This window comes from Elaeis guineensis, chromosome 2 (genome assembly GCF_000442705.2).
Source record: "Elaeis guineensis isolate ETL-2024a chromosome 2, EG11, whole genome shotgun sequence".
In the NCBI taxonomy this organism is placed as follows: domain Eukaryota; kingdom Viridiplantae; phylum Streptophyta; class Magnoliopsida; order Arecales; family Arecaceae; genus Elaeis; species Elaeis guineensis.
The window spans coordinates 6,353,997-6,498,175 of NC_025994.2; the positions used below are offsets into that span (position 1 = coordinate 6,353,997).

At 35.7% G+C, this 144,179-nt stretch overlaps 5 protein-coding genes and 1 long non-coding RNA gene across 10 annotated transcripts in view; 3 read left to right on the forward strand and 3 right to left on the reverse strand.

Moving 5' to 3' along the window:
- The first annotated feature begins 18,411 nt into the window (after positions 1–18,411).
- LOC105037428 (probable LRR receptor-like serine/threonine-protein kinase At1g56140) lies at positions 18,412–82,962 on the forward strand. 5 transcript variants are annotated; one of them, XM_073251514.1, is made up of 26 exons: positions 18,412–18,618; positions 19,776–19,965; positions 49,647–49,718; positions 50,205–50,276; positions 50,378–50,449; positions 56,231–56,302; positions 56,404–56,475; positions 56,910–56,981; positions 57,075–57,146; positions 57,227–57,292; positions 57,828–57,899; positions 58,130–58,201; positions 58,296–58,367; positions 58,507–58,578; positions 58,724–58,789; positions 59,015–59,080; positions 60,579–60,623; positions 60,716–60,780; positions 60,856–61,235; positions 76,004–76,205; positions 76,289–76,456; positions 76,551–76,669; positions 81,004–81,214; positions 81,360–81,591; positions 81,792–81,910; positions 82,295–82,433. In XM_073251514.1, exons 1-25 carry the CDS (start codon positions 18,498–18,500, stop codon positions 81,880–81,882), a joined length of 2,814 nt encoding a protein of 937 aa, XP_073107615.1. In that variant the 5' UTR covers positions 18,412–18,497; the 3' UTR covers positions 81,883–81,910; positions 82,295–82,433. The 5 variants fall into 5 exon arrangements, with proteins under 5 accessions (XP_073107615.1, XP_073107616.1, XP_073107614.1 ...); XM_073251513.1 differs by having other exon boundaries at positions 18,414–18,618; positions 19,800–19,965; positions 81,760–81,910; positions 82,295–82,958; XM_073251512.1 differs by having other exon boundaries at positions 18,414–18,618; positions 81,760–81,910; positions 82,295–82,956.
- LOC140855557 (uncharacterized) lies at positions 40,477–41,263 on the reverse strand. The gene is made up of 3 exons (XM_073251518.1): positions 41,143–41,263; positions 40,690–41,049; positions 40,477–40,589 (listed from the first exon to the last, which is right to left on the reverse strand). Exons 1-2 carry the CDS (start codon positions 41,197–41,199, stop codon positions 40,768–40,770), a joined length of 339 nt encoding a protein of 112 aa, XP_073107619.1. The 5' UTR covers positions 41,200–41,263; the 3' UTR covers positions 40,477–40,589; positions 40,690–40,767.
- On the reverse strand, positions 41,412–42,399 carry LOC140855556 (uncharacterized). Its single transcript, XM_073251517.1, has 4 exons — positions 42,212–42,399; positions 41,884–42,128; positions 41,600–41,803; positions 41,412–41,497 (listed from the first exon to the last, which is right to left on the reverse strand). Exons 1-3 carry the CDS (start codon positions 42,393–42,395, stop codon positions 41,741–41,743), a joined length of 492 nt encoding a protein of 163 aa, XP_073107618.1. The 5' UTR covers positions 42,396–42,399; the 3' UTR covers positions 41,412–41,497; positions 41,600–41,740.
- Positions 82,963–123,257: 40,295 nt separating the features above from the next.
- LOC140855558 (uncharacterized) lies at positions 123,258–130,231 on the forward strand. Its single transcript, XR_012138472.1, has 3 exons — positions 123,258–124,030; positions 129,610–129,681; positions 130,169–130,231. It is a non-coding gene; the product is annotated as an uncharacterized lncRNA (long non-coding RNA).
- Positions 130,232–132,248: 2,017 nt separating this feature from the next.
- Positions 132,249–144,179, forward strand: part of LOC105037413 (probable LRR receptor-like serine/threonine-protein kinase At1g56140) — a 35,329-nt gene continuing 23,398 nt past the window's right edge. Inside the window, 2 exon segments of the mRNA XM_073251074.1 lie at positions 132,249–132,288; positions 132,390–132,461. Of these exon segments, the coding sequence (XP_073107175.1) occupies positions 132,457–132,461 (5 nt within the window). The 5' untranslated portion in view covers positions 132,249–132,288; positions 132,390–132,456.
- The window catches only part of LOC140855525 (uncharacterized), a 4,803-nt gene continuing 2,478 nt past the window's right edge, over positions 141,855–144,179 (reverse strand). Inside the window, exon 2 of the mRNA XM_073251409.1 lies at positions 141,855–142,766. Coding sequence (XP_073107510.1) covers positions 141,855–142,766 — 912 coding nt within the window. The remainder of the gene's footprint in view (positions 142,767–144,179) is intronic.

Genomic DNA, 144,179 nt, shown 5'->3' on the forward strand with positions numbered 1-144,179 from the left:
TTTTTTGCATCAAAAAAATTTTTGTTGTAATTTTTTTTGCAATGAAAATAAATTTCATCATAAGTTTTACGATAAAAAAATTTTATCATAATTTTTTGTAGTGAAAAAAATTTCTTCACAATTTTGTGATGAAAAAAATTTCATCGCCATTTTGCAATGAGAAAGAAATTTTGTCGCAATTTTTATGATGAAAAAATTTCATCACTATTTTTGCGATGAAAAAAGTTTCATCGCTAAAAGAAAATTAAAGCAAAAAATAGTATTTTTTAGCGATGAAAATTTATTTCATCATAATTTTAGTGATGAAATAAAAAAATTTCATCGCAATATATAATGAAAATTTTATTTTTGAAATCACCAAAATTTTTTAATTATTTTTTATGATGGAATTAATATTTCATCGCTAAATTAAATTTTGGATAAAAATTACTTTTTATTTTTTATCAAAAACATCTGCTCGAATATAAATTTTTAGATCAAACATATTTTATATAATAATATATTAACACAATAAAAATATTCAAATTCAAAATAGTAATTTCAAATAGCAATAAATTTTATAGCCATCATTATCATATACAAAAATATAAATTTTTACACCATTTTGAATTTAAAAGAACTACAAACTAGGTATGATCTGACTCGTTGGCCTCGTTCCCTCCTCTATGCGTCGATCCCTGACCCGATATGTTGTAATGGTGGTGCAGAGGCAGCATCATGTGATTGTAGAGGTGCTAACTCGAAGGCATCAATACCGAGCCATCTCGCCATCGCAACCACTATTCTCTCGAGCGTCTGACTACGATTCATCCAGTAACTAATCTGATCTTGCATCATGCTCATGGATATCCTAACTACCTCTGGCACCAATGCATCATCAGACCAGTCAGATGATGAACGTGGAATTTTTTTGATCGCATGTTATGCCCAGATCCTAGCTTCCACCCGAGAATGGCATCCAAGATTGCATCATCTGTCATTGAACAAACCTACCGCAATCCAGTATGGCTGTCAGATCCAACCTCCCTCGTCGCTTGCTCTCTCAATTGTAATATTTTTTTCTTCACAATACACCAAATAAAACCATAAATTTTTTTCAAACTTTTTAAAAGCATTCAAAATGTAGAGTAATGATACTTACATGATGCTGCCTCACCTCCTCGATCACAAACTCACCACTGTTGTTTTGATAGAATTTAGCATAGGCATCGACTCCGGATAGTCCCTATTCAAACAAAAGAAAAGAAGAAAAAAGATATCAAAGTAATATAAATATTTAATAAAAAGTTATGAAGTATAATTGTAAATATAGTTACATACCATCCTCTTTATTTTCTATGTAAAAGAGGTACTTCCTTACGTATGAATAGAATCAATCTTACTCCTATTCACCTTATTCACCTCTGATCATTGCTACAAAATACATACAATTATAATCAATAAAAGATATAATAATATTAAAATAACTTGAAATACTAGACATATCCAAAATACCTCACTCCCAAAATGCTCACATAACCACTGCCAATCATCACTAGACCCAGCCCAATTTCTGTGAGGTTGGGTCACAGATCAATCCCCTTCATCTACAGCTCATTGCAGTATTTATGAAGCCTACATCACCTATCTCTATATCTATTTGCAGCCATTTTGAGAATACTTGCCATCACTTCTTCATCGGTGCAATCCTTGAAGTCAATATTATCCTACACATTCATCATAATAAAAAGCAAATATATAGAATTATTCATATAATAAAAAATTATTCATATAACCAAAAATAATATGGATCATGTAATGATATGCAAGACATTTGAAGTTAATTCTTACCTTGATGTGAGAGACTAAAGTATCGTGGTATCAAGGGGCTACATGCTTGAAACTTTCAACGGCCCACAAAAAATGATTCCATATATACAAACTGATCTCATTTAAGATGATACTAGCCTCTATACCAATCGAATGATCCTAAAATATCTGTACTTTCAGCTTTTCATTGTGCGTATGCACATATTTCTCCAAAACAAGACCCCTACTAGGACCATGCATTGTGCATCGCTGTTGTACTCTTGCATATAAAAATTCATGAAATAAATATATCATCTATCACTGGATGTATATAACAAAAAAAAATATATAGTTTATAAATTGATAGAGATGTATCTGTAAAGAGATGATGCTGCGGTGCCATGACCTCCGACTGGGCAGGCTCTGGCTGAGCACTAGTCTACTCTGTGGACTCAAGCAACTGAGTCTCATCTAAATCCTCTGACTCATCATGCAAAATGCTAAAGTGAGGACGTGTATCATCAAGCGGGGCCTATTGTCTACCCCATGAACATCCATGTCCAGGACCAACCATGCTGCTGCAGTGATTAAAATAATTTAAATTAGCACGTAATCAAAAAAACTCAAGTATTACATGATGTAACAAAAATAAATTAAATTACTTATTCATATTAATTATTATTCTCAAAATCTGAACTCGTGTCCATATAGTCGTCATCGGTAGAACTCATAGAAGGCTTTAATCCTGAAGTGCTATCATCATCGTCATTGATGAAGTCATCATCCACATGTGATTGTGATCCCAAATTATTATTGGATCATGCTCATGCTTGTGCCCTTATCGATGATCCAACAATAGGAACATCCTTAGGTTCACAGTCGTCTCTTTGCAATTGTCCTATATCGATCATGTCATCTGGCACTAATATGTTATCTGGTGCTTGCATTTGATATACTTTATTTTTAATAGTTGCACGGACTTCATTCTCTAGATCTTCATTGTTCGGGCAAGTGAAAAGCGCGGGATCAAACAAATATCTATGCTGAGCCCTTATTGCAACTCATCAAGTCTCTTTTATTTTGTTATCATCAATATACCCCACTAGTCTCACTTGTTTTGCAAAAATATAAGGATCACTTTCACACCACACGTGACCAGTGTGGACACTGACGAATTGAGGATCTATAACAATTGGCTTGTGTCATCCTAAATCATACCATCGACACTTGAATAATACAACCCATCGAAGATCACTATATCTCAGCTCTATAATCTCATGCGGAATACCAAAAAAATCTATTATTTCACCCTTATGCTCACCCTTCATGCTTATTTTACAATTCTGTGTGGTTTGATAGCGATCACCATTTTTCTTTAAGAACCGCATATCATTGACTATGTATGTCGAATATACCGATACACATCTGTCAGGTTTTTATGCAAGTACGGCTAAGTTATCACTGATACAGTTAGGATTGTCTATACATAGCTAAGCTATCTACAATTAAAAGAACAATAAGTAGGTTAAATTTGATAAAATAAATACTATATAAATAAACCTTTAAATCATGGATAAACATTAACATAACTTACCCATTCGTTAAACCATGATGCAAATTGATTTCTATGTCATGTCGTTGCTAATGTAGGATTGATTCTTCTGAGCTCACTTTTATGCTCACTAAAGTGATATAGTAATAGCATATATATTTTAATTTAGAGTCTACATACATTCATGGATATATCAATAATCAATTTTATGTAATAATAGTTGACTAACACCTTATATCTCCTACCTATAGGGTGATGGTCCTATCCCATTCAGGAACGTAAGAATTTAATATTGGAATACATATTTTCTACACCAAAAAAATTTCGACAGTATTTTGATACAGTTCTCTAGATACACAAACACTAAAATTATGCTATGTATCCAAAGAATATGATTGAAAATACTGACAAAACTCTCTAATATAGAAGTACATAATATGCAATATTAAATTCATTCACATGCCCAAACTATCCAGAGGATAATTCGAGGATAGTGGGTAGAGCACCAATATTTTTTTCATTAATGAATAAATATTGGTTCATGCACGCTATCCTCGAATGGAAATTCTAAGATTTATAAATTTATTATGCTATAATTAATATATTATTATATTTATTTTTATTTTTAAAATATTTTCAAATCATGAACTATGCTTTGGAGTAAAACAACAAATAATTATACCTAATGACTAAAATTAATTGAAAAGGAAGAACAAAAATTAAAAAAATTTAAAAATTTAAAAAAAAAAGATCTCAGCTTCAACTCTCCTATGAATCCCACAGAGTGAGAGAGAGTGGGTACCAGTGGCTGTGCAGTGACGGCGATGACAATGGTGGCCAATGATGGTGGCGGTGACCCGACGATAGCGGCAGCGGCCCTACAAAAGGGAAATGGTGTAAGAGAGGGAGACAGGGAGAGTGAGAGAGAAAGTGAGGGAGGGAGAGGGAGAAATCGGAGAGGGAGGATGTCGGCAGTGGTGAAGGGAGGGTGACGGCGGTGACGGCGGTGGCGGCGCGGTGACGACGGCGGTCCTATGAAAGGGAAATGATGTAAGGGAGAGAGGGAGAGTGAGAGAGAAAGTGAGGGAGGTGTTGGGTGGATGTCTGGCCAAGACACCACCTCCCAAGATCTTTTCAGTACCATGCGATGCAGCAGGAAGAAAGAAGAAACAAAATAAAAGAAAAACAATCAAAATACGTGGATCAGCCACAAAAGGGCTCACCTCCACGGAGTATGCAAACTTCACTATGAAAAAAAAAATTTACAAGAGGAGACCTCACCCTCAACCCTTGTACACCTAATTCTCTCTCACCTGAAGTTTTCCTCACAAAAGCTCTCTCTCTCTTGGAAGACCCCTCTGAACCCCTGAAGTGCCTGGCGACCGCTGTCCAGATGCCTCCTGCTCCTTCTCTCTCAGCGCTCTCGCCTCTCTCTTCTCTTGGGTTCTGTACAGGCTTCGTACGATGCAAAAAACCGATCCACTGCTTCCTCTGTTCATCACAAGGGCCCTTTTAAAGAGTTAAACAGAGTTTAAACCTAATTAGATTAGGTTTAAGAGTCTTAAACAAGCCAAATCAACCTCCTCAACTGTCGGATCGTCACCAGAATCTCCCTGGGCCGTCCAATCGTGACCGGTCCACGAAATAGTACCGTGGACCGCATGAAACGTGTGGAAAACGCCCACGCGGTCCACAGGCCCAGCCGTGGACAGCCCGGTCCACGGTGGATCGGGGCAAAGGGCCAGCGGGCCACGCCTGGGCCGGCCCACTCCCGCGCGCGGGCCTGCGTGCGCCTGGGCCGCGCGCCCGGTCGGGCGCGCATCGTGGACCGATCACGATCGGACGGTCCAGGGAGATTTCGGTGATGATCCGACGGTTGAGGAGGTTGATTTGGCTTGTTTAAGACTCTTAAACCTAATCTAATTAGGTTTAAACTCTGTTTAACTCTTTAAAAGGGCCCTTGTGACGAACAGAGGAAGTAGTGGATCGATTTTTCGCACCGTACGAAGTCTGTACGAAACCCAAGAGAAGAGAGAGACGAGAGTGCTGAGAGAGAAGGAGCAGGAGGCTCCTGGACAGCGGTCGCCAGGCACTTCAGGGGTTCAGGGGTGTCTTCTAAGAGAGAAAGAGCTTTTGTGAGGAAAACTTCAGGTGAGAGAGAATTGGATGTACAAGGGTTGAGGGTGAGGTCTCCTCTTGTAAATTTTTTTTTCATAGTGAAGTTTGCATGTCCCGTGGAGGCGAGCCCTTTTGTGGCCGATCCACGTATTTTGATTATTTTTTTTTATTTTATTTCTTCTTTCTTCCTGCTGCATCGCGTGGTACTGAAAAGATCTTGAGAGGTGGTGTCCTGATCAGACATCCACCCAACAAGTGGTATCAGAGCAAGGTGGTACAAGGATGCAGATTGCAGTGGTGGTGAGCAAGACTGAAGATGGAGAAAATAGGAACAATCAAGATGGAGATCAACAAGTTTGATGGTAAGAGCAATTTCTCCTTGTAGCAGGCAAGGGTGAAGGATGTGCTCATCCAACAGGGGTTGATCGATGCTCTCTTGTGCGATGAGAAGCCGACCACCATGGAGGTGCGGGATTGAAAATGGCTACAGATGCAGGCGGTGAGTACCATTCGCATGTACTTGGCAGATGAGGTGGTGATCCATGTGCTGAGCGAGACTTCTCCGACGGTGCTGTGGTCGAAGCTCGAGGAGTTGTACATGGCGAAGTCTCTCACCAACACTCTTTTCCTCTGGAGGCAGTTTTACCAACTGCGGATGACTGAGGGACAGAGCATACAGGAGCATCTCAGCCATTTCCAGAAGATCCTCACCGACCTCCTTAGCGTTGGCGAGAACGTTGAGGAGAAGACCAGGGCGCTGGTTTTGCTGGCGTCGCTTCTTCCTTCGTATGAGTCTTTGGTGACTGCTCTTCTAGTGGAGAAGAGCACTATCAAGATGGACGAGGTCACCGCGGCGATACTCCAGAATGAGGTTCTCAGAAGGGAGAACCCAGCTTCGAGCTCAGGTGGCGGTAGCTCAGCTTTGGTAGCTTCTGGAGGAGCAGGAGGTGGTAGACGGAGTGACAGGAGATCGCAACGAGGACGGTCTAAGTCTAGGAGGGACTTGAGCAAAATCAGATGTTACCGGTGTGAGGAGTTAGGGCATCTAGCCAAAGATTATCCTCAACTGAAAAATCAGACGATGGCTGCTGTAGCGACGGCCGACAGCGATTTAGATGGAGATGTCCTGGAGATATCTAATGAGGTATCTACTTCTTTCCAGCAGTGGATATTAGATTCTGCATGCCCCTATCATGTGTGTTGCAGAGAGGAGCAGTTTGACTCCCTGGAGAACAGTGAGGGCACTGTATATCTGTCAGATGGATCGAGCTGTGCGATCAGAGGCATTGGGACGGTCAGCTGGAGGACACATGACGGTGTAGTGAGGAGATTGGGGGAGGTCCGATACATACCTGATTTCAGGCAAAATCTTATCTCACTTAGCGGACTGGATTCGAGAGGCTACAGAACGGTAGCTAGTGGAGGAATCCTGAGGGTGCTACGCGGCGATAGGATTGTGCTGGAGGGGAAGAAAGGGAGCAGAGGACATTATTACTTGGCAGGGAGCCCAGTGCGAGGTGGAGCTTCGGGAGCCAGGTGGAGCCCAAAGCGAGGTGGAGCTCCAGGAGGCGGATCGGGCACGAGACAGGAGACTCGGGAGGACGAGAGGTGACGTCGCAAGATGAGATTCCTATTGCCACAGGACGATGCCCCGAGCAGGTCTCAGGTCAGGAGGAGCACAGCATACGACGGAGATCGGATCGAGCAGCCTGGCTCGACTCCCATGTTTGCCCATCCATGATCAGCGGGTGATTGCCCCAGGGCATGGGGGTAAGGAGATCCAAAAGCTCTCGAAGTTTGGAGGAGGGCGAATATCGAGTCGAGGTGGTGTCCTGGCCAGACATCCACCCAACAGGAGGGAGAGGGAGAAATTGGGGAGAGAGGACACCGGTGGTGGCGGAGTGAGGGCGATGGTGGTGGCGCACTTGACTTGGGAGAGAGGATGCCGGTGGTGGCAGAGGGAGGGCGATGATGGTGGTAGGCTCGAAGGTGGAGGGTGGCGGGCTAGACCGACGATGATGGTGTGAAGAGTGAGAGAGAGAGAGAGAGGCGATCGGGGATGGAGACGGCAATAGTGGGCTCGACCAACGATGGTGGTAGGGAGGGTGGCGAGCTCAAACAGGGAGGGTGGTGGGCTCGATCGGCGGTGATGGCATGGAGAGCGAGAGGGAGAGAGAGAGGTGATTGGGGAGGGAGATGGCGATGGCTGGCTCGACCGACGACAGTGATAGGGGGGTGGCAGGCTCGAATAGGGAGGGTGGTGGGCTTGAACGACGGCGATGGCATGGAGAGCGAGAGAGAGAGAGAGGTGATCGGGCAGGAATCGAGAGAGAGAATGATGATCGGGGAGGGAGGACTGGCGATCGGGAAGGGAGGAATGCCGCTGGTGACTAGGGAGGGAGCAAGGGGATGGGTCGACGGCGTGGGCAAGGGAGATGGATGCCTTTTGAATTGGGGAAAAACTTTGCTCTAATTAAAACAACTTCCTTTTTTTTCAAATTGAAAAATCTTTAGCGACCAAACTATTTCATCGCAAAATATAAAAATTTTATCGCAAAAAATTATATTTTTTGCAATGAAATTTTTTCATCACAAATGATTATTTTTTTGCAATGAAAAATTTATTTCATTGCAAATAATTTTTTTTGGAACGACGGTGGTGGTGGAAGGGGACAACGGTGGTGGCCTCGATCGGAGAGGGCGTCAACCCGACCGATGGTGTGCTCGATTGAAAAGAGAGGATGACGGTTGACATAGTGGCATGAAGGGAGGACGATGGCCGATATGGTGGCATGGAGGGAGGATGCTGATCGGGAAGGGCTTCAACCCAATCAATGGAGCACTTGACCAGGGAGGGAGGACGATCGACGGTCGGAGCCGAGCTCGACCGAGAAGGGAGGGGGGAAGAGGACCGATGGCGGCGATAAGAGAGAGCGAGAGAGTGCCTTGGCCAGCACGATGGTGAGGAGGAAGGACGTTGATCGGTTGGTGGCACACTCGATTGGAGAGGAAGGATGACTGTCAGTGCTGAGCTCGACCAGAGAGAGAGGATGATGGTCGATGCTGAGCTCGACTGGGGAGAGAGAGGTGTGTCAGCGATGTGGGACATCATGAGGGTCTCTCTCATATTTTGAGCCAAAATTTTTCTCTAAAATAATTTTTATTTTTTTCAAACAAAATAATTTTTAGCGATGAAACAATTTTTTCCCCAAAAATAAATATTTTGTTGCAAAAATAATTTTTTCACAATGAAAATAATTTTCATTGCAAAAGGTCAATTTTAAGCAACAAAAAAAATATTTCATCGTAAATAATTTTTTTGATAATGAAAAAATATTTCATCACAAAAAACTAAAACTCTAGCAATGAAAAAATTTTGTCGCTAAAAATTATGGTTCTAGCAATGAAAATTAAAATTTTATTGCAAAATATTCAATTTTTTCAACAAAATAATATTTAGTGATGAAATATTTTTATTATCAAATATAAAAAAATTTATCATAAAAACTATATTTTTTGCAACAAAAAAAATATTTTTGGCAAAGAAAAATTTGTTTCATTGCAAAAACTTAAAGCTTTAGCGACGAAAAAAATTTCATCACTAAAGATTCACTTCTAGCAACAAAAATTTTAATTTTATCATAAAAGATATAACTTTTTGCAATAAATTTTTTCATTGTAAATACTTTATTTTTGGCAATAAAAATTCTTTTCATCACAAAAATATAATTATTTGCAACAAAAAATAATTTCATCGCTAAATTTTTATCGCTAAAAATCTAATTTCTTGTAGTGTTGGGCACTATAAACAGATTTCAGGCAAATCCCGAGGAAGAGTATTAGAAAATTATGAAAAATATACTCAAATATTTGAGAAGGACTAAAGATATTTTTCTCATATATGATGGATCTTATTTAAAACTAAAAGATTATACCGACTTTAGTTTTCAATCTAATTGGATGATAGCAAATCTATATCTGGATATGTGTTCACCCTGTATGGTGTAGTAAATTGGAAGAGTTCCAATTAGCAAGCTGTTTTTGACTCAGTCACTGAGACTGAGTATATTACTGCTAGTGAGGCTGCTAAAAAGGTTATCTGAATGAAAAAATTTATCTCAAAATTAGATGTGATTCTGAAGATTGAACAACCACTGTCCCTTTATTGTGATAATACTGGGGCAGTTACTTAAGCCAAGGAATCGAGGTCTCATCATAAATCCAAGTACATCCTAAGATGGTTCTATCTTATTTGAGAGATAGTCGAAAGATGTGATGTGATCATGGAGTGAGTTGATGCCAAGAATAATATAATGGACCTATTCGCTAAGATCTTGTTATTACAGCAGTTTAACCGCTACCTTGATTGCATGGGTATCAAGTATAGAGGCGATTAGCTTTAGTACAAGTGAGAGGTTAAAAGAATAATGTCCTACAAGCCAATCACATATGGGATGTCATGGGGTATTGTTCTGTAATTTATCTTTCAAACTCATATAATTGATATTGTTATTAATAAAATAGACTCTTTGATTGATTATATGCTGCACCTTATTATTATTTTTAAGATTATAATGAATCCCATAGGTCTGGATAATGATTTTAGGATCATGGTGAGGTCATTCCAGTCAGATCTAAATCTTTGATAACTATGATCTAAAATATTGTCAGTCATTAGTTTAAGTCAGAGATCAATGATATCGATAAGACTGGCACATCCTATGTATGCTCAGTGATGAGGATGATTGATTTCACAATATCTTGTGTGGTGATACTAATATAAAGATATGAGTACTCATTAGAGAATAAGTTTATTGAATAAACCTATAAAAGAATATATGATGGAGTCTTATTTACATATCAACTAATTATTTTCTAGTGGAAGTTGTGTGAGTCTTTGACCTGAGATACCATAGTACCTTATGTACGTGAATCCATATTTTGGTTTACTTTCTAACTTAATTTTTTGATCCTTGTATTGGATATTCTGGATGTGATGAAGTATACATAGAGATTGTGAGTGATCAATAAGGGATAAGTCACTCCTAATAAGGAGAACGAACATCCTATATGATCTTATAGGTTGATAATTCTGAAAGTCTTTAGCTAAAGCAAGATGATGATTAGAAAGAAAATTTTAATGTATCGTTAATTGAATCATCATCTTTTGATCGAGATATATTTAGATAAATAATTAGGCTTGATATGATTCTATGCCCACAGCTCATCTAGGATGTTGTTTGACTGAAGGATTGAATTGTATGGTAACTTCCACGAAAGTGTATTTTGATAATTATCAACCAAATTTTATTTCTTTTGAATAATCATAACACATTACTAGATATTAATTTTGACTTGTGGACTCATCAGAGTTAAAAGAGTTTAATTTAAAAATTAATTAGAAAGAGTCTTAGTTAATTGGGACTATTGAGCTGACTTAATCTGATCAGATTAGGGTTAGGTCAAGAATCTGTGTCCACTGTTGATTAGATTTAGAACCCAATAAGTCACATACTTTAAAATTTAGTCTTGATCTAATTTAATTAGAATTTAATATAAATTCTAAGGGTTAATTTGATATGCTAGCATATTGTGTTAACTCAAGTTCCTAATTAGGTTAAGTTCAAAGTGTTTGAGTGAAACTAAACTTGTTGCCTTTGACTTGATTGGATTAGATCTTTTTTGATTAGACTTCTACCCAATTTAGAAGATTTTCAAGTGTGAAAGGACTCCTCCACACCACTCTAGTTTCACACCAAAAATTAATTGCCGCCACCTTCTTTTTAGCATTGAGAAGAGGAAGAGTCTTTCTTCCTTAAGACTCTTAACCACTTCTTAACTTCTACCAATTCCTTAAATGTCACATGCCAAAAATTATTATGGGAATTATGGGGCATAGAAGAGGAAGAGTCCTTCTATGTGAAGGCTCTTCTACACTACTTAATTCATCAAAGAATTTATTTCTCTGTATGAGAAAAGTAGAGCACCAAGAGTTGGCACCTCTTGGGTCTCTTGACATCTCTTCCTCATCTATATAAATGGGGCACCTCTTATAAGATAAGAGCTGAATTTTGATGAAAAATTAGAGGCTTTGGCGTGTGATAAGAGAAAAAACAATCTAAAAAAAAATCTAAAGAAAAGACAACAAAAAAAATTGAGTGAAAAATAGAAAGGAGGTGAGAAAGATAGCAAATGTAGCATACTTGTCCTAAAGTTTGATTTTTCCGTATGTTGGAGCATAAAATCAAATTCTAGGTTGTAAGACTTCTAGAGAGAATTCTCTTGACGTGATCTTAGTGGTGAAATTGAAGGCAATAGAGCATTGGTGCGATCATTCTTCAAGTTTGAAGCCGATAGTGTTCTTATAAGGAAAAGGCTATGGCAGTGCATTGGTTAGGAAGGATCTTGACCATCTTCCGTGTGGATCACTGTTGGAAGACTTCTATTTTGGAATCTCATGAAGATCACCTTCTTAACATATTGTTCATCTAAGAAAGTATAAATTTCTATCTCTTTGCATGCTTGAATTTTCTTTTGTTCGACATCTGCAATGTGATTCTAGGATTTAGGTTTCAGTTCGACAGTTTTAATCATTAAAACTTTTGATTTGTATGTTTAAAAATTTTTAAAATTTGCATTCCACTATGTGACCAGAACCCAACACCTTTGACCACCTCATCTTGCTCTTGAGCTCACCATCTCATTCACCAACCTAAGCCAGACCAATCCTTAATGGCAATAGGTTGGCACTAAGGGGAGGGCCCTGATCCCATCATCAGAAGTCTTGTTTGATAACAACCACATGCCTATCGAGTGTGACAGCTCTATCTAGAGCCCTCGGACATCTCTACCTCCTCTAGACATGTAAATAGCCTCAACAGTCACTGCCAACCAATTCCAACTGCTCTTGCACCAAATTTAGGCATTGATTATAGTAGTGCATGGCCTACAATATATGGCTACCCAGTAGCAGCAACAGCAACAACAATAGGAGACCCATGTAGTGGGTGATCATGGAGCCCCGGCATGGTTGAATCTTGCACCTCCTGCATGAAGTCCAGAATGAAGTCACCACTCCCACTCCCTAGCTTTGGAGAGCTCCCTGCAAGCATTGATCCTCTAATCGAAGCCTAGAGCGAGCCTCTCATCGACCACCATCCTCATCTAAAGAGTCCAAGGAAGGTGCCATCATTACTCTATGTAGCCATCATTGCCTTCTTTTCGAATTTTCTTAAGTCTTTCTTAAGTAGAGTGTAATCAGATCTATAATGACTAGACTTTCTACACTCATAGCAGATAGGTGATTGCTCCTTATCCTTTTCTCTTTCTTTGCTTCCTTCCCCTCTTGTATATCCTTCTTTTTCAGAAAAATATTTCTTTCTTCTCATAAATCTCTTGAATCTTGAGTGATCATCTTCATCTCATCATCATTCTCTGAATCTTCAAATGATTCACTTTCCAACTCTTCCATGGCAAATGATTTCAGTGCAATGGTCTTTCTCTTCTTTACTTCTTTTTCAACATTCTAATTCATGCTCAGCTCATGAGTCATGAAAGAGCCAATGAGTTCTTCCAATACCAATTTGTTAAAGTCTTTTGGCCCTTGAACTACAGTTATCTTGGCCTCCCAAATTTTTGGTAATGACTTGAGAATTTTGTGCACTAATTCACTATTAGTATAATCTTTCCAAAACTTTTCAAACTATTTATAATATCAATGAACCTAGTAAACATATCGATGATATATACTTTCACTAGGTTCCATTTTAAATAATTCATACTTATGTACAAGCATATTGATCTTGCATTTTTTTACTTGATTGGTATCCTCATGGAAAACTTCAAGACAATTCTAAATTTTCTTAGCAGATATATATGTAGATATTCTATTAAATTTATTTGCATCTAGAACATAATATAAAATAATCATAGCTTTAGCATTTAATTATGCTAGTCTTTTATCTTTGTTCCTCCTAGTCCTTTTTAGGCTTGGAAATAGATTCACTTTCTATTATAACACTGGGTATGTGAGGACCTTTAACTATAACATTCTACATATCATAATTTTGTGCTCGAATAAAGATTTTCATATATGCTTTTCAATAGGTATAGTTTGTGTCACTAAAAAGTGAAGATCTATTAGTTGATTGACCATCAACCAAAGATGTACCAATAGATGCTATTATAGATCTTTAACTCTTAATTGTTAGATCAAATTAAGCTTAATGCTTACTCCGATACTACTTATTTTTCAAAGATAGCGATTCAAGAAGGGGGTGAATAAGATTTTATAAAATTTAAAACTTTAAACTAAAAAAAATTCAATGCCTAAAATAATTCAGATTGTATGAATGAGGTGATATGCATTGGAATATAAAGTAGTAGTGGAAATAAAATGAAGACAACCAATCATAATCATCAATACAATGATTTTATAGTAGTTCGGTGCTAAACTTAGTACCTACATCTACTCAAGTAAATCAGCTTAAGAATTTCAACTATAATCTCTTCAAAATTATCGTCTGATTATTTTTTTAGATTCACAATCAAACTCAATTGATTTTCACTAGCCACCAACCAAAATCTTGCAATTGATTATTTTCTTTTAGGCTCACAATCAATCTTGATTATTTTCTTTCAAAATTACAATCAAGCTTGATTATTTTCTTTCAAGACTATAATCAATCCTGATTGATTTTTCGGAGATACCAACCAAAATCACTGCAGCATCCAATTTTCTAGGCTTGAAGCAACCCCAAGTTTCTAGCCTTCAAAAACTTATTATAATTAAATAATAAAGAATACAAGAATAGAGTTAAAATAATAAAAACTCTTTATAGAAATGAAAAAATCAAGGTAGTTGAGAATTCAATGCTTGGACTTCTTCCTTAAATATTTGAAAGGTTAAGGCAATCTATAAAGCTTCTTCTCAATGATAGCTGGCTAAAGTTCAGTCACTCTCTCTCTCTTTCAATCTGTCTTTAATGTAGGAAGGACAGGATTTATGATTCTCTTAAATTCCTCCAATATTTCTCTCTTATGGTTCCTCACATTTTTCTCTTGAATGAATACTCAAAATGAGTACTCAATAAGCTCCAAAAGTTCCAAAAGTTAGTTCGTTCCACCAATTCCTCATAGTTATTGACTGAAAAACACCTTCAATTTATGCTATAGCCATTTGGAATGAGAAATAGCCATTTGAAATTAATTAGCTCTATTTTAGAATTTCTAAAAATTAGTCATTATTTTGTTCGTATTCACTAAGTCAGTTCATCCAAATACCGAGTTGAGTCACCTTAGCATTAAGTCAGCTCAATAGTAGGTGCCAAAAATTTAGCATTCTATCTTGCTTTGTTAGCTTGAGACTAGATTTACTCGGATCCTATCTTGATTGACTCACTTGATAGCAGGGTTGGCTCATTGATTTTCTGCTGGTGGATGTCTGGCCAAGACATCACCTCCCAAGACCTTTTCAGTAACACACGATGCAGCAGGAAGAAAGAAGAAATAAAACAAAACAATCAAAATACATGGATCAGCCACAAAAGAACTCGCCTCCACGGGGCATACAAATTTCACTATGAAAAAAAAAATTATAAGAGGAGATCTCATCCTCAACCCTCGTACATCCAATTTCTCTCTCACGGAAAGTTTTTCCTCACAAAAGCTCTCTCTCTTGGAAGACCCCTCTGAACCCCTGAAGTGACCGCTGTCTGCTATCCAGAAGCTTTCCTGCTCCTTCTCTTACAGCGTATCAAGCCTCTCTCTCTCTCTTCAGAGTGTCTCCTGGGCTTCAGCCTGATGAAAACCGTGCCGCACATCCACAAGTTTGAGAAACTAAGCCATACGCCACCCAAACCACTGTTCAGGCCCTTTTAAAGGCCTAAACATGTGTTAGATTAGGTTTAGAACTCCTGATCAAATCCAATTAAACTTTCCAACCATTGGATCGAGTCTCGAATCAACCCACACCCTTCGATCGCATGCTGGTCCATAGAATAGTGCCGTGGATCGTGCGAAATGCATAGAAAACATTCACGCGGTCCACAGGGTGTGCTATAGACCGCCCGATCCATGGTGGACCAGGCCAGGGATCCCAACACAGGCGCCTGGGCCTGGGCTGGCCCATGCATGGGCCTAGGCCATGCTCGCATGCGCTCGCCTAGGCTCGGGCCGTGCCCTGTGCGCCCGTGCCTGGGCCGGCCCGCGCACCCATCGGGGCCGCGCTCCCCACTCTGGGCCATGCCCTGTGTGCCTGGCCCACGTACTGCCTTGCGCTAGGCTGCACCCTGCGCCACCGCCGCTCTGCCGGCCCGCCATCGGCCGCCGGCGGTCCTCCACCACCTCGGATTCCATGCAGGCTTCAAAAATATGTATCTCGGCCATCCGGACTCCGTTTGAGATGATCTTGATCTCGTTGGACTCTATTTTTCATCGTGAATCTTACTGTTAGCTCAATATGGATCGAAACTCGAGACATCAAATCTTAATATTTTCTGTATCGACTCAAAAGAAATATTGATTTATGTTGCTTTCTGTGATCAACTTTCTGTGTGATTGAGTCAGCTCTTCTCTTCACTAAGTTGGCTAAGTTCTAAACTAGATTTGCTAAGTTGATAATTTAGTTGGCTCAAAGAATTATTTTATATTTTGAAGATTTTTGTTTTTTCTATCTTCTGATACTATGTCGACTTAGCTTCAAACTAGGTAGGCTCAAACGTATGCTAAGTGTGCCATAAAGAGTTTCAGACAATATTTCTTAAATCAAATTATTTTTAGACTAGACTTACCTTCTCAAACATAATTTGTACATATTGAGGAGAACATCCAGAGTGAATTAATCTTTATAATTCTTATATTTCTTTGTTTCCAATTTTTGAGGGTTTTAAGTGAGAGAAATTAACTTTTCTTGAGAGTAAGGCCTTTAAATTTTCAAGCCTTGAATTTTTCTTGCCTTTGTGTATTTCTTGAAGATATGGCCTTTAGATTTTCTTGACATAATTTTTTTTTACCTTTGAGTATTTCTTAGAGGTTATGGCTAGGCACATAAGCAAAAAGCTTAAGCATTTGAGGAGATCTACAACCATTCTTAAACATTTTCATTAATAGACATAATCTGTACTCAAACTCCTTTGACATCATCAAAATCAATTCTATAACTAATAAATCAATATTCAAATTTTTATCCAAAAAATAAAAATTTCTTGTAACAAAATTATTAGAATGGTGGTTATTTGTAATACTGGCAGCAACTATGAATGCTAACATCCTAACCTAAGCACAAAAAGTCAGTTCCTTCAAATTTCTGTTAGCAAGAATACTCCCTTCATATTGGCAAGTCTGTTCATGTGATTTTCATATGTTAATGTTGATTCGATCAGTCTATTCTTTTGGCATGGATGTCCTCTTCATATTTAAATGCTAGGCTTTCATGTGCTTTTCATGTCACTTTGGATCCGAGTGGTCTCATTCATATGGACCTTGACTAATTCAAAGTGATGATATTTAATTAATTAAATTTCTTAAAAATCATACATTGATACTGAGAGGAATAACTAATAAAATAGCAAAGTTGAAAATAGTTTATGAAATTATTAAAATGAGTTATATGTCATTAGGCATATTTTCTGGGTTATACAAAAGACTATCAAGATATATATTCTTGAATTGACACATTTAGGAATGTCCACCCAAGCAAGTCCATGAAGGCAACTTTGGGATTATTCCACCAAATTCCCGTTGCAACTTCACCTGCCCGAAAATCTGCCCACTAATTCTACTAGTTATCCATGTTTGAAAGTCACCAAGGGAAAATGGAAGAGCTAAATTGGTGGGTCATTGGCCATCCTTGTCCCTCAAGAAAAAAAAAAAGAGAGAATGGCAAAATTTCACAATTTGATGGATTATTTTGTGATTGGATTGGTAATTCATATATAATCCCATGAAGAGTTACATATATATTGTAATCCACTTTATCTTTTAGGATAATAATAAATAATTATCAATGTATATAGATCCATATTTATTTTGTTTGACAAATACAAATATCGATATAGATGTTAATTAGATGCAAAAGTTTATATACATATTTATTTTAAATTGATACAAATACAAATTGGATACTAGATTAATTGTGGATATAAATATTAATTATAAGTTGGATAATTAAATTTTATAAACACAAAATCAAAGATATTATTAAGTAGAATATAAATAGCATATCAATACAATCATTTATTTTTGTTAAAAATTGCTGAGTGATATATAAAATTAAATAAAATTATAAACGTATTGAAATATTTGAATATGGATTGGATAATCTAATCTAATATATATATTAAAATAGAAGCCTCTTAGCCCAGAGGCCTCCGTCTGCCATGTGCCCTCGAAGAAAAGAAGAGACTGCCATGTGTTCTCGGAAAAAAAAAAAAAAAGGAGAAGATGCCACCGATGGAGGAAAACCAACGGACAATGCAAATGCCTGAATTCTCCCACCCGATTAAGACTCCTAAGGAGAGAGGCTTTGGTGGGAGGACATTCTGAGCTATGCACGAAATATTGGTATGCCTGGAAAAATTTGCCCTGCTCCAAAATTTCTCTTGAAAACGGTAGGCTTTTGTATCTAGTAGATTTGAGATGGCGGCCTCGGAGGTTGATTGATAAGAGCTCGTCCACAGACACACTTACCTGATGAGAATCTTTGCAGGAACTATTGAAAAGAAAGGGTCACTATACAAATGTGAACTTCAAGACTTTATCTTGCCCAAAATGCGCGACCACCCTAAGTCTTTGCCTTCATGAACTTTTTTTTTTTTTTTGATGGAAATGAACATTGACTATTGACGGTTGGCCCGTGTTGGTTGGGTTTTACTCGGTCCAAGTTTCATAAGCAAGCCGTAACCCACTCTTCTCACCCCATATCAACCTCTATAAAATGAGGAGGGTGGTACCAAGAGAAATTAAGGAGCCAAGAATACTTCAAGAATTTTAACTTGGCCTCTCCACTGGAAGATAGGGAGAGCGAGGGAGGGAGGGAGAGATGGGGATGGTGCCAAAGAAAGGTTCAATATTTTATTTATCAGCGTTTGTTTTTAGTTTTCTCTATCTCTTCCTCTGTGTTGAGAGATCTGGAGCTCAAGCTACAACGGACCCATCTGAAGGTATGCATGCTAATTCAAAAGAACACTGCAAGAAAGACGATCTAAAGAACACTTCTCAAGTAGAAAATTTTAACAACTTAAAAGAAAGAAATAGTTAGGATTTCTTGTCTATTTATTCTCCAATGTTAGGATAAGAGGATCAACTTTAGGTTGAGACTACAAAAGAATATCTTATTACTCTCTATTTTTGGTACTTCTTTTTTGGTACATGAATCTGTTATTATTCTTTGATAGATAATTTCATATCTTTTGGCCGGACAATATTTGTATGGATATATATTCCTGTTGATCGATCTTATCGTGTGGGAATTTTTTTATATATATATTATTCCATATCAAGATTTTCATTGGTAAAATATTTCTCTTTTCAAACCTATCTATGTCTCTATGTTGCAAGGGTGGAAATGGATTGGATAAGAATATTCAATTCTATTTATAATATATTTAATTTTATATAATATTTATGAATTTTTAAAAAAAATAATTTATTAAATTAATATATTATTAACTTGATTTATCATCCACTTAATAATATCTTTAAATACGGTTATAAAAATTTAATTATCTAAATTATATCCATATCTATATTCATATTTTTGATATCTAATTTATATCTATATCCATTTAAAATAAATAGCGATATAAATTTATGCATCAGAGTAATATCTATATCTATATATATCAAATAAAATATATATAGATATGAATATATTGGTGTCCGATTGGTATCCAATCTAATTTCTTGGTCCAAAGCCAACCAGATTAGCACAAACATGCTTCAATTGCACGTGGCGCTTGAGGAATGGTTCAGTGCTTGTTGAATTGGACCGAGTGCAGTGAACTTGTTTTGTGCCCCATCGATTTGGAACGGATTTGGTGAATCCTTCAGGCTATGTAAAAAGACTTGTGCCTTAAATTGATATGGGACAAAAGGATACAGTTGAATTTTTAAATTCTTATTACTATTTATTTGATTACTTTTCCACTCACCAGGGCAAGCCAAAGTGTTCGGAAAAAAAAAAAGGAGAAAAATCTAAAGTAGATAAACAAACAATTTTGCTCAACTTACCACACCAACATTCGGGAAAAACATGTTCCAAAGATCGGATGGTGTACATGCGTCATGCTAATATAGATCCATTTTTGTGGCAACTTAGTTGAGGCATTGAACGTGATGCTAGGGAGGTGGAGGAAGAATGCGACGACATCACCGGCATGGAACATCAGTGGCGAGCCATGCAGCGGTGCTGCCATCGACTCCACCAATTTCACAAACCCCAACTTTAACCCTGGCATCAAATGTGACTGCAGCTACAACAATGGGACTACCTGCCACATCACCCAATTGTATGCCCAAACATCTCTCTCTCTCTCTCTCTCTCTCTCTTTTTGGGGACCTAAGTTAATTTAGTAAACATGTAAATAAATGTATTGAATATTTAAGTTAATTTGGTAAATGTGTAAACAAATGTATTGAATAATAATAATAATAATAATAATAATAATAATAATAATAATAATATTATTATTATTATTATTATTATTATATATATCAGGTATGGATCAGATCGGTTCATATTAATATATTAATTAGATATATAATATCCTGTATTATGTATCATATTATATAATATAGTATAATATAATTATATAATAATATTTATATAATGAAGGGTATTGTAGAAAATGTGGATAGATCTTATATAGCAATTTATCCAGGAAAGTAATAATAAAAAAGAATATGGATAACAGATTACAAAGCCACTTTCCAAGGCATAAAAGAATATGAATAAATTATTTCTACATTTAAATATTGCTTGAAAAATATGTATCCAAGAAAATATATGTTCCCGACTAAGGTTTTTACACTCCAAAGACATGCCTTAAATATCTTTTTTGAGGAAAGGAGAAGCAAAAAATGTCACCTGCTAGATGTATGTCCTAGAAGCCAATACGGCATACACATTATATATTTTTAGAATAAAAATTTATACTTAAAATATTGATTTGATCAATAAAAGGATTGTTTTTATTTTTCATTCAAATATGATGTGTCCTTGAATCATCCAAAAAATTAATGCTTATGATATATATTCTCAATGTATTGAGAATTAGAGGCATGTATAATTAATTCTTAAATTGCTCTTGATCATAGTATCATCATGATGGTGATCGATCTGGATAGATCGATGCACAGATCGCTTCTTTCGAGATAGATAAGTCTCTAGTCTATAGTATAGAGACACTGAGCGACAAGTATGAGTAATTGTTAGAGAACAACTAGTACTGAGCATGATCATATAAGAGATCATATAGATTTTACTCAATTATCAGTGATTATCTCGATGTTGTAGTTACGTGAGTGGTCCTTTGATCTATGGTGGCACGATTGCTCACAATGAGGCTGTTGGAGTTTGATTACACAAAAATATGACCTCTTAACCACTTGAGACCTTATGGTGTATGTTGGTGAAAGTTGATCTACTATAGGAGCAAAGTGTGTATCTAAATAGACTCTATCGACCTTGATAAAAAGGAGTAATCTTATGAAATTTGAAAGACTAAGACCATAAGTCTGTGGAACACAGTAATGTGATTGATGAAAAAGAGTTTTCATGAGAATTACTATAAGACTTGAGCTGATTAAATCTATCATATGACTGATGTTGAAGTTTGATGATTTATTCATAGCCTGTCATTAAATCGGGACATACGATAGAGGGACTGAATCACATGGTAACTGCACCTAGAAGTTCTTTTTCAATTCTGTTGGATTGTCACTATATACTGTTAGGTATCATTGGTAGATTGTGAGAGTCTACTAGAAGTATTCTGGATCGACAATCTTTATTGAGCAAAAGTAGAATCATTCTGACTCATTAAAAATAGTTTTAATGATACTATAATAGAGATCATGATATATCTCACTACTAGACAGAATTGAACCTATGAGATCACACAACGAAGGAATTTGATCTAGATTAATTGGGCTTATAAAGTCTCAAATGGGTTAGAAGAAATCCTATTGGATTTAGAAAAATCTTACTAGCATATGGTTAAACCTAATTCTCCTTTAAACTTGGATTGCTTATTTGATAAGAATTAATTCAAGTCAATTACCTGCAGTAAACCTAATTGAATTAGATTCATATTAGATTCATTGGGCTCCAAATATTGGGTGCCCAAGTGGTTTGGATCAAGTCAAGAAGGGGCCTAATCTCCTAACTAACTAATTAGCTCTTTGGTCTAGATTAAATATAAGGGGTGCCACTTGATATGATCAAGATGGGGCACGCCTTTGGTGGAACGGCATCTAAGAAAGAAAGAAAAATGAGGGGCATGCATCCTCCTTCCTTTTTCTGCATGAGAAAACACCTAAGAGGGCACCAAGAGTTGGCGGCCCCCTTATCCTTCTTTGGCGTGGATTAGATGGTGTTTTGGTTAAGATCAAAGAGTAATCCTAATGCAATTAGGATAAGTCCTTTAAACCAGATTTGTTTTTGGTTAGGACTCAAACAAACCATCTATTTAAAGGACCCAACTCTTGATCTTTGTATGCAGAACCTCAGATCTCAAATTAGCACCTCCCTACTTCCATGCCCCCTCTCCCACACGCTCTTCACATCCTCACATCCAAAAGGGTTTGGACGTCCCACCATCCAACATGCAAGATTGGTTAGGCATCCCCTCTCCTCCATCTGGTTTTTAGTTCTTGATTGCTCCAAGATCAAGAGAGAAAGATCAAGAAGAAGAAAAGAAAAAGAAAGATCAAGAAAAGATCAAAGGTTGATCAAAGGATTACAAGCTTGATTCAGATACGCAAGGAAGATCCAACTTAGAGCAGAAGGATCTGCACTAAAGAGGATGAATCTAAGTTGATCATGAGTGGATACCCATAGAGGTCAGACATTTATGTGGCTAAGATAGAATCTAATCTTTTTTTAGATCCAAATTTGAAGAAAGAAAAAATGAAATAGGTATATGATACGATTATATATTTATTTTCAGCATAAAATCAGTATATGTTGATTTCTGCATATAAACTAGATTCTTAGATGCTTTGTTCTTATGCATGCTTTTTCTAGATTAAAAGATATTTTAATCAATAATTTTGCTGTGTTGTTTCGAAAAGAATTTTTGAAATCCACATGTATGAGAGTGCTATGAAATTTTAATAGTGGTATTAGAGCCACGAATTTCATATGCATGAGATTAGCATATATGTGTTGAAAAGGATTTTCAAAATCTAATTTTTTTCTAATACATAAGATGTATGGATATTTCATTTAGATTTGAAAATTATTTTAGATCTGATTTCTAGTTTGTATATGAGATATATGAAGGTATGTGTAAATCTAAAAATTATTTTAGATCTATTTTAATTCATATATGTGATATATAGATGCATGTATAAATATGAAAATTAAATTAGATTTGATTTATGATTCATAAATGAGATGTATGATTGCATATTAAGTTCTGCAAAATATTTAAATCTGATTTAAAATTTATATATGAGATATATGATGGTGTGTTATAATCTAAAAATTAGTTTCAAAATTAAAAACTTACTTTTCATGCAAAGAATTTAGATCTAAAATTTAATTTTAAGATCTGAAATTTATGTTTGTGCATGAAAAGTTTCATCATGGGTAGATTAAATTAGGTCATGTAATTGGATTATACCTAAGATTTTGATTTGAACATAATGGGTCTAAATTGATTTAGCGATTGTTAATTCAAGTCAAGTGTTGATTAGGGCTAGATCAATAGAGCTTTAGATCATACAATTATTGTTAATCGAATCGATTAATATCCATGTATAGAATCGATTAACCTAAGAACCTAATTCGGTTCGATGACTTGAGCCTGATTTGCTTAAGCAAATCTATTTGGATCAATTGATCAATTGATGTCTAAAGCAAATAATTGAGAGGTAGTTACTTAATTAGGACCCTTGATCTATCAAGGGGGAGCTTTCCAACAATCTCTACTTATCGATCAATTTGGAAGATTGAGTCTTGAATATGGTTGCTTGGCCATTTCGTTTAGTCCATGCTAATTAGATTAGTTATTTGATGATTGATTAGATGAAACCTGAACCTAATCTCCTCATAATATTAAGTTTAGAGGTCTTCCACCATTGTAAATGCACGGACGTGCTACTGGTGTTGATTGTTCTCGACTGGTCACAGTAGTTTAGTTACATCAAAAACATACAATCACTCTGTTAGCAAAGAGTTGCTCTAAGATAAAGATGGGATTAGGCCCAATGACTATTAGGTGAGGGATCCAATGATGATTTTGCACCTATTTATGAATGATGAGTCGGGCTTAACTAAGGAGTATGGTCAATAACTATCAGGTGAACCCACATGACTTAGAGACTAAGTCACTGCAACATGCTTAGAGAAGAATCTGAGAAAGAAGTTGTCCATACATCGGTGTATGTGTTACTAATAACTGTCAGGTCAAGTGCATGGCATCGGTGGGATTGTAGCATCCACTAGAAATCTAATTATCACATTAGGATTTTTACTTCTCCAATCGAAGTGTGTAGAGATCCAAAAAAATAGTGGGAGTCCATTTACTTCTTAAAATTTCTAGAGTAAATATGAATTTTAAATATCAATTTTTAACTTGAATCTCTACTCTCACAGTTAAACCATATTAGCTTCGAACCCTTAACCTGCATCCTTAAGTCCAATCGTTTGACTGAAATTAATTTTAAAGACTGGCTCAGAAACTTTCAGATTATCTTGATATCAGAAAAATTAGGATATGTACTTGATCAAGACCTTCTAGTTTTATCAAACCATCTTAGTGCTGAGCAGAGAGTAGCATTTGATAAATAGACAGGCGATGATAGTCGGATTAAGTGCTATGTACTGGCTTCCATGTCAAATGAGTTACAGAGTCAGTATGAGCATATGCTTACTACAAGGCCATGATCACTTACCTATAAGAGTGTATGGTGAGCAAAGCTACACTACGCATTTTGAAATATCCAAGAGACTCTTCAGCACGAAGATACACGAAGGGTAGTTAGCTCATGAACATTGTACGATAATGATTAAAGATCTAGAGGAGCTTAAGAAGCTCAGGCTAAATATACAAAAGCAATTACAAATAGATTTGATCCTGCAATCTCTTATGAGTTTATATAGTCAATTTATTATAAATTTTTATATAAATAAATTAGACTGTACTATATTTAAACTAATCAATATATTGATCACTGTTGAGGAAATCTTGAAAAGTTTAAGAGGCACTGTTTTCACTGTGGAGCAGACTTCTTTATCCAAGAGAATATCTAGTTAGAAATAAAAAATAAATCTATCAAGAAGCAAAAAAAGGAGAACCGACCAAAGAAGGACACTCCAAAGAAGGTTGTGGACAAAGGAAAGTATTTCCAATGTCACGCTGATGGCTATTGAAGGAGGAACTATCCACTATACCTGAAAAATAGAAAGATCAAGAAGGGTGACACACCTTTAGAAGGTATGTCAAATTTGCTCATAATTGAATCTAATCTAACAGTTTCTTCTAGTTCTAGTTGGGTATTGAACTCTGATTCTGGTGCTCATATACTTCAATATATGGTTTAATAGAAAGTAGGAGGTTGAGACAAGGTGACATGATCCTTCGAATTGGCAATAGAGCAAAGATTGCTATAGAAGCCATTGACACCTACCCTCTTTGATTACCATTTGGGTTTAGATTAAATTTAAAGGACTGTTATTTTGTTCCTATAACTAGCCAGAATTTGATTTTCATATCTGTACTAGCATAAAATGGATTTGATTTTCATTTTAATAAAAATTTTTATTCTATTTATTTATGAAATAAATTAGTTACATGTGATCTTTTAAATGATAATTTTTATCACTTACATATTGATGTGAATGTAAATATAATAAGTAAATAGTAAGTGTCATAGGTCAAAAGAGATCTAAAGATAAAATTAACCAGAAATATATGTAGCACCTTAGGCTTGGCTATATTGGAGAGGACAGGATAAACAAATTGAAAAGAGATAAGATCCTTGACTCTTTTAATTATGAGTCATAACCCAACTTATGAATCTTATCTTCGAGATAAAATGACCAAATTGCCCTTTGTAGGATATGGAGAAAGGGCCGTTAATATAATTGTCTTGGTACACACAGATGTGTGTGGGTCATTTGATGTGCAGGCTAGAGGAGGTTATCACTACTTCATTATTTTTATTGATGATTAGTCATGATACGGATATATGTTTCTGATGAGACATAGGTCTAAAATCTTTGAAAAGTTTAAAAAATTCAAAAATAAAGTGAAGAAACAAACAAGCAAGCCTATTAAGATTCTTTGATTTGATCAAAGAGATGAATACTTTAGTCAAAAATTTTTGAGATATCTTAAATACAGTGGTATAGCTTCTCAATGGACTCCTCATGGTACACCTTAACTCAATGGGGTATCCAAAAAGAGGAATAGAAGCCTATTAGATATGGTCAGATCCATGATGAGCTTCACTGATTTACCCTCATATCTTTGGAGACATGCCCTATTAACTATAATATATCTATTAAACAGGATTCCTTATACATCTATTCCTACCACACCATATGAGTTATGGCATAATAAAAAATTAAGCCTAGATCATCTAAAGACTTGGGGATATCCAGCTTATCTCAAAAGATAGATGGCTGACAAATTAGAGGATAGATCTATCATAGATCATTTTATAAGGTATCCAAAAGAATCCATAGGATACTACCTTTACTTTTCACATGATCACAATATGATTGTGAGTCATCATAACATATTCTTAGAAAAATAGTTTATTCAAGATGGTCGCAGTGGGAGGTTAATTGAGCTTGAAAAAAAAATCTCTGAAGAGCAATGAGCTATAGATCTTCAGAAATCATTATTGATGAGCCAGTATTTAATGTTCCTCCACCACCTCATAGATCTAGTAGAATTTTCCATCCTCTTGAAAGATATATAGGTATGCTTACAAAGGATGTATAAAAAATATTTCTTATGAAAGATAAGGGTCATGGAGATGATCTGAATACCTTTGACGAGATGATGGTTGATATCAATTTTGAGAAATAGTTAGATACTATAAAGTCAGAAATTGACTCAATGCACTCAAACCAAGTATGGACCTTAGTGGATCCACCAGAGGGTATAGTACCCATTGGATGTAAATAGTTCTATAAAAGAAAAATAAATATAAATGGTAAGGTAGAGATCTATAAAGCTAAGCTCGTGGTAAAAAATTATAGTCAGCACAAAAGCATTGACTATCAGAAAATTTTTTTGCCTGTAGCTATGCTTAAATTCATCTGCACTCTGCTTGCTGTTGCAGCTTATTATGATTATGAAATCTAGCAGATGGATATGAAAATTACTTGTTTGAATGGATATCATAATGAAAATATCTATATAGAGCAGCCTTTGAGTTTCACTTCCGATGATAGAGATCACAGAATCTGCAAGATGCAGAGGTTTATATATGGATTAAAACAAGATTTTCAAAGTTGGAACCTTCATTTTGTTGAAGCGATCAAATCATTTGATTTTATCAAAAATGAGAAGGAATCCTGTGTATACAAAAGGGTCAGTGGAAGCATAAAAATATTTTTCATACTGTACATAGATGATATCCTCCTTATTGAAAATGATATTCTCATACTGACCTCAGTCAAAGGATAGTTGTCTAAGAAATTCTTCATGAAAGATTTAGAAGAAGCATCTTATATTTATAAAATAAAGGTCTATAGGGATAGATTTAAGAAGATGCTAGGTTTATCACAAAAGTTATATATAGAGAAAGTACTAAAAAGATTCAGCATATATAAAAAACTCTAAAAGAGGATTTCTACCTCTTAGGTATGGTATTCATCTTTTCAAGATGATGTGTCCGACCACATCTGAGAAAATTTAGCTCATGAGTAGGATTCCTTATACCTCGATAATAGAGAGTCTCATGTATGCCATGCTGTATACTCGATTTGATATTATCTTTGCTGTGAGTGTCACAAGCAAGTATCAATCGAATCCAGATAAAGAGCACTGGATAACTGTGAAGAACATCCTTATGTACTTGAGAAGAAATAAAGATTTATTCTTGATCTTTATAAAAAGGTCTAAGTTGCAAGTCAAGAGATATACTGATTCAAACTTAATGTCTAATCCTGATGATATAAAGTCTACATCAGGATATGAATTTGTATACAATAGTGGCATAGTTTACTGGAAGAGTTCTAAAGAACCCATCACAGCAGATTCGGCCACGAAAGCTGAATATGTCACTGTTTTAGATACTGCAAAGGAAGGCTTCTAGCTTAAAAAGTTCATCGCAAAACTTGACGTAATGATATCGAATGCTATACCATTGTACTATGACAACAATGAAGTAATAGCACTTGTTAAGGAGTCTAGATCTCATCAAAAATCAAAACACATCGAGCGACGCTTCCACATCATATGTGATATACCTCGAGAAGAAATATGTCGAGGAGAGAAGAGTAGACACCGCGGATAACATGGTAGATCCACTAATAAAGTATTGAGCCAGCCAAAGATTGAAGTCCACCTTGAGAAGATGGGACTTAGATTAGTGGCCAATTGATTTTAGTCAAAGTGAGAGATTGTTAAATGTATGTCTTAGAAGCCAATACGGCAGACACATTATATTTTTCTAAGGTATAAATTTATACTTAAGATATTGATTTGATCAATAAAAGAACAGTTTTTTATTTTTTATTCAAGTATGATGTATCCTTGAATCGTCCAAAAAATAATGCTTATGATACATATTCTCAAGATATTGAGAATTAGAGGCATGTATAATTAATTTTTAAATTACTTTCGATCATAGTATTATCATGAGGATGGTGATCGATCTAGATAGATCGGTGTGCAGATAGCTTCCTTCAAGATAGATGAGTCTCTAGTCTATAGTGTAGAGATACTGAGTGATAAGTGCGGATAGTTGTTAGAGAACAACTAGTACTGAACATGACCATACGAGAGATAATATAGATTTTTACTCAATCATCGTGATCATCTCGATGCTGTAGCTGTATGAGTGGCTCTTTGATCTGGGATGGCACGATTGCTCACAGTGAGACTGTTGAAGTTTGACTATACAAAAATATGACCTCTTAATCATTTGAGATCTTGTGGTGTATATTGATGATAGTTGATCCATTGTAGGAGCAGAGTGCACATCTAGGTAGAATCTATCGATCATGATAGAAAAGAGTAGTCCTATGAGATTTGAGAAGCTAAATTCATAAGTCTGTGACCACAGCAATGTAATTGATAGAAAAAAATTTCTATGAAAATCACTATTAGACTAGAGCTGATTCAATCTATCATATGACTGAGTTGAGATTTAACGATTTATCTATAGCCTGTCATCAAGTCAAAACTCATGATAGAGGGATTGAATCATACAGTAACTATACCTAGAGATTCTTTTTCAGTTCTGTTGGATTGTCACTACATACTACTAAGTATCACTGGTGGATTGTGAGAGTTTATTAGGATTAATCTGGCTCGATAATTTTTGTTGAATAAGAGTGGAATCATTTCAAGCTACTGAAAAGAGTTTCAATGATACTATAATAAAGATCATGGTATATCTTACTACTAGACAGAATTGAACCTATAGGGTCACACAATGAAAGAATTTGATCTAAATTAAATAGTTGGATGGACTTATAAAGACTCAATTGGATTAGGATAAATTTTATTAGATTTAGAAAAATCTTGCTAGTATATGGTTAAACTCAATTCCTCTTTAGACTTGGATTGCTTATTTGATAAGAATTAATTCGAGTCAATTACCTGCATTAAACCTAATTAAATTGGATTCATTGGGCTCTAAATGTTGGGTGCCCAAGTGGTTTGTATCAAGTCAAGAAAGGGCCTAATCCCCTAACTAACTAGCTAACTCCTTTGTTTAGATTAAATATAAGGGGCACCACTTGATATGATCAAGATGGGGTGCGCCTATGGTGGAATGGCATCTAAGAAAGAAAGAAAAATGAGGGGGGCACATCCTCCTCCCTTTCTCCACATGAGAAACCACCTAAGAAGATGCCAAGAGTTGGCAGCCCCCTTATCCTTCTTTGGCGTGGATTAGATGGTGTTTTGGTTAAGATCAAAGAGTAATCTTAATGCGATTAGGATTAGTCCTTTAAACCAGATTTGTTTTTGGTTAGGACTCAAACTAACCATCTATTTAAAGGACCCAACTCTTGATCTTTGTATGCAGAACCTTAGATCTCAAATTAGCACCTCCCTACTTCCACGCCCCCTCTCCCTCATGCTCTTCACATCCTCACATCCAAAAGGGTTTGGACGTCCCACCATCCAATGCCCAAGATTGGTTAGGCATCCCCTCTCCTCCATCTGGTTTGTAGTTCTTGATTGCTCCAAGATCAAGAAAGAGAGATCAAGAAAAAGAAGAGAAAAGGAAAGATCAAGAAAAGATCAAAGATTGATCAAAGGATCACAAGCTTGATTCAGATACGCAAGGAAGATCTAACTTAGAGAAGAAGGATTGGCACTAAAGAGGACCAATCCAAGTTGATCATGAGTGAATACCCATAGAGACCAGACATTTGGGTGGCTAAGATAGAATCTAATCTTTTTTAAGATCCTGATTTAAAGAAAGAAAAAATAAAATAGGTATGTGATACAATCACATATTTACTTTCAGCATAAAATTATCATATATTAATTTTTACATATAAACTAGATCCTTAGATACTTTGTTCTTATGCATACTTGTTTTAGATTTAAAGATATTTTAATCTATAATTTTGCTATGTTATTTTGAAAAAAATTTTTGAAATCCACATGCATGAGCATCCTACAAAATTTTAATAGTGGTATCAGAGCCACGGATTTCATATGCATGAGATTAGCATATATATATTGAAAAGGATTTTCAAAATCTGATTTTTTCTAATGCATGAGATGTATGGATGTTTGATTTAGATTTAAAAATTATTTTAGATCTGATTTCTAGTTTGTATATGAGATATATGAAGACATGCATAAATCTAAAAATTATTTTAGTTCTATTTTAATTCATATATGTGATATATAGATGCATGCATAAATATAAAAATTAAATTAGATCTGATTTATGATTCATAAATAAGATGTATGATGCATATTAAGTTCTACAAAATATTTTAAATCTGATTTAAAATTTATATATGAGATATATGATGGTATGTTATAATCTGAAAATTAGTTTCAAGATTAAAAACTTACTTTTTATGCAAAGAGTTTAGATCTAAAATTTATATTTGTGCTTGAAAGTTTGATTATGGGTAGATCAAATTAGATCATGTAATTGATTATACTTAGAATTTTGATTTGAACATAATGGGTCTAAACTTATTTAGCGATTGTTAAATTGAGTCAAGTGTTGATTAGAGTTAGATCAATAGAGATTTAGATCATACAATTATTATTGATCGAATCGATTGACACCCATGTATAGAATCGATTAATCTAAGATCCTAATTCGATTTGATGGCTTGAGCCTAATTCGCTTAAACAAATCTATTTGGACCAATTGATCAATTGATGTCTAAAGCAAGTAATTGAGAGGTAGTTACTTAATTAGGACCCTTGATCTATCAAGGGGGAGCCTCCCATCAATCTTCACTTATCTGGTCAATTTGGAAGATTGAGTCTTGAATATGGTTGCTTGACAATTTGGTTTAGTCCAGGACAATTAGATTAATCATTTGATGATTGATTAGATGAGAACTGAACCTAATCTCCCAATGAATATTAAGTCTAGAGATCTTTCACTATTGTAGATGTGCAGGCATGCTACTGGTGTTGATTGTTCTCGACTGATAATAGTGGTTTAGTTGCACCAAAAATACGCAACCACTCTATTAGCAAAGAGTTACTCCAGGATAAAGATGGGGTTGGGCCCAATAACTATTAGGTAAGGGATCCAATGACAGCTTTGCATCTGTTTGTGAATGGTGGGTCAGGCTTAACTAAAAAGTGTGGTCAATAACTATCAATGAGCCCACATAACTTAGAAACTAAGTCACTGCAACATACTTAGAGAAGAATCTGAGTAAAAAATTATCCATACATCGGTGTATATGTTATCAATAACTATCAGGTCAAGTGCATGGCATCGATGGGACTGTAGCATTCATTAAAAATCTAGTCATCACATTAGAATTTTTGCTTCTCCAACTGAAGAGTACAAAGATCCAAAAAAATAATGGGAGTCTATTTACTTCTTAAAGTTTCTAGAGCAAATATGAATTTTAAGTATCAATTTCTAACTTAAATCTCTACTCTCGTAGTTAAATCATGTCAGCTTTGAACCCTCAGTCCACATCCTTGAGTCCAATCATTTGATAGAAATAAATTTTAAAAACTAACTTCACAATCTTAAGATTATCTTGATATCAAAAAAATTAAGACATGTACTTAACCAAGACCTTCTAGTTTTATCAAACCATCATAGTGCTGAGTAGAGATCAGTATTTGATAAATAAATGGATGGTGACAGTCGGGTTAAGTGTTATGTGCTGGCTTTCATGTCCAACAAGTTGCAGAGTCAGCATAAGCATATACCTACTGCCAGGACCATGATCACTCACCTACAAGAGTGTATGGTGAGCAAAGCCACACTGTGCATTTTGAAATATCCAAGAGACTCTTCAACATGAAGATACGTGAAGGGCAGTTGATTCATGAATATTGTATGACAATGATTAAAGACCTAGAAGAGCTTAAGAAGCTCGGGCTAAATATGCAAAAGCAATTACAAATAGATTTGATCCTGCAATCTCTTATGAGTCCATATAATTAATTTATTATAAATTTTCATATAAATAAATTAGACTATACTACATCTGACTAGTCAATATGTTGATCACTATTGAAAAAATCTTGAAAAGTTTAAGAGGTATTATTTTTGCTGTCGAGCAGACTTCTTGATCCAAGAGAAAGTTTACTTGGAAGAAAAAAAATAAATTCATGAAGAAGTAGAAAAAGGAGAACCGACTAAAGAAGGACACTCCAAAGAAGGTCATGGACAAAGAAAAGTATTTTCACTATCACGCTGATAGCCATTGAAGGAGGAACTGTCCACTATACCTGAAAAATGTGAAAACCAAAAAGGGTGACACACCTTTGGAAGGTATGTCAAATTTGCTCATAATTGAATCTTACCTAACAGTTTCTTCTAGTTCTAGTTGGATGTTGGACTCTGGTTTTAGTGCTCATATACTTCAATGTAGGGTCTAATAGGAAGTAGAAGATTAAGATAAGATAACATGATCCTTCGGATCGGCAACAGAGCAAATATTACTGCAGAAGCTGTTGGCACATATCCTCTTCAATGACCATCTGGGTTTAGATTAAATTTAAAGGATCATTATTTTATTTCTATAGCTAGCCAGAATTTGATTTCCGTAGCTGCACTAGCATAGAATGGATTTGATTTCTATTTTAATAAACATTTTTGTTCTATTTATTTATGAAATAAATTGGTTACATGTGATCTTTTAATTGATAGTTTTTATCACTTGTATGTTGATGAGAATGTAAATATAAACAAGCAAATAGTAACTGTCGTAGGTCAAAAAAGAACCAAAGATGAAACTAACTAGAAGTATATGTGGTACCTTAGGCTTGACTATATTAGAGAGGATAGGATAAACAAATTAAAAAGAGATAGGATCCTTGACTCTTTTAATTATGAGTCATAACCCAGTTTGTGAATCTTTCTTTGAAAAAAAAAAGATCAAACTGCCCTTTGTAGGATATGGGAAAAGGGCCACTGATATACTTGTCTTAGTACACACAGATGTGTGTGGGCCATTTGATGTACAGACTAGAGAAGGTTATCACTACTTCATTATCTTTATCGATGATTTATCATGATACGGATATATATTTTTGATGAGACATAAGTCTGAAGCCTTTGAAAAGTTTAAGAAATTTAGAAATGAAGTGGAAAAATAAATAGGCAAACCTATTAAGGTTCTTCAATTTGATCAAGGAGATGAATACTTTAGTCGAAAATCTCTGAGATATCTTAAATACAATGGCATAGCCTCTCAATAGACTCCTCCTGGTACACCTCAACTTAATGAGATATCTGAAAGGAGGAATGGAATCCAATTAGATATGATCAGATCCATGATGAGCTTCACTAATTTACCCTCATATCTTTGGGGAGATATCCTATTAACGATAATATATCTATTAAATAGGGTTCCTTCTAAATCTATTCCTACCACACTATATGTATGACACAATAAAAAGTCGAGTCTAGATTATCTAAAGACTTGAGATTGTCCAACCTATGTCAAATGATAGATGGCTGACAAACTAGAGGATAGATCTATCATAGCTCATTTTATAAGGCATCCGAAAGAATCCATAGGATACTACCTTTACTTTCCACATGATCACAATATGATTTTGAGTCATCATGCCATATTCTTAGAAAAATGGTTTATTCAGGATGGTGGCAGTGAGAGATCAATTGAGCTCGAAAATTTTTTTTTGAAGAGCAACAAGCTATAAATCCTCAGAAACCATTATTGATGAGTCAGTAGTTAATGTTCCTCCACCACCCCGTAGATCTAGTAGAATCTCCCATCCTCTTGAAAGGTACATAGGTATGCTTATAGAGGATGTATAAGAAATATTTCTTATGAAAGATAAGGGTCATAGAGATGATCTGAATACCTTTTACAAGATAATATTGGATATCAATTTTGAGAAATAGTTAGATGTTATGAAGTCAGAAATTGACTCAATGTATTCAAATCAAATATGGACCTTAGTAGATCCATCAGAGGGTATAGTACCCATTGGATGTAAATAGATTTATAAAAGAAAAATAAATACAGATGGTAAGATAGAGATCTATAAAGGTAGGCTCATGGTAAAAGATTATAGTCAACATAAAGGCATTGACTATCAGAAAATCTTCTTGTCTGTAGCTATGCTTAACTTCATCCGCACTCTGCTTGCTGTTGCAGCTTATTATAATTGTGAAATCTAGCAAATGAATATGAAAACTACCTTTTTTAATGGATATCATGATGAAGATATCTATATAGAGTAACATTTGGGTTTCACTTTCGATGATAGAGATCACAGAATCTACAAGCTGCAAAGATCTATATATAGATTCAAGCAAGCTTTTCAAAGTTGGAACCTTCATTTTGATGAAGCGATCAAATCATTTGATTTTATCAAAAATGAGGAGGAATCCTATGTATACAAAAGGGTTAGTGGAAGTGTAATAATATTTCTCGTACTGTACATGGATGATATCCTCTTTATTGAGAATGATATTTTCATACCGATCTCAGTCAAAAGATGGTTGTCCAAAAAATTCTTCATGAAAGATCTAAAAAAAACATCATATATTCTTGGAATAAAGGTCTATAGGGATAGATCTGAAAGGATACTAGATTTGTCACAAAAGCTGTATATAGAGAAGTACTAAAGAGATTCAATATAGAAAACTCTAAAAGGGGATTTCTGCCTTTTAGGCATGGTATTTATCTTTTCAAGATGATGTGTCCGACCACATCTGAAAAAATTCAGCTCATGATTATGATTTCTTATGCCTCAACAATAGGGAGCCTCATGTATGCCATGCTGCATACTCAATCTGATATTATTTTTATTATGAGTATCATAAGCAAGTATCAATTGAATCCAGATAAGGAGCACTAGATAGCTATGAAGAACATTCTTATGTACTTGAGAAGAAATAAAGATTTATTCTTGATCTTTAAAGAAAAGTCTGAGTTGCAAGTCGAGGGATATATTGATTCAGACTTCATGTCTGATCCTGATGATATAAAATCTATATTAGGGTATATATTTGTATGCAATAATGGCACAATTAGCTGAAAGAGTTCTAAACAACCCATCATAGTAGATTCAACTATGAAAGCTGAGTATGTCGTTGCTTCAGATGTTGCAAAGGAAGGCTTCTGGTTTAAAAAGTTCATCGCAAAGTTTGATGTAATGATATTGAATGCTATACTATTGTACTATGACAACAATGAAGCAATAGCACTTGTTAAGGAGTCCAGATCTCATCAAAAATCAAAGCACAACAAGCGACATTTCCACATCATATGTGATATACCTCGAGAAGAAATATATCGAGATATGAAGAGTAAACACTGTGGATAACGTGGTAGACCTACTAACAAAGTAATTAAGCCAGCCAAAGATTGAAATCCACCTTGAGAAGATGTGACTTAGATTAGTGGCCGATTAATTTAGTTCAAGTGAGAGATTGCTAGATGTATGTCCTAGAAACCAATACGGCAGATACATTATATTTTTCTAAGGCACAAATTTATACTTAAAATATTGATTTGATCAATAAAATGATAGTTTTTTATTTTTCATTCAAGTATGATATGTCCTTGAATCATCCAAAAAATTAATGCTTACGATACATATTCTCAAGATATTAAGAATTAGAAGTATGTATAATTAATTTCTAAATTACTTTCGATCATAGTATTATTATGAGGATGGTGATCGATCTGGATAGATCGGTGTGCAGATCGCTTCCTTCGAGATAAATGAGTCTTTAGTCTATAGTGCAGAGATACTAGTGGTAAGTGCCGATAGTTGTTAGAGAACAACTAGTACTGAGCATGACCATACGAGAGATCATATGAATTTTTACTCAATCATCATGATCATCTCGATGCTATAGCTGTATAAGTGGCTCTTTGACTTGTGGTAGCACAACTACTCACAGTGAGACTGTTGGAGTTTGACTATATAAAAATATGGCCTCTTAACTATTTGAGATCTTGTAGTGTATATTGATGATAGTTGATCCATTATAGGAGCAAAGTACACATCTAGATGGAATCTATCAACCTTGATAGAAAAGAGTAGTCCTATAAGATTTGAGAAGCTAAATACATAAGTCTGTGGCCATAGCAATGTGATTGATGAAAAAAATTTTCATGAGAATCATTATTAGATTAGAGCTAATTGAATCTATTATATGACTGATGTTGAGGTTTAACGATTTATCCTTAGCCTGCCATCAAGTCGGAACTCACGATAGAGAAATTGAATCATACAGTAGTTATACCTATATATTCTTTTTCGGTTCTACTTGATTGCTACTACATACTATTAGGTGTCACTGGTGGATTGTGAGTGTTTACTAAAATTATTTTGGATCGACAATTCTTATTGAGCAGGAGTGGAATCGTTCTGAGCTATTGAAAAGAGTTTCGATGATACTATGATAGAGATCATGGTTCACTACTAGACAGAGTTGAACCTATAGGGTTGCACAACAAAGAGATTTGATCTAGATTAAATAATTGGACTTATGAAGTCTCAATTGGATTAGAAGAAATCATATTGGATTTAAAAAAATCTAGCTAGCATATAGTTAAACTCAATTCTTCTTTAAATTTGGATTGCTTATTTGATAAGAATTAATTCGAGTCAATTACCTACATTAAACCTAATTAAATTGGATTCATTGGGCTCTAAATATTGGGTGCCCAAGTGGTTTGGATCAAGTCAAGAAATGGCCTAATCCCCTAACTAACTAGCTAACTCCTTGGTCTAGATTAAATATAAGGGGCACCACTTGATATGATCAAGATGGGGTGTGCCTGTGGTGGAACGGCATCTAAGAAAGAAAGAAAAATGAGGGGTGCACATCCTCCTCCCTTTTACCACACAAGAAACCACCTAAGAGGGTGCCAAGAGTTGGCAGCCCCCTTATCCTTCTTTGGCATGGATTAGATGGTGTTTTGGTTAAAATCAAAAAGTAATCTTAATGCGATTAGGATTAGTCCTTTAAACCAGATTTGTTTTTGGTTAGGACTCAAACTAACCATCTATTTAAAGGACCCAACTCTTGATCTTTGTACGCAAAATTTTAGATCCCAAATTAGCACCTCACTACTTCCTTGTCCCCTCTCCCTCATGCTCATCACGTCCTCACATCCAAAAGTGTTTGGACATCCCACCATCCAATGCCTAAGATTGGTTCGGCATCCCCTCTCCTCCATCTAATTTCTAGTTCTTGATTGCTCCAAGATCAAGAAAGAAAGATCGAAAAGAAGAAGATCAAGGAAAGATCAAAGGTTGACCAAAGGATCACAGGCTTGATTTAGATACACAGCGAAGATTCAACTTAGAGAAGAAGGATTTGTACCAAAGAGGACCATTCCAAGTTGATTCTGAGTAGATATCCATAGAGACCAAATATTTATGTGGCTAAGATAGAACCTAATCTTCCTTTAGATCCAAGTTTGAAGAAAGAAAAAATAAAACAGATATGTGATATAATCACATATTTATTTTTAGCATAAATCAGCAAATATTAATTTATGTATATGAATTAGATCCTTAGATGCTTTATTTTTATGTATGCATGTTCTAGATTAAAAGATGTTTTAATCTATAATTCCACTGCATTGTTTCGAAAAGAGTTTTTGAAATCTACATGCATGAGCATACTATGAAATTCCAACATCACCCAATTTTATTATAAGGAAATAAATACAAAGAAATGAAAAGAGACACTGAAACCACACGAAGTCCAAAGTGTTATAGCTTAGCCTCAAGAAGAAGAAAATATAAATAATAACAAAGAAGAGATGTGGGCTAACAAAGGCAGCTAAGCCATCTCCAGTTACCTAGAAAGCTTAGATAGTCTTAAATATCACTGTTTGTCAACTAACATTCAACAATAAACCTCCTCCATTTGGAGGAGGCCATGAGGGTTTGGACAAAAGGGTGTGAGTGTATGACGTTAGGCTATTGCCTATTTAACATCTTATCTTCATTCCACAAAGATAGTTGACATGGACTAAATAGTTTAATTGGCTTCTATAGAGCTACTACATTTAAATAGTTGTATAAAAAAAAAAAAGAAAAATTAGCTTTTGAAGCCAGGTTAAGTCCAAAGTGTTACAACTCAGCCTCAAAAGGGAGAAAATGTAAACAACAACAAAGAAGATATCAGGACTAACAAAGGCCCCAAGCTATCTCTAGTTACCTTGAAAGCTTAGACAACCTTAAATATCATTGTTTGTCAACCAACATTCAGTAATGAACCTCCTCCATTTGGAGGAGGCCAAGAAGATTTGGACAAAAGGGTGTGAGTGTGTGACCATTGGGCTATTGCCAATTAACGTCCTATCTCCATTCTACCAGACATAGACCAAGCAATCTAAATGGCTTCTGTAGAGCTACTACATTTAAATAGCTTGTATAAAAAAATCTAAAAAATTAGCTTTTAAAGCTAGGTAAAGTCCAAAGTATTATAGCTTAGCCTCAAGTAAGAGAAAAAATACAAACAACAACAAAGAAGAGATGAGGACTAATAAAGACAGCTAAGCTACCTTTGATTACCTTGAAAGCTTAGATCGCCTTAAATATCACTGTTTGCCAACCAACATTCAGTAAGGAACCTCCTCCATTTAGAGGAGGCCACGAGGGTTTGGACAAAAGGGTGTGAGTGTGTAACCATTGGGCTATGGCCCAATTAATATCTTATCTTCATTCCACAAAGATAGCTGGCTTTTGTAGAGCTACTACATTTAAATAGTTTGTATTAAAAAAATCTAAAAAATTAGTTTTTCAAGGCAGGTGAAGTCCAAAGTGTTATAGCTCAACCTTGAGAGGGAGAAAATACAAACAACAATAAAGAAGAGATAAGGACTAACAAAGGCAGCTAAGCTATCTCCAGTTGCCTTGAAAGCTTAAATAGCCTTAAATATCGCTGTTTGTCAACCAACATTCAGCAATGAACCTCCTCCAATTGGAGGAGGCCATGAGAGTTGGGACAAAAGGGTGTGAGTGTGCGACCATTGGGCTATTTCCCAATTAACATCTTATCTTTATTCCACAAAGATAGCTCATGACATGGACCAAGCAATCTAATTGGCTTTTGTAAAGCTACTACATCTAAATAGTTTGTATAAAAAAAAATATGGAAAATTAGCTTCTAGATTTCTCAAGGACTCTTGTTTTAGATGTATTAGAGACACTACAGAAAAAATGGTCATTAACGACGCTATTAATGGTCATTAACGATGCTTTAAAGCGTCGCTATTTCGCTTTACGATGCTTCGAAAAGCGTCGGCAAAGCGTCGACTATGTAAGAGTGGGGACGAATAGCGCCGACGCTTTTTAAAAGCGTCGTTATTTTTTAACGACGCTTTAAAGCGTCGTAAAGATTTACATTAATGATGCTTTAAAGCGTCGTTAAATTTGTCTTAACGACGCTTATAAGCGTCGTTAATGTAAATCTTTACGACGCTTTAAAGCGTCGTTAAAGACAAATTTAACGACGCTTATAAGCGTCGTTAATGTAAATCTTTACGACGCTTTAAAGCGTCGCAAAAGACAAATTTAACGACGCTTTAAAGCGTCGTTAATGACCCCGCGTGACAGTACAGTCTACCAAGACGCTTTTCCAAGCGTCGGCTTTTTGTCTTTAACGACGCTTATAAGCGTCATTAAAATTATTTTAACGACACTTATAAGCGTCGTTAAAGGTTTTAAGAGGAAAAAAAAAATACAGATATTATCTAAAAAAAAAAAAGAATACAATACATTCCTATACGAAATCATATCACACCTGTACAATAAACATATACAATACAATAAACATGTACAATAACCACATTCACATTCACACCTGTACAATCACCATCATTCACATCAAAAGCAAGCTGAAATAGAAAATTTAATCAAACCAAAAGATAATATTTTATATAAATAAAAATAAAGTACTAATCGTCCATTACAATCAAGATTAATATAAATAAATATAAAAATACAACAAAAATAAAATAACATCAATCTGCAGGCGGATGGTCGTCGTTGTCTCCACGTGACGTGCCGCTATCTCGATGGGTGCCTGATATGCCAGGAGCCTACAAAAAATATATCAAAAGCATGATTTGCATATCTATAAATAAAATATATAAATTATTAAATTAATACAAAAATATATATTTAATATTATGTGTTTACCTGAGATGAACCATACATCTCTAATAAAGATGTAAGGCGATCAATCTGTCCCCTCATGGCCTGCATCTCGGCACGGCTCTATCGCATCTCCTCCATCTCAGCGGCACGACTCTGTCTAATCTCCTGTATCTCCGCCTCGAGTCTGCGAACGCGTGAATCCTGAGCATCTGCTGCAGCATGCTGCGTATATCTACTAACCTCAGATAACTGAGTGGGGGTGACTCCTACTCCATAACCCCTCACTCGGCCGTAGCGCTCTGGTCCCATCAACTCTGTGAATACCTCGGCCTCGATACGGCTCTGCTGCGTAGATGCTGCGGACTCGTCGTCACGCTCCGCAATGAGAGATGTAGCCCTCTCCTGTATTTTTTTTGAAAACAAGAGTTATACATTAATAGCTAACAAAATTAAATTTAAATCATTGCAAAAAATATAATATTAATAATACCGTACATATAAATCTCTCGACTCATCTCGAACAAAAGTACCATCCTGATGAGTATGAGTCATCCGGTAAAACTCCACTTGTCCGGGTTCCCTCCCATGCTCATCCTCCTACACAAATAATTTCAATTTTAAGCAAACAGTTATGATAATTTAAAAAAATATATGAGTATCATGATACAGACATGGTCCACGATACATAATGATATTAGTTATATAAATATTTGAACATAAAAATTAAAAGTTAATTATGAAAGTTTAAGGAACATACAAGCTCCTGTCGGAGTCGTGCATAACTCTTCGACCCCGATGTATGAGGAACAGACTGAGCTGCTCGTGCAGCTCTACCAATAGCAGAATAAGTCTGTAAAATAAAGTAAAGAACTTGTTATATATACAATATATAATAAAAATCAATATTTTTATAAAATATTTAGGAAAAAAAGATAATAAACAGATAATATACCTGTGCCCTCTCGGAGAACCAGTAATGAACCAACTCCATCCACTGATGAGGGGGTACATCAGGAGGACAATTCCTAGCAACCTCCTCCTCTATCATACCCTGTCTCATATAGTCCTTCTTCAATTGTGCTCTATATTCTTTTCATTTGCGGTTGAGAGACTTCATTACAAAATCATGAGTGGATGGAGGGAGAACAAACTTGCTCTATAAAAAAAAAAAGTTAAATGAAATAAATTATATAAATGATTAACAATTAATATACAGTATGAACATCAATTCATTACCTCTATAACTCGGAGGAGCTCAACTTTGTACGTTGGAAGCATGTCATTCCATTTTGCATAGCCCAACGGACATAGCTGAGGCCTCCGAGCAACAGTCCCCAAAAATGAAGTCAATAAGCAGGCAGCTTTCTTAATTGGCTGACCTAGCTGATTGCACTCCACAACAATCCTCTCGCCCTCATGCATCTGCCACACATCTCGTACTACTGTGGGTCCGCATCTGGGGCGTACTCTCTCGGATCCGTCTGCAAAAAATACATAAAAGTAACTATATCATAAATATACATAAAACAAAATAAAAAAAAATTACATGAAAGATAATATATACCCTGCACGTGTATCTCATCATCTGGCTGATGAACAGGAGGATCGTGCTGTGCTGATGATGAAGGACAGGGCTCAGAATGCTGTGCAGCTGAACTGGCCTCAGGCTGCTGTGCTGAAGAAGACGTACCGGCCTCTGTCTGTGAAAACTGGAACTGCACACCAGCATATCGTCCCCTGCGACGCATGATGTCACCTAGCATTTATATAAATAAAAGGTAGAATCAGTTAATATATGGAGTAAAATAACACAATAATTAATACAAAATATATACATCATAAATAATTATTACCAGTAACAATCAAGCAGTAGTATTTTCTTCGAATTCTGTTCTAACCAACATCGTCGTAGCATTTAAATCATCAGCTGGCACAAAATTGTAGGGCATACATTGTGTATAAGTGTCATCGTCATCATCCTCCACTTGGTTTCCCATATCATATAAGTCTCTAGGTTTTGTTTTGATGACAGTAAACCAATCTTTATCTTTTGCGTCTTGTACATAAAATACTTGACGAGCTTGAGATGAAAAAATGAATGGGTCATCCTTCAATAACACACCAGTGTGTATCAACCTTGAAAAATTTACAAGTGTAAATCCATTTGCATCTTGTTTCAAACCCCTTGGTGAGTTTATGTCTATCCAATCACATCTAAACAGTACTACTTTAAATTTTCCATAATAATCCAACTCATAGATATCTTTAAGTGCACCATAATAGGATTTTCCATCCACTTCCACCATAACACCGCTATTCTGTGTTTTTCTAAATTTCTTCCGTTCTCTAGTATGAAATTTAAAGCCATTAATTATGAAACCATTATATCTATTCATAATCTTGTTAGGTCCTCGAGCAAGAGCTATTAGTTCATCTGAATTATTTGTCTCCATCATCTTTGATACCTAACAAAAAATGATATGACGAAGTGCAGTTGAGTTATCTGATATTAAATATGTATCAAAAATTAATATATCTCATAATTAAATATAAATCACACCTGATTCGAAAGCCACATAGGGAATAACTCGACCAACCATCGCTGTTCAATCCTTGCATTAGGACGAATGTTATGATTGGCTCGTCTCTGATAAATTAAAAATTCACTGCATAAAATATAAATATATCATTTAGAACATTATATCTAATATAAAATTTAAATTTTGATGTCATTCCTTAAATATACTAACCTGCGATGGTCAGATATTATGTCACTATGAAGTAACACATAACGATGTGCTTGTGCTAAGGATTTTTGATCAAGTACAATACCTTCACCTCTTCCCAAGAATTTTCCAGCAGTTAAGAACTTATACAGTTCTGCATTCTCCACAAAGTCATTATGCCGTTGAGGTCGACTAAAAATAGTCTCTACACCTTGAAGATATCTTGAACAAAATGTCAAACATTCATCCGCAATATATGCTTCAGCAATCGAGCCTTCGGGATAGGCTCTATTTCGCACATAATCTTTAAGACGCACAAGATACCTTCAAGAATTAAATATTTATTAAAATATCAGTATGCTGTTGTTTCTAATAAAATTATCAAAAGATTTAAGGTTTGTAATAATACCTCTCAATAGGATACATCCATCTATAATGTACCGGTCCACCAACTTTAACTTCTGAAGCTAGGTGAACGAGCAGATGTACCATAATAGTGAAAAATCCAGGAGGAAAAATCTTTTCCATCTGGCAAAGTGTAATTGCAATATCCGATTCTAACTGATCAAGTTCCTGAGGATCAATAACTTTGGAACATAATGCCTTAAAGAATGACGATAATCGAAGTACAATTGTAACAACTTGTTTCGGCAATGACGATCTTAAAGCTATTGAAAAAATATCTTGCATCAATATGTGACCATCATGACTTTTAAGATTTGAAAGTTTTCGATCCTTTAGATGCACACATCATGAAATATTCGATGCATATCCATCGGGTACTTTGATACTTATCAAAACTCCCAAAAAATTATCCTTTTCTCGAACAGACATTGTGTAACATGCAGGAGGCACATAAATTCTATCATTAGCAAGCATTTTAGGATGAAGTTCCTGTCGGATACCCATTTCTTTTAAATCAAGACATACCTTCATGTTATCTTTGCTCTTTCCATCAAGGTTTAAAAATGTTCCAAGTAAATTATCGCAAACATTCTTCTCTATATGCATGACATCAAGATTGTGCCGAATAAGATTATGTTTCCAATAAGGTAAGTCAAAAAAGATACTTCATTTTTTTCATAAATGTTTACTTGGCTGTTGTGTAGATGCTATCTGTGTGTCTTCCTCATTTTCATCCTCGAAATAATTGTCTGGATCTTGAAACACCTCTGCATCTATAGTACTGATACTGACTTCCTCTGGTAACCCTTCGTGCACTGAGCTTTCAACATCATCCCTTCCTCTTTTTTTAGAGGACTTTGAGTGCTTACCATAGCTGTAATTCATGCCATCCATTTGTCTATGAACATCAGTTCCAGAAGGTGGAATAGGGGCACATCCCAATTCTATAGTACCATCAAACAAATCTTTCTGAAATTGAAATGGATGATTTGCTTCCAACCATCGACGATGTCCCATGTAACAAAATTTACCTCCATGTTTTAACCAAATTGAATGTGTTGAATCTCCACAACAAGGACATGCGACCCGTCCCTTTGTACTCCAGCCAGATAAATTGGCATATGCTGGAAAATCATTAATAGTCCATAACAAAGCTGCCCGTAGTTTAAATGTTTGGCCGTTGGAAGCATCAAATGCATCAACACCCTCCCACAACTGTTTCAATTCCTCTATCAAAGGCTGTAGAAAAATATCAATATCATTGCCTGGACCTTTATCTCCTGGAATAACCATTGACAAGATAAGTGATGATTGTTTCATGCACATCCACGGTGGCAAATTGTAAGGTATCAAAATGAGTGGCCAAGTGCTGTAGGTAGAACTCAGGGTCCGAAATGGATTGAAGCCATCAGAAGCTAAGCCAAACCTAACACTGCGAACATCAGAGGCAAAATCAGGATGCCTATCATCAAATGCTTTCCATTGAAGACTATCTGCTGGATGTCTCAACATTCCATCCTTTGTACGTCCTTCATGATGCCATCTCATTGATGAAGCTGTTTTTGATGATGCATAAATCCTTTTCAATCTAGGTATAAGAGGAAAGTAATGCAATACCTTGGCCGGTTTCTTTTTACTCCGCGTTGCATCCAATTCATTCAGTACATCATCTCGATCTTCTTTTTGTGTTATCCATCTTGAAGATCCACATACATTGCATGACTCTTGATTAGCATTTTCACCCCGATATAACATACAATCTTTCGGACAACTATGAATCTTTTCGTATCCAAGATCCAATTCCTTTACTACTTTCTTGGCTTCATAATACGATGGTGGTAAACGAGTGCTTTCTGAAAATGCATCCTTTAATAACTTGAGTAGCATGGTAAAACTCTTTCCAGACCATCCATTCAAATATTTGATATGAAATAAATGTACAAGAAAAGAAATCTTAGAAAATTTTGTACAACCCAGATATAATTCTTCGTCTGCATCTTTCATTAAGGTGTGATAACGAGCTGTCTCATCATTAGATGTATGTATGGGCTCCTCAATATGCATACGTTCCGTATGCGTACATTCATCAAACATCCCAACTGTTTCTTGTATACTACTAGATTCTCCTAAATTTTGAACATCAAATCCAAAAGCATCTGTGATCAAACCCCTTATATCATCATCTCTTGCAGAATTGTCTTCTAAGCTAGTGGATCCGCAATGAGTCAGGGGTTGGTTACACGATGATGGCAACATAGATTCTCCATGAAAAATCCAGTCGGTATAACCTCTTAAAAAACCATTCCATACCAAATGTTCTTCAACATTTTGTGGATCTAAAGAAGAACTATTTACACATTTCCGACATGGACATAAAATCTTTCCATTCAAACTACTTTTCTCCATACCAAATTTAATGAAGTCATGAACTCCATCTAAATATTCTTTACTATTCCTTGGTTTATTTATCCAACTTTTGTCCATTGTACGATAAAACTGACCGAACTTACAATTTATCTAAAAATAAAAAAAAAATTATATAATCTATATTAATGCAACGAGTAAAAAATATCAGTCATTTCATAAAATCCAAAAAAATAACAGCTAGATAAAGTTTACATAGTAAATGCTTGCTATCATCAACTAATAGGTAAAGAAGGTCCTATCCCATTCAGAAAATGTAGTAATTCTATAGGTCAATTACAAAAATCAAATGATATGCAACAAGAGCCGAAAAAAATTTCGGCAGCATTTTTCCTTAGTTCTTCCGTATAGGAAGAACAAAAGGAAAATACCATCCAAAATTTTTTCCGAACCTCTCAGCATACCATTTGATTATGGTAATGACCTATAGAATTACTCACATTTTCCAAACTGTCCATACTGGACAATCAATTGATCAATGTACATAATTCTTTTATCCGTACAAAAATAAATAAATGTACGGATATAATAGAATATGTACATTAATCAAAAGACGGGTCTATGTTTCGATGCAATATAATTTTTGAAAAATTAATTCATAATTAACTTGATTTAATACCTGATATTAACTTGGGGAGTAGTGGACAAAGAAACTTGGCCCAGCTTAATCCAGATGCTTAGTCTTCATCGGTCACGAAGATAAGGATAACGTAGGCTACACGATATCAGGGTCCAGCCACATAACGAGCGCCACATGTCAGATAAGCAATCGATCAGGATTCATGAAACTATGAAATTATCCATTCATCAACCATGTATCACAACCTTAATTAATTGTACTATATATTTTCGGGTGAACCTCGTAGAGAGATACTAAGAGGGTGTGGTTGTAAATTGATCTAGCTCTATATCATTTATTTTATGCTATACATGTTTACCATATTTGATATTTGATAACTGGTTGTAAATTGATCATGTACAACCAGTTGTTAACCACCAAATCCAAAAGAGTATGACTTGCATAATTTGGAGCACAGACATACATGAAGTACAAGCCTACTCACTAAATTAAAATTTTCCTGTTACACATATTTGCATTATAATCCTTGCACAAGCACAGTAAAATAGAAACTTCAAAAGAAGTATATATAAGCATGCCATTGATCAGAGGAAACAAACACAGAGAAGATTCTGGAAGACAGAGTGAGTGAAAAATAGATGCAGAAGCATAAGTAAGGGGGATTGGTAGCAAGAAGAGCAACATACTCACCGATCAAAGAGATTTTCAGGGTCCATCCTAAAATGTCAGGATAAATTTCACCACACTTCATAAACATTGCAGTAAAAAAACTTTCATTAATGAATTCAAGGTTTCATGTATTTAGAGCATGACATGATGACGGATGCTAAACAAGATTAAAGTATGATTTACAGCAGGAAGGTTGAAACAGGCCAAAATAAAATATAATAATACTATCATTGATCCAAAGAGACTAAATAACATCATCCACAGAAAGTAACATAATGACAAATAGATGAGTCATGCTCAAGTAATCACAAAATAATCAAAACACAACACTGCTAACATCATACTTGTTTCAAAATGAAAGAAAACATGGATTTAGGACGCCAGGTTTTGTGAAAGAAAACCATGCAGCACTAATAACGTCATATTGTTTTTAACTAGAATATTATGAAGGTGTAACTCTAGAAGATCATAATATTAGCATTTGCATTTCGTTACAAAAGAGAAAAACTACGAAATACAGATAACTCCAAAAGTTCATTATTTGTTTTCCTTATATTAGGCAGTGTATCCTTTCATCTTTCGTTCTACATTAGCGCTATATAGGCATTAAATAGCAATGTGTATCACAACATCATGGTAGCACATCTCCAGTAAATTAGAATCATAAGATTTGGTATAAAATTATCCCATCTCCCTCTCTTGCATTAGATGAAAATGAACCCAAATAAAGGGTTTTGGAATCCTTTTATGACCCATTGCCGGCCCAAACTAGTCAGCAACTACCAGATCAAACTTTCTATATAAGCCGATACGGGCAACATGAACCATACTGCAGAATACACACCTACTTGAAATGGAAGATGAGTCACATGCACATCGCACATGCACAAGGCAGACATGGACATGCACAGAGAGAAACCAATTGATGGACAACTTGCACCATCAAATTTCAACAGAGAAGAACTCTCTCACTTTCCTAGACCTAGGCGTATCAAAACCAGTCATTAACGATGATCTCCTCACACTCCCTAAAACCTAGCATCCACAGCAAAGAATTCTAGACCAAAATCGGAGCTCCAAAGAGAAGAACTCGCAATGTAAATCCTCTGTCCGTCTTTCTAAATATAAAGAACCCTAATTTCGAGCTTCCAAGCTCCACAATATCAACTAATTAAGAAGAAATACTAAAGAACAGGGGAATTATACCAGAATCCACGGATATCTCATCACCTCGAGGATTCGATTTGCGGATTTCTCGGATTCTGGGGTTTCCAGGCGGTGGATCCGATGCTGGAGCTGGATCGACCGGAGACCGCGTCGATGTTCGATGACGGAGAGGATTTTCGCTCCGAGAAATGGTAAATACATATAACCTCAGACAACAATGTAACAAGATCTGAAGAAATTAACACTCATGGTCCCACAAATTCTAAAGCTTTTAGATGCGATTACCGGTCATGACACAGGGAAGGAGGGAGGGGGAGAGAGAGAGAGACCGAACCTTTGGGCCGAAATTGAATCGGTCGAACACGAATCAGTCTGCGCCAAACAAAATCCAAGCAAAAGTGCACGGCAATCGAAGGAAATCGTGATGGGAAGATGGCCGCCGGGAGGGGGGAGGGGAGGAGGGCCGATGGGGTGGCTGCTTTCAGCGGACGGTGTACGGCTTGGACCGCGCGGGTGCGGCGTCGACGGATGCGGCAGAAGAGGGGAGCGGCAAACGGCGGTGAGCCGTGGACGGCGGATGCGCGTGGACGGCGGGCGCGGTGCCGGCGGCGGAGATGAGACGGGGTCGGCGGAGGAAATTAAGGATGGAAAGGGCAGCGGTAGATAGATTAGGGCACGGGAGAATAAGGATATTAAACGAACCTAACGACGCTTTTTAGCGTCGTTAATTAGTGTACAAAAGCGTCGGCATTTGCTTATTTTAACGACGCTTTTGCTAAAAGCGTCGGCGTTGACGTTGGATTGTTTTACGACGCTTTTAAGCGTCGTTAAACGACGACGCTTTTAAAAAGCGTCGGCAGGTCTGCGCAACTTGCCGACGCTTTCCAAAAGCATCGGCAAAAAACTGTCGCTACAGGCCCTTTTCGTTGCAGTGAGAGCAAAATTGTTCATTCTCCAAATTAACAGGTTGCTTTGTTTTTGCTATAACACCCTTTAATGCTTATTTTTGGTAATATGTTTGTATGCAGAAAAGTAGCTGTATTAGCCGTGGGAGGCACAATCCCGGAAGAGCTGCAAAACTTGACATACCTCAACTATTTGTATGGTCACTTCCTATCTCAAACTTCCAATCAAATTAGAGGGGTGATTTTTTTAAGAAATGCTGCATATATAAGTTAGTGTAGGTAAAAGTTGCAACATAAACATCTAATTATTTCTCCAATAATGTGCACATTGGTGGTGTTTGTTGCATTCAGATGGTCTATGGTATCGTCCATTTGGTGTGGACCTTACAAAAAAATCAGGGATACGCTAGGTGTGCATCATATGTATATGACTTAACTTGCACCAAAGCAAGTTTTTAGAGCTAGCATTCCTCAAGTGCCCTTATATGTTAAACACTCTGGCATTATATGCTAGTGTCAAATCAAATTTTAAGTGAGAAAATGTTAAAGACTCTATTCAGATGATCTAGTGCTACACCACATTGAGAACAAGAAAATGGAATACCTAGAGATCAATGAGATGGTATTTAGTTGGCATTCGTGTCAAATCTAGTGATTTTGACGAGATGACAATTTTTACAGGGATTTGACTTGGAACAACTTGACCGGTCCGTTGCCAGCATTTATTGGGAATTTGACTGAGTTGCAATCCTTGTAAGATCAGTGACATGCTCATTTGGAGTAGTGATTTGTTAAAGCATCTATGGTTTCTCTGTTGTCCTCACCATATCTAGTTTCCATTTGTTCATCACCAGGCATGTTGGTACAAATGCATTATCCGGGACCATTCCAAAGGAGCTTGGAAAGCTTCAAAGCCTCAGCTCGTTGTAAGAAACAGACAACAAATTATTTATGCTTTTATTGTTCAATTTATACCGGTCAGATAGTAAGTTACTAATAGAATACCCAGTCTTGATAATTTTGTTGCATATAGATCTTTTCTTTGTTGGTTGAGATGTCTGAACTTCATGTTTCTAACTACTCCTAGACTATGAGGTAGAACAACATGTTTCATTTAATATCTGTAAGAAGAATATCAATAAGCAAATCAAGTTATGGACAAATTTAGAAGAGACATTTTTCTTCTTCTTGAGAAATATGGTACCACCTCCGGTGCTCATACCTTGGAGCTCTCCAAGTAGAGAGCGGCACCAAGACAAGGAGGGAGGCCAATGGTATATTTTAGTGTTTCACAATATTAAATTGTTTTGGCATGAAAATGATAACAAAGAATAAGGCGATTGATTTTGTGTAAAATTCTACATCGGTGTAGATAACAATATGATGCAGCTCGAAGCATAGAAAAGACAACCAGAAGCACCGTTCGGGGCTCTTAAATAACTTGAGAAGAAAATAAAAGCTTAAGCTATAAAACCTCTAAAATAACTAAGAATAGAGAAAGGTGATTCTATTTATTGATGCTAAAGACCCTTAAGAAGTTACAATTTATAAGCACAATGATTAGTGCTTGAAGATAAAAGAAAAAATAAATAAGGAAACTCTTAACTAGCTTTTCTTTTAAAAAAATCTAAATAAACAAATTAAATATTGGCTAAATAATTTGGTTAATCTCTAATTGACATCTTCTATATATCAAAGATCCTATATCAGATAGACATCTTCCATATATAAAAGATCTATCAGGTAGACATCTTCCATATATAAAAGATCTTGTATCACATAGATATTTTTCATATAAAAGATCCTTTATTAAGTGGATATCTTCCATATATAAAAGATCCTGCATCTTCCAAGGTTCACTCCCCTCTGAGCTTGGGAACTTGACCAATCATCAAAAATTGTTCACTTCTGATTACCTTTAAGCACCATGTTTTATGTTTGTAATTGGGAAACAATTAACATGGGGCTTATGGCTTTATTCTCTTCTAAACAGGTACATATACAGATAGTTGTGGAGTAGGTAGTGAATTCCTATTGACCGTATCAAGTCTCGATCATGCCAATGTAAGATCTAAAACAAGTATCAAACAAAAAAAATATTTATAGAGAACTACGAGAAAAAAAAATAATTTTGGAAGAACAAAAATTAAGAGAAAAAAATAATTTATTTAAAAAAAATAGAGATCAGAATCTTACAAAAATACCTCACGAAAAAGTCTCCACATACACAAATAATCTCTCTTCTCTCTTTCTTCCTATACCATTCTCTACGCGATTCCCTACTTGGTTCCACATGTTAGAGAGATACTAAAGTTCCCTTTAAATAGACCACCACATAGGTGGGAGTTTGATTCCTACCTTGACTCACAAACCAAAGATCCATCAGAACATAAATTCTAATAATTTTTAAAAGAAAATAATTAAATAAGATAACACTAGGGATAGAACCACAAAATCATTAAAACTAATGACCAATCAAAAATCAAATCCTAATTGGATTTGGATTTTGGGCTTGTTAATGAATATCAATATTTTCCCTCATTGAAAAGTCCATACAATAATATTGAAGTTGTCGATGTTATAAAGCATCGTCATAGCCATCGCCACCATTGCCATAGTAATAGTAATATATATTAATTTGTCAAACCAATAATTAAATTACAAAAAATAATGCTTTTGTTGGCTCATCCTTCTTGATGTGTGTATTAAAATTGATGATGTCCTGCAGTACTTCCCCTTGGCATCGACTCTAAGGTCATGATGTTGAGATTCTTTCGAACATCCACCTTATTTTAATGAACATCCAGTTACTAGTTGCAATAACTATGAGCATCATCTATTGCCTATACATAAGTAAAATAAAAAATCAAAATTTGCTCATATCCACATGCCCCTACTTGTGGAGCCATGGGTATCTTCACACATTTGGCTTTTTTTGAAAATGGATTAACTCTACATGCATCGAGTCTTTTAATAGCTCAAATTTTGAAGTAACTTTAAAATCAAGCAAAATCAAGGTACAATAAGAATCATCTTCACCAAGCATATATTCTTATTCCTTGGTCTCCGAAATTGCTTCAAAATAAATCATCTTTTTATCTTCATAACTGACTAAGTCTTTACAAGACATATCCAGATCTTGGATAGCTTTAACATAGGACTCTTTTGTATGATTTGATTCCTTAAGAAAGATCTCCATAATCGAATCAACTGTAGCATCATCTAATTCTTCTTGAGTAATTTCAGAATCAATGAATTCTTCAGTTATGATCTCTTCTAAACTTGATATGGTAGCCATCCATTTTCTTGCTCAAAATTTTTTTTTGGACTTGATTAATTCTCAAGCTAATCAATCTTGTCATGCTCTGAGTCTTCAAAAATTGATCTAATCTCGAACTGATCAAGCTCCCCCTATTTCAAAAATTTATTTTTAAACCAATTTTGTCTTCTTTGAAATTTTTGAACAAGTCAGTAACCAAAATCCACTCTTCAGATAATTTTCATTTGGGATGTCTCGAATTGCATGAATTTAAGTAAATAAGCGTAAGAATATCTCATGCATCCTTCGGCTTTTTTACATCTTAAATATGGAGAAAATTTTTTTTATTAACTAAAATTTGAAGAATCTATGTTATCTTTCTGGATTTCAGATTCTATTTTCTTCTTGCAATCTCATCTGTTGGCATCATCTTTGACTCATCCAAAATATTCTATAAAACTTGAGCTGTCAAATAAGACTTAACAAGAGCCTTCCAATGTGGATAACATGTATTGTTCAACTTACGAAGAAAAGTGGTATAGTAAAAACAATCACATTGATACTGGTAAGATCGGTTATCGTATATATGAACCATTAATAGAGAAGGTACTAGCATTGACTATGATGATTGATCTCTTAAATTACTAAATAAGAGTCCACATGCTTACACCATTATAAAACAAATTATTGAAAGCTTTTCAACAATGCCGGACTATGAATATAGGAATCTCCAATAATCAAGTTGCCACTCCAAAAAAACTGCACTCCTAATAAATCTGATCGAAATTGCAAATTGCACAACCACTCTTCAAGCCTATAACTCTAATAGCATGTAGAGCTACAAATATATGGGTCACCAATCTTAAGACCTTAGCTCTGATATCATGTAGAATGGCAAATATCAAAACCTTTGCTCTGATACATGTAGAATAGCACATTACGCAGAGTAAATCAATCATGCTGGCCCAAGATCCAAAATAAATATCAAACAAAAAATTATTTGTAGAGAATTGCAAGAAAAAAATAATTATGGAAGAACAAAAATTAAGAGAGAAAAAATAATTTATTCAAAGAAAAATAGAGATCAAAAACTTATAAAGGAGTCTCATGAAAGAGTTTCCACATACATAAATAATCTCTCCTCCCTCTTGCTACCTATACCGTCCTCTACACAATTCCTTACATGGTTCCACGTGTTAAGGAGGTACTAAAAATCTCTTTAAATAGACCACTATATTGGTGTGAGTTTGACTTCTATTTTGACTCACAAAGTAAAAATCCACTCGGATATGAATTCTAATAACCTTTAAAGAATATAATTAAATAAAATAATACTAGAAAAAAAATCCTAAAGTCATTAAAATCAATGACTAACTAAAAATAAAACCCTAGTTAGATTTGGACTTTGGATTTGGCAATGATTTTCAACATACTGGACTTTAGTGCAACAACTTTAACCAATTTGTAAGATTAAAAAATGAGATTTCATTGGGTGCCCTTGAATTTTGACACCAATTTGTTTCATTTGATGTCTATATCATATGTCTTGTAATGTTGCTCGTCCATCTTTTTTTTTTTTTGACTTTTTCTTTCTTTCTTTCTTTCTTTCTTTTTTTTTTTTTTTTTTCCCCTCTCAGCCCCTAGTAGGGGCGCAGGGAGATGAGAAGAAGGGAGGGCGAAACTTACCCAAATTTTTTAAAGAAACAAGAAAGAGCAACAGCAAGCCTCGAGAAGGCAAAAGGAAGACCCATCCTTTAACTGTCACACTATGCCGGTAACTATAAATTCATCAATATATATATTCTTCAACTAGGTTATTGTTGAGAGGAAGGTTCACCTTTGCTCATATACAAAGGTGTGCTGAAAATGAGCCGAAAAATTTCATTAAACAATAAATGACATATACATATTTAGATGTATTGTTAAATTGCAGAAGGGGTCATGTAATAGATGTTTTATGGTTCATTCTTCAAAAAAAGCAACAAAAATTGTCACATATTGCATTTTGCATTACTAGTTAATTATTTGGAAGCTGCACGACATTGCGTATGAACCATAGTTTTATCTGAATATACAATAAATTTTCATTTTAGCCACTAATTATTGAATCTTCATTATAGGTGGATGTCAAACAACTCTTTTGACGGCCCAATCCCTTCAAGTTTTTCTCGTCTTACGAGTTTGATGGACTTTAAGTTTTTTCATCTATTTCCAGTTCAGTTAGCTCTCAGCAATATAATAGATTATTTTGTGGCCCTTAGTGCAAGCAAATGTGATGTCTGAGTAGCAGGACTCTGGAAATGCTTTTGAATGATGCCGACGACATATAGTCATTAGACATTGATCGACTTGATATATATGCATCCACACCTTTGTTGAAAAATGCTAATTACTTCATTCATGATCTATATATGTGGCGATGCAGATGGCTAGGTGACATATCCAATGGAAGCTCAACTTTAGCATTATTAGTAATTTAACATCCTTCAGCATTTACAGAGGACTTTCTAGGGTTTCGCTCAAGTCCTGTGGCCCTGGCAATCCTTTTCCTCCTCGGACTCATTGGAGTCTTTTTCTAACTAAATTTTTTAGTTTGTGTTGGGGTTTGGGCTGACTAGAGATGGGCTGGTCCAATAGACCGAGCCATCTTAACTTGCATCTAAGAAAGTGTTTAGATCTAGCATTCCTCAGGTGCCCCTACATCTTAAAAATTCGGACACTATATCCTAGAGTCAAATCAAATTTTAGGTGGGAAAATGTGAAAGACTGTATTCACAAGATCTAGCGCTACCACAGTGAGAACAAGAAAATGAAATACCTCAAGAACCACAGTGGGAAAAAGTTTTTATCAACCGACAGTGTTAATAAGATCAGAGATGGTTTATACAAGGTTAAGAGAATGATACAAAATAAGCAGATCTTCAAGAGAATGGCAGAATCACAAGCTCAGAAATCAAGATTCAGCAGTGGGACCTAGTGCTTAAAATACTGCATGATTTCAATCTTCTAAACATCTGATCTTGGGGCTGAAAAGAGGTAACAAGTTACCATCATCTACACTTGCCTTCTTCCCCTTCATTTTTTCAAGAACTGACTCCAAGATACGCAAAGGAATCTTCCTTCATTGGCAAGCAGTCAGATTCAGTTTTACAAAGGATCCTCAACTTCTTTTATCCATTGAAACATCCAAGAAAATGACTGAAGGATATTGTTAAAGTTGATCACCTTCAGTTCCATCTTAAGTTCTTATTCTCTTTCGCCTTGTATCTCTCAGATTTTCTTTCCTTCCGTACATATACTCACTTTAAATTAATCAATTATGTGGGAGAAGTACCTTACTTCTTCCACAATTCATCATCAAGAAAAAAAAAGAAATACTTCAAGAACCATGTGATAGTATTCATTTGTGTCAAATCTAGTGATTTTGATGAGATGACAATTTTTACAGGGCTTTGTCTCAGAACTACTTGACTGGTCCGTTGCCAGCCTTTATTGGGAATATGACTGAGTTGCAATCCTTGTAAGATCAGTGACAAGCTCATTTGAAGTAGTGATTTCTTAAAGCATCTATGGTTTCTCTGTTGTCCTCACCATATTTAGTTTCCATTTGTTCATCACCAGGTCTGTTGGTGCAAATGCATTATCAGGGACCATTCCAAAGGAGCTTGGAAAGCTTCAAAACCTCAGCATTTTGTAAGAAACAAACAACAAATTATTTATGCTTTTATTGTTCGATTTATACTGGTCAGGTACTAAGTTACTAATATAATACCCAGTCTTGATAATTTTGTTGCATGTAGATCTTTTCTTTGTTGGTTGAGATGTCTGAACTTCGTGTTTCTAACTACTCCTAGACTATGAGGTAGAACAACATGTTTCATGTAATATCTGTAAGAATATCAATAAGCAAATCTAGTTATGGACAAATTTTGAAGAGACATTCTTCTTCTTCTTGACAAATATGGTACCACCTCCAGTTTTCAAACCCTGGAGCTCTCCAAGTGGAGAGGGGTGCCATGACAAGGAGGGAGGCCAATGATACATTTTGGTGTTTTGCGATATTAAATTGTTTTGGCAAGAAAATGATGGCCAAGAATATGGCGATTGATTTTGTTAAATTTCTGCAGGGGCATAGGTAACAATAACTTCCATGGTTCACTCCCCTCTGAGCTTGGGAACTTGACCAATCTTCAGACATTGTCAGCTTCTGATTACCATTAAGCACCATGTTTTATGTTTGTAAATGGAAAACTATTAACATGGGCCTTATGGCTTTGTGCTCTCCTGAACAGGTTCGTAGATAGTTGTGGAGTAGGTGGTGAATTCCCATTGACCGTATCAAGTCTCAAGAAGTTGCAGATTTTGTAAGACCCATTATGCTATGAGTGGAAAAATTGCCTATACAAATTCAAATTGGCCTTGACTAATTTTGTTGTAATTTCAGGTTGGCATCAGACAATAATTTCACTGGCAAAATACCAGACTTTAGCGAGACAAAGTTATTTCAGTTGTAAGATTAAGAAATGAGATTTCATTGGGTGCCCTTGAAATCTGATATCAATTTGTTTCATTTGATGTCTATGTCATATGTCTTGTAATGTTGCTCGTCCATGTTTTCTTCTACTTTTTCTTCTTCTTTTTTCCCTCTTTGCCCATAGGGGGGCCGGGGGGTGATGAGAGGAAGGGAGGGCAGAACGTACGCAAATTTTTTAAAGAAACAAGAAAGAGCAACAGCATGCCTCAAGAAGGCAAAAGGAAGACTCATCTTATATTTGTTGTGCTGAAAATGAGCCGAAAGATTTCATTAAATAACAAATGACATATACATATTTAGATGTATTGTTAAATTGCAGAAGGGGTTGTGTGAAAGAGACTTTATGCTTCATTGGTGAAAAAAAGCAACAAAAAATTGTCACATGTTACATTCCATATTTCTACTTAATTTTTTGGAAGCTGCAGAAGTAACATTGCCTATGAAACATATCTTTATATGGAAATACAATAAATTTTCTTTTTAGCCACTAATTCTTGAATCTTGATTATAGGAGGATGCAAGGCAACTCTTTTGAAGGCCCAATACCTTCAAGTTTTTCTAGTCTCACGAGTTTGAAAGACTTGTAAGCTTTTTCATCTATCTCTAGTTCAGTTAGCCCTTAGCAATATATTAGATTAATTTGTGACCCATCGTATAAGATGATGTGATGTCTTAGTAGCATCATTGTGAAAATGCTTTTAAATGATGCCGACAACATATAGTCATTAGAAATTGATTGACTTGATATGCATCCACACCTTTGTTGAAAAATGATTACTTCATTCATGATTATCTATATACATGGCAATGCAGATGGTTAGGCGACATATCAAATGGAAGCTCAACTTTAGCATTTATTAGTAATTTAACATCCTTAGAGACCTTGTAAGTTCATGCATCTCAACTGAACAATTTGCCATCATGTTTCATTTTGTTCTATGACATTCTGCCAGTTAACATCATCATATAATGTTGACAGAGTCTTGAGGAATACCAGGATATCTGATACTATTCCACCAAACTTTTCCCGCTACACTAATTTGCGGATATTGTAAGTCAGCTACAGTCACTTGTAATTCACGTTGATGACTTGTGTTAAATTGACGATATCTTCTATATACGACTTCATATAATTCAGTCTGTGTACTACTAACAAATCTATTTGTACTTTTCTAAATTTACTTCTATAGGGATCTGAGCTTTAACAATTTAACAGGCCACCTTCCTCCATCTCTATTTGATTTGAGTTCACTCCAGTACTTGTAAGAAAAATAGATGTCTTCATTTAATAATTATATACTTACATTTTTCCCTAAAAAAATGCATATCCTATGGATTTTTTTTCCTTGTTCATTTCTTAACAAAAAAAAAAGTTCTGTTTTATTTTTTTAATGTCTTCTCGTGCAGATTTCTTGGGAACAATAGCCTATCTGGTAGCTTGCCTGCTAGCATAAGCACCTCACTTCTCAATATGTATGTTCTTCTAATTCTTCCTAATTTGCATGCAAATCTGATTATAACAGAATATTTTGATCTTTCTTATCTTATCTCAGATCCTTTTCTTCCATTAATTGGTTATGATATTATTTTATGATTCCTTAGATAATTTACACTAATGTCTCTCGATGACTTTACAGTACGCTGGCTTTTCTTTTTGCTGTTTTCATGCTGTTGACTACAAATTGTCTTTCCTTGCAGAGATCTATCATATAATCAACTATCAGGAAGCTTTCCTTCTTGGGTTACCGAACAAAATTTGGAATTGTATGTTGGAAAAGCAGAAAACCTCTATTTTAATATCCAGTCATAATACAATGTTTAGGAATATTAATTATAACAGCTTAATCCTTCTTGAAGGACCAGGATACTCTCTCTTGCTATTCATGGTATCAAATATTCATGAGTATATTGTGAAGAAGCAAGACCGAGATGATATGAATAATCTGATCAAACATCAAAAGTATCAAGGTTTGTCGTACTGATTAGTACCATTGCATACTGATTGTATTGGTACTGGATCGGTATGATACGGAAGACATATCAGCACTCAGTACGCCGAACTGGCAAATACCATAGTGGATGTACTAATATTATAAAGGATAGTACAGGTATGGATTCCACTATCACGACGACAAACCTTGGAGAGTATAGATCTAAGTTTGGCTCCATATTCATGACATCATAATAAACTATTCAACTGTGGAACCATAACTTCACATTGTCAAGATCACTCTTCTATAATTAGAAACAGCTTTATTTTAATCTAGACCATTTAGGATGCCAAAATATGCCATCAAGGTGAGACCTGCCACACTGGTGTGTGTTGCAGTTTAGAGAGGCGGCAGAAATGAGAAGTTAGAGGGTAAGGATTCCTATCAACATCCCCGATCCATCTGAATATGGATCAGCCAAATCCATTTAAAATAGTGATTTCTATTAGTCACAAAATCTTGCAATTGTGAGCTCCATGATCTCAAGAAATCACTTCAATGTTTCTTTCTTGATTGGTGCTATATGTACATGTACATACATACATATATATATATATATATATATATATATATATATACATACATACATATATATATATATATATACATACATACATATATATATATATATATACATACATACATATATATATATATATACATACATACATATATATATATATATATACATACATATATATATATATATATATATATATATATATATATATATATATATATATATATATATACACACACACTGAGCAATACTCAAGTGGATGTCCACTCTGATCCAGTCACATCTTGTCCAACATCAATGATCCGGGCCATTAAATATGATCACAGCCAACTAATCGAACCATCAATGTGGGACCCTTAAGTCCGATACATACCAAACTGGATTTTAGTGGAGAATCATTTGAGTAAAATCAAGTTCAGCTCTCTCTCTCTCTACACACACACAGATATATATATATATATATATATATATATATATATATATATATATATATATATATATATATATATATATATATATATATATATATATATATATAGATACATAGATACATACATACATATGTATGGTTGTCTGTATGTGCACGCACATGCACGTTCCTGTGTGTGCATGCATACATGCTCTTGCTTCAGCAGTGGGGGACAAGAACATTTAAAGCAAAATTATTTAATCATCACTCAGGTAGTAGTTGAGACACTACCTCTTTTTCCACACGCTGTTGATTGTGGACTCCCTTTGTTGTATCGTACAGGAACTTGGTGGCCAACAACTTTGTGCTTGATAGTTCTAATAACAGGTACCTTCCGCTGATAAAATATCCATTAGAACTTCTGCAGCACGAAATCTTTTTTCTTCTGAATTGTTGCCATTGCATTGCTGTGTCCACAGTGTTCTGCCTTCAGGATTGAATTGCCTTCAGCAAGATATACCTTGCAATCGTGGATCACCAATTTGTAAGTTGTTCTTATTGTTTCTTTATCATTAGTTGCTTCCTAAATATAATTATTGTTTCATCCACTGGTTTGCAGATTCTTCCTTTGCCATAACGTGTGGTGGTTATGAACCCATAACATCCTCTGATGGAACTGTGTATGAAATAGACAGCAAATCTTTCAAATCGGCATCTTATTATGTGACCGACCAAAAGAAATGGGCAGTTAGCAGTGTTGGAATTTTTGTGGACAACCGAAGTGCTGATTTTATACTGAGGAGTACATCTCAGTTCTCAAACACTAGAGAACCAGAGCTGTACCAGACTGCAAGGATGTCTCCATCATCATTAAGATACTATGGTCTTGGGCTTGAGAATGGAAACTACACTATAAAGTTGCATTTTGCCGAGACAAAATTCCTTGATCCACCTGATTGGACAAGTGTTGGGAGGAGGGTTTTTGACATCTACATACAGGTAAGTGTGCTCAAGTCTTTTGTATTTCAAATGTACACTAATAATGAATGTGACAAGAAAATCATGCCAGAGTGATTTAAATAATAAAAATAATAAAAATAATAATAATAGATTTCATAAGCGCAACTGCTTAACATTCTTATTTGACATCTCGGAACTCATGAAAACTTTGTAGGAATAGAGATCTTTCTAATCATTTGTCTTCATAGACGAAGGATTCATCTGTTCAATAGCATCAAGGTAAAAAGCAAAAATAATGTATGTGCCATTAATTTAGGAAGCATGGGCCTTTCTACAAATAACACTTCAATATGTTAGATTAAACTTTTGATGATGAAATTTCTCATTTTTTATCAACCGTAATGGTTCACTTGAGATCAAAAATCGGCTCCTTAAAGCATGGCTTGTATAATGGTCTTTAGTCAAATTCAAGCACATCAATGATCAAAAAATGTATTAGTTAAACACTTAAACTAATAGATGGGAAAAGCAGAGATGGAGTTTTCTCAATCATTAGTGTTGAGAAAAAAAAATAGAGGAAATAATTTAATTTCAGAAGTTATATTTCTTCCAATGTATGGGTTAAAATTTAAATACAATGAGTCATAAAAAAAAAGATAAATATGACCATACAAAAGTGGTAAATATGGCTATACAAAAAATATAAACAACTATACAATAAAAGGAGAGAAATTATAGAAAAAATATTCAAAGATAGTACTACTGGTTGTGATAAATTTTTTTAATACATTTTTTTATTTGCTAAGATTATAGTTGACCTTTGGTTGTCGTGCTTGATTCTATTTTGATTCTATCCTTCTTTAGCTTGATTCTATGAGATAATCACTCATCTTCCAACACTTTCCCTCAAATTGGTGCATAGATATCAAGTAAGCCCAACTTGTCAATGAAAAAATTGAAAAGATGAGAGGACAGTCTTTTGATAAGTAAGTCAGCAATTTGTTGTGAAGTGGGAACAAATGGTATGCAAATAACTCCAGCTTCAAGCTTCTCTTTGATAAAATGTCAGTCAACCTCCATATGTTTGGTGTGGTCATGCTGAACTGAATTATGGATAATACCAATTACAGCTTTATTATTGTAGTACAACTTCATAGGTAATTTTATAAAAAGATGTAATTCACCTAGAATTTGCTGTAGCCAAAGTAACTCACAAACACCATTTGTCATGGCTCTATATTCGGCTTTAGCACTGCTCCTAGATACAACATTCTGCTTCTTACTCCTTCAAGTAATCAGATTCTCCCAAACATAAGTACAGTAGTCAATGGTGAATTTTCGATCGATTGAAGAACCTATCCAATCAGCATCCATAAAAGCCTATATATTCCTTTGAGAATATTTTTGAAAAAATAAATGCTTCCCAGGGGAACTCTTTAAGTACCATAAGATCCTATAAACCGCATCAAGATATGCTTTCTAAGGAGAATGCATAAACTGACTTACTCTACTCACAGCAAATGCAATATCAAATCTTGTGTGAGATAAATAAATCAGCTTCTCCACTGGTCTTTGATATCTAAAAGTATCAACCGCCTCATCTTTTTCACTATCCCCTAATTTGACATTAGAGTCAATGAAAGTATCTGCAGGTCTACACCCACTCATTTCAGTTTCTTTGAGGAGATCAAGAATGTACTTCTTCTGATTCATAACTAACCCCTTCTAAGGGCGAGCAACTTTCATTCCAAGAAAAATATTTCACCGTCCCTAAGTCTTTGATTTCAAACTCTTCAGCCAAGCTACTCTTCAATCATTCTATCTCAGCAATATCATTACCGGTTAGGATGATATCATCCACATACACAATGAGAACAGTAATCTTTTTTATCTCCATGCTTATAGAACATATATAGTATGGTATTATTATGCTTGACAATATCTCTGATTCTTCATTGATCTAGTGAATTTATCGAACCAGACCCTTGGACATTGTTTAAGGCCATATAAAGACTTCTTGAATCTACAAACTCAAGAACCAAAGTCTGTCGCAAAGCTAGGAGGTGCAGCCATATAAACTTCTTCTAAATTCCTATTCAAGATTACATTTTTATTGTCCAGCTACTGTAATGGCCAATCAAGATTAACGGCTAATGAGAACAACTCCTAATAGTGTTTAGTTTGGCCATAGGTGCAAAAGTCTCCATGTAGCCAATACCATAGGTTTGTGTAAACCCTTTTGCCACTAATCTCGTCTTGTATCTTTCAAGAGAGCCATTGGATTTGTATTTAATAGTGAACATCCACTTACAACCCACTATCTTCTTTCCTCTATGGAGATCCACTACTTCCCAAATTCTGTTCTTCCCAAGTGCCCGCATCTCTTCTAACATGGCTTCCCTCCCCTCTGGAGCTCATAGAGTATCCTACACAGTTGTTGGAATCTCCACAAGAGAAAGATGAGAGGAAACAAGCTGAAAAAAATGATGATAGATTAGTATAGGACATATATTTGGACATTGGATATTTGGTACATGTTCTAATACCCTTATGAACAGCAATAGAAAGATTTAATTCATTGGGCACAATTGAAAAATTAGAATTAGAATCAGAATTGGAATTAAAATTACTTGAAGAATCTCGATCCAGCTCCGGTTCAGACTTATGACTTTGAAGAGAAGCCTCGGACTCTTTTTCTTGAAGAACATCCTTTATAGAGTAGACTTTTCTAAAGCACCTGTTTATGTTCACTTCTCTTTCATTTTGATCATAAATATGTGGTAGGACCACAGGTTAACCTTCAAGTTCTTCATTATTTAAAATATTTGAAAGATTTTTATCAATGTTTATAGCAGAATTTTTACTTTCAGCATTATTTTGCTGGTTTGGATTTTTATTTTCAACAATAATTTTATTTTCGGATGCAAGTACAGAGACATCCACATGATGAAAAATAAAGAAAAAAATGAATTCATTTTCAAATATGCTAGAATTTCTTAAATCTTCTTTCTCTCTCTCCCTCTGAAGATGAGAGTTAAAATATAGAGTTTGTTCAAAAAAGAAGACATCCATTGTTATAAATTTTTTTTTTAAATGGGGTCATAGCACTTATATCCTTTTTGGATAGATGCATATCCCATAAATACATACTTAATGGCCCTCGAGTCAAGTTTTTCATGATTTTGATCATGATTATGGATATAAATCATACAACCAAATAGTCGAATAGGCAAACTAGAGGGTACTCAAGAGTTAGAAAAAAGTTTTGTGAAAATATATAAGGAAGTTTTAAAATTCAAAATTTTTAAGGACATGCGATTAATGAGATACATGGCTATAAGAATTGCTTCACCCTAAAGATAGTTAGGAACATTAGTTGCAAAAAAAAGAGCTCTAGTAATTTTCAAAAAGTGTCTATTTTTTCTTTATGCAATCCCATTTTGTTGTGGGGTATTAGTATAAGAACTTTGGTGAACAATATCCTTTTTCCAGAAAAATTATTCTAAAATTGAATTAAAATTTTTTTTGCCATTGTTACTTCAAAAAATCTAAATTTTTTTATTAATTTGGGTATGAACCATAGAGTAAAAATTTTTAAAATTTTTAGTAACTTCAATTTTTTTCTTTAATAGGTACACTCAACTAATTCTAGTATGATCATCAATAAAAGATATAAATCATCTTTTTCTGAAACTATAGGAATCCTTAAGGGTCTCCACACATAACTATGAACTAATGAAAAAGATTGTGTTGGCCTATATGGTTGTGAGGGAAAAACAGCCATATGTAATTTTGCCAAAGTGCAAATTTCACATTTAAATGAAGATAGATCTTGATTCAAAAATAAATTTAGATATAAATATTTTAAATAGTAAAAACTCAGATGTTCTAATCTAGAGTGCCACAATATTATTTCATGATCAATAGAAAAAGAAAAAAATTCTAAACAGGTATCCTGAACAAGTTTACTAGATCGTGATCCATTTTTAAGGAAATAAAGTTTTCTTTCTCTAGCAATATCAATCATTCTTCTCGTTGCCAGATCCTAAAATTCACAATGAGAATAGTAAAAATTAGCACGACAATTCAAATCATAGATAAGTTTACTGATGGACAATAAATTACAGGATAATTTAGAAACATGAAGGACATTATGGAGAGTCAGTGTGGGTGAGACCATGACAAGTCCTTTTCGACAATTGTCGAAAAAGATCCATCAACAACCTTGATTTTTTGATTGCCTACATAGGGACTATAAGATGAAAATAATTGAGAGCAACTAGTCATATGATCTGTTGCCCCAGAGTCAATAATTCAAGGATTCTAAAAATCAAAGGAGGTATTGAATGACACAATTACGTTACCTTGGTAGGCTAGAGAACAAGGAGTGATAGAAAATTGTGAAGATTTAAACAACCGATACAGTTGCTCCAGTTGTTCTTTCGTGAAGTTAGCCGAGTCAGATTCGATCGATTTCTCTTAAGTATTATCAGTGGTGGTTTGAAGAGCTCTTCTATTGGGCTTCTTCTTCTGATTAGGAGGCTTGCCATGAAGGTGCTAGCAAGTCTCCTAAGTATGCCCTAGATTCTTGCAATGGTCACACCATAGCCACTTTTTCTTTTCTCCTTCTGCCTCTGATTTTCAGATTGCAAGGGCTAAACTTTCAGCTCGTGAAGTAATACGAGATGAGGATGAATGAAGCATAACCTTCCTCCAGCTCTCTTCTAGTCGGATCTCAAAGACATAGCCACTTTTTCTTTTCTCCTTCTGCTTCTGATTTTCGGATTGCAAGGGCTAAACTTTCAGCTCCTGAAGTAATACGAGATGAGCATGAATGAAGCATAACCTTCCTCCAGCTCTCTTCTAGTCGGATCTCAGAGAACACTTCCCTAATAGAGGGTGGTAGCTTCCGACTCAAGATTGTCCCCTTTATCTCATCAAATTCTTGATTCACATCAGTCAAGAACATATATATCCTATTAGCATCTTCATCCTTTTTGTGCCTTACACATTCCTCTGGATCCTTTTAACTCAACTATGTGATATAGGTCCAACTCCTACCACAGTATTACTATCTCATTATAACGGGTGGTAACATCTCGATCTCTCTGTGTCAATCACCATAGCTTAGACTTTAACTCGAAGATTTGAAAATAATTTTTTTGATCAAAATATGTCTCCTTAATAGCATATCAGATTTCTTTCGATGTTGAGAGAGATACTATCAGAAATTAGCCTTTATGTGAGGGACAAAATCTCTTGGTGAAAGTCAAAACTCCCTTGGTAAAGAGATTCACTGAGGAATTTTCAAGAAAAATCTGTTCCTTGGAATACATGATGTTAGTAAAAGTCTTCCTCAAAAATCCCTTGGTAATTACCAAGGGATCGAAAAATTTCGACAAGGGAATTTTTTTGGTGAAACTAAAGTCCATTTACCAAAAACCGACCATTTTCCAAGGAATTCACTAATCAAAATGCACTCGAAAATCCCTCGAAATTGCCAAGAGATTCTTTGAGAGAATATGCCTTGCTAAAAATTGACCAGTTGGATGATTTGCGAGAAAATTATCTCTTGTAGATTTCTTAGTAATAACTCTCAACAGTTCCTTAGTGATGGTTTGAGATTCGTCAAAAAGTCTCTTGGTAATCTCTTGGTAAAGCTTTCATTTAGCATTCTATTTTTATTACAAATCTCTTAGTAAAACTTCCACTTGGAAGAGTATTTTACAAATACATTAGTAGGCTTGTACATATCCTAATTCTCAACATATCAATCACAACCCAATATTTTATAATGCAAAATAATATATTAATATATTTGAGCAAACACATTTTCATAAAACTTCCATAAAACATAAATTTAGCGTCCATCAAGGTTTCAATCTATAAATAAACACAACGCATCAAAACATTAAATAATTTAACTTCAATTAGTATCCAACATTAAACATAAGACTGCATCTAATAAGTTCATAACCAAGCATCAATCACATGGAGGATCAGTTGGAGGGATATCTGACTGGGTTTCTTCTTGTGGAGGAGATAACAACTATTCAAATGATATAAAACCAAGATTAGAAATAAGAGATCGCAGCATCTCTCTATATTGAGAATTCATCAAAGCCACTACAATATGCTCCTGTGTTATCTCCATAGCTCCTGGAGCAGCAGAGTAGGCAGTAGATGCACTCCCTGAAGGACCACCTGCTTGAGAAGTAGAGCATGATGTAGGAGTACTTGTAAGCATGCTGGATGAATGTACATTCGGCCCAAATTCATATGCCTTGTTCTTAAAAACACCTCCCATGGCTTCCACCCATATATTAGCATCAAATGAAGGCTGTGAATCAGTCTCTGACCCATACTTCTCTGTAAAAGCAGCCTTATATGCCTCCTGCAACCATATATTAAAAAGATTCAGACCTTTAAAAAAAATGAATAAGCAAATATCTCTATTTTATGAATGATATACATAAAAATAAGACAAACAGAATAATAGTAATTTATCTGTTAATATAACATCCTAAATTTATAAATCTAAATATCTAAAATCTATTAGATATTTCTTAAAAAATTTGACAGAGTTTATCTTAAAATTATGACTTTCCAAAATAGTAAATACATAACATGTTAATAATACGAACTAACCATTCAATTTAATGCCCAACCATTCAATACTTATTGATATAATTATGTATATAAATATGTCAATATATATTAATATATAGATATACTTAGATAAAAAATTGAGAACATACATTAACTTTCTTGGATTTTGTATCCACAAACTCCCCGGTCCTTTTCATTTTATGGGTGCGATCAAAAAGCATGACAATAGTAGGTTCTGCACCATTCTCTTGCATCTGCAATAAGTTATTATATCATAAATATATAATTAAATATAAATATCAATAATAATAAAAAATAATTAATAAATTACTATCCTCTTGTGCGTCATAAAAGGAACAGAACCCCTTGAATGCTTGGTAATCGACCCTTCCTTTTGCTTCATTTGATTTTTTCTATCAGCTTCAGTCTTCTACTGCCACTTATCCTTAAGCCAATGCCTTTGACATAACTCATCCCATATCTCTTGCTTCATCCAATTTGTATGAACTTTGCCAATTGTGTCTGCAAGTGTGGCTTGCAAATTTGTCTCTTTTAACTTATCAATATATTTTTTCATGCCTCACTCATCATACTAGTAAGTAGATATCTATTGGTACTCACTCAGTATTTTCTGACATTATAATCTTCTACTGGAGATCATCTATATCTTGCCTGCAATACACATCGAAGACTTATGCTCTACCATTCCTCAAAAAGACCAAGCTTCTTTAAAGCACTACTTAATCAAACACTTATCTGACGTGATACCTCAGGCTCGACGAATCTTTCCATAAGCTATCAACCAAATTAATCAGACAAAATAACAACAAAAACAGATATTAAATAAGAATGGATAATTATAAAACTTATTCATTTCTACTATGATGGAAACTTTATCTACTTCAATGGTTGGCTTAGGGGCCGACTAATTCGGACCTCTTGTACATATAGAATCAATCGAACCCATACCGTCAGACACATGAGATGAAGGATTGACAGAAGGCTCCACCACGGGCAATAAGCCATGCCCTTCAGCAAGCAAAGGTGTGTCAAATAGCCTACAGAAAGATCGTTGTGGGTGTCTCCCACTATCCCCATCATGTTCATTTTGAAGCTATTGTCGGGATGCATCTCTTCCTCTACCACCTCTTCGACTAAGTCTATATGCACCACCATGTGTCATTATCTTTATTCATATACAAAGATTAGATGCATATATTATATATCATGAATCTAACTTAAGATCACATATATTATTTATAATAATATAATACAAACCCACAACATAGGCGCAGATGAAATAGTCAAAATAAATATTTGATAAATTATGATCAAAATTATCCACAATATATATAATTGCAAATAGTCCAATTTGATAACACATTCATTGCAACTAAATTTAAATATAAAAAGCAACATTGTACAAATCAATCATTATCGCTATCGAGCAATTCAAACTTATTTTTCTCCTCTCAGAGTCATCATCGTCTTTAAATTCTTCTTCTTTCTCATCCTCTACATCTTCTTTATCCTCTTTCTCTTCTATCATTGCTTCTTCTAGTCTTTGTCACAACTTATGTATCTCATCATTATCAAGCATTTCATACTAAGAGAAATTAACTAACAAATTGGGTGCATCAAGTTCTTCATTAGCTAGAGCTACAGATGGATTTGTGATATCATCTTGATACACATCAATATCCGGAGATACATTATCATCATCTGTATCTACTGAAGGGATATTAAAAGAATTTCTAGCTTTAGTTTTATATACAGTCCACCAATCACATGTCTCTCTATTATTGCATGGATAAGTGGTGTAATATACTTGTTGTACTTGTTGTGCCAATACAAAAGGCTCATTAGTATTCAATCATGATCTATGACATACATCCATGAGACCATGATCATGATGCACTCATATGCCTCTCTCAGTATCACACCAATCACATCTAAATAACACAACCTTGTTTTCAGCACCATAATAAGTTAACTCCAATATCCTAGTTAACATGCCATAATAATCACGTTCAAAGTCATTGTAACAGCTTCTTTTTACATACATGCCACTGCTCTTTATTTATTTATTGATGCCATATTCAAATGTGTAGAATTTAAAACCATTGACAAAATATCCTTTGAAAGCTGTAACTCCTGGATTTGGACCTTGTGCTATATCTATAATACGTCGATCAATTCTATGCCTCTCACTCTTTACCTATTTTCAAGAAATAATTATTAGGTTCATCTAACTTAATGATCAATAATAAAAAAAATATATTACATAGAGTACATTGTCGACTAACCAAATTTTTCAACCATCTTGCAAACTCTTGCTCACGTAGTCTCTCAACTTCTGCATCGGTAATATAAGGTGAACATACCCTGACATGCAACTCATATCGACTATACTAATGTTAGTCATATATAATTAATCCAAATAATTTAATATTTGATATATATTATAAATAAAAAAAATAGAATACTTACTCTATAAATGGTTCAAGTTCTTCACAGTTAAGCAACACATAAATATGTGCAGCATCATACTGCTCATCAGTCATAACCTATAAGACAGTTGTTTCCATCAGTCGTTCAGGATGTGAAAAGATAGAAAGACATCCTGCCCCACATCTCCCCCATCATCATTTTGTGGGACACGAGTCAATCTTGTTTATACCTCAGGCTCAAAATAATATGAGTAAAAAGAGCTAATTTCCTCAATGATATAAGCCTTACATATTGAATCCCCGATAGAAGATTTATTTCGCGCCATGTTCTTTAAGTACAACATGTACCTGAAGAACAAATATTTTAGTAATATAAAATATGAATCTAACAAACTATATATTGGGAATAAAGAATGGTACCTCTCAAATAAATACATTCATCTAAATTAATTTGGTCCTCCAACTTTTACTTCATAAGCCAAATGAACAGGTAAATGTTCCATAGAATTGAAGAAAGCAGGAGAAAAGATTTTCTTCAACTTACACAAGATTTCAACAATATTTTTTTTTAAGATCTTTATATGCCTAACCTGAATGACAGTGGAGCATATATCTTGAAAAAAATGGCATAGCTCGGTTATTGCATCCTACACTAAAGGTGGCACCATATCTCGAAAAGCAATAGGGAGCAATCTCTGCATAAGTATGTGACAATCATGACTCTTTAAGCCATAGAACTTACAATCATCAATATTCACACATCGAGATATGTTTGAGGTATAGCCATCGGGAAGCTTCAATTTCTTCAACTAATTACAAATATCCCTTTTCTATTCAATGGTTAATGCATAAGAGGCTTTTGGTTTACAAAGTCTGTCATTATATGACTTCAAGTGCAAATGAGGTCTATTGCAATATCTTTCCAAATCTTCCCTCATCTTTGCGTTATCTTTGATTTTGTCCTTAATGTCCATTATCATGTTAAAGACATTCTTAAACATATTTTTCTCTATGTGCATAACATCAAGGTTATGTCTAATTAGATTTGTGTGCCAATAAGGCAACTCCCAAAATATACTTCTTTCATCTAATTATGTTCAAGACCAAATCCAGATAGCTTTTCTGTGACATGTTGTATGCCAAATATGATATCTGGAAGCATGCATACTCTATTCAATATTTTTTCATTAAATAATCGAGGAGGGGACACATCTCTCTCAACTTGACCATAAGAAAAAGCATCCCATTGTCTCCTGTATTGATGATCAAGGGGTAAAATTTGACGGTGGCAGTCAAAAAATGATGCTTTGCCACCACTTCTCAGGATGAATGCCTTAGTACGCTCCATACAATAAGGACATGATAATCTCTCATGTGTGCTCCATCCGAACAACATGTCATATGCAGGAAAGTCACTAATTATCCATAAAAGTGCTACTTTCATCTAAAAATTCTGCCTTCTACTCACATCGTAAGTATTCACTTTCACTCCCCATAACTACTTCGACTCCTTAATTAGAGGACTTGGGAATAGATCAATATTCCTATCTGGACTCTTTGGACCTGGTATCACCATATTTAAAAAAATATACTGCCACTTAAGGCACATCCAAGGAGGTAAATTGTATACCGTAATCAGAACAAGCCAACATGAATAAGATGTTGATAAATATCCAAAAGGATTGAACCCATCAGTACATAATCCCAAATGTACATTTCTTGGATCAGATGCAAAGTCAAAATGGATTCTATCAAAATACTTCCATACCTCACAATCACACGAGTGTGCCATAAAACCATCTACACATCTATTTGAAGCATGCCAAGTCATATGTTGTCCTATTTTTAATGACAAAAGTAACCTTTGAAGCCTATCGGTTAGTGGAAGATATCGTAATACTTTAAAAGGAATATTCTTTGTCCTTTTACCACAATCATTTCTCTTAGGTTTCCACCGAGCATGACCACAAACACCACATTTTGTCTTCACCTCCTCTTCCAAATAATACAACATACACATATTGGGACACATATCAATCTTTAGATAGCCAAGACCAAGCTTCTCTATTATTTTCTTCATTTCATAGAAATTGTTTACTAGCTTCTCATCTTCTGGTAACATACCCTTGACAATCGACAAGAGACAATCATAACAAGTTTCACTCATATTAAATTCAGACTTACAATTTAAGAGTTGCAACATTGCAAATAGTTTGGTATACTTCCGACAACCCTCCCTCAATGGCTCATCCACTGCTCTCAACAAAGAATAAAATTTCTCAGCATGTGGATTCGGGGATTCATGCACATCATAACCCTCCTTATTGATGATCTCCATATTTGGTTGTATTTTTTAAATTCTGGACCAAACCCTTCTACTACCAACCTTTTGTATGGATTAATATCACCTACTAAAGATTCTCTAATCTCACTAAAAGCCTCACCATGTGAAGTCCACACGGTGTAGTGCTCATTAAAACCTTTATAATAAAGATGCAAAACCACTTCATCTCTAATACAAAACTTTAGATTACGACACTTTGAACATAGACACCTAATTTTATTTCCATCCACATTATTAGGTTACTAAAATTAAGTAGTGCTAACTCCACCCAACAAAATAGAAATGCCTCAATTAACTCTATAGGCCAATGCTAATATAAATGCAGGACATCTCTACATGAGCCATATTAAAATTGAGAAGATAAATCAGACCAAGCTTAAGTGAGGACATATCTTATCATTATAAATATAACTATGTAACTTAATTATAAATGAACCATAAAATTAAAGAGGATATAAAAATTTTGTTTTTGTCAATTCTTGTATCTTTTTCTCTTTTCCTAATTAGATCATAAGATTTCTTTAGCAAAGGGTTAAATACCTCATTTGCTCTATATCTTATATAAATCTATGTTATGATAGTGGATTAAATACTTCAATTTTTTCTATAGAGGCAGAATATAATTTTTTCTATAGTGGATTAAAAATTACACTATAGAGATAGAATATAATTTTTTTCTTATTTTTTTTCTGAATACGATATCATTTTAAAATTTAAAGCACATATTCACTATTCATTATCTAAATAATTATCATTAGAGAATTACCATAAAAGATCACCTCGATCTGATAGTCTTAAGTATGTCGATTATTAAAATTTGATTTCGACAATCATGAACGGCCGCATGATGATTCGATAGATAGAGACCACCGATAGATCCAAAAATTTATAACGATAATCTCAATGATATTTATATTATACTATCAAAATTTTACTTCAATCAGACATCATTATCATAATTAATTTAGTATGAGATTATTTGGATCGTTAAGTAAAAAATTAATGATCAAAAGGCCAAATGACGTCTGATTATAAAGTAATTTCTTAGATAAATGATAATTACTATTACTTCGATCATTTGTATAGTGGTGATCATAAAATTCAAATCATATATATGAACGATCTAAAACTATATATCTCTTGATTCTCATTCTTAAAGTCTTTAAGTAATTATAGTTGTACTTTTGTAAGATCTATTTAATATGAATGGTTCATATACGTACGGTTTGAATTTTATGATCACCATCGTACAAATGATCAAAATAATAACAAAAATCATTTATCTAAAATATCACCTTAATCGAACATCGTTTGACCTTTTGATTACTCATTTTTTATTTAACGACTAAAATCATCCTATGCTAAATTGATCATGATAATGATGTTCGCTTGAAGTAAAATTTTGATAGTATGCTACAAATATCATCGAGATTATCATTATAAATTTTTAGATCAATTGGTGGTCTCTATCTTTCAGATCATCATGTAGTCATTCATGGCTGTTGAAATCGAATTTTATTAATTGACATAGCTAGAACTACCAGATCGAGATGATCTTTTATGATGATACTTTAACAATAATTATTTAGATAATGAATAGTGAAAATGGACTTTAAATTTCAAAATTAAACTATAGAGGCAGAATATAATTTTTTTTATTTTTTTTTAAATATGATATATCTTTAAAATTTAAAGTCCATCTTCATCATTCATCATCTAAATAATTATCATTAAAGTATCATCACAAAAGACCACCTCAATCCGACAGCCCTAGGTATGTCAGTCATTAAAATTTGATTTCGATGGCCACGAACGGCCACATGATGATCCTCATTTGCTTTGTGTCTTATATGAATGCATGTTATGATAGTGGTTAAATGCCTCAATTTTCATATCATCACTATTATGTCATCACTAATACTCTCAATTTTTATAGTGTCTGCAAGTGATATTTGCTTGATACTAAATTTCAATATCACTAAGAGATTTCTAAGAAAAAATCCCTCTCTAATATAATTTTTTTAATTTAAAAAAAATCTTGGCAGCACCAAGGGATTCATCTCTTGGTAAATCTCTAAGGGATCTAACTTTCCTTACAAATCTCTCGGTGAAAATTATTGAAGTAATCACTTACTGATCCGTTGCAAATTACTGAGAGATTTTCAAAGGATTAACCGAGGGCAATAAATCCCTCGCAAATTGCTTAAAGATTCCTCAGTAAAACTAGATTTTGAAAATAACTTAACATCCTTTGAAAATCTCTTTCTAATCCCTCCATGATTTTCTAAGGGATAGATCCCTTGGTGATATTTCTCGCTGAAAGGCTGATTTCCGATAGTGAAATAAATAGATTTTTGCAATGGTCGGCTCCATGGAATTGAAGAGCCATTCCATAACCACTGTGTTCTCCATTGTCCAAGTCTAAAAGTTAAGATCAGTTTCAACATGCTCTTTGATACTATCCGTCAAGTATCCAAACTTGGCCCGACCTTTCACGGCCAACTTGACCGATTGCAACCATTCCAAGTAATTTATACCATTCAGTTTTGTGTGAATGGTAAGTGGAAGAGCAAATCCAGCAGAATAATCTACCTCGAGAGATGTGCCAATGATAATATTACTCCTCTCTGTTGTGGCTCTGGATGTGGAATCTCCTTTGTCTCCGATTGATCCCGGCATCGCTATCTTCACCATCTTAGATCAAAAAATATTGCTGAACCAAGATCGGATTGCAACAAAAAAATAGATCGAAGATGATCAATAGCAGAACAGGAATCAATAGAGGCTGAACAGCATCTAGCCGGCGGCAAGGGAGCCTCTTTCAAGACTTGTCGGTGGCTATAGTGGAGCACGGCTCTAATACGATGTTGAGAAAAAGAAAAAATGGAGGGAATAATTTCAATTTCAAAAGTTGTATTTCTTCCAATGTATGGGTCAAAATTTAAATACAATGAGCTATAAAAAAGAAAAGATAAGTATGACTATATAAAAGTGGTAAGTGTATCTATATAAAAAAGTAAATAACTATACAATAAAAGAAGAGAAATTATAGAAAAAATATTCAAAGATAGTACTGTTGGTTATGATAAATTTTCTTGATAGATTTTCTTATTTGCTGAGATCATAATTGATCTTTGACTGTCGAGATCTTAGCTTGATTCTATCTTGATTCTATCCTTCTTTTGCTTGATTCTATGAGATAATCACTCATCTTCCAACAAATAGCACAGCATTTTATAGCATTACTTAGTTCCCGTGATCTATCAAGCAGACATACTTAAACTATCATAAAAATCAATATTTATCAACCTAAGTGATTGCAAATCTTGATATTTGTTGTCTCTGTCTTGTGGATGGTTACACGAAATTACTATCTGAGTTTGTGAAATTTGCTATTATTTCAGGGTAATCTAAAGGAGAAGGACTTTGATATTAGAAAGGAAGCCGGGGAGAAATCCTTTAGAGCCATCGTGAAAGAGTTCACTGCACCAGTGACAAATAACTTTCTGGAAATTCATTTCTTTTGGTCTGGAAAGGGTACCGGCTATATGCCCCCTCCAGCCTATTATGGCCCATCCATATCAGCTATCAGTGTATATCCTTTCGGTAATTACAAAAACTCAAATTTAATAATTAACTATTACTTAAAATGTGCATATCAGCTTCTTATTTTTGAATTTACCATCCAGACTTTATCCCTACTGTCAGCAATAAACCGCCATCGACTGATTCAACAAATAAGAGGACAGGTCTGGTCGTTGGCATTGCAGCTGGTGCTGTGGCATTAGTCCTATTTACTCTTCTTGTCATGTTTATACGTAGACAGAGGAGAAGATTAGGCAAGGATGATGATGAAGGTGCAACTTCTTTCGATAGTTTGCAGAGATGTATTGACTAGTACTAGAAGTGAACTGATGATGGTAATAACTTGTGTTTATCTTTATAATGCAGATCTGTTCGAAATTAGTACCAGACCAAATACTTTCACCTATATGGAACTGAAATCTGCTACAGATAATTTCTGTCCTAGTAATAAGCTAGGAGAGGGTGGATTTGGTCGCGTGTTTAAGGTGAGTTACAGTCCATGACATCTTTCCTTTTTCATTTTTTTCTATTTTCTTCTTTTAGAGAATATTGATGATAGTGTCAAAACTCATATCAAAGAAATAATGCAAGAATTATCTAAGAGACACTTTCTGATGTTTGACATTGGAGCCTCCTCCAAACAAAAGAAGGGTGCAACCTATAATGAACCAGGACCTCATCCAAGTGGTCATTCAAAAATGTTAGTAACAAGTTATTATTTGGGATTCTCAGTCCTACTTATGTACCCAAGATCTCATTAAGATACAACTATTGTGGAACTAAATACAAGCCAACATGGAACTTTACATTAACTCTCTATTTAAGCCTTGATGTTTAAGACTTGATATCTTTACCATGGGACGACCAAGGTGTTAGCAATCTAGTCCTAAGACAACAATGGGATAGTTAAATAAATGATTAGCATGGAGGGGCCTTGAATTTGTGACCTCGAGCAAACCTCAACTTTGATACCATCTTGTGTAACTAATTGATCCTAAAAGCATACTCTGATGGTGGGATGGGCTGATGTGTATGCAATACCTTGGCCTAAACCAATATTGAACTGGGTTTGGTCCATTTGACCAACCCAACCACCAAGGAAAAGGGGCAATTTGCATAGGTTTTAAATTATGAACAATAAAAGAAAATTTTTAGCCAGCATGTGCTTTGCACGTGCTAGGAAGAGGGATGAGCCTGATTAGGACTCATTTTTCTCCTCAACTAGAAGTTGAGTTTGAGGATTTTGATGCCTAGAGACCTCTCAAACATTGATTCTAATCCTATTTAAATTCATTCCGATTTTCCCTTCCATGCCAATTTCAATCCCCACTGCTAAACATTGCTAGAAGAAATTCCTTTTCATCTTCTTCTTCTTCCAAGAGTTTCCAATGAGTTCATTAGAATCGCATCCAATCATTGCAAGAAATAAGGTAAAAATCCTTCTCACCCTCTTCTCCTCTTCCTTGGTCACCAAAGCTTGGTTTTCGGCAGGCCATTGCTAAAATTTTTGAATGGTAACAAGGACCCTGTTCCAACTTTGATTTCTTTCTCTTTTACCTCTTTCTTTTTTCTGGTGCTGTCCATCATTGCTTATCGTTGATGGGGAACACCCAGCTATTGCATCGTGGCCTCAGCCATCGCCGACCATAGCAATGTCGACCATGAAGTTCTCTGTTTTGGGAAGAAGGGTGACCAAAGGTCCCCTATTTTGCCCAAGACCAAGGCAAGAAAAAGAAAAAAGAAAAATAGGAAAGAAGAAAAAAAAAAGAAAAAAGAATGGAAAGAGAGTTTTTTCTCTCTTCTCTTTCTCTCTTTTTCCTAGATTCTCTCTCTAGTTTCTCTCTTTATAAGTTTTTCTCTTTAACTTTCTCTCTATAATTGTTTCCTTCTCTCTCTAGAATATTTTTGTCTCTTTACTATTATTTGATCCAGCAATTGCTTTCTTTTAATGGTTTGACCGACTCATGGTCACTAGACAGTGTATCAACCTCCACCTTAATCATTGCTAAACATTGTTATATTTGATCATCCTAAATTTCTATTGAACCACCTATATTCTAGCCAGACCTTTGATCAGATATAGTTACTTTGTTTGGATTGACTTGTGCTATCAAGCACTACCGTCTAGTCCATGCTGTTCCACTCTCTTAGTTTTTTTCTCTTCTTCTCTATCATTCTCTCTACTTGATCTATGAATCTATTGAAAGGTCCCGAGTCTTGTTGCTTTGAATTTGAGTTGACATTACTAAAAGGACTTTAAACAATCCTGTTAGTCAGATAGCATATCTGCACTATCTAGGTCTTTATCAAATATTATAAGATATAGTCTTCATTGATCTCTGTCGAATAATTATTTTAATTAAATAAAGTTACTTGATTGAACAGACCTCTGATCGTCGGATGGTGTACTAGCCTCCACCTTGGCACTTGTCAGATACTACTAGTTTGATCAACCTCAATCTCCATTGAATTACCTATATCTTAGTCTAATCATGATAAGATAAATCATCTTGATTGGAACGAATGGAATGTCGAGCACTACCATTTTTCAGTCTTGTGAAAATATCGGAACTAAGGACTTTTATTATTAAATATTCATAGTTAAATTTTGATAAAAGACTATATTTTGAATAATAAATTCTGAAGGATTCTTTCAAGATTGATTGAATTTGTCTGTTTATTGTTTCTGCACAATTAATAATCTTTGAGATCATATTTCATTAAAATAATTTTATTTTGAAAGAAAATAATTCATCTTTGATTTATGTGTGATTTATAAAACTATATTTGGACAGAGAGTGATTTTCAAATTTGAGATTTTTGAAATATTATAGTTTATTAATTTATTATGAAATATGTATATATTGATTAGAATTATGATATTTATATTATCTTACAAAAATATTTAGCACATATTGAATTTGAGCTCTTAACATAACTATGTTCTTTAAATCCTATTAATGGGGGTTATACATTGGTTTTCTTGACCTTACCAACAGAGATTATGCATTGATCTTTTGGACCCTGCCAATGAAGATTAAATATTAGTTTTCTTAACCCTATCAATTGGAGTTATGCATTGGTACTATGATTATTATTGAGGTCATTGCTTCTGCTCTGGCCACGACGTAAAGTACAAGTATGGTCATAGCTAAAGGGTATATGAGTTAAATGGATTTGTTTCGAATTGGATCATTGAATATATATGCAAAATATGTTTAAAAGAATTTGATTGCATGAATTACATTCTTATATTCATTCATAGTGTTTGTTTTTGAATATTATATCTTATGATAATATTTGAAATATCTAGTTGGAATATTCATTACTTATTAGGCTATCAAACTCATTACTGCTCCTTTTCTTTCAGATTCATCTACTTAATTTTGAGCATGTGTATTATTTGGGAGATTTGATAACATCAAAATGGTTGGATTGAGATCTATTATTATTATTTTTAAATTTTTATTTGAGATTTAATTAATGTAAGACTTTTAAATTTGATTATTAGTTGGATTGGTTAATTGATTGAATTTCAACTTTGAGTTATTTAAATTAATTTAGTTGTGATACATTGATATTGTGCTAGAATATCTTACATACTTATGGGGAGAGTTTTTCATGAGTATGCGATAGTTGTCGCAATACTTAGCTTACAATTTTAGATCGGGGGTATGACAATGTATTTAGGGCCACCTAAATTTATGTTCCTACCCAATGTTAAACTATCCCATTCTCCAACATATGGGCCTGTTTTGCAGCGTCTCCTAGTCACGCATGGGCCATGGGCTTAATCAACTCTAATACCATTTCAAGGATTGAAGATTTGGCTAGCTAGGAATTGTCAATTGAGGTCTTTGGCACTATTTAAATACCCCTACAAATCCTCCCAGTATACAACCAATGTAGGACTATACACTTTATAAACCAGTTTGGGTCCATAAGTACTCCATGTCAATGTATTTGTAATGCATGTCAAATACCATACATCTGTTTTGCCCAGCAGAAATATGCATAGCGATACAATCATGGCCGACAACTTTTCAAACTCAGAGAGATGATATCTAGTTATATACAAAATCAACCATCAATGTATCCACAATTTGGAATATGATGATCAAAGATCCATAAACTAGAAATTAGTCCTTGAAAAAGGTCTGGTGTCGAGCGTTGCAATCTCAACCGGTTGGCGTGCCAAATTGCCATAGGAGAGATACCAGATTCAATCGGGGATGATGGCAGATAACCACCGAATTGCTCAATATTTATATACTGAGCCTCACGTAAGTATGCATATAAATGAGCATCAAAACTTTATACGTATACCTTGGTGAGATCCATGTCTCCTGATCAATAGATTATCATGGGAAGCACTTAGCATCAATGAGATTTTTTATTTTAGTCACTTCATATATCCTTCTATATTAAGGTAAATATCATTCCTTATTGGAATGAACTTATTAGGTTTTTTATATCTTTTAGTTTCCAAAAAGCTTCTCGAAATTGTATTGCTGCTCCTTTGCAGGAATACATGGGTATGTTTGAAACCTTTATTTCTAACACAGTGACCTCATTGACCAGTACATTAATACTAAATTGACAGAACATTACCATGACAATTGAGCAGGGATAGGTTCGTTGAAGCACATTATAATTGCAACATTATACCTTATATTTTTTGTCAAAAAATTATCATGGCCTTAAACTGGGCGGTGTGGATGAAAAAGATTCATGTAGCCGACCCCCACTAGTGTGGGGTCAAGCCTTAGTTGAGTTGAGTTGAGTAATTTTTCCACAAAAATTATTTACTATTTTGCAGGGTAAACTTTCTGATGGAAGAACTGTGGCTGTGAAGCAATTATCAGTAGCATCTCGCCAAGGAAAGCTCCAATTCATGACAGAAATTGCAACTGTATCTGCAGTGCAGCACCGAAACCTTGTGAAGTTGTGTGGTTGCTGTATCGAGGGAGGCAACCGGCTCCTGGTCTATGAATACTTAGAAAACAAGAGCCTGGATCAGGCACTCTTTGGTACAATTTAGTAGACACACTCAAAATTAATCATCTATTTTTCTGATATAGAGTTCTTAAACTTCAAGCAATAAGGTGCATAATCCTTATTAACAAGGCTTTTTAGACCCGCTAAGTCATGCATGTGATCATTGTTACATTTCAGGTAAGAGCAACTTGCACCTTGATTGGCCCACTCGCTTTGAAATATGTTTGGGTACAGCAAGAGGTCTAGCATATCTTCATGAGGAGTCAAGAGTGCGAATTGTACATAGAGATATCAAAGCCAGCAATATTCTGCTTGATGCCGATCTCAACCCAAAAATATCAGATTTTGGTCTCGCCAAGCTTTATGATGATAAGAAGACTCATATCACCACGAGAGTTGCTGGTACAATGTAAGGATGCCTATATCATTACTCCTTAAATTGCTGGATTTCATCTGCATTCACTTGCTATCTACTGATCGCTACCTACTTAAATTGTGTGCACCGACTGAACATTGTGTTTCTATAGCATTTTTAATATGATGTATTACTAAAGCCACGATTATTACTCTTTTTAAGTGGTTATCTTGCACCGGAGTATGCAATGAGAGGGCATCTCACAGAAAAAGCCGATGTCTTTGGATTTGGAGTCGTAGCTTTGGAGGTCGTGTCTGGAAGGCCGAATTCAGATCGGAGACTTGAAGAAGAGAGAGTTTTTCTCCTCGAATGGGTGGGTTGACGATTTAAAGTTCCTTGCAAATCATATCAAATGGAGTCATTTTAAATTAAATATATCAACTCGAATGGGTAGGTTCTACCCTGCAGTTCCCATAGCACTCCATCAATGATTATATACAGCCAGTTTGCAATCTAAATTAAATATATTTAATTCTCAATTTGCATTAACGAGTATAGCTATGTAAAAGAAAATAGTTCTCAGTTTGGTTATCAGGGATGACTTGGTACTGCTCCATGTAATTCTCAATTTTCACTTGGTATTGTTTAACCCTGATCATAGTTATAAATCATTTTCCCATCTGTACATTTCAAAGATCAAATGACACCAATGCATGAGTCCATATCCTCATATGATTCTTATCAATCTTTTCCATAGGCTTGGAATTTACGGGAGAACGGGCGCGAGCTGGAGATGGTGGACCCAAGTTTGTCATCATTCAACCAAGAAGAAGCCATCCGCATCATCAATGTAGCTTTTCTGTGTACTCAAGCATCGCCGATGCTGCGCCCACCAATGTCAAGGGTGGTGGCCATGCTGGCAGGTGATACTGAGGTGGGTGAAGTCACCACAAAGCCTGGTTATTTGACAGACTGGCGGTTCAACCAAGAACAGCACATGGCTTCATGCTCCGACCCAATGTCGGCTGAGGTCTTAAGTGGAGGAAGGTAGTAGCCGTTGGCCCATTGATCTGGAAGTAAATTCCACTAGGCCACTTTTCATACTGCAGTTATACACTATAATCATATTTGGTAGATATAGAAATCTAAAATACCACTGAAGCCCTGTAGAAGAGGTTTTCTGCTATTTATTCCCTTATTGCTTTCCTTTTTTCTTTTCTTCCTCTTCTTCTTCTTCCTCTTCTTCTTTTTTTGGGTAAGATGTGTATTATGTGAATTATTGTCATCCTGGTATATGGTGATCTTGTTTTGTCGATAGATACATTGGGCTGTTTTTTGTCTTACGTGGGTGGATCCTGTTTAGTGGATTTCATATGTGAAAGACCTTCAGATGAATTTGTTAACAAAAATTAAGGTGAAATTTTATGCCTCTCAACTGCCTAGCTTGTTCACCAAGTGATGCTACAGGGACAAATGCTCGTAAGAAAACTTTTTGCTGCATTGCGTACGTGGCACGTAGCAAGAGGTGGGAGTACAGGGGAACCATATGATTCTTTTTTTTTTTTTTTTTTTTTTTTGAGAAAAGGGATGACTAAGCCCACGCAGATGCTTTCATTTGTTGCATGAAATCTAGAAGAACCTGAGGGAAGAAAAACTAAAGTAAAATAAAATTACTAGAAGGATGCAATATAATTTAGGAGACTCATTGGTGAGGTATCCTTGTGAGAGGAGTCACTTTTTTTTGTTTCGGCTTTTATTTTCATGTGAATAAATTTAGTATTTCCTATTTTTTTCTTCTTCCACTTCTTCCACTATTATTTTCTTTTTGCTACATATATATATATACATATATACATATATATATATATATACACATATATACATACACATATATATACACACATATATATATATATGTACATATATATATATATACATATATATATATATATATACATATATATATATATATATATATATATATATATATATATATATATATATATATATATATATATTGTATTTGGTGTTTATTCTAAATTTTGGGTCGGCACAATTGATCTCCAGATAACATGCCATTCTATGGATGGTGAATTTCTTTTTCAAACAAAGTCATATGAAGCATATGATTTCTGGTGGCCTATGAATCTTCCAGAGGGATTTAGCAAAAACACCTTCAATAACTCTTTTATTGATGAATTTGTAGAGCAAAGCTAAAGTGAAATGGCCCTTGGCATCATTCTTTCAAATGATTTGATCACTTTAAGTGGAGAGAAAATTTGATAAGTCTTTATGGATCTGTCAGTTCATCTTGAGCACTTAGTGAAGCTGAGGGGGGCAAGTACTTCATCTCTTGGTATGAAAGCTGTAGAATTCAATAACTCGTCCTGGTTTCTTATGATTCAAGCTGAATAGAGTGGGGAAGAGTGTCCTAAAGGGTATCTCACAAAGCCAATTATCCTTCCAACACAATGTTTCATGTCCGTTCCCAATTTCATAATGAACCTGTTCCAAAAGGGTTTGAGGGAATTGATCACAATATCACACCAGTTTTGAACGTCCTCTTAGGCTTCCAGCATGGAGATAGCATGTTTTTCTTGTAATAATGCCAATGTGCTTCTTTTCTCCATCAACCTTTCTCGTTCTTGAGGTATGTCCATCCCCATTTGGCTAGAAAGGGTTAGTTCATAAGAGATAAATCTTGAGGTATGTCCATCCCCATTTGGCTAGAAAGGGTTAGTCCATCCCCATTTGGCTAGAAAGGGTTAGTTCATAGAAAGGGTTAGTTCTTGAGGTATGTCCATCCCCATTAGGCTTCCAGCATGGAGATGGCATGTTTTTCTTGTAATAATGCCAATGTGCTTCTTTTCTCCATCAACCTTGCTCGTTCTTGAGGTATGTCCATCCCCATTTGGCTAGAAAGGGTTAGTTCATAAGAGATAAATCTTTGACTCCATGTCACGCCCCCGATCCGAGATTGTGAATCGAGGGTCATGGCAACCGCCACATACTCATAGAAAACTCTTCCTATAAGCATGCAAGGCATCTTATCATGCTATCTTAAAACAACAGCGGAATAATTAGACAATAATTTAAATCCAAAACTTAACGACCTAAATTTTTTTTTTCTTTAATATCTCAATAAATTCAACAATGATTTATAGTCCTTACATCAAATGCAATAAGATTTTCAACCGAAAATAAAAGTCTAGAGATTCTGCTTCTGATCACTCTTCCATTTATATCTTGTATCATCTTAATTCCTCAATATCTGTAAAAACAGTAAAATAAGAGGTAATGAGCTAGACAGCCCAGTAAGCAACGATCACTTCTCAACAGATTTCATCAGGCATATAAGTAAATAATCATTTATAGAAAATAAGCATATAGAGTTCATCAATTCGAAATCAATTTCAATTATGCAATATAATTCATGTCAAATTCATTTCTTTTTCGAAATTTCAAGTTTCTTTCGGGATTTCAATTTCTTTTGTTCTTCAATTTCTTTTCGTCAACCATGAGCTATGACCACATTATCCCTGTGGCAGGGTCATAATACCGCGTATCTGCTTGCGGTGGGCTGCGAATCATCTGGCAGCCAAGTCCTTTGGAACCGCTGGTCTAACTGGCGGTTTTGTCGCTGGTCTATCTGGCGACATGTCGCTGGTCTTACTGGCGACACAAATCCTCAGGATAGTCAATTGCCAACGTATATGCCCCCGTTGGCGGGGTCCTCAACACAGTCAGGTTGTCAATTCTTATTGTTTCTTATATCATAATTCTTCATAAATCATGTTTCATATTCTAATTTCGATAATAAAACATATAATCATGTAGTATCGAAATCAATCAATATAATGCATCATGAAATCAATATATTCAATCATGCTTCATCATAACATTTCAAATAAGATATTTTCATAACAAAAATACCATTCATCCAATTCATGCATCGTTTCACAAATCATGTCAGAAGAATACACTATAATTTGCCGATGAATCTAGAAAAGGTGAAACATTACTTACCTCGAACGCATTTCCAATAAATCCATAAAATTCTATAAATTTTCTTCCAAAAATTCTGTTCGTAGATCATATCGCGATATCCCATGATCAAACATCCACAATCCTATACAGAATCAATTTGAATAATTAGAAAGAATACGAATTCTATATTTCAACGGTTTAGATTGGGTCCGATCATCTAATTTCATCTAATCAAAATCTAATTAGGACCTAAACGATCCAAAGTTTGACTATCAGATCAAATCGGATTCGAAGTGATAGGACCAAGGTTTCTTCATCGATTTCATAAAATCAAGTGGAGAGAGAAAATCAGAGGAGAGAGAATTCATGAGGTACAATTCGAATTGATCAGGTGACACAATCCAATATTACGATGGGTCCAATATCTCGATTGGTGAAATCAATGTGATCAAATCAAGTCATGGCTAGATCGCAAATCATGGAATGATCAAATCTAAAGATTCATGGTCTGATTAGAGTGGGTGCCAGTACGTTGTCTGACAATCATGGATCAAGGTTCTTCATTAGAATCAGATCAGACTTATTAAAAGAAATTTCTTCATTCACTAACCTTTTTTTAGAGAGAGAATCAATCAAGAGAGAGAATATTTTAGAGAGAGAAAATTCTAGAGAGAGAAAATTCTAGAGAGAGAAAATTCTAGAGAGAGAAAATCCATCTTGAATTCTTCAGACAATATGATTCAACAAATTCTGATTGATCATATCAAATCATGTTAAAATTATCATGTGGATAATTAAATAAGATCATGAGAAATAAAATCTAAAAATACTTGATCTGATCAAAGTGGATGTCGGTGTACCGTCCGACGATCACGGATCAAAAATCCATCACGAGGATCATTTAAATTCATCATCATTCTTCTCAAAATTCTAGAAATCTTAGGAGAGATAATCTAGAGAGAGAATTCTAGAGAGAGAAAGTAGAGAGAGAAAATCCAATTTTAGAGAGAGAAAAATACTAATTCAAGCTGAAGAGAGAGAGGGAAGAGAGAGAAACTCTCTTTCTCATATTTTATTATTTATCTCATTATTTATTAATTAATTTTATTTTTCTCTTTCTTCTTTTCTTTCTTTCTCTCTTTTTTTTTTTTTCTTTTTCTTCATGGAAGAGAGAGAAGAGAAAATCCTATTTATTATTATTATATTATTATTATTTTATTTTTTTTCTTTCTTTTTTTTTTTCTTTTTCTTTTTCCTTTTTCTTTTCTTTTTCTTCTTTTTCTTTTCTTTTTCTTTTCTTTTCCTTCTTCTTCTTCTTTTTTTCTTCCCGGGCTTTCATTGGGCCGAAACAGGGGACCTAGAGGTCCCCGTGCCTTGATCGGCCGATCACGTCCATCTCATGGCCGGAGGTGGCCGGCGGCAACGGCCGACTCTCCCGGGTTCGGAGAGACCAGGGCCGGCGGTCGGCGTGACCGTCGGCGCCGGAAAATTAGAGGAAAGAGGCGGCGAACAGGGGGTTTCTTTCTCCAACTAAATCCGGTGACACCCGTCGCCGGCCATCGTGCACACAGGCACGGGAAAGAAGGGAGAGAAGAGAGGGAGAGGAGGGAGACCTTACCACAACCTCCGGTGACCCCCACCGGCGAGAAATCGCGGCGAACACGGGTCGAGGAGTCACGGCTTCAAACGGGAAAATCGGAGAAAAATCTCCGGCAATCGACGGCGACGGAAGGGTCTACCCATAGAGGAGAGGGGAAGGGTTCTTATAGAGCTCGTCCTAGGGTCTTTCAATGGCCCTAGGACTCCGATTCTTGATCGGAGAAGAGGAAGACTCCGATCGGGAGTCTTCCTGCTCTGTTTTCTTTTTTTTTTTTTTTTGTTTAATGGGCTTTAGTGGGCTTGGTTTGGGCTATAACACTCCATAACCACTTTCTTCTTTTCAAAGAGAAACAGTCCTCCAATTAGCCTTAGAGGGAAAGCAATCTTCAACTGAGGTGGTGAAAAGGTGGGATCTAGCAGTAGTGGTAATTTTGTGGACAATCTACTTGGAGAGAAACAAGATATTGGAAAAGCTTGTTCTAGCTATCAGATTATAGCTAATGTAAATTGGAACTTCTTATTGAGTTGTTGGAGCACTAAGGATATAATAGTGTAATGTGGTATTGGCTATAGTATTGTAATGTGGACTGACTTCAATCTTTCACTGTAAAAACAAAAAAGTTAATATAAAATATATTATCTTGTAAAAACGTATTCAAATGGATTTTCTACCCCACACTTCCACGTCTCTCTGTGTGTGTTCTCTGTGTGTCTGTGCGCGCGCGTAATTACTCCGGCCATTTCTTTGTTGATCGATATTCGAATTCTTATCAGAGGAAAAACAAAAATTTCTTGTAACTACATTATTAGAGTAGTGGTTATTTATAATACTGGTAGTAATTAGGAATGCTAACATCCTAACCTATGCACCAAAAAGTCAGTACCTTCAAATTTCCCTCAATAAGAATACCCCATATTGGTAGGTTTGTTCTTGTGCTTTTCATATATCAAGGTTGATTTGATCAGTCTATTTTTTTGGCATAGATTTTCTCTTCATATTTTAATATTAGACTTTTCTTGTGTTTTTCATATGTCACTGTTGATTCGAACAGTCTCATGCTCATGGAGCTTGACTAATTCAAATTGATATTTACTTCATTAAATTTCTTAAATCATACATTGATATTGAGAGAAATACTCAATAAAATAGCAAAGTTGAAAATAATTTATGAAAGTTTCTTTCTCATGGTGATAAAAAGATTATCAAGATTAGGCTCGTAAGTCTTTGCCTTCGTGAGCTTTGACTATAGAAGATTGAACATGTAGCAATAAAAAAAAAGGTCTGCCATTTAGTTTAATTGGCTTAGGATAGTATTATTCTTATCCTATTCAATTTCTAAACTAGCTAAGCTTAATGCAATGCAATAATCTGATTAGTAACCCGATAGAACTTGAGTAGACTCCATATAATCTAACCTAGAAATTATTTTCACCAAGTCAAGTTGGATCAAAACATGTCAAGATTAGGAATGGCAATGGTTTAGATATGTGTCAGGTCATCCAATACCCATACCGCCTTATACCCATCTTGGGTCGGGTCAGATGGGTCAGATAAAATAAAGGGTGCAGGTTAGATCGAGTTGGTCAGATATACCCATCTTACCTGGGGTCCAGTTGGGTCAGGTCTCCCACCATGTGTTTGGTATTATGTTCATATTATCATGAGAAGAGAACTTCATAAATTGAAAATTTTGTAGCCAAAGAAAATCCTTTCAATCAAAAATCCCCCAAACCCCACAAACTATCTTGCTTCTACCAAGATTAAGCTCTCAAATCCGCAAGGGACCAACTCACACTGCCACAACTCACACAAAATCCCATATGCTTGAGATAAATCCCCAACCAGAACCTAAGAAAACCCTCCAATCTCCCTCAGGTGCTCTCCTTCCCTACAAAATCATAGATCTCCAAAAAACGGAATGAAATGAATAGAAAAAGAAGTGAAAAGAAAAAATAATCAAGCTATGTGGGAAAAGGCTTTACCTTCTAAGTTTTTTCTGTCTTCCTTTGTTTTTGTTGATTTTTTTCCTATATTTTCCCACAATTTTTCCTCCATTGTTTTCATCCTCGAGAGTCTTAATCGGGTCGGAGGCTTGGAGTAGTAGAATAGGAAAGTTTAGATGACAGCTAGGGTTTTGTATTTGAAAGGATGGTGAATATGGCATCGGATGGAAGGACAGCGAGGGATGGAAGGACAGAAAAGAATTGAAGAGATAATTCTTAATTCTGATGGAACTGCATCAAACAGATGGGCAAAGAGAGGAGAAGAGGATTCGGGGTGGGTTGGGAAGAACAAATGAGATTGGAGGATTGAGGGCTATATATATATATATATATATATATCGGGTTGGACATACTATTACCTACATCTGATCTAAATCTACTTCAAATTTTTTAATCTAAAATCCATATCCGTCTCTAAATTTAAATGGGTTGGATAGAACCAATCCTATTCAGATCGAGTCAGATCGAATATCCAACAGGTTAGCTAAATTGCCACCCTTAGCTTGCTTCAGGTGTGGTGACGTTAAGTTAAGAAAAGTATCGGCCAAATATCAATCATATGATGTCGAGAGAAAAACAAGTACTCAAAATTGAATAGGTAGATTGATCTTTAAAACTAAATCCAACTAGACTCATGCTACAAAAATTAAGGGTTCGGTCGCGTTGGATTTTAGTTTTACTTGGTCAAAGTTTCATTAGTCTAGTCCATGTCAGGAATAGTTCCAGAAGGTAGACTAATCGAGAGAGCATACAGGGTAGAGTTTTAATAACAACCACTATGATGAAGGAAGCAGAAACCCACTCATCTCTCCCCAAACCCACTCTTTCTCTCTCTCTCTCTCTCTCTCTCTCTCTCTCAAGCTCTACAATTTGAAGAGAATGCTACCAAGACAAATTAAGGAGCCAAGGATCCTCCAAGCATTTTAACTTGGTAACTCCTCTAAGAGACCAAGAGAGAGATGGTGATTAGGGGTGCAAAAAAGCTAAGCTGAGTCGAGTATCAAGAAGCTCAAGCTCGACTCAACTCAAAATACTCGGACACGAAACTCGACTCGAGATCGATCGAGCCCTAATATTTCAGGCTCAAACTCAACTCGACAAGAAAAAGGTAATACTCGAGCTCAACTCGGCTCGGCTCAATTGTCAATCGAGCCATACTTGAGCTCGAATTCGAGCTTTGGCTTATTCAAAATTACTTAAAAATATGGTAAAATAAGACAATAAGTATAGTATTCTAACTTCTAAAGAAAAATAATTTAACTTTCATATAAAATGAAGGATAACTTGACTATCATTCATGACATGTAAATGATTTAAATAATAAAAAGGTTTCTACATTCATAAAACCATGAAACATGATATCGGATTCAAAATTTATTTTCTATCCATATTTTTAGAATTTTAATATTGAAGAAAATAATATGTGCCAAACACCTATATCAATGGATCCAATATTCCAATTCCAAACCCACCTACATCTAAAGCAAACGTTATCACATTGCAATCTTATCACATTATCACATTGCCAGATAGGAAATGGGTTGTGGATATGCAATCTTAACACATTGCCTTAGGCCAGCCTTCTAGCTTTCAAAAGTTCTACCTTCTAGTTTTGATTGATATGCAGCATATCAATCAAAACTATAATGCAAGCTTGTTTATCTGAACTAATTGTAGATCATGATACTCGATCTATCGAGTGAGTGGAGGAGCAAGGCCTCTCAATACCGCATGCTAGTAAGCAGTGGCTTCAAAGTCCAAACAGAAGGGAGGTGCTGTGAATGGAAAGCTCAGAAGGGATCTTGACTCTCTAGATTTCTTAACGACGATGAAGAGGAAAGGGGAAGGGTTAGTCACACCCATGAGAAGCAGGCTGATAACCTCAAGAAGGGGACTATCCGATGAATCGACTCTTGGTGGTATTGTGGTAGCTGGCAGTGACCTTAAAAATGCCAATGGTGGATAATGGCGATGAGTAATAGTGGCTGTCCGAGGAAAAAGGAGAGGCGGTGAGGCGATCGATAGTGGTTGATCGATGATGAGATAATCGAGGTGGAAAGGTGGGGATATCGACAGCACTGGATGGTAGAATGGTAATGATTCATCTTAGACAGTCGGTAGATGAGCACGATAAAGCAACGAGGTTGCTGGACACACGGTAAAGCAGCGACTGACGAGCTTGATGGGTATGGTGAGGTGGCGACTGGCAAGGTTGATGGGCATAATAAGGCGATGACTGATGAGATTGATGGGCATGGTGAGGCAGCAAGGTGGTGAGGTTGCTAGCTAGCCGTAGCAAGGTTGCGGGCTGGCACTGGCGAGAAGAAACCCTAGATCTTGTGGAGGAAAAGATGGGAGTAGGGAAATTGGTGTTGGATTTTCATGTAGAGTGCATGCATATGTGTTTCAAGATTTTTTTCTAAACAACATAGAGATTAAAATATCTTTTAATTTAGTTCATGCATGTATAAAATATAGAATACATGGATCTACTTCATATACTGAAATTGAATATATACTGAATTTTATGTTGAAATTAAATATATGATCGAATCACATATCTTTTTCACTTTTTCTTTCTTCAAATTTAGATCTGAAAGAAGATAGGTTCTTCCTTAGTCATGCAAATATTCGGCCTCTATGGGTATCTACTTAGAATCAGTCTAGAACAGTCTTCTTTGATGTAGATCTTTCTTCTCTAAGAATGATCATCCTGCGAATCTGAATGAAGCTTGGATCATGATCAACTTTTTGATCTTTTTCTTGATCTATTTCTTCTCTTCTTTTCTTGATCTCCTTTCGTTGATTTTGCAGCAACCAAAGACTTGAGAATCAGCAAGAAAGATGGCCGCCCAAATAGCCTTTGGGCATGGAGATGGTGGATGCCCAACAATGCTTGGGCATTGGAACTAAGAGGGAGAAGAGAGGGAGGCTTTTGGAGGCTTGAAGCTTGCTAGAATTCTGATGCTAAGACCCTTAGAGAAGGACCTAAATAAAGAAAAGGTATAAATCCTATTCAAAACCAAACAATCCCTTAATATTAGTCCAACTCGCATTAGGAATCCTCGTTGCTCCCTATCTTTGACCATGCATAGGAGAACCATGGCGCACCAACACTTGGACCCTCTAGCCCTCTCTCTCACATGCCAACTAGGGCTTAAGGTATAGCGTATGGAAAGGGCTTTGCTCCATTGGTATAGTAGGTAGAGCCATTTCTTGCCCTAGTTTGGTCCACCACGCCATCAACCTAATGGGCATGCCCAACTTGATCAAATCAAGTGGCACCCCATGAAATTCAATCAAGAAATTGATTAAAGGTTTGAACCCCTAATGCATATAATCCAAAATCCTGGGTACCCAATAATTGGAGCCTAATGAATCTAATTTATTTAGATCTTTAGTAGGTAATTATCTTGAATTAATTTTATTAAATAAGTAATTCAAGTACAAAAAAAAAATAGGTTCAATCTTGTGCTAGCAAAGTTATCCTGAATCCAATAGGATTTCTATAAACCCAATTGAGACTTGATAAACCCAATTGCTTAATCCAGATCTAATTCTTTTATTATATGATCCCATAGATTTAATTCTATCTGATAATAAGATATACCATGATCTCTATCACAATATCATTGAAACTCTTTTCAATGGATCGAAATGATTCCACTCTAACTCAATAAGGCTTATCAATTCTGAACAACCTTAGTGAGCTCTCACAATCCACCAGTGACACCTAGCAGTATGTAGTGGCAATCCAGTAGAATCAAAAAAAAATCTTAAGATGTAGTTTTCATGTGATTCAGTCTCTCTATCGTGAGTTCTGATTAGATGGCAGGTTATGGATAAATCGTTAAACCTTACCATTAGTCATGTGATAGATTCATTAGCTCAAGTTTAATTGTGATCCTCATAAAAATTTTTTTCCATCAATTATATTACTGTGGCTATAGACTCATGGACTTAGCCTCTCAAATTTTATAAAACTACTCCTATCTATCAAGATCGATAGATTCCATCTAGATACACACCCTACTCCTATAATAGATCAACTGTTGTCAACATCCATTACAAAGACTCAATGAGGCAATATTTATGTATCAGTCAAACTCTAACAGCCTCATTGTGAGCAACCATGCCATCACAGGTCAAAGAATCATTCACACAACTACAACATCGAGATAATCACTGATAATTGAGTAAAAATCTACGTGATCTCTCGTATGTTCACGTTTAGTACTAGTTGTTCTCTAACAACTATCCGTATTTATCATTCAGTGTCTCTACACTATAGATCAAAGACTCATCTATTCGAAGAAAGTGATCTATGTGTCAGTCTATCCGGATCGATCACTATCCTTATGATGATACTATGATCAGGAGTAATTTAAAATTAATTATATATGCCTCTAATTCTTAACATCTTGAGAATATGTATCATAAGTATTAATTTCATAGACGATTCAAGGACACATCATACTTGAATGAAAATAAAATTTATCTTTTTATTGATCAAATCAATATTTTAAGTATAAAATTATATTCTAGAGTTATTACAATGTGTCAGCTATATTGTCTTCTAGAACATACATCCAACAATCTCCTATTTGAACTAAAGCCAATTGGCCACTAATCTAAGTCCATCTTCTCAAGGTGGACTTTCATCTTTGGCTGGCTTAATTGCTTTGTCAATAGGTCTGTCACGTTATTCGTGAAATTTACTCTTCGCATCTTAATATATTTTTTTCAAGATAGTCGCATATGATATGGAACTGCCAATCGATGTACTTTGATTTCTGATAAGATCTTGACTCTTTGGCAAGTACTATGGCTCCATTATGATCGCAAAACAGTGGTATGGCATTTGATGTCATTACCTCAAGCTCTGTGACAAACTTCTTAAACTAAAAACCTTCCTTTGCAGCATCCAAAGTAGCGATGTACTCAGCTTCTGTAGTCGAATCACTGTGATGGGTTGCTTGAAACTCTTCCAGCTGACTGCGCCACTATTGCATACGAGCACATATCCTGATGTAGACTTTCTATTATCAGGATTAGACATAAAGTCTGAATCATTGTAACTCTGAACTTGTAACTTAGACCCTCCTCCAAAGATTAAGAATAAATTCTTAGTTCTTTTCAAGTACTTAATGATGTTCTTCACAGCTATCCAATGCTCTTCGTCTGGATTCGACTGATATCTGCTTGTAACATTCACGTAAGGATAATATCAGGTCGAGTACATAACATGACATACATTAGGCTCCGTATGGCCAAGACATAAGAAATCCTACTCATGCGCTGAACTTCCTCAAATGTGGTCGGACACATCAACTTGGAAAGATGAATACCATGTCTAAAAGGTAAAAGTCCTCTTTTAAAATTTTTCATGCTAAACCTCTTCAGTACTTTCTCTATATACAGCTTTTGTAACAAACTTAGCATCCTTTTAGATCTATCCCTATAGATCTTTATTCCTAAAATATAGGATGCTTCTCCTAGATCTTTCATGGAGAATTCTTTGGACAACCATCTTTTGATCAAGGTCAATATGGGAATATCATTTTCAATGAAAAGAATATCATCCACGTATAATATGAGGAATGTTATTACGCTCCTACTGATCTTTTTATATACACAGGATTTCTCCTCACTTTTGATGAAACCAGACGATTTGATTGCATCATCAAAATGAATATTTCAACTCCGAGAAGCTTACTTTAATCCGTATATAGATCTTTGCAGCTTACAAACTCGATGATCACCATCACTAGATGTAAAATTCAAAGGCTACTCTATATAGATATCTTTCTCAAGATATTTATTTAGGAAGACAGTTTTCACATCCATCTATCAGATTTTATAATCATAACAAGCTGCAATAGCAAGCAGAGTATGAATAGATTTTAGTATGACTACGAGCGAAAAAATTTTCTGATAGTCAATGTCTTCACGCTGACTATAACCTTTTACTATGAGCCTAGCTTTATAGGTCTGTACCTTATCATTAGCACCTATTTTTTTTTATAAATTCATTTACACCCAACGGGTATGATATCCTGAGATAGATCCATCAAGGTTCATACTTGATTTGAGTGCATTGTGTCAATTTCTAACTTCATTGCATTTAACTATTTTTTGAAATCGATGTCAGACATCGTCTCATCAAAGGTATTAGGATTATCTTCATGATTCTTATCTCCCATAAGAAATATTTTTTTTACTTCCTCCATAAGCATATCCATGTACCTTTTAGGAGGATGGGAGACTCTACTAGATCTATGAGGTGGTGGTGGAACATCAACTACTGACTCATGAATAATAAATTTCTTAAGATTTATAACTCGTTACTCTTCAGAGACCTTCTCTTCAAGCTCAATTAATCTTCCACTGCCTCCTTCCTTGATAAACTATTTTTCTAAAAATTTGGCATGACGACTCACAATCACATTGTGATTTTGTGAAAGATAAAAGTAGTATCATATGTTTCTTTGGATACCCTATAAAATGAGCTATAATAGATCTATCATCAAATTTGTCAGCCATCTATTTTTTGACATAGGCTAGATATCCCCAAGTCTTCAGATCACTTAGACTTGGCTTCTTATCGTGTCATATCTCATATGGTGTGGTAGAAATAAATTTTGATAGAATCTTATTCAATAAATATATTATAATTAATAAGGCATGTCTCCAAAAATATAAAGATAAATCAATGAAGCTCATCATGGACCTGATCATATCTAATATGATCCTATTCCTCCTTTCAGATACCTCATTGAGCTAAGGTGTTTCTGAAGGAGTCCATTAAGAGACTATGCTGTTATCCTTAAGATATTTCAAAAATTTTTGACTAAGATATTCACCTTCTTGATCATATCGAAGAACCTTAATAGATTTACGTATTTATTTTTCTACTTCATTTTTGAATTTTTTGAACTTTTCAAAGACTTTAAATTTGTATCTCATCAAAAATGCATAACCGTACCATGATAAATCATCGATAAAGGTGATGAAGTAGCTATAACCACTTCTGACCTGCACATTAAATGACTCATACACATCGATGTGTACCAAGATAAGTAGCTCAGTGGCCCTTTCTCTATGTCCTACAAAAGATAACTTGACCATTTTTCTTCGAAAATAAGATTCACAAGCTAGGTACGACCCAAAATCAAAAGAGTCAAGGATCCCATCCTTTTTCAGTTTGTTTATCCTATCCTCTCTAATATGACCTAGTCTATGATGCCACAAGTACTTCTGATTAATTTCATCTTTGGATCTCTTTTGACCTATGACACTCACTACTTGCTTGTTTATATTCACATTCGCATTAACATGCAAGTGATAAAAACTGTCAATCAAAAGACCATGTGCAACCAACTTATTTCGTAAATAAATGAAATAAAAATCTTTATTAAAATTAAAATCAAAACCATTCTGTGCTAGTATAGATACAAAAATCAAATTTCAACTAGCTATAGGTACAAAATAATAGTCATTTAAATCTAATCTAAATCCTGATGATAATCGAAGAGGATAAGTACCAACAGCTTCTACAGCAACTTTTGCTCTATTGCCAATCCGAAGGATCATATCATCTTCTCTCAATCTCCTACTTTCTATTAGACCTTGCATTAAAGTACATATATGAGTATTAGAACCAGAGTCTAATATCCAACTAGAAGTAGAAGAAATCATTAGGTTAGATTCAATTACGAGCATATTTGACATACCTTCCGAAGGTGTGTCATCCTTCTTGCATCTTCAAGCTCTCCAAATAGAGTGGACAGTTCCTTCTCCAATAGCCATCAGCATCGCAGTGAAAATACTTTTCCTTCACTGCAACCTTCTTCGAAACGTCCTTCTTTGGCTTGCTGTCCTTCTTCTACTTCTTTGTGGGTTTATTTTTTTTCTTCCAACCAGACTTTCTCTTAGATGAAGAAGACCGCTTCACAGCAAGAATAGTACCTCTTGAATATTTTAAGGTTCCTTCAATAGTGACCAACATATTGATCAGTTCGGATATAGTGCAATCCAGTTTGTTCATATGAAAATTTATAATAAATTGACTATATGAACTTGTAAAAGATTGGAGGATCAAATCCACCTGCAATTTTCTTTGTATATTAAGCCCGAGCTTCTCAAGCTCCTCAAGGTCCTTGATTATTATCATACAGTGCTCATGGACCGACTGTCCTTCGTGCATCTTTATATTGAAGAGTCTCTTAAATACTTCGAAGTGTGCAGTTCGGCTATGCTCACCATATAACTCTTATAGATGAGTGATCATGGCCCTGACAGTGGGCATATGCTCATGTTGACTCTGTAACTCATTTGATATGAAAGTCAGTACATAGCACTTAACCCAACTATTTTCATCCATCCATTTATCAAATGCTATTCTTTGCTCAGCACTAGGATGGTTTGGTAACATTGGAGGATTCTGATCAAATACATGTCCTAACCACTATCGTAGCCAAAAAAACCACCACCATAGCCACTGTTACTATCGTCATCACCGTAGGTCTATGGCAGCGGTAGTTGCAGCTATTGCTACAACCACTGCCATATATAGGGTATAGCAGCAGTTACTTAACTGCTGCTATAACAAACTGTATAGCAGCAATTTTTCAACCACCGCTATAGATTGGATATAGCAGCGGTTATCCAACTGCTGCTATAACCATCTATAGTAGAGATTCTACAACCGCTGCTATAGCCATCTATAGCAGAGGTTCTATAACCGCTGCCATAGAAGATAAAGTAGTGGTTATGAAATCGCTGCTATAGCCATCTATAGCAACGATTAGGAAATTGCTGTCATATTTCAAACTACGGCAGCAATTTTACAACCGCTGCTATAGATGTATGACAGTAATTTATCAACCACTATCATAAATTTTAGCAGTGCTTGGCACAGAGCTACGGCAGTGGTTGGCACAGCTATGGCAGTGGTTGCACAACCGCTGCCATAGCTTGTTGACCAACAAAAAAAATTAAAATTATCAATTTTTGCTCTTTTTTTATCTGATAGATACAGTTTAAAATATAATTACTCAGACTAAAACTTGCAAGAACCAAAAATTTCACATAAAACTCAATAACAAGCATAATATTTCTCAAATACTCAAATTGTATTACTCAAATTGTATTACAATATTTCTCAAATAAAAATAAAATATATCTAAAATTAGACAAATCAAAATCCTCCTCTCCAAGCATCTTGTCATCATCGAAAGGGATTGAAACAGGATCGGAAGAGGCTGTAGTAAGAGCAGGAGGGGTTGTAGCAGGAGCTGGAGGGGCTGGAGTTGAAACGCTAGCCAACATGTCCTAAATACTTAAAAAATCAGCTTCAAGAAGAAGGGACAGCTGTGTTACTATAGCGGACATGATGCTCTGTAGCTGAGATGTGCACTCCTCAGCCTGAGATGCGTGCTCCTAAGTTTGAGCTACTTGTGCTAAGGCCTCATCAAGCTGCTTCCAGATGATAACCCCAAAAGCATGTGAGGAGACGCTCACCTCCGACCAGTAGCTCGTCGGCGTATGTTCAGGCCTACAACGAATCCTTCCAGAGTCATCCAGTCTCAAGACCTGAGACAGATGGTCATGGGGGCCAGAGGTGTCCGGACCCTCGCTCGCAAGCACGTCTATTGCTCCTGTAATTGCAAATTTAAATAAAATCTCATAAAAAATGCTATCATACTAATTATACTCCAGTTATTACTTACAAAAATCCTTTCGATCGCAGCATTCATTGGCCTATCCTTCTTATCCGTACGACTCGATCGGAAGATGGCACTATAGCTGGACATCACCCCCTCTCTCGTTAGCTATAACAATCAATCAGTTTGTTAGAAACACACAAAAATAATAATTCAATAACTTGTAAACTAAAAGGTCAGAATTTATTACCTCTCTATGCACATGACTGGCCATAGACTCACGATTGAGTGTGTGCGTGTACTCCTGAGCAGTCCGATTCTTCCAATTCTGAAGATATGCAGCCTAAAAAATATTTAAATTTTATAAGTTAAAATCAAATATAATTGTCAGTGTAATAAAAAATTCACAAGTTACAAATTAAACCTAGAACTCCTGGCTCCTCCAATGCCCGACCATCCCATCCCACTGACTCGGGGGACAGTTCTGGATCCAAAGAACAAGCTCCTCCTCTGTGTCTCTATGATGTTCTAGCCATCCTTTGTGGAGCTTGATCTTGTAGTTTCAGTATAACTCTCTAATCTTCTACAGTCGGACATCTCGAGCTTTTTCAAGATTTGAAAAGTCATACCTCCTCTGCACAAAGTTATCAGAAGTCAGTTATAAAATTATTCTAATCAAATATAGTGTAAATGTATCACATACATATATATATATACATATATATTTAAGATACACTTACCCAAATCTCCTCCCACACCCGATCTTTGACACCAGCGTCCATCAATCGTCAGTTTACGGACAATATAGGAATGATGTCGGACCGCCTCACAAGCACACTAAGAAAGAAATGCATCTCCTGTACAGTCTCCCCTACTATCCTCCCCTCCTGATCATACTCCATCATGACCTGATGCTCGTGGTTCCACACATGCGGCATGCATGTGGGACCATGAAATGTCCTATTGGATAATGCACCTGCAATGAAAATACATTATAAATATATAAGAGTGTGCAATAACTATACAAAAAATAAATAAATAAATAATTGATGCAATGAAAATCTACTCTCATTAGGATCATGCAATGTGGATGTCGGTGGAGCCTCATCGATGGGTGGAGTATGTGTCGGAGATGTATAGACTGGCAACGTGGCTGTCGGTGGAGGCTCAGATGTATCGATGGGAGGAGTATGTGCTTACGAAGATAGAGCCAAAATTGAAGCTGAAGCTGATATGGAGGTGGAGGGAGTATGCACTAGCAGCGGCTCAGATGCCGAGCTCCGCATAGCCCATCGAGGGGTGGGGGTGAAAGCTAGACGGCATTTCGATGCCATCATGACCGGCAATGTTAATGAATATTAACAAATATAATATGTTGTTGAACAATAACATTAGTAGAGCATCAATAAATAAACATTAGCATTTATACTTGGATGTTGAACTCATCATCTACTGGCATCTACAATATGGACATCACCATCGCTCCTAACAAATGTATCTAGGATCTCGACAATACTAAGTAAATTTTGTCTTAGAAGAATACTTTGTATGCATGGTCCAATATCATCATCAATCTCAATATCATCAAAGATATGTCTAGGCACCATCCTCACAACAACACCCCATTGAGGCTCCAAGGGATCACTAACGTAGAAGACTTGACTAGCTTGGGAGGCAAGTATACACGGCAAGCTAGTCAAGTATACATGGTACTTCAGTGTGGAGATGGAATTGTATGTTGATGAGAGTAAAACCGCACTCATTGTCTTCATCCCTGACTGAGATAAGGTGTCAAACCAATCGTATTTTATCAATGCAATCTTCTCTTTAAAATAGTAGTCCAAGATGACTATTTTCTCCACAACCCCATAATAGTTCAGATCCTTTGTACGAGGCTGTGAATCCCTCGAGCTAGCACAACACCCAGTGGTGGTGCTCAAAATCATGCCACTATTTTGTGTTGCTATGTTTATGGCTCGAATGTGAATATTGAATCTATAGCTGTTAATGACGAGCATTTTGTATTCACATACGGTGCGATTAGATCCCATTGAAAGAGCACGCATTTCATGGCTCACATCATTGGACGGTAATCTCCACATCTAAGGAGATAATATCTAATTAGGAAACATGTTCAAATAGGATGTACAAAGTAAGAATATGTACTCACTTATATGATCTTTGAACCACTCAGAAAACTCTTTGCTATGCATTTTCTCTTTTTTCCGCATACTTAGAGAGTCGTATTTTACTCTTATGACCTTCTTGTGTTTGCTGCATAAGGAACAAATTTAGATATAATGAGATATTTATTTTTAAGTAATGAGAAATAAATAAGACTGAGTGACTCATCTTATGTATGGCTCAATGACCTCACAATTGAACAACATGTAGCGGTGCATCTTGTCCCTTTCCTCAAGACTCAAATCAATGAGGTGATATGAAGTGGGAAGTCCATTTGGCTATGGAATGGACTCAAATACAAGCTCAATTGGCTCATACTGATCATCCTGATTTCTTATTGACCAGTTACGACGTGTCTCGAGCTTATTTAAGTACATGGTATAAAAATCCATACACTCTTGATCCAAATAACCTTCTGCTATGGATCCCTCTGGGCGATTCATATTCCTTATATAAGATTTCAGTATTTGAATATTCTTCTCGATGGGGTACATCCATCGATAGAATACTGGGCCTCCAAGTGTAACTTTCTCCGCAAAGTGCACGGTGAGATGCATCGTAACTGTAAAAAATAATGATGAAAATATATTCTTCAGATCACATAATATAGTCACCACCCTTGTCTTCATTTTTTTCACATATTTCTTAAGTAACCTCTTCACACAAATATCTCTATAAAAGTTGCAAAGATGAATAACAGCCATTCTCACAATTTTTATCAATACACGATGAATAGCTATTGAGATCAACTCCTGCATCAATATATGGTAATCATGAGTCTTCAATCAACCAAGTCTTACATTCTTACTATTTACATGTTTTGATATGTTGCTTAAATATCCATCTAGATCCTTTATGTTCTCCAACATATGAAGAAATATAGATCGGTCAGAGGCATTCATAACATAGCATTCATGAGGGAGCCTCCACTATTCTCCCCCTATCAGCTTTGGGTGGAGTAATTTTCTAATACCCCATTCTTGTAAGTCAAACCGAAAATTCAAGTCATCCTTGGTCTTATCCTTAATATTCAAGATCATTGTCAATAAAAGCTCGCACATGTTCTTTTCAATGTGCACGACATCTAAGTAATGGCGTAAAAAGGTTGTCTCCCAATATAGTAAGTCCAAGAATATACTTTTTTTCTCCAATTAAAGTGTGTCATCTACTTTTAATCGATGCTTCCTCTTCTTACCACCAATCGGATCACCTTTCCCAATTGCAACACTGAGACCATCCAACTCTCTTAACATCTCACTTCCAGACATCCGGCTAGGTGCCTCACTTTCTTCAATAGTGCCATTGAAAGAGCGTGCATCCCTTCTATATGGATGGTTTCAATGGAAGTAGCGTTGATGCCCCATAAAGCTAAAACTCCTTCAATGTGTTAACTTTTTAGATCGGATGTATTTTTCATAAATCGGGTATGCTAGCTCATCTTTCGTGCTCCAACCCGACATTAGGACAAAAGCTAGAAAGTCATTTATTGTCAACATAAGCACTGTGCACATGAAAAATGACTCATTCATCAAAGCATCAAAAGTTGGAACACCTTGAATGCTCCACAACTATTTCAGCTCGACAATAAGAGACTGCAAATAGACATCAATATCATTTCCTACCTCCATCGATCTAGGGATGAGCATTGTCATGAAAGCGAAGAATTTTTCATGTACATCCATGGTGGGAGGTTGTAAACATAAGTAAACACTAGCCATACACTATGGTTGGTATTCATGTGCTTGAAGGGGTTGAACCATCACATGACAAGCCCAACCTCACATTGCATATCTCTTGTATGAAGTCGGGATGTATTCCATTAAACTTTTGCCATGCCTCTCCATCGATTGGATGCCTCAATACATCATTTTTTGTTCGCTCCTCTTCATTCCATCTCATGGCCTTTGATGTCCTTGCTGATATAAATAATCTTCGTAGTCTCGATATCAAAGAAAAGTGCCACATCAACTTTTGAAGAATATAGGTCGATGTACTATCTTTGTTCTATTTTTATCTTAATACACTGCACATCGTGCACTCATTTCGGTTGGCATCCCCCTCCAATAGAGCATGCAATCATTAGGGTATGCATGTATCTTATTGTAAGTAAAACCCAACTGTTCAATAATCTTCGATGCCTCATAATTATTCTTAGGGATTTGGGCATTGTCCGGAAGAATATTCCCCAAAAGCTCTAATATACAGTTCACTCCATTATTATTGAACCCATTGGAGCATTTCATATGATACAATCGGATTAAGAACTCAAGCTTCACCATCTTTTCACACTCGGGATACAATGAAATATTAGCATCCTCCATCAACTTGCGAACTTTCTTCACATCCTTATTATTTATCATTCCACCAACCAGGGGATCAAGCATGGACGTAGATACACCGTCATTATGGCCAACAAATGGAAAGATATCACGAACCATTTTTTCTACTCTCCCATCATGTTGATCGCCTCCTTATGGCCTACACTCACCATGTTGATCCCAACAAATTTCATAGCTGGGTTTAAAGCCATAAATAGTAAGGTAGTCATTTATATCTTGATGAAGTAGTCAGGACCTACCCATACACTTCTTATAAAGATATTTGATAAGTCCATAATTTTCGAATTTCTCTATAGCAAAATCAAGAAACTTTTGAAGTCTAGCCTCATATTCTGGAGAGAGCCTATTCAACTTCATCCACCCCTTATCCATTATAAAAATGGTGATACTATAATTAAATCATGTGCAAAAATAAGACACAACACAGTAACATCAAGATAATTTGGTAGTAATTACTAATAATTTACGTACGCATACCAATGCTTAGAGTTCAAAACATCATTACATAGGTAAAACAAAATATATTATTTCCACCATAACAAGTTGAGAAGGACTAACCAAATATTCTATGCATTATAAACAAATATTTGAAGGAACAAAAATATATTAAATATCATTTTCAAATATATAATAAATACATCCTATCATCAACTAATAGGTAAAGATAGATCCTATCCCATTTAGAAAATACATTAATTCTATAGGTCCATTACAATAATCAAACGATACGCAACAGGGGTCGAAAAAAATTTGACAATTTTTTTTTAGTTCTTTCATGTAGGGAGAATAAAAAAAAAATACTGTTCAAATTTTTTTCGAACCTCAGCATATCGTTTGATTACTGTAATGACCTATAGAATTACTTGCATTTTCAAACTATCCATAGTGGACAATCAATTGATCAATGTATATAATTCTTCCATCTGTAAAAAAATAAATAAATATACGGATACATTAGAATATGTATGTCAATCAACCGATGGGTCTATCGCTCCACGCAATGCAAATTTTATTAAAATTAAAATATCATTAATGCTGTTCGCACCTTCCATCGACTTGAGTGCACTGGTATACGAGGGCTAGATGCCTTGGACGTCAGCTGTGACCCGAGGCCCAAGCACGTATGGCATGCCCAGACCCCATGTTTGCAATGTTGCCTGGCACCTTCCCACTGGCACAGTCCAAAACTCGTCGGCACGGCCTAAAACCCGACAGCCCAGAACCTGCTGGCATGGCCCAAAACCTGACAGTCCAGAATCCGACAATACTGCCCGAAACCCACCAGCATGACTCAGAACTCGTGGGCACAACCCAGAACTCATCAGCATGTCTCAGAACCTGATGGCCTAGAATCTAATGTCACAGTCGACAGCCACCGACACGGCCCAGAACCTACGATGGGGGTTGTCTTTAAATATTACTATGAAATAATTATAAATATTATTATAAATATTATAAATGATTATAAATATTATTATGAAATAAAATAAAAAAAAAAAAGAAAAGTCATATCTGCAGCTACAGGGAGGGGGATCGCGCAAAGCTGTGGGGGTTGCCGACGGCGGCGCTAGCGGAAGAGGGGCGGGGTGCGGGGCCAAAGGAGATTGGCGTTGAGGAAGGGGGTGGCGCTAGAGGGAGGATGATAGCCAAAGGGGGCCGGGGCCGAGGGAGGTGAGGTACAAGGCCAAAAGGGGCTGGGGTCGAGCGAGGGGGGTGGTGCTAGTGGGATGAGGATGGCGCTAGAGGAGGGTGGCAGCCAAAAGGTCTGGGGCCAAAGGGGACTGAAGGAGGCAGGGCCGAGGGGGCCAAGGGAGGTGGGGCCCAGGGAGGAAGGGCAAAGGGGGTCAGGGGCAGCACAAGAGGGATGGGGCGGCAGTGGGCCAGGCCGATGGCAGGGGCGGGTAGGGTTTCGGATAAAGAGGAGAGAGAGAGAGAGGTCGGTGCATGAAATGAAGAAGACAGGGTGCGATTCAGAAGAAATTCACAGACCTATAGCAGCGATTTTCAAAAGCAACAGTTATCAACCATGCAATAGATATTTAGGGATATATAGGAGCAATTTTAAAAACTGCTGTAACATACCTATCATAGTGGTTACAAAGCAACCACTGCTATAGGACCTAAACATAAATTTTTTTTATATTTTTTTTAAATATGATATAATTTTATAATTTAAATCTCATCTTTATCATTTATTATCTAAATAATTAACGTTAGAATATCATGACAAAAGATCATCTCGATCCAATAGCTCTAGCTATGTCGATCAATAAAATTTGATATCGACATTCACAAATGATCGTATGATGATTTTATAGATAGAGACATGATGGATTTGTAACAATGATCTCAGTGATATTTATACTACACTATCAAAATTTTGCTTCAATCGAATATCATTATCATGATCAATTTAGTATGGAATAATTTTGACCATTAAATAAAAAATAAATGATCAAAATATCAAACGACATTCGATTATAAGATAATTTTTTAGATAAATAATTTTTGCTCCTACTTTAATCATTTATACGGTAATGATCATAAAATTTAAATCGCACGTATATGAACGATCCAAAACTATATATCTCTTGATACTCATTCTTAAAGTTCTTAAATAATTATACTTGTGCTTTTTAAGATTTATTTAACGTAGATGGTTTATATAGGTACAGTTTGAATTTTATGATCACTATCGTATAAATAATTAAAGTAGTAGCAAAGATCATTTATCTAAAAAGTTATTTTATAATCAGATACCGTTTGACCTTTTGATCACTCATTTTTATTTAACGACTGAAATTATTTCATGCTAAATTGACTATGATAATGATTTCTAATTGAAGTAAAATTTTGATAATATATTATAAATATCATCGAGATCATCGTTGTAAGTTTTCAGATCTATCAATAGTCTTTATCTATCAGATCATAATGCGATCATTCATAACCATCGAAATCAAATTTTATTGATCGACATATCTAGGACTATCGAATTGAGGTGATCTTTTGTAATGATACTCTAACAATAATTATTTAAATAATAAATAGTGAAATGAACTTTAAATTTTAAAATTATACCATATTCAAAAAAAATATAAAAAAATTATATTTAGTCCCTATAGCAGTGGTTGCTTAATAACCGCTGCCATAGGTCTATTGCAATGGATAAGTAACCACTGCCATAATGGTATAGCAGTGATTATAAATAATCGATACTATAGATTTGAGATATGACCGCAGTTATATGTAACGGCTGCTATAGGTCGAACCTATGGCAGCGGTTATATGTAACCACTGTGATAGGTCAAACCTATAGCAACGGTTATACATAATCGTTGCCATAGGTCTAAGCTATGGCTGTAGTTATGAGTAACCGCTGCCATAGGTCCAGTATATGGCAGCGGTTAATTAACCACTGCCACATCTCAAGTCTATGATAGTGGTTATAAATAACCGCTACCACAGGTCTAACTTATGGCAGCTGTTATTTATAACTGCTGTCATATCTCTAACCTATGATGGTGGTTATGTATAACGCTGCTATATTCAACCTGTGGTAGTGGTTATAAATAATCACTGTTATAGATCCCACCTATAATAGTAGTTTCTTATAACCACTACTATGCAAGCTATGGCAGTAGTTTTTAAATTGCTCCAATAGTAAGTACTATCATAGACTCTTATTGTAGTAGTGTACAGTCTTGAGATTTTTTAGTCAGTCTTTAAAATTGATTTTGATCAAACTATTAGATTCAATGATGTAAGCTAGAAAGTTTGAAGCTAAAATGGTTTAACCATGAGAGTAGAGATTCAAATTAGATTTTTATACTTTAAATTTTATATTTGCTCTAGGGACTTTAAGAAGCAAACAAAATTCTCACTATTTTTTTGGATCCTTATACTCTCCGGATAGGAAGCAAAAATCCTAATACGACAATTGGGTCTTTAATGATTGCTGCAGTCCCACCGATGCTGTGTACCTCATCTGATAGATATTGGTAACACGTACTCTAATGCGTGGATAACTTCTTATCTAGATGCTTCTCTAAGCATGTTGTGGCTACTTGGTCTCTAAGTTATGTGGGCTCACCTGATAGATACCGATCATACTTCTTAATTAAGCCTGACCCATCTTTCACAAGCAGGTGCAAAGTCATCATTGGGCCCCTCACCTGATAGATATTGGGCCCAACCTCATCCTTGCTCTAGAGCAACTCTTTGTTAATAGTGTGGTTGCATATTCTTGGTGCAACTGAACCACTGTGACCAGCCACAAATAACTAACACTAGTAGCACGTCCGCACATCTACAACGGTAGAAAATCTCTGACTTAATATTTATGGAGAGGTTTAACATTTAAGTCTCAGCTAATCAGTCATCATATGATCGATCTAATTGACATGGGTTAAACCAAACCACCAAGCAATCATATTCAAAACTCAATCTACCAAATTGACCAAGTGGAGATCGATGGGGATCCTCCGATTGCTTTCTGTAGACATCAATAAATTAACCAGATCAGCGAACGAAATTAATTAAATAATCATTTTTAATTACTTATCTTAGATACCAATAGGTCAATAGGTCCAAATAGTTAGCTCAAGCGAATCAAGCTCAAGCCATCATGCCGAATTAGGTCTTTAGGTTAATAGATTCTACATATGGGATTTAATCGAACTGATCAATAATAATTATATGATCTAAGACTTAATTGACCTAATCTTAATCAATACTTGACTCAATTTGATCAATTATTTAATCAAATTAGATCCATTATATCCAAATCAAAAATTCTAGATGTAGTCTAATTACATGACCTAATTTTTTATTTACCCATAACCAAAATCTTTATACACAAATATAAATTTCAGATCATAAATCTAAATTTTAAATCTAAATTTTTTGTATAAAGATAAATTTTAAATCATAAAATTAATTTTTAAATTTAATATACAAGCAATATCTCATATATGTATGTAAAATTTAGATCTAAATAAAATTAATCTTATCATGATATCATATATCTCATATACAAATCATTAATCTGATTTCAACTAATTTTAGACCTAGATATGTAATCATACATCTCATATATGAATCATAAATCAGATCTAATTAATTTTTATATTTAAGCATGTAAACATGCATCATATATACATATTAGAAATCAATGCAAAATAATTTTCAGATTCATGCATGCCTTCACATATCATATATATAAACTAAAAATTAAGATCTAAAATAAATTTTAGATTTTAATTAAATATTATATATCTCATGTATCAATTAAAATAAATTTTAAATTTTTTTCAAAAATATGTATATCAATTTCATGTACATGAAACATGTGGCTCTGATATCACTATTGGATTTTTGTATAGAGTGCATGCATGTGTATTTCAAATTTTTTTTTTAAATAATTAGTAAAATTAAGATGAAAATATTTTTTAATCTAGTTCATGCATGCATAAAATATATAACACATGAATCTACTTCATATGCTGAAATTGAATACATGCTGAATTTTATGCTGAAATTATATGATCGAATCATATATCTATTTCATTTTTTCTTTTTTTGAATCTAGATCTGGAAGAAGATAGATTCTTTCTTCGCCATGCAAGTGCTCGACATCTATAGGTATCCACTCGGGATCAGTCTGGAATAGTCTCTTTGATGTAGATCTTTCTTCTCTAAGAACGATCACCTTGTGAATCTGAATGAAGTCGGATCGTGATCAACTCTTTAATCTTTTTCTTGATCTTTTTCTTCTTTTCTTTTCTTGATCTCCTTCCCTTGATTTTGCAGCAACCAAGGACTTAAGAATCAACAAGAAAGATGGCCGCCCAAATAGCCTTTGGGCATGAAGATGGTGGATGCCCAATAATGCTTGGGTGTTGGAACCAAGAGGGAGAAGAGAGGGAGGCATAGGGAGGCTTTTGGAGGCTTGGAGCTTGCTGGAATTTTGATGCTAAAACCTTTAGAGAAGAGTCCTTTAAATAGAAGAAAAGTTTAAATCCTATTCAAAACCAAACTGCCTCTTAATGTAAGTCTTACTCGCATTAGGAATCCTTGTTGCTCCCTATCTTTGACCATGCCTAGGAGAACCAAACCTATTCGGCCTGTTGGCCAACCTGGGGCTTGCAGGCGTGAATGGGAGTTCGGGAACATTGGGCATTGCTGCGGAAGGCCCAGTCCTATTGAAAGTGGGCCTGGCGAGATGGGTGGTGGGCCAGGCCAAGTGAGGTCGGCCTAAAGAGCCTGAGTTGGGTCGGGCTCCAGCAAAGCCCACTAGCCTTGTCTTGGGCCTGAAGGGCTCCAAGAAAGGTGGGACCAAAAAAAATAAGTCAAAAGACAAGGTCGTGGTCTCTGCGACCATGGATATGGAAGTGCTAGTGGCATCTTGGGGCCCTGGTGTCTTCATTTTGTGTCCAGGGCCCCGATGGAGGTGGAGGAGGGTCCACTGGAGCCAAAAGAAGAGAGCCAAGAGCTTGGTGCCCTAATGGTAGCGGGGGCATCGGAGCGACCACCTGAGATTAAGATAGTGGTCCCTCTCATGAGGTTGTGGTGGCTAAACTTAGGCAGGCCATCCACGATGAGGGGATGGCCTCTAGGAGGGAGGGCTCGATGGATGATGTGACTGTGGTAGACTCTCAGATTGAGGGGGGGTATGAGTACTGCCCTCTTCCTTGTGAGTCTTCTCCATGAGGATCTTGCTTTGAAACTATCGGGAGGGGAGAATCCCTCCTTTCGGTCGATCGAAGTTGATTGATCCAATAGCATGGTCCTGATGTTTATGTGCTGAGTGAGACTCATCTTTTTGGGGCTAGACTGGCCCGAGTCAGACGGAGGATCCCTATGGCCTAAAATTCTTATGTTATGGAGTCTTAGAGACTATCAAGAGGTATTTTGGTGAGGTGACGTTGTGGATTAATCAGAGTGGATGCTTTCCACAGATGTGAGCAGTAGGTGGTTCTTGTCATCATAGACTAGTCTGGGGGGCCTTGACCCTTTCTGATGTTTATGCGAGCATCGAGCACAGGGATCAAGGGTGCTCTGGGTGGAGATCTCTAGACTCTTGATGCAGGACGTGCCTTCTCTAGTGGCTGGAGACTTCAATTGCACATGGGTCCCCATGAGAAGCATGGCAGCAGACAGCAGAGGGACAGCATAAGTCCGAGAGTTCAGGGAGTTCATCAAAGCACTGGATTGATTGATCTCGAATTCACTAGCCCCAAGTTCATCTGGTGCAACAACCGGCATGGGTCAGCTCACATTTGGGAGAGGATTGATCGGGCACTTACTAAGCTAATTGGATTCAGCGTTATCTGAGGTATTGTATTCAGCATCTGTCGAGGATAGTCTCAGATCATTGCTCGATTCTTTTTTGACAGATGGCCTAGACCACCTAGGGCCCCCTTCCAATTTAAGAAGTTTTGGATCTTTTATCCAAAATCTTGGGACTTAGTTCAGGAGGTGTGGAGGCTACCGATCCGTGGGGATGCAAGGTACAGAATGACCCACAGACTAGAGCTGGTCAGAGCAGGTTCCTTAGATGAAATCGCTTGGAGGTGGGTGACATTTTTCGTCGGATTGAGCAGGTTGAGGCAGATATTATGGAGTTGCAGCTGAGGGAAGATCAGGATGGTGGCTTGCAAGAGTGTGAGATGGGGGAGCTCCATAGTAAGCTCATCGAGCATCACTCTCTTCTGAGGTAGTAGAAGACCTTATGGAGGCAGAAATCCTGAGTCCATGGATTCGGAAGGGGAATCAAAACACTAAATTTTTTCATCAGTCTACCATAATCCAAAGGTCTGCCAACTATATTAGGCAGTTGCAGAGGAATGATGGCAGTGTCATGGATGATGGTGGAGGGATCCGAGTAGAGATCCTCTGCTTCTTCAAGGATTGGTGGACGATGATGCTTGGTGATGACTGCCCCATCCCAGGTGCTCAACAGGTGACTTGCATCTCTTTGTAGGAGAATGATATTTTGACCTGCCGATGTCTCTTGAGGAGGTGCATGAGGCCCACTGAACTCTTGGAGAGGATAAAGCCCCAGGGTCTAATGGTTTTCCTCCACTATTCTTTCATTGGTACTGATCGATCATTCGAGAGGAGGTAATGGAGGTGGTGTAGGCAGCCTTCGAGTCCAAGGGCATACCGATGGTGTGGAAGTGGACCTTGATCACCCTCATTCTGAAGCGGCCTTACACTTGTCTCCTAGAGCACTTCAGACCTATCAGTCTCTATACCACCCTCTACAAGATGTGTGTGAGAGTTTTGGTGGGACGGCTGAAGCTATTGATGCCTCATCTGATTAGCCCAGAGTAGGGTGCTTTTGTTGTAGGTCGGGCTATCACCGACAATATTATGTTGGCCCAGGAGTTTATGCATGATATCCAGAGAGCGCCATGTCGTCGCAGCCTCATGACGATCAAGCTGGATATGGAGTGGGCATATGATCAGATGTGTTGGCCTTTCCTCTGACAGACACTTCAGGAGTTGGGGTTTAGGGCTAAATGGATTGACTGGATCATGGACTATGTTGAAAGTTCGAGCTTCGCCATCCTTATCAATGGCACTCTGACGGAGTTCTTTCTTTCCTCTGTTGATCTTCACCAAGGCTGCCCTCTCTCCCCCTACGTGTTTATTTTATGTGCTAATGCATTATCCAGGGCTTTAAGAGCGGTGGTTCAAGGGCAGGCCCTGGAGCCGTATTGGCCTACCCCAGATGCCCAACCTCTCTTACACCTTCTCTTTGCAAATGACTACCTTCTCATAGGGCATGCCTCGACCTGGAATGCGAAGCACTTTTCCTCCATTGTCAGAGCCTATTGTCAGTCATCGGGCTAGTTAGTCAACATTCAGAAGTCTACAGTCATCTTCAGCCTGAGCATGAATCCCCAGGCCAGATCAGCAATTAGGAAGATCTTGGGGATCCGAGAGCAGACTGGGACGCTATCCTATCTTGGAGTTTCGATCACCGACCATCATCTTCGATGAGCTGAGTGTAGACCTCTAAAGCAGTGGGTCCAAGAGCATCTTTAGGGATGGCAAGCTGATGCTCTATCCTTCATAAACAAGACGACTATGGTGAGATCAGCCTAAGCTCTATCCCGATTACCTCTTAGCCCATACGATTGTACCAGTTGCTTGTATTTGAGAGATGGAGCAACAGTTTCATAACTTTTTATGGGTTTTCAATCGCGATCATCATCGTGTTTATCTTCTTTCACTACAAGAAATATCACTTTTTGCGTTGAATTTATTTACGATGAAAATATATTTCATCGCAAATAATGATATTTACGACAAAAACCAAAATTCATTGCTAATAATTATTTATTTATGATGAAATTAATTTTTAATCTTAAATATCTTTATATTTGTGATGAAAATAAAATTTTATCGTAAATATAAATTATTTGCGATAAAATTAATCATCACAAATAATAAAATATTTATTTTAATTTTAAATTTTCAAATATTAGTGATGAAAATAGTTTCATCATAAATAATGAAAGCATTTACAATAAAAATTAAATTTTTATCACAAATATATGTTATTTATGATGAAAACTTTTCATCATTAATATTTGAAAAAAATAAAAAATTTTAAAAATTCAATAATTAAAGATTATTTGTGACAAAGATATTACGTCGTAAATAATAGCACATTGATGATGAAACCTAAATTTTCCTCACAAATTAATATTATTTAAATAAAATTTTTTATCACTAATATATGAAAAAATAAAAAATTTAAAAATTATAGATTATTGGTGACGAACATATTATATCACAAATATAGGCATATTTTTGATGAAAATTTATTTTCTATCATAAATACTTAAGTATTTATGATAAAAATTTTGTCACTAATATTTGAAAGAAAATAAAAAGTTTTAAAAATTCAAAAATTACAGATTATTGACAACAAAATAATACATCGTAAATGATTAATATTGATGATGAAAATAAAATTTTTATCATAAATATATTTTATTTATGATAAAAATTTTAACATTAATATGTGTAAAAAAATAAAAAATCTAAAAAATTTAAAAATTATAGATTATTTACGACGATAATGTTATGTCACAAATATTTGTATATTTATGATAAAAATTAATTTTTTATCATAAATACTTCAGTATTTATGATGTAATATTTTCATCTTTAATAAATAAAAAAAAAAAAAATAAAATTTTATAAATTGCAATTTATTTACGATAAAAACTTTATTTCTATCATAAATAACATGTATTTGCGATGAAAAATATATTTCCATCGTAAATAATCACTATTTATGATGAAAAATTTTTGTCACTAATATTTTAGAATATATTATATTTTATCTAGTTTTATCATTAATTAGTTCATAATTATCATATATACTAAATTTTATATTTATTATATTTATAATGACATATTTAAAGATAAATCTTGATTTTGTTGCTTGTGATCTTTGAAAATCTCATTTTATTTTATTTTTTAGTTATACAAATAATAATGAATAAAAATTTAGAAAGATTGATGAGCTGATGTGGATGAAAAAAAAGTATATATGGATATGGGTCGAACTTACTTTAACCTGCATATAAACCAAACACAATTTGATCCATTGACACCCCTAGTTTGAATCATGCTTTTGCCTGATTTTGGTTGGTCTTCCATCTATTTTACTTAATAAACAAAAGAAAAAAAATAAAAAGGGTGATATGACGGTAGATCAAGGGAAAATTTTGCACCTCGGGCTCTTGTGCTAAAGAAGCCTAGCTCTATTTTTTGACCTCTCAAATATTATTATTTTTCACAGGAAGCTCTGAGTTAAAAAATTTACAGTCAAATTCTTGAACTCGCTTTCAATCAATCAATATGGTACTGTCATCTATCTTGTCAGCTGGATCTGAACAAATTTTATCATGCGAGCATCATATAATTACTTATTAAAAACTTATAAATGAAAAAATCTTTTTTAGTAATTATTAGCGATGGAAGAAAATTTTTGTCGCTAATAATATAATTAGTGACAAAAATAATCATCGTAAATAAAATTTTGGGACTATTAGCGATGAAATAATATATTTTCATCATAAATAATATATTTGAGAAAATTTTTTTCCTGCAATTTTTTTTTTGACGAAAAATATTAGCGACGAAAAGTTATTCATCGCTAGTTAGTTATTAGCGACGAAAAGCTTATTTTCATCACAAAATTTTTTTTCATTTAAATTATTTACGATGAAAATAAATTATTAGCGATGAAAATTTTTGAAAAAAAAAATTTCCAACGAAATTTTTTTTTTGGTGAGAAATATTAGCGACAAAAAGTTATTCATCGCTAGTTAGGTTATTAGCAATGAAAAGCTTATTTTCGTCACAAAATTTTTTTTCTGTTTAAATTATTTACGATAAAAATAAATTATTAGCGACGAAAATTTTCGTCGCTAATACCCCGCGTCCTGTCATGTCCCATCTGAAACCCATTTTCTCCCCCCCGCCCTCACTCAGCATTCTCTCTCTCGCATTCCCTCCCCCCAGCATCCCGCGTCTCTCCCCACGTCCAGCCACCATCGCCATTCGCTCCGCCGTCGCCATCCGCAAAGCCATCGCCAGCGCCGCCGTCGAGGTGAGCTTATTCCTTTTTTTTGGAGGGGGTTCAGGCCAGGGCCGGGGACGGTGACGGGGCCAACTGGTCGGGGCCTGCGAGTCGAGGCCGTGGATGGCGGTCCGAGGCTGTGGGGCCTGCGGTCTGGGGCAGTGGGGCCGACGGGCTGGGGCCACGGGGCCTATTGGCCAATACCGTGGGGCCTGCGGGCCGGGACCAGGGACGGGACAGCGATCCGGTACCGGCAAGCCAGAGACGAGGTTCTGTAGGGCCGGGCCATGGCCATGGCTGTGGCCGGGTCCAGGTCCGGGTCTGGGGCTGGGTGGGGCTAGGTCGAGTCTGTGACTGGGTCGGGTCGGGTCCGTGATGGGGCCGGGCCGGGCCTAGTCGTTTTAGAGTCGTGCTGGGCCCGATCGGGTCGGGTCGGGCTGGGGCAGGTCAGGTCCGTGACTGGGCCAGGTCGGGTCCAATCTGGATCGGGTTGGGGTCGGGTTGGGGTGGGGCGAGCTGGGTCGGGTCGAGTACAGGCCAGGCCAGGTCGGGTCGGTTCGTGACTGGGGGTCGGGTTAGTGACTGGGCCGGGTCAAGTCAGGTCTAGTCCGGGTCAGGTTGGGGCCGGGTCGGGGTGGGGTGGGGCGGGGCTGTCGGGCCGGGCCAGGTCGGGCCGGGTTCGGGTCGGGTCCGAGCCCAGTCGGGCCGGGTCCGTGATGGGGTCGGGTCGGGCCTGGTCGTCTTCGGGTCGGGTCAAGCTGGGGTGGGTCAGGTGGAGCTGAGGCGGGTCGGGTCCAGGCCGGGCCAGGATGGGGCAGGTCGGGTCTGGTAGGGCTCAGGCTGGGTCAGTTCCGGATCGGGCCAGGGCCTTCGGGGATGTGTTCGGGGATGGGGCCGGGATGGGGCAAGTCGGACCGGGTCTGGTTGGGCCGAGCTGAAATTATTATAATTATTACATATTATTTTTTAATATTACTGCTGAAATTATTTAATTATTTGACTAATTATTTTTTCACTAACATAATGCACATTGCTGTTACTTGTTATAATTAAATTATTTTATGTACTGTTTTATATGCTGCTGAAATTATAAATAAAAAAAATATTTTTATTTTAAAAAAAATTTATTGAAAATATGAAGTTATTTTTTTTTTATAAATTAGTAATTCATCTTCGAATGCACTGAGGAAGATGGTACTTAAATTATATTGAGCCGTAGATTTTCGTTCAAGTTTCGATCTTCATCGAGATTGAAATTTGGATATTCCGTATTCGGGCTTTTTGAAAAAGTAATAATATTACTGTTGTTAATAGTTGATATTTCTTTTATTATGTGGTATTCAGTAGTTATCTGTTCATTGTTCTCCGGATATATAGTGGATAGGGTGCATAAGCACCATATCCACATCGTATACTTGGAGAACCATGGGAGATGCTGCCGAAATTTTTATAAAAATATTATTTGATTAGAATATTTATTAGAATATTATTTTCATAAAATTTTTATATGTGATATAATTGTATTCATTAGAATATTATTTGATTTTTACTATTATTATTCAATATTATATTTATTTATATCTCAATTCTTGCAGATATGGCACCAGGAGACAGACAATGACGTTCGCATTCATAGCTCCCTGCAGATGCCTCAGAGGTTGAGGCACCTCCATCGATCTCTATTGTCGCACCGCTTCACTGTCAGAGGATCTTGCACCGGCAGGTCCCAGTGAGGCGGGTTTCAGTGGTATTAACTATTACACTTTATATATAATAAAATTTGATTCTTTTATTTGGATCATACTAATGATTTATTTATTATTATTTCAGGTGAGTCCTCATCGGTGGTGAGGCGAGGGCGAGGTCCATCGAAGAACCTCGCTCTGGAGCATTAGAGATGCGAGCACCCGGGACAGCATCTCCAAATCGAGATACCGGCCGGCTACACCAGACCCATTATGGGATGGTGTGACCCATGGCAGACTGAGCTGGGCATCATAAGCCATAGTTATGCCCCTGTGACACTCTTCGATTGGCATCACGTTCTACTCGCTCAGAGAGAGATTTTCTATACCCACTTATAGGTAAAATAAATTATATTGTGAATATTTAATTTGCATAATATTTTTCTAATATTTGTTATTAGCAGGATATATTTGATATCGCTGATTTTGAGGAGCATCGTGTGAGGCGAGCCATCGACATTCAGTTATCGTTACATTTCAAGGACTATCGCCATTACATGCATCAGCATTAGTATCGGGTGGTGCAGGATCATGGAGAGGAGGCAGCATGGCAGCAGCCCTATGATAGCATCACCATAGATGATTGGACTACTATATGCTGGCAGTATGAGGATCCGACATATCAGGTTACACATCTATTTTTTTTTTATAGTTTAATGACTTAATCATTTATTCTTAAATTAAATTTTTTATCTACTAATTTTACTGATAATTTCACAGTGACGATGTGCCCAAAATACGATGAATCGGGCGAGACAAACTGTGCCACATTATGGGGGTTCGAGATCGTTTGCTCGTCACATGGAGCACATGGTAGGTAATTTTTAATTTCTAATTAGCATATAATTTTTTAGTTATTTAATTTTTTTTAATTACTTCTCAAATTATAGAGAGATGCTGAGAGTGGCGAGCTTCTTGATAGGATCGATATCTACCAGCGGATCCACCAGCGATGGTCGGGGGAGTAGACGACGGAGAGCCAGAGCTTTTTGTAATTTTTTCAATTATTTTTCATTCACAATCTGATTTTTATTACAAAATTAAAATAATTTTAATTTTAATTTTCAAGATCGTATGACAGAGATTAGGTCCCAACCTACCTCTGAGGGCTCGACCGCACCCACAGATGATGAGATCTGTGATCGAGTGCTCGGTACGAGACCTAATTATGTTAGGAATCTAGGGTATGGGATCACTACTCCTTTATCCTCACGCACATCTAGGGCGGACATCCATTCTGCGTGCGAGGCTCGACTGATGGAGGTACAGAGGTAGGCTATCAAGAATCGACAGCAGGTTATCGAGGATCGACAATGAGCTCAGGAGTTAGCTGCACGCGTCGATGACTATCAATACTTTCAATCCAGATGATGGAGCGGATGGCGTAGATAGAGCAGACGATACAGCTGATGAGGTAGCAGCAGGCCGATTCGAGCTCTATCATCAGTCCGAGCTCCGTTGAGTGCTCCCCATCCCAGCTCGTTCTCTAGATGCCGATATTTGATGGCTTACTGATATACTTTTTTTTATTTCAAACATCTTATAATTTTAATTTAATATAATAAAATAATAAAATTTATTTATCAGTTTATTATGTAAATTTTTTATTTTAATTTTTTTAATTTATAAAAAATATTACACATATAAATTTAAAATATGTATTCATAATTTTTTTAAAAAATATAACTAAATTATTAGCGACAGAATTATTTTCGATAAAATATTCGTCGCTAAAAATATTTTACTAACAAATCTAATTTATCAATAAATATATAATTAATAGTGATGAAAAAATATTCATCGTAAATAATATTATTTACAATGAATTTTTTTCATCACTAATATTATTTAATTTTTTTCTAAATAATTTTTTTTAAATTAATAGCGATGAATTATTTTCATTGCAAAAATAATTTTTTGCGACAGAAATTTTCATCGCTAAAACTTGAGCAAATAATAGCGATGAAAATTTTTCATCGTAAATATCTTTTTTTAGATTAAATTTTTTCATCAATTTTTTTTAACGACGAAAAATATTCGTCGCAAACATCTTTTATTAGCGATGGAATTTTTTTTCATCGTAAAATATTATCAATGACGGATTATTTGCGACGAAATATTAGCGACCAAAATTTCATCGCTAATATTATTAGCGACGAAAATTGGTTATTAGCGACGAAAATTTTTCGTCACTAATAACCTGTTTTGTTGTAGTGTTTCCTGGGAAGTGGTTTGCCATTCTGTATAGGATGGAGGCCTGGGGATCTACTCCTTATTGACGAGGAGGGAGGCTTTGATCGTGAGACATGCGGCTAGATTCCTGATCCAGCTGAACTATTTGTGGAGTAGGATAATGAGGGCCTGCTACGGTGGCTGGACCTTGGGACCCCCATCCATGCTCGTCAGGGATGCTCTTTCATATGGAGGGAGATTTGCGCCTGTGAAGCCGACGTTATGGACTAGGAGAGAGATTTGCGCCTGTGAAGCCGACGTTATGGACTAGATCAGATGCTTGGTTGGGGATGGACGTTCGGTGGAGGTGATCCAAGATACCTAGATTTTGGGTATTCCTTTCTTCCACTGGCCGACCTTTATCAGCATTGAGGTGGGTGACCATATGAGGGTATCTAACCTCATTACTGTTGATGGCTCCAGCTAGAGAAGAGAGGAGATCACTCGGCTCTGTGGGGGCCCACTTACGGAGCAGATCTTTGCTATCTCGATTCCAATGCACTCACTGAGGATGCGAGGGTTTGGGGGCGTTCCTGTTGCCTCAGGGTCCCCTTGAGGGACCTATCTCAGTTGTATGAATTGATGCCTACTAGGAGGATCGACGCTGCTTGGATATGGAGAGTTATCGCCCATCCTAAGGTGAGGATCTTTCTTTGAAAACTGGCCTGGAATCGGCTTCCTACGTGGGCTCTTCTCAGGGATAGGGGCATGGACATTTTGACCTCCTATCTGATTTGTAGAATAGAGGATGAGTCTGTGGAGCATGCTGTTCTGCACTGTGGGAGGGCGAGGGTCATTTGGAGACAAACAGGCTGTTATCCTTAGGAGACGAGCACTGATCCCTGGTTGGATTCTTTTCTTGGTTGATTCATCAGAGTATGACTGACGGATCGATCGCTGTTGCTGGGCGGATGGCTTACATTGCTTATCAGATTTGGCTGTCTAGGAACAGCCTTGTCTTTGACAGTGATGTGATTCCTGCTCGTCGAGTTTTAGACATAGCTGTCTGTCTTGCTCAGGAGTATTGCTAGTTTGATATTGCCACTCTGCTCCTTAACATCTCCGGTCCCTGGAGCTCTCTGGCTGCCCTGACAGCGATCAGTAGGGTTTTATTCATTTCTTGGGAGCCCCCACCCTCAGAGTTTGTCAAGGTTAACTTTAATGGCAGTGTCAGAGACGGATGAGGCGGAGCTGGTTTTGTTATCCGTAGTTTTGAGGATAAACTTTTGACAGCTGGTGGCTCCCACCTCTTTGAGCTTTCTATCTTCGATGCAGAGCTTCATGCTACCTGAGCTGGGGTCACTTTTGCTAGGCAACAGCTTCATGCAGAGCGGATCTTCCTTAAAGGTGACTCTACCACTATCATCGCTTGGTTTCAGGGGGTGCTCGATAGCAGGAGGTCACCCTCTTATCCGGAATGTTTGCACCTCTCTTCATCATGCTGCTGCAGTCAAAGTTCAGCATGTTTACCAGAAGGTTAATACTGCGGCAGACTGGGTGGTAGCTTTTGTTGCTAACCATTCTGACGAGTGGATCTGGAAACAGGATGGAGATTGTCCACTGATATTGTAAAATTTTTTATATCTTAATCTTTTGGGCTACTCTCGTAATAGGCTGATGTGATTGTCTGTTTGTATCAAAAAAAAAAAAAAAAGAAGAAGATGTTTTGGATTTTGATTCAGCCTCAATCCTTCAACTGGATTCTTTCATATTTTGCAGCTGGATGGGATGCGGCAGTGACACTTGAGGGATGGTTGTTGCCGTCTTTTTTCGGTTGTTGCGTTGTTTTGTTTTCTTTGTTCAGTCTTTTGTTTTGTTTGTTTTTGTTCTCCACTTATATGGCAATAAAGGAATATTAGGCAATTATTAGGCATGTTGGCCAGTTGGGTCTGGACCTAATTTAATAAAAATTCCAAAAGTGTCGTTATTCGTTACCGCTTCATTCCCTATGCAGTTCCGTCGTTCCATGCAGTTGTTTCGGGGAATGATGGAGCACATGATGTGCAAGTGAATGTTAGTTGAGGTCAAGCTGATGCTATAACGCTATGATAGAACATTTTTATTGTGATATTGTGATTGATATTAGCAGCATAAAAACAGAGCTACATTGGTTTAACTTTTGCACCAATATCCAATTTTTTTTTTTTTTTTTTTTTTTTTTTTTTTTTTTTTTTTTTTTTTTTTTTTTTTTTTTTTTTTTTTTTTTTTTGAAATTTATTTTAGTTTCGGAACCCTGTTACATTGAGAAGCCTCAATGGTCAAATTCTAAAATAGATAGAATTGGCCAAACTTGAAACCTTTTTTTTTTTTGGTGATGCAGGATGAACCTTCGTTAAACCAACAACTTTAGTTCAGCAAGTTACAAACTGCCAATAATTTAGTTCAACATAGTTATAAGTTGCCTGTAAGATACATACAATCAACAGGCCAAAATTAATAGAACGTACATCATTACAAACGGAAATACAGTTTCCCTGCTTGGAATATGTAAGGAGTACACATAGATGAAATAAAGACACTGGATAAGGATAAGTTGTAAGCTTTCAATAGGACCTCCACAGGAAGAAAGGGATGCTGAGAACATTAACATATTGTGGCCGATTGAGATGTAATAACTCCTGTAGTTGTGAATAAGGCATTCTCAGTAAAAAAACAAATGAAGTACCAAAGGAAAATGTGGGTGTGCTGTCTTCTACATATAATGAGCCTTAGCCATTTGTAAATTTAAAGTCGCGCCAATCCTCTGTGTTTGGTGAACAGAATATGATGAAAAGTTTCGAAGAACATACTCCAGCAAGAAGGACAAAGCTGATGTAAATATAAACTATAAAGTATCCAAGCAGCTGCACCACCGATTGAAACTTTGATAGACGCTTATACCATCCGAGCATATATGTTAGAAGAGATCATGTCTGAGTCCCGGTGCATTGTTGGCCCATTTCCTAAGAGCTTACTTGAGATCAGGTTGTTGGTCAACTTCGTACTATAATTAAGATTGCTCAAGATTGTTGGGGAACACTGCATATCATTATATCTGTTCTCATGGTAATATGAATATGATACCAAAACCATGGTGTGGGACTGGCACTAAGCTAACATAGATAAAAACATACTATTTAGAATCATAGATATTTTAAATAGATAACGTCAGTGAATCATAGATATTTTTAGAATAGATATAATAAAATATATAAATAAAATTAAATATTATTTTAAAAAAATTATATCCCATGTATTGCATGGATTATAAGCTAGTTATCTATTTAAATCTCTAACTATCATTTTTACAGATATGGATGTTAGTCGAATATTTAAATTTTTATTCATATCTTGATAGATTCAAATCTAAATAGATAAGATCTTATCCACTTTTCACTTTCATTCATACCCTATTGGTAACGATTGATGCAGGGAAATGGGGAAATGAGATTCAAAGCAGCGGAGAATGGACAGGACGGGATAGTGAGTATCACAAGAACTCAAACTAAGGAGAGAGGCTTTGAATGGTGGGAGGACGTTTTGAGCTATGCACAAAATATTGGTATGCCTGATTGCCTAGAAAAATTTGCCCCGCTCCAAAATATCTCTTCAAAATGGTGGGCTTTGTGTGTAGTAAATTGAGATGGCAGCCCGAGAGGTTGATTGATAAAAGCTCATCCATGAGAATCTTTGTGGGGACTATTCAAAAGAAAAGGTCATTACACAAATGTGAACTTCAAGATTTATCTTGCCCATAATGCGCAACCATCCTAAGGTTGCATTTGGTGCATCGCTAGATAATTTTAAAAAATAATATTGATTACTAGCAATCTAGATAGATTGTCAGTTACGTTGATTATTGTATTTGGTATATACAGATAATGTTATAGTAAAATTATTAAAAATTTAATTGAAACGTTTAATATGACAATCAGTTTATTGATAATGTAACATCAAATTCTAAAATATCATTAAATTAAATTATTAATTTAGCATTTCAAATTATTTATTTAATATTTTTTAATAATAAAAAAATTTTAATATTTATTATTATTTTTATTACTTTTAATTTTAATTTTTTATTTTTTAACCTTCCTTCTTCCCCTGCAAGCCACACCTCGACACTCCCCTTCTCCCCCCCTCCCGGCGACACCTCGCCTGTCGCACCTTCGGCACCGCCCCCCGACCGTTCACGCCTCCTCCCACCCTCCTGCACCGCCCCATGGCCCCCCAGCAAACCCGCACCCCCCATGGCCGCCTCCATCGCCGCCCTCACCCACCCACGCCGTTGCCCTCACGCACCCGACCAGTTCCCCGCACCCCACCCCCTGTGGCCCCCTGCTCGTCGCGCCTCCGGCACCGCATCCCGGCCCCCGGCCGCCCGCGCTGCCCTGTCACCTCATCCCCACTGCCGCCTCATCCACCTCCACCGCCTGTCGGTACGAGCACCCCCGGCTCAGGGAGGAAGCGGCGGAGGAGGTTGAGGAGGAGGCCGTTGGGGAGGAGGATGATGGAGCTAAGGTAAAGTCCATCTGTTTCCTCCCTCATTCTTCCTCTTCTCGATCAACCCTCCAATGGCTAGAATCCGGCAAAGGATCACCAGAAATAGACCATCAAAATCGAGCCTCCTTATTTTTCTCTCTATTGCTCGTCTGGCCAGCACCCTCATCGGCCTTGCCATCCGCCGGCTTTGCCTTCATGAACATTGACTATTTTTTTTTGATGGAAATGAACATTGATTATTGACGGTTGGGCCGTGTTAGTTGAGTTTTAATCGGTCCAAGTTTCATTAGTCTGGTCCGTCAGGTGCCAGAAGGCATGCTAACCTTGAGAGAGATATATAGAGAGAGAGTGCGAGGACGGCAATGATGTTAGCAAGCCGTAACCCACTCTTCCCTCCCCATATCAGCCTTTATAAAATGAGGAGGGTGGTACCAAGAGAAATTAAGGAGCCAAGAATACTTCAAGCATTTTAGCTTGGCCCCTCCTCTGGAAGATAGGGAGAGCAAGGGAGAGAGAGAGAGAGAGAGATGGGGATGGTGCCGAAGGAAGGTTCAATATTTTATTTATCAGCGTTTGTTTGTAGTTTTCTCTATCTCTTCCTCTTTGTTGAGAGATCTGGAGCTCAAGCTACAACGGACCCATCTGAAGGTATGCATGCCAATTCAAAAGAAAACTGCAAGAAAGATCTCTTTTTTCTAGATGAAAAACGATCTAATGAACACTTCTCAAGCAGAAAATTTTAACAACTTAAGGAAAGAAATCGTTAGGATTTCTTGTCTATTTATTCTCCAATGTTGGATAAGAGGATCAACTTTAGGTTGAGACTGCAAAAGAATATCTTATTACTCTCTATTTTTGGTACTTTTTTGGTACATGAATATGTTGTTATTCTTTGATAGATAATTTCATATCTTTTGGCCGGACTAATACTTGTACGGATATATATTCCTGTTGATCGATCTTATCTCGTTGGAGTATTTTTTTTATATATATTATTCCATATCAAGATTTTCATTAGTAAAATATTTCTCTTTTCAAACCTGTGGCTCTACGTTGCAAGGGTGGAAATAGATTGGATAATATCTATTTGAATTCATTTTCATATCCAAATCTATTCAAATACGAATAAAATTTAAATATTCTACTAATATCCATATTCATATTCATCTCCGTTAAAAAAAATGGATATAAATATGGATAGATAACTATCTAATCCATATCTGAATATTCAATGCTATTTGTAACATATTTAATTTATATAGTATTTATAATTTTTTAAAAATAATTCATTAAATTAATATACTATTAATTTGATTTATCATCCACTTAATAATATCTTTGCGGTCATAAAGTTTAATTATCTGAATTATATCTATATTCATAATTTATATCTACATCCATTTAAAATAAATAGCGATATGAATTTTACATCAGACTAGTATTCATATCTATATCTATATCTATCAAATAAAATAAATATAGATATGGATATATTAGTGTCCAATTTCTACCCAATCTAATTTCAACCTTAGTCCAGAGCCAACCAAATTAGCACAAACACGTGGCGCTTGAGGAATGGTTCAGCGCTCGTTGAATCAGACTGAGTGTAGTGAACTTGTTTTGTGCCCCATCAATTTGGAACGGATTTGGTGAATCCTTCAGGCCGCGTAAAAGATGTGTGCCTTAAATTGATATGGGACAAAAGGCTACGGTTGAATTTTTAAATTCTTATTACTATTTATTTTATTACTTTTCCACTCACCAGGGCAAGCCAAAGTGTTGGGTAAAAAAAAAAAGGAAAATCTAAAGTAGATAAACAAACAATTTTGCTCAACTTACCAACATTCGGGAAAAACATGTTCCAAAGACCGGATGGTGTACATGCGTCATGCTGATAAGGATCCATTTTTGTGGCAATGTAGTTGAGGCATTGAACGTGGTGCTAGGGAGGTGGGGGAAGAAGGCGACGACATCGCCGGCATGGAACATCAATGGCGAGCCATGTAGCGGTGCCGCCATCGACTCCACCGATTTCACAAACCTCAACTTTAACCCCGGCTATATATATAATATATATATATATTATATATATATATATATATATGGGGAGCTAAGTTAATTTAGTAAACGTGTAAATAAATGTATTGAATATTTAAGTTAATTTAGTAAATCTGTAAACAGATGTATTGAATATTATATATATAGTATTGAATATTATATATATATATATATATATATATATATATATATATATATATATATATATATATATATATATATAGGGTATGGATCGGATCGGTTCATACCTATATCTGTCTTAGAAATGAAAATTGTATACCCATATCCACTCCATACCCACCTCGGATTGGGTCAGATGGGATCAAGTAGAGATGCGGATCAGATCGGATCGGATGCATAAGAGGAGTTGGTTGAATCAGATCGAATTGGATACATGTAAACACTATAAAATCATTATAATTTTGAAAAAAAAATATATATTAAGGTTATATCAAATCGAATTAGGATCGAAGTATGTCATTATCCGTATTCGATCCGAATTCATTTTCAATATTTTTTTTCTAGAATCTATATCTGCCTCGAGTTCCAATTAGATCAGATAGCTGGGGGGTCGGTTAAAATTGCCATCCCTATTAGACTTTTAACCATATTTACTTATTTAGTATATCATTCAAAGTCAAATTTTTCGGAGATCCTAAAATATGTGTCAACTTTTTGAGAAAATTAATCCAATTTTTTCTTATAAAATCAGTAATTAAATGAATTTTTATAAAAAAATATCCTTTCTTTTTAATAAAAATTAAGAATTATTCTTTTTGTGAATAAGTTAAACTAGTCTCTGCAATTAAATAAATTAGTATTTTTTCCTTCTCTTTATTAGAAAAAAAAGCTTTCTTATAAATGAAGTAATATAATATAGTAGTATGTCTTAGGATTATAACTTAAGTAATGATTAGCGCAAGATATTTGAATAAAAGAATTAATAATATTAGCTATCCCATTAATAACAAATAAGGTTCTATATAACTTTTTAATAAGAAAAAAAATTATGTTGGAAAGATAGAAATGCCTCAGGCCGTCTTCATCTACAACCTGTTGGGTGGGTTTTGAGTTGTGTTATATATGTTGGGGTTAAGCGTGGACTGGGTCAATAGGGTGTATGCTAGTGCTGGTTAAATCAAGCTGGATTAGTAGCACTTCTGATCTTTCAAGCCTGATACTTGATACCCAAGGATCCATGTTTTAGTAGTTAAATATTATAAAAAAATTGATCAATTTTCTCATTAATCAACTTTCTTATATTCTTATACTTCTCTAGGTGTATTTTCCTATGGTAGCATTCATCCATAAAATAGAGGAGTGGAAAGTCTTACCTACCTAGGAGGTGGGTAGGTCATTTTTCCATATAGAATAACCTTTTTAATTTTATTCCTAAAAGACCTCTAACACTATAATATAATAATAAAATAATATATATTATGCTATTGTTATATAATATAATAATATTATAATATAAATTTTAATATATTAATTAGATATATAATATCTTGTATTACGTATCATATCATATAATATAGTATAATATAATTATATGAAGAATATTATAGAAAATGTAGATAGATCTTATATAGCAATTTATCCAGGAAAGTAATAATATAAAAGAATATGGATAACAGATTGCAAAGCCACTTTCCAAGGCATAAAAAATTATGAATAAATTATTTTTATATCTAAATATTGCTTGAAAAATACATATCCAAGAAAATATATATTCCCGGCTAAGGTTTTTACACTCCAAAGAACATGTCTTAAATATCCTTTTTTAAGGAAAAGGGAGGCAAGAAATGTCACCCAGCTTTATTAGAAGGAAATAAATACAAAGAAATGAAAAGGGACACTGAAGCCACATGAAGTCCAAAGTGTTATAGCTTAGCCTCAAGAAGGAGAAAATGTAAACAATAATAAAGAAGAGATGTGGACTAACAAAGGCAGCTAAACCATCTCCAGTTATCTAGAAAGCTTAGATAATCTTAAATATCACTGTTTGTCAACTAACATTCAACAATAAACTTCCTCCATTTGGAGGAGGCCACGAGGGTTTGGACAAAAGGGTGTGAGTGTGTGACATTGGGCTATTGCCTATTTAACATCTTATCTTCATTCCACAAAGATAGCTGACGTGGACTAAGCAGTCTAATTGGTTTCTATAGAGCTACTACATTTAAATAGTTTGTATAAAAAAAAATCTGAAAAATTAGCTTTTGAAGCCAGGTTAAGTCCAAAGTTTTAAAACACAGCCTCAAATGGGAGAAAATACAAACAACAACAAAGAAGAGATCAGGACTAACAAAGGCAACTAAGCTATCTTCGGTTACCTTGAAAGCTTAGACAACCTCAAATATCATTGTTTGTCAACCAACATTCAATAATGAACCTCCTCCATATGGAGGAGGCCAAGAAGATTTGGACAAAAGGGTGTGAGTGTGTGACCATTGGGCTATTGCCCAATTAACGCCCTATCTTCATTCTAGCGGACATAGACCAAGCAATCTAATTGGCTTCTGTAGAGCTACTACATGTAAATAGCTTGTATAAAAAAATCTGAAAAATTAGCTTTTGAAGCTAGGTGAAGTCCAAAGTATTACAGCTCAGCCTCAAGAAAGAGAAAAAAATGCAAACAAAAACAAAGAAGAGATGAGAACCAACAAAGGCAGCTAAGCTATCTTCGATTACCTCGAAAGCTTAGATAGCCGTAAATATTACTGTTTGCCAACCAACATTCAGTAATGAACCTCCTCCATTTAAAGGTGGCCATGAGGGTTTGGACAAAAGGGTGTGAGTGTGTGACCATTGGGCTATGGCCCAATTAACATCCTATCTTCATTCCACAAAGATAGCTGACATAGACCAAGCAATCTAACTGGCTTTTGTAGAGCTACTACATTTAAATAGTTTGCATTAAAAAAATCTGGTAAATTAGCTTTTGAGGTAGGTGAAGTCCAAAGTGTTACAGCTAGCTCAGCCTCAAGGGGAGAAAACGCAAACAACAATAAAGAAGAGATAAGGACTAACAAAGCAGCTAAGCTATCTCCAGTTACCTTGAAAGCTTAGACGACCTTAAATATCACTGTTTATCAACCAACATTCAATAATGAACCTCCTCCACTTGGAGGAGGCCATGAGAGTTTGGACAAAAGGGTGTGAGTGTGCGACCATTCGGCTATTTCCCAATTAACATCTTATCTTTATTCCACAAAGATAGCTCATGATATGGATCAAGCAATCTAATTGGCTTTTGTAAAGCTACTACATCTAAATAGTTTGTATAAAAAAAAAATCTGGAAAATTAGCTTCTAGATTTCTCAAGGACTCTTGTTTTAGACGTATTAGAGAGCAAAATTGTTCATTCTCCAAATTAACAGATTGCTTTGTTTTTGCTATAACACCCTGTTGGGGATACCACCGACCGACCGACCGACTATCGGAGGCCGACCGGCTGTCGGCCCGACTGACCGTCTCCGACTGAAAGCCGGAGTGACCGACTAACGGACGCTACTGACGGCTTTCCAATGGCCCAATCGCCGACTGGAGGTATGTCGGTCGTATCTCTCCCGATTGACCGGACCCAGAGGCCGACTCACATGAAACTCGCCGACTGACGGAGGAACCCGACGCCACTCTGCTGGCCACCGACTAAGGGTCGGCCGTCTCCTCCCATCGCCGTACAGCCGCCGGACCTTGTCAGCTCTGACACGGACATGCGGCACAGTTCCCCAGGGGCATTGTCCCGCCGAGAGCGAAGTCAACCCTGGTGATTAGACGGCCACACGGCGACATGACATTTTCACGGCGGCTCTGACAGTCTACAGTGAGTTGACAGTTCCTCACTCGTCCGCGCCATTGATAACGGCGCCATACCGTGCTCCACTATATATACCGGGGAAGGCAACAGTGCAAGGGGTCGATCCGCCCGTCTCTCCCACATACGCAGGCTCGCCTCTCTCTCTCTCTCCCTCTCAGAGCTCTCTGTCTGCATTTCACTGTTGCCCAGTCACCTCTCTGACTTGACCGTCGGAGGGTCCCACCGGAGCCGCCTCCGGTCAGTGCGGACTTCCTTTGCAGGTGCACGCTTCCCGGCGATCGGGCGACGAGGCGATTGGCCGCAACACACCCTTTATGCTTATTTTTGGTAATATGTTTGTATGCAGAAAAGTAGCTGCATTAGCTGTGGTAGGCACAATCCTGGAAGAGCTGCAAAATTTGACATACCTCTACTATTTGTATGGTCACTTCCTATCTCAAACTTCCAATCAAATTAGAGGGGTGATTTTTTTAAGAAATGCTGCATATACAAGTTAGTGTAGGTAAAAGTTGTAACATAAACATCTAATTATTTCTCCAATAATGTGCACATTAGTGGTGTTTGCTGCATTCAGATGGTCTATGATATCATCTATTTGGTGTGGACCTTACAAAAAAAATCAGGGATACGCTAGGTGTGCATCATATGTATATGACTTAACTTGCACCTAAGCAAGTTTTTAGAGCTAGCATTCCTCAAGTGCCCTTATATGTTCAACAATCTGACATTATATGCTAGTGTCAAATCAAATTTTAAGTGAGAAAATGTTAAAGACTCTATTCAGATGATCTAGTGCTACACCACAGTGAGAACAAGAAAATGGAATAACTAGACAACAATGAGATAGTATTTGGTTGGCATTTGTATCAAATCTAGTGATTTTGATGAGATGACAATTTTTACAGGGATTTGTCTCACAACAACTTGATTGGTCTGTTGCCAGCATTTATTGGGAATTTGACTAAGTTGCAATCCTTGTAAGATCAGTGACAAGCTCATTTGAAGTAGTGATTTCTTAAAGCATCTATGGTTTCTCTGTTGTCCTCACCATATTTAGTTTCCATTTGTTCATCACCAGGTATGTTGGTGCAAATGCATTATCAGGGACCATTCCAAAGGAGCTTGGAAAGCTTCAAAACCTCAGCATGTTGTAAGAAACAAACAACAAATTATTTATGCTTTTATTGTTCATTTATACCAGTCAGATAGTAAGTTACTAATATAATACCCAGTCTTGATAATTTTGTTGCATGTAGATCTTTTCTTTGTTGGTGGAGATGTCTGAGCTTCATGTTTCTAACTACTTCTAGACTATGAGGTAGAACAACATGTTTCATGTAATATCTGTAAGAAGAATATCAATAAGCAAATCAAGTTATGGACAAATTTAGAAGAGACATTCTTCTTCTTCTTGAGAAATATGGTGCCACCTCCAGTGCTCATACCCTGGAGCTCTCCAAGTGGAGAGTGGCACCAAGACAAGGAAGGAGACCAATGGTATATTTTAGTGTTTCACAATATTAAATTGTTTTGGCATGAAAATGATAGCAAAGAATAAGGCGATTGATTTTGTGTAAAATTCTACATCAGTTAGATAACAATATGACGCAGCTTGAAGCACAGAAAAGACAATCCGAAGCACTGTTCGGGGCTCTTGAATAACTTGAGAAGAAATTAAAAGCTGAAGCTATAAAAACCTCTAAGATAATTGAGAATAGAGAAAGGTGATTTAATTTATTGATGCTAAAGACCCTCAAGGAGCCACAATTTATAAGCACAATGACTTGTGCTTGAAGAAAAAAGAAAAGACAAATAAGGAAACTCTTAGCTAGCTTTTCTTTAAAAAAATCTAAATAGAGAAATTAAATATTGGCTAAATAATTTGGTCAATCTCTAATTGACATCTTCTATATATCAAAGATCCTATATCTGGTGGACATCTTCCATATATAAAAGATCCTATATCAGGTAGACATCTTCCATATATAAAAGATCCTATATCAAGTAGATATCTTCCATATAAAAGATCCTTTATCGATGGATATCTTTCATATATAAAAGATCCTGCATCACAACAACTTCCATGGTTCACTCCCCTCAGTGCTTGGGAAATTGACCAATCATCAGAAATTGTTGGCTTCTGATTACCTTTAAGCACCATGTTTTATGTTTGTAATCGGGAAACAATTAACGTTGGCCTTAAGGCTTTATGCTCTTTTGAACAGGTACAAAGATAGTTGTGGAGTAGGTGGTGAATTCCCATTGGCCGTATCAAGTCTCGATAACTTGTAGCTTTTGTATGTCCTATATGCTATGAGTAAATACCATGTAGAATGGCATGCTACATGGAGTAGATCGATCATGCCGATCTAAGATGTAAAATAAATATCAAACAAAAAGATATTTATAGAGAATCACGAGAAAAAGAAATAATTATGGAAGAATAAAAATTAGGAGAGAAAATAATTTATTGAAAAAAAAATAGAGACCAAAATCTTATAAAGATACCTCACAAAAGAGTCTCCACATGCACAAATAATCTCTCCTCTCTCTTTCTTCCCATACTATTCTTTACGTGATTCCCTACTTGGTTCCACATGTTAAGGAGACACCAAAGGTCCTTTTAAATAGGCCACCATGTGGGTGAGAGTTTGATTCCTACCTTGACTCACCAACCAAAGATCCACCAGGACACAAATTCTAACAACTATTAAAAAAAATAATTAAATAAGATAACACTAGGAATAGAATCCAAAATCATTAAAACTAATGACCAATCAAAAATGAAATCATAATTGGATTTGGATTTTGGGCTTGTTAATGAATCTCAACATTTTTTCTCATTGCAAAGTCCATACCAATAATACTGAAGTTGTTGATGCTATAAAGCATCATTGTATTTAGTTGGCACTTGTGTCAAATCTAGTGATTTGATGAGATGACAATTTTTACAGGGATTTGTCTCAGAACAACTTGACTGTCCATTGCCAGCATCTATTGGGAATTTGACTGAGTTGCAATCCTTGTAAGATCAGTGACAAGCTTATTTGAAGTAGTGATTTCTTAAAGCATCTATGGTTTCTCTATTGTCCTCACCATATTTAGTTTCCATTTGTTCATCACCAGGTATGTTGGTGCAAATGCATTATCAGGGACCATTCCAAAGGAGCTTGGAAAGCTTCAAAACCTCAGCATGTTGTAAGAAACAAAAACAAATTATTTATGCTTTTATTGTTCAATTTATACCAGTCAGATAGTAAGTTACTAATATAATACCCAGTCTTGATAATTTTGTTGCATGTAGATCTTTTCTTTGTTGGTTGAGATGTCTGAGCTTCATGTTTCTAACTGCTCCTAGACTATGAGGTAGAACAACATGTTTCATGTAATATCTGTAAGAAGAATATCAATAAGCAAATCAAGTTATGGACAAATTTAGAAGAGACATTCTTCTTCTTCTTGAGAAATATGGTACCACCTCCGGTGCTCATGCCCCGGAGCTCTCCAAGTAGAGAGCGGCATCAAGATGAGGGACACCAATGGTATATTTTAGTGTTTCATGATATTAAATTGTTTTGGCATGAAAATGATAGCAAAGAATAAAGCAATTGATTTTGTGTAAAATTCTACATCGGCGTAGGTAACAATATGACGCAGCTCGAAGCATAGAAAAGACAACCCGAAGCACTGTTTGGGGCTCTTGAATAACTTGAGAAGAAAATAAAAGCTAAAGCTATAAAAACCCTTAAGATAATTGAGAATAGAGAAAGGTGATTCAATTTATTGATGCTAAAGACCTCAAGGGTTACAATTTATAGGCATAATGACTTGTGCTTGAAGAAAAAAGAAAAGACAAATGAGGAAACTTTTGCTAGCTTTTCTTTAAAAATCTAAATAGAGAAATTAAATATTGGCTAAATAATTTGGTCAATCTCTAATTGACATCATCTATGTACAAAGATCCTGTATCATGTGGACATCTTTCATATATAAAAGTCCTATATCAGATAGACATCTTCCATATATAAAAGATCTATATCAGGTAGATATCTTCCATATAAAAGATCGTTTATCAAGTGGATATCTTCCATATATAAAAGATCCTGCATCACAATAACTTCCATGGTTTACTCCCCTCTGTGCTTGGGAAATTGACCAATCATCAGAAATCATTGGCTTCTGATTACCTTTAAGCACCATGTTTTATGTTTGTAATTGGGAAACAATTAACATGGGCCTTATGGCTTTATGCTCTTTTGAACATGTACATAGATAGTTGTGGAGTAGGTGGTGAATTCCCATTGGCCGTATCCAGTCTCGATAACTTGTAGCTTTTGTAAGTCCTATATGCTATTAGTAAATACCATGTAGAATGGCATGCTACATGGAGTAGATTGATCATGCCGATCTAAGATTTAAAACAAATACCAAACAAAAAAATATTTATAGAGAATCACCAAAAAAGAAATAATTATGGAAGAACAAAAATTAAGAGAGAAAAAATAATTTATTTAAAGAAAAATAGAGACCAAAATCTTGCAAAGATACCTCACAAAAGAGTCTCCACATGTACAAATAATCTCTCCCTCTCTTTCTTTCATATCATTTTCTACGTGATTTCCTACTTGGTTCCACATGTTAAGGAGACACCAAAGGTCCCTTTAAATAGACCACCACATGAGTGGGAGTTTGATTCCTACCTTGACTCACAAACCAAAGATCCATCGGGACACAAATTCTAACAACTATTAAAAGAAAATAATTAAATAAGATAACCCTAGGAATAGAATCCCAAAATCATTAATATTAATGATCAATCGAAAATAAAATCCTAATTGGATTTGGATTTTGTGCTTGTTAATGAATCTCAACATTTTTCCTCATTGCAAAGTCCATACGAATAATACTGAAGTTGTCGATGTTATAAAGCATCATCATAGCCATCCCCACCATTGCCATAGTAATAGTAATATATAATAATTTGTCGAACCAATAATTAAATTGCAGAACAATAATTCTTTTGTTGGCTCATCCTTCTCGATGCATATATATATTAAAATTGATGATGTCCTGTAGTACTTCCCCTTGGCATCGACTCCAAGGTCATGATTTTGAGATTCTTTCGAACATCTAGCTTATTCCAATGAACATCAAGTTATTGGTTGCAATAACCATGAGCATCAGCTGTTGCCTACACATAAGTGATATCAAAAACAAAAATTTGCTCATATCCACATGCCCCTACTTGTGGAGCCATGGGTATCTGCACACATTTGGCTTTTTCTGAAAATGGATCAACTCCTCATGTATCGAGTCTTCTAACAGTTCGAACTTTGAAGTAGATTTAAAATCAAGTGAAATCAACGTACAATAAGAATCATTTTCACCAAGCATATATTCTTATTCCTTGGTCTCCAAAATTACTTCAAAATCAATCAGCTTTTTATCTTCATAGCTGACTAAATCTTTATAAAAAACATCCAGATCTTGGATAGCTTCAACATAGAAGTCTTCTGCATGATTTGATTCCTCAATAATCTCTATAACCGAATCAACTGTAGCATCATCTAATTCTTCCTGAGTAATTTCAGAATCAATGAATTCTTCAGTTATGATCTCTTCCAAACTTGATATGGTAGTCGTCCATTTTCTTGCTCAAGATTTTTTTTGGACTTGATTGATTCTCAAGCTAATCAATCTTGTCATGCTTTGAGTCTTCAAAAAATGATCCAATCTCGAATTGATCAAGCTCCCCCTATTTCAAATATTCATTTTTAAACCAATTTTGTCTTCTTTGAAATTTTTGGAAAAGCCTGAAACCAAATCCACTCTTCAGATATTTTTCAATTGAGATGTCTCAACTTGTATGAATTTGAGTGGACAACCGTAAGAATATCTCATGCTTCCTTCGGCTTGTTTACATCCTGAATATGGAGAAAATTTTTTTATTAACTGAAATTCAAAGAATATATGTTATCTTTCTAGATTTTAGATTCCATTTTCTTCTCGTAATCTCATTTGTTGGCATCATCTTTGACTCATCCAAAATATCTCATAAATCTTAAGCTATCAAATAAGATTTAACAAGAGCCTTCCAATATGGATAATATGTATTGTTCAACTTACGAAAAGAAGTGGTATAGTAAAAACAACCATGTTGATATTGGTAAGATCAGGTATCGTATGTATGAACCCATTAATAGAGAAGGTACTAGCATCGGCTACGATGATTGATCTCTTGAATTACTAAAGAAGAGTCCACATGCTTACACCATCATAAAATGAATTATTGGAAGCTTTTCAACAATGTCGAGCTACGAATATAGGAATCTCCAATAATCAAGTTGCCACTCCAAAAAAACTGCACTCCTAATAAATCTGATCGAAATTGCAAATCGCACAACCACTCTTCAAGCCTATGACTCTAATAGCATGTAGAGCTACAAATATATGGGCCACCAATCTTAAGACCTTAACTCTAATACCATGTAGAATGGCAAATATCAAAACCTTTGTTCTGATACATGTAGAATAGCATGCTATGCGGAGTGAATCAATTATGCTAGCCTAAGATCCAAAACAAATATCAAACAAAAAATTATTTATAAAGAATAGCGAGAAAAAAATAATTATGGAAGAACAAAAATTAGGAGAGAAAAAAATAATTTATTCAAAGAAAAATAAAGATCAAAATCTTACAAAGGTGCCTCATAAAAGAGTTTCCATACGCATAAATAATCTCTCCCCCCTCTTTCTTCCTATACCGTTGTCTGTACAGTTCCTTACATGGTTCCACATGTTAAGGAGACACTAAAAGTCTCTTTAAATTGACCACTATATGGGTGAGAGTTTGACTCCTATCTTGACTCACAAAATAAAGATCTACTAGGATACAAATTCTAACCACTTTTAAATAATATAATTGAATAAAATAAAACTAGGAATAAAATCCTAAAGTCATTAAAACCAATGACTAACCAAAAATAGAATTCTAGTTAGATTTGGACTTTGGACTTGGCAATGATTTTCAACATATCGGACTTTAGTGCGACAACCTTAACCAATTTGTAAGATTAAGAAATGAGATTTCATTGAGTGCCCTTGAAATCTGATATCAATTTGTTTCATTTGATGTCTATTTATATGTCTTGTAATGTTGCCCGTCTATTTTTTTTTTTTGGCTATTTCTTTCTTTCTTTCTTTCTTTATTTTTGCCCCCTCGGCCCTTAGTGGGGGTGGAGGGAGATGAGAAGAAGGGAGGGCGGAACTTACCCAAATTTTTTAAAGAAACAAGAAAGAGCAACAGCAAGCCTCGAGAAGGCAAAAGGAAGACCCATCCTATAATTGTCGTGCTATGCCGGTATCTATAAATTCATCAATATATATATGTTCTTCAACTAGGTTATTGTTGAGAGGAAGGTTCACCTTTGGTCATACACAGGTGTGCTGAAAATGAGCCAAAAAATTTCATTAAACAATAAATGACATATACATGCTTAGATGTATTGTTAAATTGCAGAAGGGGTCATGTAATAGACGTTTTAAGGTTCATTGTTCAAAAAAAAAGCAACAAAAATTGTCAGATATTGCATTTTGCATTTCTAGTTAATTATTTGGAAGCTGCAGGACATTGCGTATGAACCATATTTTTATCTGGATATACAATAAATTTTCATTTTGGCCACTAATTATTGAATCTTTGTTATAGATGGATGTCAAACAACTCTTTTGAAGGCCCAATCCCTTCAAGTTTTTCTAGTCTTATGAGTTTGATGGACCTTTAAGTTTTTTCATCTATTTCCAGTTCAGTTAGCTCTCAGCAATATACTAGATTATTTTGTGGCCCTTAGTGCAAGCAAATGTGATGTCTTAGTAGCAGGACTCTGGAAATGCTTTTGAATGATGCCAACAACATATAGTCATTAGACATTGATCGACTTAATATATATGCATCCACACCTTTGTTGAAAATGCTAATTACTTCATTCATGATCTATATATGTGGCCATGCAGATGGCTAGGCGACATATCCAATGGAAGCTCAACTTTACACTACAGTGAAAATGGTGAAAGGCGGCGCTATAAAAGGCATTTTACGATGCTAATAAGCATCGTTAATAAGCTTTACGATGCTTCAAAAAGCATCGCAAAAGCGTCGTCTATGTAAGAGTGGAGACAAAAAGTATCGATGCTTTTTAAAAGCATCGCAATAATTTTTCACGATGCTTTAAAGCGTCATAAAATTATCTTCTAACGATGCTTTTTAGCATCGTTAAAAACAACGCATCCTCCATTCTACCAAGATGCTTTTCGAAGCGTCGGCAGTTAAGTCATTAGCGATGCTTATAAGCGTCGTTAAACAGTGTATTAACGACGCTTATAAGCATCGTTAAGTTTTGTAACAGAAAAAAAAATATACAGATTTTATATACAAAAAAAAATACATACATTCCTGTACAAAATTATATCAATTATTCAAACATAAACCTGTACAGTCACCACCATTCACACCAAAAGTAAACTTCAATAGTAAATTTAACCAAACCAAAAGATATTATTTTATATAAATAAAAATAAAGTACTAATCATCCATTATAATCAAGAGTAATATAAATAAATATAAGAATACAATAAAAATAAAATAATATCAATCTGCAGGCGGATGGTCGTCGCTGTCTCCACGTGACGTGCCGCTGTCTCGATGGGTGCCTGATGTGCCAGGAGCCTACAAGAAACATATCAAAAGCATGATTTACATATCTATAAATAAAAATATATAGATCATTAAATTAATATAAAAATATATATTTAATAATATGTGTTTACCTGAGATAGGCCATACATCTCTAATAAAGATGTAAGCCGATCAATCTGTCCCCTCATGGCCTGCATCTCGGCACGACTCTGTCGCATCTCCTCTATCTCAGCGGCATGACTCTATCTAATCTCCTGTATCTCCGCCTCGAGTCTACGGATGTGTGAATCCTGAGCATCTGCTGCAGCATGCTGCGTATATCTACTAACCTCAGATAACTGAGTGGGGGTGACTCCTACTCCATAATCTCTCACTCGACCGTAGCGCTCTGGTCCCATCAACTCTGTGAACACCTCGACCTCGATACGGCTCTGCTGCGTAGATACTGCGGACTCGTCGTCACGCTCTACAATGAGAGATGTAGCCCTCTCCTGTATTTATTTTGAAAATAAGAGTTATACATTAATAGCAAACAAAATTAAATTAAAATCATTATAAAAAATAGAATATTAATAATGCCGTACATATAAATCTCTCGACTCATCTCGAACAAAAGTACCATCCTGATGAGTATGAGTCATCCGGTAAAACTCCACTTTACCGAGTTCCCTCCCATGCTCATCCACCTACACAAATAATTTTAATTTTAAGCAAATAGTTATAATAATTTAAAAAAATATATGAGTATCACGATACAGATATGGTCCACGATACATAATGATATTAGTTATATAAATATTTCAACATAAAAATTAAAAATTAATTATAAAAGTTTAAGGAACATACAAACTCCTGTCGGAGTCGTGCATAACTCTTCGACCTCGATGTATGAGGAACAGACTGAGCTGCTCGTGCAGCTCTACCAATAGCAGAATAAGTCTGTAAAATAAAGTAAAGAACTTGTTATATGTATAATATATAACATATAATATAAATCAATATTTTTATAAAATATTTAAAAAAAAGATAATGAGCAGATAATATACCTGTGCCCTCTCGGAGAACCAATAATGAACCAACTCCATCCACTGATGGGGGGTACATCAAGAGGACAATTCTTAGCAACCTCCTCCTCTGTCATACTCTATCTCATATAGTCCCTCTTCAATTGTGCTCTATATTCTTTTCATTTGCGGTTGAGAGACTTCATTACAAAATCATGAGTGGATGGAGGGAGAACAAACTTGCTTTATAAAAAAAAAAGTTAAATGAAATAAATTATATAAGTGATTAACAATTAATATACAGTATGAACATCAATTCATTACCTTTATAACTCGGAGGAGCTCAACTTTGTACGTTGGAAGCATGTCATTCCATTTTGCATAGCCCAACAGACATAGCTGAGGCCTCCGAGCAACAGTCCTCAAAAATGAAGTCAATAAGCAGGCAGCTTTCTTAATTGGCTGACCTAGCTGATTGCACTCCACAATAATTCTCTTGCCCTCACGCATCTGCCACACATCTCGTACTACTGTGGGTCCACGTCTGGGGCATACTCTCCCGGATCCGTGTGTAAAAAATACATAAAAATAACTATATCATAAATATACATAAAATGAAATAAAAATAAAATTACATGAAAGATAATATATACCCTGCACGTGTATCTCATCATCTGGCTGATGAACAGGAGGATCGTGCTGTGCTGATGATGAAGGACAGGGCTCAGAATAATGTGCAGCTGAACTGGCCTCAGGCTGCTGTGCTGAAGAAGACGTACCGACCTCTGTCTGTGAAAACTGGAACTGCACACCAGCATATCATCCCCTGCGACGCATGATGTCACCTAGCATTTATATAAATAAAAGGTAGAATCAGTTAATATATGGAGTAAAATAACACAATAATTAATGCAAAATATATACATCATAAATAATTATTACCAGTAACAATCAAGCAGTAGTATTTCCTTCAAATTCTGTCCTAACCAACGTCGTCGTAGCATTTAAATCATCAGCTGGCACAAAATTATAGGGCATACATTGTGTATAAGTGTCATCGTCATCATCCTCCACTTGATTTCCCATATCATATAAGTCTCTAGATTTTGTTTTGATGACAGTAAACCAATCTTTATCTTTTGCATCTTGTACATAAAATACTTGACGAGCTTGAGATAAAAAAATGAATGGGTTTCCTTCAATAACACACCAGTGTGTATCAACCTTGAAAAATTTACAAGTGTAAATCCATTTGCATCTTGTTTCAAACCCCTTGGTGAGTTTATGTCTATCCAATCACATCTAAACAATACTATTTTAAATTTTTCATAATAATCTAACTCATAGATATCTTTAAGTGCACCATAATAGGATTTTTCATCCGCTTCCACCATAACACCGCTATTCTGTATTTTTCTAAATTTCTTCCGTTCTCTAGTATGAAATTTAAAGCCATTAATTATGAAACCGTTATATCTATTCACAATCTTGTTAGGTCCTCGAGCAAGAGCTATTAGTTCATCTGAATTATTTATCTCCATCATCTTTGATACCTAAAAAAAATGATATGACGAAGTGCTGTTGAGTTATCTGATATTAAATATGTATCAAAAATTAATGTATTCCATAATTAAATATAAATCACACTTGATTCGAAAGCCACATAGGGAATAACTCGACCAACCATCGCTGTTCAATCCTTGCATTAGGACGAATGTTATGATTGGCTCGTCTCTGATAAATTAAAAATTCACTGCATAAAATATAAATATATCATTTAGAATATTATATCTAATATAAAATTTAAATCTTGATGTCATGCCTTAAATATACTAACCTGCGATGGTCAGATATTATGTCACTATGAAGTAACACATAACGATGTGCTTGTGCTAAGGATTTTTGATCAAGTACAATACTTTCAGCTCTTTCCAAGAATTTTTCAGCAGTTAAGAACTTATACAGTTCTGCATTCTCCACAAAGTCATTATGCCATTGAGGTCGACTAAAAATAGTCTCTACACCTTGAAGATATCTTGAACAAAATGTCAAACATTCATCCGCAATATATGCTTCAGCAATCGAGCCTTCGGGATAGGCTCTATTTCGCACATAATCTTTAAGACGCACAAGATACCTTCAAAAATTAAATATTTATTAAAATATCAGTATACTGATGTTTCTAATAAAATTATCAAAAGATTTAAGGTTTGCAATAATACCTCTCAATAGGATACATCCATCTATAATGTACCGGTTCACCAACTTTAACTTCTGAAGCTAGTGAATGAGCAGATGTACCATAATAGTGAAAAATCCAGGAGAAAAAATCTTTTCCATCTGACAAAGTATAATTGCAATATCGGATTCTAACTGATCAAGTTCCCGAGGATCAATAACTTTGGAACATAATGCCTTAAAGAATGACGATAATCGAAGTATAATTGCAACAACTTATTTCGGCAATGACGATCTTAAAGCTATTGAAAAAATATCTTGCATCAATATGTGACCATCATGACTTTTAAGATTTGAAAATTTTCGATCCTTTAGATGCACACATCGTGAAATATTTGATGCATATCCATCAGGTACTTTGATACTTTTCAAAACTCCCAAAAAATTATCCTTTTCTCGAGCAGACATTGTGTAACATGCAGGAGGCACATACATTTTAACATTAGCAAGCATTTTAGGATAAAGTTTCGGTCGGATACTCATTTCTTTTAAATCAAGATGCGCCTTCATGTTATCTTTGCTCTTTCCATCAAGGTTTAAAAATATTCCAAGTAAATTATCACAAACATTCTTCTCTATATGCATGACATCAAGATTGTGCCGAATAAGATTATGTTTCCAATAACATAAGTCAAAAAAGATACTTCATTTTTTTCATAAATGTTTACTGGGCTGTTGTGTAGATGCTATCTGTGTGTCTTCCTCATTTTCATCTTCGAAATAATTGTCTGAATCTTGAAACACCTCTGCATCTATAGTACTAATACTAACTTCCTCTGGTAACCCTTCGTGCATTGAGCTTTCAACATCATCCTTTTCTCTTTTTTGAGAGAATTTTGAGTGCTTACCATAGCTGTAATTGATGCCATCCATTTGTCTATGAACATCAGTTTCAGAAGGTGGAATAGGGGCACATCCCAATTCCATAGTACCATCAAACAAATCTTTCTGAAATCGAAACGGATGATTTGCTTCCAACCATCGATGATGTCCCATGTAACAAAATTTACCTCCATGTTTTAACCAAATTGAACGTGTTGAATCTCCACAACAAGGACATGCGACCCATCCCTTTGTACTCCAGCCAGATAAATTGGCATATGCTGAAAAATCATTAATAGTCCATAACAAAGCTGCCCGTAGTTTAAATATTTGGCCGTTCGAAGCATCAAATGTATCAACACCCTCCCATAATTGTTTCAATTTCTCTATTAAAGGCTGTAGAAAAATATCAATATCATTGCCTGAACCCTTATCTCCTGGAATAACCATTGACAAGATAAGTGATGATTGTTTCATGCACATCCACGGTGGCAAATTATAAGGTATCAAAATGACTGGCCAAGTGCTGTAGGTAGAACTCAGGGTCTGAAATGGATTGAAGCCATCAGAAGCTAAGCCAAACCTAACACTGCGAACATCAGAGACAAAATCAGGATGCCTATCATCAAATACTTTCCATTGAAGACTATCTGCTGGATGTCTCAACATTTCATCCTTTGTACGTCCTTCACCATGCCATCTCATTGATGAAGCTGTTTTTGATGATGCATAAACCTTTTCAATCTAGGTATAAGAGAAAAGTAACGCAATACCTTGGCCGATTTTTTTTTACTCCGCATTGCATCCAATTCATTCAGTACATCATCTCGATCTTCTTTTTGTGTTATCCATTTTGAAGATCCACATACATTGTATGACTCTTGATTAGCATTTTCACTCTGATATAACATACAATCTTTCGGACAACTATGAATCTTTTCGTATCCAAGATCCAATTCCTTTACTACTTTCTTGGCTTCATAATACGATGGTGGTAAATAAGTGCTTTCTGAAAATGCATCCTTTAATAACTTGAGCAGCATGGTAAAACTCTTTCCAGACCATCCATTCAAATTTTTAAATGAAATAAATATACAAGAAAAGAAATCTTAGAAAATTTCGTACAATCCGGATATAATTCTTCATCTGCATCTTTCATTAAGGTGTGATAATGAGCTATCTCATCATTAGATGTATGTATAGGCTCCTTAACATGCATACGTTCCGTATGCGTACATCCATCAAACATCCCAACTGTTTCTTGTATACTACTGGATTCTCTTAAATTTTGAACACCAAGTCCAAAAGCATCTGTGATCAAACCCCTTATATCATCATCTCTTGCAGAATTGTCTTGTAGGCTAGTGGATCCAAAATGAGTCAGGGGTTGGTTACATGATGATGGCAACATAGATTCTCCATGAAAAATTCAATCGGTATAACCTCTTAAAAAACCATTCCATACCAAATGTTCTTCAATAATTTGTGGATCTAAAGAAGAACTATTTACACATTTCTGACATGGATATAAAATCTTTCCATTCAAACTACTTTTCTCCATACCAAATTTAATGAAGTCATGAACTCCATCTAAATATTCTTTACTATTCCTTGATTTATTTATCCAACTTTTGTCCATTGTAGGATAAAAATGATCGAACTTGCAATTTATCTAAAAATAAGAAAAATTATACAATCTATATTAATGCAATGAGTAAAAAATATCAGTCATTTCATAAAATCCAAAAAAATAACAGCTAGATAAAGTTTACATAGTAAATGCTTGCTATCATCAACTAATAGGTAAAGAAAGTCCTATCCCATTCAGAAAATGTATTAATTCTATAGGTCAATTACAGAAATCAAATGATATGCAACAAGAGCCGAAAAAAATTTCGGCAGTATTTTTCCTTAGTTCTTCCATATAGGAAGAACAAAAAAAAATACCATCCAAAATTTTTTTCGAACCCTCAGCATACCATTTGATTATGATAATGACCTATAAAATTACTCACATTTTTCAAACTGTCCATACTGGACAATCAATTGATCAATGTACATAATTCTTTTATCCGTATAAAAATAAATAAATGTACGGATATAATAGAATATGTACATTAATCAAAAGATGGGTCTATGATTCTATGCAATACAATT

Bases quoted from the DNA above. Each gene is read 5' to 3' on its own strand.
- LOC140855557 (XM_073251518.1), bottom strand. From the start codon at position 41,199: ATGACTCATACTCATCAGGATGGTACTTTTGTTCGAGATGAGTCGAGA. The intron at 41,050-41,142 runs GTACGGTATTAT...AAAAAAATACAG, and splicing joins ATGAGTCGAGAGATTTATAT to GAGAGGGCTACATCTCTCAT.
- LOC105037428 (XM_073251512.1), top strand. From the start codon at position 18,498: ATGGGGATGGTGCCAAAGAAAGGTTCAATATTTTATTTATCAGCGTTT. The intron at 56,303-56,403 runs GTAAGATCAGTG...GTTCATCACCAG, and splicing joins ATGACTGAGTTGCAATCCTT to GTCTGTTGGTGCAAATGCAT. The intron at 76,670-81,003 runs GTGAGTTACAGT...ACTATTTTGCAG, and splicing joins GATTTGGTCGCGTGTTTAAG to GGTAAACTTTCTGATGGAAG.
- LOC140855556 (XM_073251517.1), bottom strand. From the start codon at position 42,395: ATGCGTCGCAGGGGACGATATGCTGGTGTGCAGTTCCAGTTTTCACAG. The intron at 42,129-42,211 runs GTATATATTATC...TATTTTTTGCAG, and splicing joins TGATGAGATACACGTGCAGG to ACGGATCCGAGAGAGTACGC. The intron at 41,804-41,883 runs GTAATGAATTGA...TTTTTTTTATAG, and splicing joins AGCTCCTCCGAGTTATAGAG to AGCAAGTTTGTTCTCCCTCC.